The sequence below is a fragment of the Macrotis lagotis genome, chromosome 1 (assembly GCF_037893015.1).
Source record: "Macrotis lagotis isolate mMagLag1 chromosome 1, bilby.v1.9.chrom.fasta, whole genome shotgun sequence".
Taxonomy (NCBI): Eukaryota; Metazoa; Chordata; class Mammalia; order Peramelemorphia; family Peramelidae; genus Macrotis; species Macrotis lagotis.
This window is the reverse complement of record NC_133658.1, coordinates 210,192,117-210,336,295: the sequence shown is the minus strand read 5'-3', so window position 1 is coordinate 210,336,295 and position 144,179 is coordinate 210,192,117. Positions and strand designations below refer to the sequence as shown.

The 144,179-nt window shown below is 33.6% G+C and overlaps 2 pseudogenes; one reads left to right on the top strand and one right to left on the bottom strand.

Annotated features, from left to right (window-relative positions):
- Positions 1 to 22,536: 22,536 nt before the first annotated feature.
- On the bottom strand, positions 22,537 to 87,319 carry LOC141521422 (nectin-3-like; annotated as a pseudogene).
- On the top strand, positions 87,318 to 87,902 carry LOC141515174 (actin, cytoplasmic 1-like; annotated as a pseudogene).
- The last annotated feature ends 56,277 nt before the right edge of the window (positions 87,903 to 144,179 follow it).

The following is a 144,179-nucleotide window of genomic DNA, read 5'->3' as shown; positions in this document are numbered from 1 at the left end:
ATTGTAATTTTATGTAATATGTTAAAGGAGTGTACCAGGACTGAAACAAAGGCTATGAAGTGAATATGTGAAAAAAGTGATTATAAATCAATCAATCAATCATTCAACCCTTGAGAATTCTATTTCTTTTAGTACAGTATGTCTTGATAGAGATTGTAGGTGCAAGACAGGTGTGAAACAAAGTTTGAAAAAAAAGTTTAGACTTCTGATCAAGATGGCAGAAAGAAGACAGGCACTGTGTTAAGTGCTCCTAGTTCCCCTAAGAAATAACATGAAAGAAACCTCTTAGCAGAAATTCGATTGACAAAACCCAGAAAAAGAAGCGAAGAGAGAACACCTACCAGCAAATTCTGTCTCAGGGGACTGTGATTGAACCAGCCCAGAGAACAGAGGTTGACCACAAGGATAGCAGCAGGGTGAAACCAGATGACCAGCTTTAGCCACAGAGACTTTGGTGAATGGTAGATCGAAGGAACAACTTTTGCCGTGTAAACTTTGGCCAGGGAAGAGGAACTCTGTTGAGTCCCAATCTTTGGGAGGTTGAGTTTCAGCATAGAGAATTGCTGAGTACCCCTGGAAAATGACCAGCTGGGCATAGGATTGTGCTCCATATTTTTCCAGAACACTCTTCTCAGAATGAACATTAACCACAACCTACCCCTCAGGCTCAAGTATGGGCAACAGGATCCATTCAGCAGAAAGGGAAAATAACTCTCTTCCCCAGGGTCCAGCCTATTGTTCAAGGACAATTCAGAGCCTGCTGCCCCCCTGCCTCCCTCCTTTCTCTCTACAGGATTAGGGAGCAATCAGCACCTCATACTGTCTGGGCCTTGGATTTACTAAACCAATTGAACAGAGCCTCTAGAGATTTAAAAACAAAACTCTGAGAGCCAGAACCTCCCCCAAAATAAGATCCTAGGAAAATGAAGAAAGGCCACCAAAAAAGGGGGCTGAGGGAGAAACTGTTAGAAGAAACAGATTATAACACAGAGATATTTAGCATTTCTGATCTAGGCCCAGAAAGTCTTCATTGAAGCAATCAGGAAGGAGTTTAAAATCAACTGGAAAAATTGGGAAAAAAAATTCAAGAGAAAATTAAAATGTTGCAAGAGAAAATTAATATCTTGCAACAAGAAAACAACTCCTTAGAAAATACAATTGGACAAGTAAAAACGAAAATTCTCACAAAATTACACATGGGCAAATGGAAAAATCCTTCAAAAATATTATTGACCAATTGGAACTGGAGTTGCAAAAGGTAAATAAAGAATATTCTTCTCTAAAAAATGGAATCTGTGAAAAATAATTACTTCATGAGACAACAAGATTCCATTAAGCAAAACCAAAAATCTAACAAGTAGAACAAAATTTAAATACCTCATAAGCAAAACTATTGAACTAGGGAATGGATCAAGAAGGGGCAACCTGAAAATTGTGGGTCTTCCTCAAAAAATTTAAGAGAACAAAAGCATGGACTTAATATTACAGGATTTAGTGATAGAAAATTTCTTTGATAATATGGAACTAGAGGGCAAAATAATTATTGAAAGAATACATCAATCCCCTCCAGAAAGGGATCCTAAAATGTAAACACTAAGGAATGTTGTGGTCAAATTCTAGAACTATTAGAAAACAAAGAAAATCCTATAAGCAGGCAGAAAGAACCAATAGAAACATCAAGGAGTCACAGTAATGATTACACAGGACCTAGCTGCATAAAAAGTAAAGAATCGATGGACCTGGGATGAAATGTTCCAAAGAGCAAGGGAGCTTGGAATGCAGCCAAGAATCCACTATCTGGCAAAGCTGAGCATTTTGTTCCAAGGGAAAAGATGTAGATTTAATGAACTGGGAGACTTCCAACATTTCCTAATGAAAAGACCAGAGCTAAATAGAAAATTTGCACTTCAAACAGGAGGCTCAAGAGAAACAGGAAAAGGTAAAAGAAAGAGAGAGAGAAAGAAAGAAAGAAAGAAAGAAAGAAAGAAAGAAAGAAAGAAAGAAAGAAAGAAAGAAAGAAAACAAAAACTGCTATCCAATAAGATGAAACTGGCTATATTCCCACTTGGGAGAAATATTCTCATTACTCTTTAAAATTATAACTCTATTAGAGAGAATATACTTAATAAGAAGTAATGGACACTCATGATCTCACCATGAGACTGCTATCGAATAATATGAAACTGTCTATATACCAACCTGGGAGAAAGACTCTAATAACTCGCAAGAATTGTAACTCTATTAGAGAGAATATACTTAGCCATAAGTGATGAACATTCATAATTTTTCTGTGACTCAGATAGAATGATTTAAAAACAATACCAATTTTAAAAGGGGGACCATGGGAGGGGAAGAGTGGTCAGATATAACACATTTTATTTTTTACTTCCTGCAAGGGGCTGGGATTGGAGGGCCTGTCCAGGACTATAGGGCCGGGTGGATGCTGGGCCTAAGGGGTGGCATGTGGGCTCAGAGCTACTTGACCCCAGTGTTGGGGATCTGTATCTGCTGCACCACTCAACTACCCTATAACAGAGACAGAGTTAAAGGAGAGAGAAAATATAGTACATGGTAATAGAGAAGTATGTGATCAGCAATGGCAATGGTTCAAAAATATGAAAGTAACTTTTGTGTGTGAACTTATCCTAAAAAACGTGATCTACCCACGATGGAGCTAGTGGTGTTGGAACACAAACTAAAGCACATTTTTATTATTATTATTATTTTGGGGGTTTTGCAGGGCAAATGTGGCTGGGTGATTTGCCTGTGGCCTCCAGCTGGGTGATTGTTGGGTATCTGAGGCCAGATTTGGACCTAGGTGCTCCTGGCTCATGGGACAGTGCTCTGTCTGACACCAGGCCACCACTACTATTATTATAACTATCTTATTTTATATTGGATCTATTTTTTTTGGTTTTTGCAGGGCAATGGGGTTGGGGTAGCTTGCATGGGGTCACACAGCTGGGTGATTTTTGGGCTCCTGGCTCCACGGCTGGTGCTCCATCCACTGCGCAACCTGGCCATACCTACAAATTTTATTATTTTTTTTTCTAATTTTAATTGTTTTTTCTCTCCTCTTTACTTTATCATTCATGCAGGTCTATATTTTTGGGGGAGGGGATTTTATGCTTACTCTTAAAAAAGAATATATTAGTAATGCATAAAAACATTATTTGCACAAAATAAGATAAATAAATAAAAAAGAAAAAATGAAAAAAAGAAATAAAGCAAGAAGAGCAATTTTAAAATGGGTAACAGTAAAGAAACAGAAGGATAGAAGTGATTGAATGAGATAAATCTCTTTACAATAAGAGTTACAAAAGACCTATTACAATAGAGGTGAAGAAAGGAGGAGATGAGAACCACCTAAATCTTCCTCTCATCAAACTTGGCAAAAACTCAATTTAGATACCCTCAGCTAAGCTAAGAAACTTATCTTACCTTTCAAGTATTAAATGAGTAAAAGTGTATGGAGATATGGGGAAGGGGAAAAAAGGGGAGCTAACTGAAGAAAGTAAGGGAAGAAGGGGAAAAAAGTAAATGGGAAAGAAACAGAAGGGGGTTTGATTTAGTAGGGAAAATACAAAGAAGATGGTGGTATTCTGAAATAAAATACTTGGGAATATGAATAAAGTGAAAAAAGGGGAAAATACAAACAATGGGAAGATAGAATGGAGGGCAATAAAGTGTTAGTAATTGTGTCTTTGAATGTCATTGGAATAAACTCTCCCTTAAAACATAAGTAAATAGCAAAGAGGAATTAAAAAACAGAAACCTGCAATATGCTGCTTACAAGAAACTCATTTGAAACAAAGAGATACATATTGAATAAAGGGAAAAGGTTGGAGAAAAACACATTTTGTTTTAGTTGAAGTGCAAAAGCAAGGGTTGCAAACATTATGTCAGCTGCAAAAATAGATATCTTTAAAAGACATAAGGAAAAAAACAGAATTCTCCTAAAAAATACCAGAGACAGAAGACTTCCGGCCAAGATGGCAGAGAGAAGACAGGCACAGTTCTAAAGTCTACTGATCTTTACCTATCTATCATAAGAAACAAACCTCTAAACAGAAATCCTACACACAAAACTCATAAAGAAAAGCCAGGAGAAAGAACATCTACCTCAGGATTTGTCTCCTGCATCAGCCCTGGGTGAATTCAGGCCAGTGAGTCTGGGCCTAGAAGGTGGATCAGCTGCAGCTGAATTGGAGCCAGGGAGTATGACCCGAGAGCCTGACCCACTGGATCAGCAGTGGGACTAGATGGCAGGGCTTGAGTCAGCTAGGGAGCAGGGGCGCACTGATCCTCTGGAGCTTGCAAATAGGGCTGGAGAGAATCCTGGAGCAGGAGAGCTGTGGACAACATTCCTGGGCTCCTCTGGTCTGAAGAACTCTGAGTTCATGCCTCCATTGCAGCTGAGGTCTCTTCCCAGAACAAACAATTGCAGACTACTTCTGCCTCAGGCATAGGTGTGTGAGCAGAACAACCAGCCCATTTGATAATAGGGAGAGGAATGATCTCACCCCAGGGTAAAGCCCACCATTGATTGAAGACAAAAGAATTCAATAGCTCAAACCCCTCCCTTCAAGCTAAGGGAGAAGGTCTCAATCAAAGTCACAGACACGTCAGAGAAAGCAACCAGCACCTCCTACTGGCCAGCGAGAGAAATTGGATTCAGTGAGTAAAGTCTCTAGGGATCCCAAGCACCTGGGAACCAACCCCTCCTCAACTCACAGTCTTGGCAAAATGAAGAAAGGTCAGCAGAAAGGTGGAGCCATGGAAAAATTCTTGGAAGGAAAAAACCCTAACTCAGAGAGACCTAGAACCTCTAAGGAGAATACAATCTGGTCTTCAGTACAGAAAGACTTCCATGAAGAAATAAGGAAGGAGTTTCAAAATCAACTGGAAAATTTTGGAGACAAAATTAATACCTTGCAACAAGAAAACAAATCCTTAGAAAATACAATTGGACAAATACAAAATGAGAATAATTCTCTCACCTCATCAACTGGGCAAATGCAAAAAGAAAATAATTCTCTCAAAACCTCAATTGATCAAAAAGAAAGCTCTTTGAAAATTAGAATTGACCAACTGGAAAAGGAGTTTCAAAAGGTTAATGAAGAAAATTCCTCCCTACAAAAAGGAATGGAGTCTGCAGAAACGAATGACTTCATGAGACAGCAAGAGCCTGTCACAAAACAAAAAATAGAAAAAAATAAAAGAAAACATAAAATAACTCATCAGTACAACAACCGACCTCAAGAATAGATTTAGGAGGGGCAACCTGAGAATTATTTGAGTTCCTAAAAACATTGAAGAGGAAAAAAAAGCCTGGATTTAATATTACAGGATCTAGTGATGGAAAACTGCCCTGATATGGTGTAATCAGAGGGCAAAATAGTTACTGAAAATATTCATCGATCCCCTCCAGAAAAACTTCCTAAAATGAAAACATAAAGAAATGTTGTGGCCAAATTCCAGAACTATCAGATAACAGAAAAAATCCTTCAAGCAGTGAGAAAGAAACAATTTAAATATCAAGGAGCCACAATAAGGATTACACAGGACATTGCTGCATCATCATTAAGGTATCAAAGGGCTTAGAATGAGATATTTAGAAGAGCAAGGGAGCTTGGAATGCAGCCAAGAATCCACTGTCTTGCAAAGCTGAGCCTTATCTTCCAGGGAAAAAGATGGACATTTAACAAAACAGAAGAATTCCAAAAATTTCTGATGAAAAACCCGGAGCTAAATAGAAAATTTGGAAATCAAAGAGGAGGTTCAAGAGTCACATAAAATGGTTAAAAAAGGGAGGAAGCAGTAAATGAAAAAAACTGCTATCCAATAAGTTGAAACTGGCTATATCCCAGCATGGGAAAAAAAATCTCATAAATCTTGAGAACTGCAACTCTAACAGAGAGAATATACCTAGCCAGAAGTGATAGACATTCATGATCTATCCATGAGCCTGCTATCCAATGGGATTTAACTGGCTTTAACCACACTTGGGAGAAAGACTCTAATAAATCTGAAGAATTTTAACTCTATTAGATAGAATGCACTTAGCTAGAAGTGACAGATACTCAGAATTTTCTATGATGCAGATGGAATGATCTAAAAAACACTACCTCCTCAAAAAGGGTGACAGGAAGGAGACAGGAGGAGGGAGGGGATTGAATGGGGTAAATCTCATTACACTAAGAGGTACAAAATACCTATGATAATAGAGGGGGAAGAATGGAGGAGATGAGAAACACCTGAATCTTCTTCTCAGCAGACTTGGCTTAAAGTCAACTTACACATACTAAGTTAATGTAAAAAATCTAATCTTTCAAGTATTAAAAGGGGAAAATGGGATGGAGCATGGAGAAATGGAGGGAGAGTGAGGGAAAGTAGGGGAACTAACATAAGGAAGGGAAGGGAAAGGGGAGAAAGGGAAAAGAGAAAGAAAGGGGAGGGGTGATACACTGAAGGGGGGTGGTATGCAGAAACAAAATACTAGGGAATACGGATAAGGGGGGGAAAGGGGGAAAATATAACCCAGGGAAGATAGCATGGAGGGCAATAAAGAATTAGTAATCATAAACTGAATGTGAATGGGATGAACTCTCCCTTAAAATGTAAGCATATAGCAGAGTGGATTAAAAAAACAGATTGTGACAATATGCTGCTTACAGGAAACTCATTTGAAGCAGAGATACATATAGAGTATAGGTAAAAGGTTGGAGCAAAATGTATTTTGCTTCAGCTGACATAAAAAAAGGTAGGGGTAGCAATCCTTATTTCAAACAAAGAAGCAGCAAAAATACATAGCATTTAAAGAGATAAGGAAGGAATCTTTATCCTCCTAAAAGGTACCATAGACAATAAAGTAATTTCAATGCTGAATATATATACACCCAATGGGATAGGATCCAAATTCTTAGAGGAGAAGATGAAAGAACTACAGGAAGACATAGACAGCAAAACTCTACTAGTGGGAGACTTCAACTTCCCACTCTCAGATCTAGAAAAATCGAAACATAAAAAAGCAAGAAAGAAGTTAAGGAGATAAATAGATTGATAGCAAAACTAGATATGGTAGACTTATGGAGGAAATTGAGTGGGCATAGAAAGGAATATAATTTTTTATCTGCAGGACATGTAACTTATACAAAAAATTGACTGTGCAGTAGGACGTAAAAATCTAATGATCAATTGCAGAAAGGCAGAAATAGTGCATACATCTTTCTCAGATCACAATGCAATTAAAGCCATATGGAATATTGGGACAAGGAGATATAGAGCCAGCAAAAATTGGAAACTGAATAACCTCATTTTAAAGAATGAGGTGACCAAAAATCAAATTAAAGAAATAATTAACCACTTTATCCTAGATAATGGCAATAATGAAACAACACACCAAAACCTATGGGATTCATTCAATGAAGCTCTCAGGGGATATATCATAACTTTTAATGCTTACATGAATAAATTAGAGAAAGATGAAATCAATTAACTAAACATGCAACTAAAAATTATAGAAAGAACAAATCAAAAAACCCCAATTAAATACCAAATTATAAATTCTAAAGACTGAAGGAGAAATTAATAAAAATCCAAAGCAAAAAAAACTATTTAATTAATAAATAAAACAAAAAGTTGGTATTATTTAAAAACCAATAAAATTGAAAAGACTCTGGTCAAATTGATTAAAAAAATAAAGAAGAAAACCAAATTGCTGCAATCATAAATGAAAAAGGTGAAGTCACCAGCAATGAGGAGGAAAGTAAAGTTATAAATTGAAATTATTTTGCCCAACTCTATGTCAATAAATTTAATAATCTAAGTGAAATGGATGAATATTTGCAAAAATATAAGTTGCCCAGGTAAAATGAAGAGGAGATTAAATACCTAATTAACCCTATCTCAGAAAAAGAATTTCAACAAGCCATCATTGACCACCCTAAGAAAAAATATCCAGGGCCTGATGGATTCAAAAGTGAATTCTTCCAATCATTTAAGGAAAAATTGGTTCCATTTCCCATAAAATCTTTGGAAAAATCGGGTAAGATGCCACTCTGCCTAACTCTTTCTATGAAAACCAATATGGTGCTTTAACCTAAACCAGGAAGAGTGAAAACAGAGAAAGAAAATTATAGACCTATCTCTCTGATTAATATAGATGCAAAAAACTTAAATAAAATCATAAAAAAATGATTACAACAAGTTATCACAAAGACAATACATTATGATCAAGTAGGATTTGTCCCAGGAATGTAGGATTGGTTCAATATTAGGAAAAATGTTAGTATACTCAATTATATAAAAAAACCTATCAGAAATTATATGATCATATCAATAGATGCTGAAAAAGCTTTTGACAAAATACAGCATCCATTCCTATTAAAAAACACTAGAGTGTAGGAATAAATGGACTGTTCCTTAGAATAATTAGCAATATCTATTTGAAACCATCAAAATGGATTATATTCCATGGAGTGAGCTTAGAGGCATTCCCAATAAGATCAGTGGTGAAACCAGGGTGCCCATTATAACCACTACTATTCAATGTCATATTAGACATGTTAGCTTCAGCAGTTAGAGAAGAAAAAGAAATTGAAGGAACTACAATTGGGAAGGAAGAAACAAAACTCTCACTCTTTGCAGATGACATGATTATCTACCCAGAGAATCCCAAGAAATCATCCAAAAATCTACTGGAGACTATTACCAATTTTGGCAGAGTTACAGGTTATAAGATAAACCCTCACAAATCCTCAACTTTTCTATATTTGTCTAGCATGATTCAGCAGGAAGACCTAGGATAAAGAAATCCCATTCAAAGTAACCTCAGACAATATAAAATACCTGGGAGTCTATTTGCCAAAACAGACTCAGAAACTTTTGGAAAATAATTATAAAACACATCTCATACAAATTAAACCAGAATTAAATAACTGGGTAAATATCAACTGCTCATGGATAGGTAGAACTAAAATAACAAAAATGACAATTCTACCAAAACTAAACTACCTGTTTAATACCGTACCAATCAAAATTCCAAAAAAGTACTTTATTGGGTTAGAAAAAATTGTAAGTAAATTTATATGGAGAAATAAAAAGTCAAGAATTGCCAGGAAATTAATGAAAAAAAGTGTAAAAGAAGGGGACAGCCCTCCCTGATCTAAAAATATATTATAACTCATCAGTCATCAAAACTGTTGGGTATTGGCTAGGGAATAGAGTGGTCGGCCAGTGGAATAGACTAGGTGTAAAATCAGGAGATGATTATAGTAATCTCTGTTTGATAAACCCAAAGAGTCCAGCTATTGTGATAAAAACTCCCTCTTGATTAAAAACTGATGGGAAAATGGGAGGTTAATATGGAAAATCTTAGATTAGACTGACAACCTTTAACAAGATAAGATCCAAATGGTTGTAGGATTTAGACATAAAATACAATACTATAAGCAAATTAGAAAATTAAGGACTAGTTTACCTGTCAGATCTATAGAAAGGGGAGTAGTTTATGACTAATGAAGTGTTGGAGCACATCACCAAAATCCAGGTGCAATAAAAAGCTTTTGTATAGATTACACCAGGGTAACCAAGATCAAAAGAAATAGAGTAACTTGGGAAACAATGCTTACAACAAATGATTCTGAGAAAGGATTCATTTCCATAATATACAGAGAACTGAGTCTTATTTTTAAAACAAAAAGCAATTCCCCAATTGACAAATGGTGAAAGGATATGCAAAGGCAATTTACAGGTGAGGAGATCGAAGAAATCCATACACATTTGAAAAATTGCTCTAAATCATTAATTATTAGAGAAATGCAAATTAAAGCTTCTCTGAGGTACCACCTCACACCTATCAGACTGGCCAACATGACCAGAAATGATAATGATCATTTTTGGAAGGGTTGTGGGAAATCTGGGACACTATTACACTGTTGGTGGAACTGTGAACTCATTCATCTTTTCTGGAGAGAAATTTGGAACTATGCCCAAATGGCAACAAAAATGAGCATACCCTTTGACCCAGCAATACCACCACTGGGTCTATACCCTGAAGAGTTCATGAAAAAAGGTAAAAACATCACTTGTATAATAATATTTATAGCAGCCCTCTTTGTGGTGGCCAAGAATTGGAAATCAAGTAAATATCCTTCAATTGGGGAATGGCTTAGCAAACTGTGGTATATGTATATTATGGAAAACTATTGTTCTGTTAGAAACCCAGAGGGATGGGATTTCAGGGAAGCCTGGATGGATTTGCATGAACTGATGCTGAGTAAGATGAGCAGAACCAGAAAAACACTGTATACCCTAACAGCAACATGGGGGTGATGTTCAACCTTTAAGGACTTGCTCATTCCATCAGTGCAACAATCGGGAACAATTTTGGGCTGTCTGCAAAGCAGAGTGCCATCTGTATCCAGATAAAAAGCCATGTACTTTGAACAAATTTCAAGGACTATTCCCTTTAATTAAAAAAAAAAAAACAGATATCTTATTGTCTGATCTTGTTATCTCTTAGACTTATTGTCGCTTCCTTAAGGATATGATTTCTCTCTCATCACACTCAATTTGGATTAATGCCCAACATGGAAACAAAGTAAAGACTGACAGATTGCTTTTAGTGGCAGGGTTGGGGGAGGGAAGTGAGATTAGGGGGAAATAAAAAAAGTTCAAAAATAAAAGAAAGATAAAAGTAAATAAATAAAATAACATCAAAAATAAAAAGACACCATATATAATTAACTAATTTCAATAAGAAATATTTAGGCACCTTATGGTACAGCAGCAAATTCTTAGAGGAGGATTTAGAAGAACTATAAAAAGAAATAGACCGTATAATTCTAATAGTGGGAGACCTCAACAATCCTCTCTCATGTTAAGATAAATCTAATCATATAATATACAAGAAGATAGTTAAGGAGGTAAATAGATTGTTTGAAAAAACAAGATATGAAAGACTTACATAGGAAATTTAATGGGGACGCAAAGGAATATCCTTTTTTTCTGCAATATATGGCACTTACATTAAGTGTCAACATGTACTAGGGCAAAGCAAACCTAATGATCAATTGCAGAAGGGTAGAAATAGTGAATACAGCTTTCTCAGATTATAAAGCAATAAAAATCTTATGAAATATTGGACCAGGGATATGTAGGCACAGAACTAATTGGAAAATAATAGCCTCATTTTAAAGAATGAATGGATCAAGCAACAAATTATAGAAAGGATTAATGATTTCATCTTATATACTGACAATAATGACACAACACACCAAAACCTATGGGATACACTCAACGGAGCTATCAGGGCTTACATGAATAAATTAGAGAAAAAGGAAATCAAGGAAGTAAATATACAACTAAAAATTAAAGAAAGAACAAATTAAAAAACCCAATTAAATACTAAATTAGAAAGTCTAAATAATTAAAGGAGAAATTAATAAAATCAAAAAGCAAGAAAAGTTCTGAAATAAAAAAAAACAAACAACTGGTTTTGTGGAAAAAGCAATAAAATTGATAAACCTCTGGTCTACTATAGTAAAAAAAAAGAACGAAGAAAACCACATTGGTACTTTCATAAATGAAAAAGTTGAACTCATCACCAATGAAGAGGAAATTAAAGTGATAATTCAGAATTATTTTGCCCAACTCTATGTCAGCAAATTTGACAATCTAAGGGAAATGAATGAATATTTACAAAATATAAGTTGCCCAGATTAAATGAAGAGGAAATTACAAACCTAAGTAACCCTATCTCAAAAAAAAGAAATTTAACAAGCCATTATTGTTCTCCCTTAGAGGAAATCTCCAGGCTCAGATGGATTCACAAGTGAGTTCTATCAAACATTTAAGGAACAACTGGTTCTACTTCTATATAAACTCTTTGCCTAACTCTTTCTATGACACCAATAAGATGCTGATACCTAAACCAGGAAGTGGTAAAACAGAGAAAGAAAATTATAGACCTATCACCCTGATACATATTGATACAATAATCTTAAATAAATTCTTAACAAAATGATTACAACAAGTTCTCAATAGTACAATATATTATAATCAGGCAGGATTTATCCCAGTAATGCAGAGTTGATTCAATATTAGGAAAACTGTTATTATAATTAATTAAATCACTAGAAAACCTATCAGAAATCATATGATCATATCAACATATGCTTAAAAAACTTTTGACAAAATACAGCACCCATTTCTACTAAAAAAACTAGAGAGAGTATACGAATAAATGGATTGTTACTCAGAATGATAAGCAGTTTCTTTTTGAAACGATTAACAACCATTATATTCAATGGGGAGAGATTAGAAACATTCCAAATAAGATCAGGGGTGAAGGAAAGATATACATTATCACTACTACAATTCAATATTGTCTTAAAATATTAACTTTAGCAATAAGAGAAGGAAAAAGTAATTGAAGTAATTAGAATTGGGAAGGAAGAGACAAAACTTTCATTTTTTGCAGAGAACATGATAGTATATGTAGGAATCCCTAAAAGTCATCTAAAAATCTACTAGAAATAAATGGTAACTCTCTCAAATTTCAGGATATAAAACTAACCTTCATAAATCCTAAACATTTCTACATATGACTACCAAGATATAGCAGAAAGAGCTAGAAAGAGAAATCACATTAAAAGTAACCTCAGACAATATAAAATACCTGGGAGTCTACTTGCCAAGGGTGACTCAGAAACTTTTTGAAAACAATTACAAAACATTTTTCACACAAATAAAATCAGATTTAAATAACTGGGCAAGTATCACCTGCTAAGGGATACACTGAGTTAATTTAATAAAAATGACAATTCTACCAAAACTAGACTACTTGTTTAGCGCACTAGCAATCAAAATTCCAAATAATTAATGAGTTAGAAAAACCTGTAAGTAAATTCATATAGAGAAATAAATAGCTAATAATTTGCAGGGATTCAAAGAAAATATACATAAAAATGTGGTTTAACATCACCAAATCTAAAATTATGTTAAAAAATCATCAGTCATCAAAACTCTCTGGTTCTTGCAAGGAAATACAGTGGTGGATCAGTGGAATAGACTAGGTGCAATAGCATGAAATGATTACTGTAATCTGCAGTCTGAAAAACCCCAAGAATCCAGCAATTGGGATAAAAACTCTCTCTTTGATAAAAAATGTTGCAAAAATTGGAAGTTAGTATGGAATAAACTTGGATTAGACAAGCACCTCAGACCATAGAGCCAGATAAGATTGAATAGGATACAGAATTTAGCTATGAAAAGTAATATTATAAGCTAACTATATGATCAAGGAGTAGTTTACCTGTCAGATTTATGGAAACAGAAGCAATTTATGACCAAGGAAGAGATGGAGATCGTCATTAAAAACAAACCACATAATTTTGATTAAAATAAATTAAAAAAAATTTTTCACAGACAAAACCACTGTAATCAAGATTAAAAAATTATAGTAAATTGAGAATCAATTTTTAAAGCTAGTGTTTCCAACAAAGAACTCTTTTTTCCAAATATACAGTGAACTGAATCAAATTTTCAATGTATATGCAAAGACAAGTTACACATGAGGAAATTAAAGAGATCCATAGTCATATGAAAAAGTTTTTTGGATCATTACTTTTTAGAGAAACGCAAATTAAACATCCCTGATATACCACCTCACACCTCTTGGACTGGCTGTTATGACCAGAAAGGATAAAGATCAATGTTGGAAGGGATGCTTGTAAAACTGTGACACTAATACATTTTTGGTGGAGCTGTGTACTTATGCAAACTTTCTGGAGAGCAATTTGGAATTATGCCCAAAGGGCAACAAAAATTTGCATACCCTTTGATACAGCAATACCACTACTGGGTCTATAGCCTGAAGAGATTATGAAATAGGGTAAAAACATCACTTGTACAAAAATATTCATAGTGCCTTGTTTATGCTGGCAAGGAAGTAGAAATTAAGTGAATGTCCTTCAATTGAAAGTGGATTAACAAACTGTGCAATATGTAGGGCATAGAACATTATTCCCATCCCAGGAGGAATGGGAATTCAGGGAATCCTGGAAGGACTTGCATGAACTGATGCTGAGTGAAATGAGCAGAACCAGAAAACCAGTGTACACCCTAAAAGCAACATGGGAGTGATGATCCACCTCAATGGACTTGCACATTCCATCAGTACAACAATCAGGCAAAATTTTCTGATATCTTACAATGGAGAATACCATCTGTATGCTGAGAATTTTAATTTAAAAATTAAAAAAATTTATCTTGTTAGGTAATTTTGCTATATCTTATATTTTATATTTTTCCTTTAGGATATGAATTCTTTCTCATCACATTCAACTTAGATCAATATATAAAATAGAAACAATGTAACAACTAACAGACTGCCTTCTGTGGGGGACATGGAGGGAGGGAAGTAAGATTAGGGAATAAATTGCAAAATGCAAAATAAATAAAATCTTTCAAAAAAGAAATAAAAAGAAATGTTGTACTAGGAAAAGGCAAAGCATAAAAGTATAAATTATGCCACATGAAGAGGCTCAAAGATGTACTAAAGTAGAGGGAAAGAAGGGAGGGTATGAACAACAAATAAATCTTTCTTTCAAAAGATTTGACTCAAAGAAGGAGGACTATGCATTCAAAATCATTTCAAAAATTTTATCCTACCCTTCAGTGAAATACGGGGAAGTGAATGGGAAAGAAGGGACTGATAAAAGAGAGGATAACGTAAAGGTAAATGTAAAGTAAAATTTAAAAAAAGGGAAAATGACTGCTAGAAGGAAGGGCTAATCAAGAGGCAAAGTTTGAGGCAAAACATAGGTAAGGATGGGATAATCAGAAAGGAAAAAGAAAACTATAAAAAGGGAAGACAGTATGGATAGAAATTCAGAGTTAATAATCATAACTGTAAATATGAATGAGACAAGTTTTTTTTTTGTTATTTCTTATGGTTATTCCCCATTAGTTCTAATTCTTCTTTCACAAAATGGCTAATACAAGGGCATGTAAATTTTTTTTTAACAGATTGTTCATTGACATGCAGTGGGTCTAGAAAGGGAGAATGATAGATAAATAGGGAACTTGCAAATGAATTAATGTTGAAAACTATTTTGGTGTGTAATTGGAAAAATAAAATACCTTTTTCTTTTAAAAAAGAAAGCAATCATGAGAGTCAGGACTTCTAAAAGCCTATAAAGACTTGCATGAACTGATGTTAAATGAAGTGAACAGAACCAGGAGTACATTGCACTCACTAATAGAAACTTTGTGTGATGATTAACTTCAATGTACTTCCAAGCAGCAGGACAATATTTGAAGACAATTCTAAAGAACGTGATGGAAAATACTTTTCACAGGAGCAAAGATGGTGGTGTGAAGCTAACATGCTCATGGAGCTTTTCCCTAGCAAAGGCAAATGAAGCCTCTGCATGAAATTAAAATTACAGATCCCACCACAAAAAAAGAGAAAATCCAAAGCAGTCTTCCACAGTAAACATCAACTAGAATCTTCAGTGAATATCTCTGTCTTTGGAGGAAAAGGGGAACTAAAGCTTAGCAAGGAGGGAGAGCAAGATCACTTAGATAGAGAGTAGTACAAGTCCCAACAACTTGACAACAGCATAAGTCTTGGCAGCTAGATGGGAAGCCAACATCAAGGGTCCCAACCACAAACAATGACTGAAGACTAGAAAAATCAGGGCAAAAGACAGGGCTGGATTGAAACAAACACTTTAATAGTCAGAACCTGAACATAAAGGAGAAAGTAAATCTCTGAAAAGGCAAGACCTGGACTGTATAGGCAACAGCTTCAAAAATGACAAGTCTGGGATCACACTCTAACCTCAGCATAAAAAGCTTAGATCTATACTCCCTATATCCCAGGAGCAGAGCACAAAGAATAAAATTGAGCAAAAAGTTAAAAGAATGATCCCTATAGAAAATACTTTGCAGCTTATAGATAACAATTTCATGCCATGTCAGAAGAAGAAATCAGTGAAAAATTACTGGGGAAGTCTCAAGAATCTATGAATTGGACACAAATTCAAAAGCTCATAGAAGAGCTTTAAAATAAATTTAAAAACCAATGAAAAGAGGAACAACAAAAATGGAAAAGAGAAATGACAGTCATGCAGGAAAATTATGAAAAAATGGCCAAAAAAGAATGCAAATCTTCAAAAAATAAAACTGACCAAATGGAAAAGGAAATACAAAGATTAATTTAAAAAAAAATAAAACGCTAAGAAAACTGTCCAAATCTGATAGAACAAGAAAAGAATATAGCCATCGAAAGAATACAAAGAATTCCTCCAGAAAGAGATTGATAAATTTGAAATCAAGAAAAACATTGGTATATTAAATAAAACTAAGAGTTGGTTTTATGAAAAAGTCAATAAAATAGATAAACCTTTGGTTAATCTACTTAACAAAATTACCAGTATGAAAAATGAAAAGTGTGAACTACTCACAAATGAGCAGGAAATTAAAGAGATAATTCAGAGCTATTCTGTCAAACTGTATGCCAATAAATATGATACTCTGAAAGAAATGGATGAATATTTACAAAAATGCAAACTGCTCATATTAAAAGAAGAGGAAGTAATTCACTTACATAACCCTACTTCAGAAGAAGAAATTGAAGAAACCACCAAGAAATTCCCTAACGAAAAAATTTCCATGTCCATATGGATTTGCAAATGAATTCTAGCAAGCATTGAAGGAACAATTGATTACTATTCTACATATACTATTTAAAAAATATTAGTTTTTCCAAATTCTTTTTATGACATCAATATGGTATTGATACCTAACAAAGGAAGAACCAAAACAAATAAAATTATAGACCAATCTTCCTAATGAACACTATTGCAAAAATCTTAAAAATCATAGCAATGAAATTACAGCATGTTATTATTGGGATAATGCACCAAGATCAGTTGGGATTTATACCACGTAGACATGGATGGTTCAATATTAGAAAAACATTCAAAAAATTGCACAAATCAATAGCAATGGCAACAGAAATCATGTGATTATCTCAAAAGATGATGAAAAAGCCTTTTATAACATACAGCATCCATTCCTATTAAAAACAGTAGAAAGTTTAGTATTAAATGAAATTTTCCTTATAATAAGAAGTATCTATCTAAAATGATCAATAAATATTATATGTAATGGTTATAAATTCAGGGAATTTCCAGTAAAATCAGGGGTGACACAAAGATGCCTATTATGACCATTAGGATTCAATATAGTATTAGAAATGTTAGCTGTAGCAATAAGAGAAGAAAAAAAACATCAAGGAATCAGAATTGGCAATGAGCAAGCAAAGCATTCTCTCTTTACATATGATAAGATGGAATGCTTAGAGAACCTGATAACATGATCCTAAAAACCACTTGAAACAATTAATAAATACAACAAAAGCAGAGTATAAATAAACCCATATAAATCATTAGCATTTCTACATAACAATAAAACTGAAGAGCAAGATATAGAAAGAAAAATTCCATTAAAAGTAACTGCAAAGAACATTAAATATTTGGAAATCTACCTCCCAAGGCAAACCCATAAAGTGTATGAACACAGTTACAAAGTACTTGTCACCCAAATAAAGACAGTTCTAAATAATTGGGAAAATGTCAACCGTTTATGGTTAGATTGAGTTAATATAATATAAAAAGACAATTTTACCCACATTAAATTACTCATTCAGTGCCATACCAATCAAACTACCAAAAACCATTTTACCAAACAAGAAAAAACAATAACAAGATTCATCTGGTGCAACAAAATGTCAAGAATAGCAAGGGAACTGATGAAAATAAAATAAAGGAAGGTAGGCTAGTTCTACCAGATATAAAACTCTACTATAAAGCAGGAAACATCAAAATGATCTGATCCTAGTTAAGAAATAGAATAAAAGATCAGTGGATTAGGACAGGTTTAAAAGGAAAAAGTAGTAAATGACCACAGTAATCTACTGTTTGTCAAACCTATTCTGATATAAGAACTCACTGTGTGAAAAAAATTGTTGGGAAAACTGGAAAATAGTATGGTAAAAATTAGGCATAGAACTGCATTTCACACCCTATATAAAGTCAAAATGGGTACAGTATTTAGTCATTAAGGGTAAAAACAGAGAAAAAATTAATAGAGCAAGTAATACTCTGTCTATCAGATTTATGTAAATCAGACAAATTTAAAACCAATCAAGAAATAAATCACATTAAGAATTGCAAAATGAGTGATTTTGTCTATATTAAATTAATTTTTTCATTTTTAAAATCAATGCTGCCAAAATTAGAAGGAAAGCAGAAAGCTGGGAAGCAATCTGCACAACTTGGAGTACTGATAAAGGCCTCATTTCTAAATTCATAATTGTAGCAAATTAATAAGGTTACAAGTCACTGCCCAATAGATAAGTGGTCAAAAGGTATGAACAGACAATTTTCAAATGAAGAAATTAAAGCTGATATATATATATATATATATATATATATATTATATACATATATATATGTACAAAATCATATGAACATGGTCTAAATTATTGATTAGAAATATGCAAATTAAAACAACTCAGGTTTCACCTCACACCTATCAGATTGTCTAAGATAAATTTTGGAGAGGTTATAGGAAGATTTGGGACATTGATGCAGTGCTGGTGAAGTTGTGAACTGATCAAATAATTCTGGAGAACAACATGGAACTAGACCCAAAGAACAATAAAAATGTTCATACCCTTTGACCCAGCAATTCCAATTCTAGACCTATATGTAGAAGCAATCAAAAAAAAGGGAAATGTATAACATGTTCCAAAATATTCATAGTAGGTCTTTTGGTAGTGACAAAAAATTGGAAATTGAAGGGATGTCCATCAATTGAGGAATGTTTAAGCAATTTATTGTATATGGGTATTATGGAATACTTTTGTTCTATAAGAAACTTTAAATGGGCAGACTGTAGAGAAGCATGGAATGAATTCTGATGCTGAATGAAGGGAGCAGAACCAAGTGTACAGTATACACATAAACAACAACATTGTGAGATGATTTGCATTGATGGAAGCAACTTCTCACAGCAGTTCAGATAGGGAGGATAATGCTATTAAAACTGCTATGGACAACATTATCCCAATCCAGAGGAAAAAAATAGAAACAAAACAAAGGAAAATTAAAAAAAAAACCTTCAGAATCTTATGTACACTACATTCACTTTTTAAAATAAAAAAACTCATGTATTTCTTTCCCTTAATTCTAATTCCTCATACTGAAAATGACTAATCTGTAAATGTGTTTTATACAAATGTACATGTACAATATTTATTTATTGTATTGTTGCTGTGGGGAGGGGAGTGGTAAGGGAGGATGGAAAGAAATTTTGTAACTTAAAAAATATATATGCATTTGGATGAAAGTTGAAAAATTTTCATAACATGTATTTAGAAAAAATAAAATTTCAAAAAAAAAAGAAAATACTATTCATATACAGAGAAGGAACTATGGAGTCTGTATGCAGATGATAGATTGCTATTTCCAATTTTAAACATTTACTTTTTTTATCATTTTTCCCTTAATTTTCAGTTTGGGATATATGTTTGACATAGTTATACATGTGTAACCTATATTAGATTGCTTCTTTTGGGGGGGGTGGAAGGGCAGAGAGAAAAAAGAGAGACTCAAAACCTGACAAAAATTTGTAAAAAAGTATATTGTATTATTTCATAATATTAAATTGTTTCCATCCCAGAAGATGAAAATATTCTTAACTCTTGAGAATAGTTTTTCTTTTAAGGCAGTTAGAAGAAGCATAGTTAGACACAGGCTGTAAGTATAAATTTATTTTGATATGATATTATAAAAAAAGCATAAAAATGGATTGTACTGGGGAAGAGGAAAGAGGGAAGAAAAGAGAGTAAATAAGACCACATTAAAATTACATGAAATTTTTATTTCAATAGAAGAAAATATGGCAAGGAGGGAGTATTGCTTGTATTTTATTCTCATCAGATTTGATTGTATTTAATTGTATTTGACCGTATTTAACACTTAGATGAGTTTAGAAATTTATCTGACCTATAGAAATGTAGGAGGGGAAAGGGGAGAAATAAAGGAAGGGGAGGCTGATAGAAAGGAGGACAGAAGGGAAGGCAAAAGTATGAGGGAAAAAGGAAAGAAAATTATAGGAATGTTAGAAGGGAGAATAGATTGAGGCAGGCAGTGACCCCAAGCAAAAGAATGGTATGGGGGATAAGTGAAAACAGAGACACAAACATAAACATATGATTACATATCAGTAATAATAAATGTGGATGTGAAAGGAATGAACTTTCCTATAAAATAGAAACAGATAGCAGAGGGAATGAATAAACAGAATCCTCTTATATGTTGATTATAAGAAACATTGAGACCAGGTACACATAGAATAAAGGTAAAAGGCTGGAGCAGAGTACAGTATTCTTCAATTGATGTAGAACAAATCAGGTAGTAAACCTGAAGTGTGGTATGATCTTGCCCAAGGTCACACAACTAGGTAATTATTAAGTGTCTGAGGCAAAATTTGAGTTCAGATCCTCCTGACTCCAGGGTCAGTGCTCTATCCATTGCTCCAACTAGCTGCCCCAGAATAGAAATTCTTTTTTTAGGTGTTTTTCTTTTTGCAAGGCAATGGGGTTAAGTGGCTTGCCCAGGACCACACAGCTGGTAATTATTAAATGCCTAATTGTGGATTTGTACTCAGGTACCCCTGACGCCAGGGTCGGTGCTCTGTCCACTGCACCACCTAGCTGCCCCCAGAACAGAAATTCTTAAAAACTTTGCATATACTTTAATTTCTAGAGAGGAATAAAATGATGGCATTGTAATATACAAGAAGTTTCAAATCTATCTCTTGCTTCTTAGCTACATACATACATACATATATATATATATATATATATATATACATATCTACCTATCTATCTATCTATCTATATATATATATATATATATATATATCTTCTTGTAGAGGAATAATCTATGATAGACTGTCAATTGTATTACAAATGAAATTATGAGGCATAAAGAAGACCTATTGTAATATGTAAATAAAATATATATTCTGAGTTAAATATTTCATGTGTTTTTCAAAATTTTATATACTTATTTGTTTCCAGGCATTTAAGTTTTGCTTTAGTCAGAGTTGAAAGAAAAATTCTGAGATCTCAAGGATTCCAAAGTTATAATATCTGGATTACCTCTAGTTACTAAATTGGATTAGTGGATAGTTCTATACCTAATCCAGCTTGACAGATTATTTTTCTAAAACTTTTTCCCTGAATGCTCTTATATTAGCATTTGAAAATTGTTGATTTTTCCAAATTGATGTTATGAACTTTTTTCAACATTTATCCATATGCATGTTTATATTTTTTTAATTTACAAAATTTCCTTTCCCCCTGCCCTTTGTAGCAAACAATCAGCTGAACATTTTAAATACAAATTTTTGACAAGCATGCTTATAAATTAGTCAATTTTGGTATGCAGAAGTAGAATTAGGGGAAAGAGATACATAAGAGATATTTTTTTTATAAAGTAGCCATCAGATTCTGAATCATATAAGAACAAAAGAGAATAGAAATTCATTTTTAAAATTTATGTAAGGCTGTGTTTAATTGTTATATGTTTTATAAAGTACCAAACTATAAGGGTGATAATATTACACAAATGATTCCTATTCATATAGTTAACTAAACTCCCATTATTTCATCACCTAATAGATTTCAGTGTAAAGCAAAATGTACCTGTCTCTATAGTCTAATGGCAAGTCTCATTTGAAATGAAGAGGTATGCATTCATTTTCTTTTAAACTTAGAAAATAATATTTTAAAGTGGGAAAATGTTTATCACTGCATATTTTTGATAATATAAAAAAGTTCTTGAACAAATCTAAATCAATTTTGATGTAATTTCATTTGATGGTGAAAACTATTTGAGTCAAGAGGTATATGTTTAAAAATTTGAGAACAGTCTTAAACAAACATTTAATAGACAATGATAAAGTAGTTACTATTTTTTAAATTTTTGTACCAAAACAAATCATACATTTAACTTTCAGTTAACATTTTTCTTCTTACCTGTGCCACAAAGAGCACTGCATTAAAATTCAAATTTTGGGACAGTAGCACAGAATTGAAAAAAAAAATATATAGCAGCCCAGATACATTTAACCTAGAGTTTACATTTCCATTTGTCGAGTGAGAATATAAAAAAGTAAGCTTGAACATTGGGTTCAAAAAGTTTATTTTTCCATCAAGAAACGGTATGGAGCGGCTAGGTGGTGCAGTGGACAGAGCACCGACCCTGGCGTCAGGGGTACCTGAGTTCAAATCCACAATTAGACATTTAATAATTACCTAGCTTTGTGGCCTTGGGCAAGCCACTTATCCCCATTTGCCTTGCAAAAAAAAAAGAAACGGTATAAACAAACTGAAAATTATCAACTAAAATGAATGAAATATTGTACAGAATGATTTTCATTTAATGGTTGCTAAACATAGCACTCCCTACAGGAAATTACTGAACCATGTGTATAAAACTACACAATCTTCATTGTCATCATAACTTTCATCATCAACAAACTTCATTCCCATTTTTATATCTCCATAATAATCCATTGGCCTTTCAAACCTGTTCAGATTGTCTACATTGTTCCACTGAGATTTTTCAGGTCCTTCTCAGTAATCTGTAGATATTAGATTGTTAGCTGGATGTTTATTTTCGTTTGTTTTATGCACTGTCAGGGTAAAAGTCAAGCTCTATCCTTTTGAAGAAGATCAATTTGCAATTCTTTTTTGCATATTTCTTGATGGAATATGGTTCTTAGAAAAGTCACCACAGAATCTCTGTCTTCTCCTATAAAAGGATATTTCAACTGAAATACAAGTATTGGAAGAAAGCCTGATCCACTGTACCACCGATAGTGGAGTCAATTGTGCCTTAACTGTTACCATAGTGGATAATGAGAAAGCCAGTATTTTAGGTGGTGCATCTACATCTCTGAAGTCAATTGTTTAAAAATACCACTGACCTGTAGGTGGTAGGATGGTAGTAGTAGTAGGATCTAATATATAGATGATCTTTTGGGCACTTCTTTGGCAAAGGGAATTTGTAACCTTAAGGACATAAAAGCCTGAGAAACTGCAAGTTAGTTGATTGATAAATACAGAGTATTCTCTGAAATCTCTACACCATCAGGACACTGTCCATTCAATCTGCTCCATTTAGACTGTGAAGATGGTGGATTTGCATCTGCATTACACTTGAGATTAACATTCATTCTTACAACAAACTAATTCTCATCATACCCTGTGACTGAAACTTCATGGGCATATTGTATATCCAGCATAAGAGTATTGAATTTCCTTTTCCAAAACAAGATGTCTCACAACACAAGTAATAAATATGTCTTCCTCCAGAAAATTTGTTTGGAATAAGTTTAAAATGGTTTACAATTGAGACAATCTCATTTGGAAAAAGAAGCTACAGTGGATTCCATTTCACAGAGATAACCTTCCCAGTGAATCTGTACAATTGACTTTCTGGTGGTTTTAGTAGAAATAGCTGCTACTCTTTCATTTCCATCACCAATTAAAGGATATGATCCCTCTTTTAAGTTCACAGTGGGTTCAACCTGTACAATCACAGTTGTAGATAACTGTACATTTCCTAATGGAATGTAACTGCTTTGCATATATATTCTCCTGAATATGTACATATATATATATATATATATGTATGTATATATATGTATGTGTATATATATATATATATATCAAAGAATAATTGTTGCAAAATTAAGTGAATGATTTTTAAATAAGACACTACCTTGATAGGTCTCTTGAACAGGAAATGCATAATGAGGATGATGAATTGCATTAACTTTCTTTTGCCTTGAATCTTCTCCCATTTTTTCTTACTTCAATTATACACTTCAATGAAACATTTTTTTTTTTCCCCACACTGCCATGACATACAATTTCACAATGAGTGATACAGTGAAGGCACCACAGAACCTGGAAAAGAACAGTGGGAAGAGCAGCTAACAGTAGCAGCAGCAGGAGGACCTGGGCTTCTGAGGGAGAAGTGGGGCAAAGTTGTACTCTGCAGTCTCAATATGGTGATGCCAGTCCTGGACCTTATCCCCCCCACCCGACACCTGGCCGGCCTTCTCCCTACCCCCCCAGCCTGAGCACACCTCTACTGACCCTAGAACCTCAGGCACCCGGCAGTAAGGCCGGGGCAATCACAGCTGCAGTAACTCCACCATGGGGGCCTCAGACTCGTTCCGGTAGGGACAGCCTAATCAATGGCTGTTTTTGGGGGTTTTTTTTAGGTTTTTTGCAAGGCAAATGGGGTTAGGTGGCTTGCCCAAGGCCACACAGCTAGGTAATTATTAAATGTCTGAGACTGGATTTGAACCCAGGTACTCCTGACTACAATGCCGGTGCTTTATCCACTAAGCCACCTAGCCGCCCCACAAATCAATGGCTTTAAAAAAAAAATTATTGAAGACAATGGGGTTAAGTGACTTGGCCAAGGTCACACAGCTAGGCACTTATTAAATTTCTGAAACTGGATTTGAAATCAGATCCTCCTGATTTCAGAGCCAGTGCTCTATCCACTGCACCACCTAGCTGCCCTCCTAATTAATGGTTTTCTATATAGTTTAATTCCATCAACCATGGTCTCTCTCTCCTCTTTAAGCCATCATTCATACTGGTGCTAAAATAATTTTCCTATTTCATAGATTTGAGTATTCCCTATAAAAAAAATCTTTGAAGATTCTCTGTTGCCTATAGGACATGGTGTATATTTCTTTGTGTTCATCAGTCATTTTTCAATTGTATATGTTTCATCGTGACTAAATTGTTTTATTTTTCTTGGCAAAGATACTAGAGAAATTCGTCATTTCCTTCTTTGGTTCATTATGTAGATGAAAAAACTTAGGCAAACAAGGTTATTGTCAATCTGAACTAGGGAATTCACCATAAAGTGTGACATTTTTTAATTGGAAGGAACTTTAGAGATTATTAAACTAAACAGCCTAATGTCACTGATGACAGAGATACAAATATTCATTAAGTTCTTACCACATGCCACTGGAGATCTTCTTAAAAAAAGCAAAAGCTGGTCTCTCCCTTCAATGAGCTCAAAATTTAATGCAGGGTGGAAACACATAAAAATAAACTAAAAAGTAGGGAGATATTATAAATCAGTGACAATGAAATTCATAGGAACACAACTGGAAGGAAAATGAAGATACTGATTTTCTTAACATCTTCCATAAATGGAGGTTCTATGAAGGGCACTCCAGTATCTACCTTCTACACTCTTCAATGAGAAGGAGGAAGGGGCCCAGTGGCAGAGGGTACTAAGAAGCCATATGTTTCCGTTTCAATGTGATATTGCATGCTAACTGTACTCAAGGAGGTTGCCTTCTACTTGGCAGTTATAACATATGCATATCTGCATGAATAATTAAATAATTATTTAATAATTATTAATTATCAATAATTAAATAATTTGATTTGATCTAATAATAATTTAATAACTTATTAATAATTATTTAATAATTATTTGTGCTTTGTAATTAGAATAGTATAATTTGGAACCAAAGTTCTTACTCTAAGTTAAGTATTATTTTAACTAAAATACATTGACTCTATCTCTTGTCCCAATTCAACCCAAATTTGATACACCAATCACTCATTCCTAATGTACTTTCTCCTTGTCTCTTTTTTGTCATTGACTGTTGGATTATTAAAGGCTTCTCATAAACATTATGTCTGTGAAAGCCTTCTGTAATGACTTCTTGTTCTCAAACTGAAAATGATAGTCATTCTTCATATTTTTTCCTTTAGCATTTCATCTGGAATTCTTATTTCCTCCCAATAAGCTTTTTGAGGGAATGAACTGAATAATTTCTTTCTTATTTTCACAGTTCCTTACACAGAACTTTGCAAGCATAACAAATATAACAAATGTTTCCTAAATTGAATTATTTGAGAGAAATGACTATTTCACTGAGATTAGCAATTCTTCTTCAAAAATAATACTGATTTGACCTTCAGACATTCCTCTTCTTATATTCATTTTTTTTTTTAACTGGAAAGAGATTAGTTCTAAGGAGGAGAAATTCTATAGATAGAGAAATGCATTTGGCATCATAAGTCTCTTTTAAAATGAAATTTGACATTTGATTTCAGAATACATTTGGGTAGGTCAAATCCCCTTTCTGGTCTAATTTTTTTCTTCCCTGTAAAAAGGAGGGTGATAGGATAGGACATCATAAATACCCTTGACATCACTCTTATCTTAATGTCTAGCAGTATTTCCAAACTAAATGTATATTGTATAGTGGTAATAAGCCTAAAGTTACTCCCCTAATCTGTTCTGTCCTCCATGTTCTCAGTGATAACTCCCATTGCTTCTGTGGATGAGGCCAGAGAGTCCATAAAGAGTGAGGGACAGACTGAGAGAAGCAGATTGAAAGAAAAAGTAGTGGGCCAGGTTTGAATTTATCTCTTTTGTTTGGTTTTGAATATATAAAGTTTTTATTGATTCCTTGTTTGATTTTTCTCTTTAGGAAACAAGAACATTGAGTAGTATAAACTTTACAATAAACATTTTCCAAGACTACCAACTAGGGTTTGGCAAAAAATGATTTAGTAACTTTATTAAAGGAGGATAAAGTTATTGAGAATGAAAAGCATTATTAGTAGGGGAGCTGAACATGGGTATAGTTTCCCACTGTAAAAAAATGATGTATAAATATGAGTGGTGCAGTAGTAGAACAAAGTAATGTTGTCCCTTTTGAGTTCTTTGCTACTTTGCAACTAATTGTTCCCCAAAGTTCTATCCCTCAATATTTTCAGAATATATTTGAAATAATAAAAATGTAAGATTGGAGACTTGCTTATCCTTTGCATTTTAATTTCAGGAAGTTTATTAGACTGCAAGAAGTGGATGGAATACCAGAAGTAAGAAATCTCCCTACTTAATCAACATGCTGAAACTCTTTTTTGCCACATTCTTTTCTTGCCCTATTTGTTAGCCTTCATTGAAAATTTGCAAAGATGTGCTGTGGTATTTAAAATATATCCTCTCAGTTACTTTAGTTTCCCAAAAGATAAAGGAAATCAATCTAACTCACCATAAAACAGGTCATAGTAAAATAGATTAGACAAGATAATACAACAATATCTTGTTTACAGGAAATACAATTGAAACAAAGAATAGGTCAGAGTTAAAGAAGGGTTTGGATTGGAGTCTATTATACATTAGATGAAGTTACAAATACAACCGTGTTATCAGAGAAAGCAAAAGCAAAATAGACATAATTAAAATAAATAATAAGGGGATTACATTTTGCTTAAGGCCACTGGAGACAATGAAGCAATATCAATAATAAACATAAATGTGCCAAATGTTAAAGGGAAGATGAAATGAGTTACAAAAGGAAATATAATACTATACTAGTTAGGGACCTCAACCTTATCCTTTCAAAGAGAAAACAGAAAACATGGGGGAAAGGAGATTTAGTACCTTTTTCTGATAAAAGCCTCATTTCTCAACTATATAGAGAACTCAATGAAATTTCAAATAATAGGAGACTTTCTATAGTTGATAAATGATGATAGGATAAGAAAAGGCATTTTTCAGAAGAAGAAATTAAAACAATCAATAGTCAAATGAAAAATGCTCAAAATCACTACTGATTAGAGAAATGCAAATTAAAAAGAAATCTGAGATGCCACCTCATACTTGTATAATGGTTACCATGACAGGTAGGGAAAATGACAAATGCTGAAGGAAATGTGGAAAAACTGGTACCATAATTCATTATTGGTGGAGTTATAAAATAGTTCAGCTATTCTGGAAAAAGAATCCAAAAGGTGATTAAAATGTACATAGCTTTTGACCAAGCAGTACTATATTTGGACAAAAAGTTTTATAGCACCTGTTTTCGTCATAGCAATGATTTGGATATTTGAGGAAGATGCCCATCAATTGAGGATTGGATGAACAAGTTCTATGATTGTGATGGAATTGTATTGTGCCTTAAAAAAATAAGGAGCAGGGTCTTTTCAGAGTGGTCCATGATGAGATCCTGAGGGAGATTTGATGAATTCTGAAAGCAGACTGAAGAATACCTCTTTATTGTTCAATTTTTTTCTTTCTCTTTATTTCCAGCTACTATGGAAATATGTTTTATATAACTTCACATGAATAATCAATGTCAATTTGATTGATTTCTCTAGGATGGAAGAGAAGCAGAAGGGAGAGAATTAGAAACTCAACACTTTTAAAATGATTATAATTTTATTGTACATGTAATTGGGGAAAATGAACAAAATGAAGGAAAAGAATTTGTAAAAAGCAATGCAAATTTTAGAATAAGAAGATGGTCTAGATATAAATTTTTGCTTTCCTTTATTTCATTTTTTCAGATAGGGAAACAGCACAATATAAAAATGAACAGTTTAAGATATATTTCTCTATGGCTAGTTTTCCTGTACACCATTAAATTCTTATCCTTGAAGGTATTTTCAACTATTTTTTTTATTATGCACATTTTGAGAGGCAACATCAATTGTCAGATTTTGTGTATGACCATTTATCTCTCTCAGTGAAAAGAATAGAATTTTTGAAACTATTTCATGATCATGAAGTCTACCAATATAAGTAACTAGTATTTATAAAACATTTGCAAAAATTTCAAGCACATTAACAATCTCCTGATCAACAAACCAATGAGATATTCTATTTTATTGATGGACTGAAGTAAATAGCTTGAACATAGTCATAGTTATCATAGACAAATAACATGATTTGAATTTTTTTCACATGTCTCCAGATCAGTCAACTTATCAACATACTACACTATTTAAGTACCAATATATTCCAAGCATTGTAGTAGACTTCAAAAAGAGGGGAGGAGGAATGAGAGGAGGAGGACTCCAAAAAGAGAAGAATGAATGGGAGGAAGAAGAAGAAAAGAACATTGCTTATCTAAAAAAAAAAAAAGGTTGGACTTCTGGCCAAGATGGAGGGGAGAAGACAAGCACAGTTCTAAAATCTCCTGATCTTTGACCACATATGATATGAAACAAACCTCTTAACGGAAATATGATCAACAAAACCCAGAAAGAAACGCCAGGAGAAGAACATCTACCACAGGATTTGCCTTCCATAATCCTGGGTGAGTTGGGGCAGAGTGCAGATAAGCCTTGAAACCAGCCTGGTTAGCTGCAGGGCTGGAGCCAGGGAGACTGAGGGACCAGGAAGCTGACCTGCTTCATCAGTGGAGGGGCTAGAGTCTGGTCGACCACGGGGACTTAGGTCAACTAGGGAGCAGTGCCATTGGTGTTGGCACTGACCATCTGGAGTTTGCTGACAAGGCTGGGTGCGGGGCAGAATTGCAGTGCAGGAGAGCTGCAGTCAGCATCCCTGTGCTCCTGTGGTCCAGAGGAACTCCAAGGCCATGCCTCCAATTGGCTGCAGCCTCTTCCCAGAACACAATTACAGACCTTCTGTCACAGGTGAAGGTGTGTGAGCAGAAAATTGCCACCCCAGCTGATAACAGGGAGAGTAATGACCTCACCGAAGGGTATAGTCCACCATTAATTAAAGACAAAAGTATTTAGCAGTTTCAATTACTCACTTCAGACCAAGGAATAGGGCCTCAATCAAGGTCACAGACACTCTAGAGAAAGCAACCATCACTCCCTCCTGGTAAAATGTTGGAATTACATTCAGTGAGCAAATCCTCTTGCACACCCTACTGGCCATCTGGAGAAATTGCACATATTGAGTAAATAATCTAGGGATCCGAACACCAAATAACTGTGCACCAGCCCCTCCCCAACTCAAAGTCTTAGCAAAATGAACAAAGGTCAGAGAAACATTTCTGGAATGAAAAGACCCTAACTCAGAAAGACCTAAAACTTCTGAGGAGAATGTGATATGGTCTCCAGCACAAAAATAATTCATTCAAAAAATAAGGAAGAGGTTTAAAAATCAATTGGAAAATTTGGGAAAAGTAATCCAAGAGAAGATTAACAACTTGCAACAAGAGAACAAATCATTGGAAAATGCAATGGGACAAATAACAAATGAGAATAACTCTCTCAGCTCTTCAATTGGACACATGCAAAAAGAACATAATTCTGTCAAAGACTCAATTGGGCAAATGCAAAGCTCTTTCAATAATAGAATTGACCAATTGGAAAAGGAGTTGCAAAAGGTAAATGAAGGAACCTCCTCTCCAAAAAAAAATCGAGTCTGCAGAAACGAGTGACTTCATGAGACAGCAAGAGCCTGTTAAACAAAATCAAAAAATAGAAAAAAATAGAAAAAATGTAAAATACCTCATAAGCAAAGCTACTGACCATGAGAATTGATTGAGGAGGGACAACCTGAGAATTATTGTTCTTCATGAAATCATTGAAGAGAAAAAAAAAAGACTGGTCTTAATATTACAGAATTTAGTAATGGAAAATGGCCCAGATATCATGGAACTAGAAGACAAAATAGTTATTGAAAGAATACATCGATCCCCTCCAGAAAGAGATCCTAAAATGAAAACACCAAGGTATGTTGTGACCAAATTCCAGAACTATTAAATAAAAGAGAAAATCCTATAAGCAGCCTGAAAGAAACAATTGAAATACCAAGGAGCTACAGTACAGATTATGCAGGACCTGGCTGTATCAACATTAAGGGATGGAACGGCCTAGAATCAGATATTCTGAAGAGCAAGGGAGCTTGGCATGAAGTCAAGAATCCACTGTCTTGCAAAACTGAGCCTTCTTGTTCAGGGAAAAAGATGGACATTTAACAAAATAAAATTCCAAATGTTCCTGATGAAAGGACCTGGGCTAAATAGAAAATCTAGACATCAAACAGGAGGTTAAAGAGATGCATAAAAAGGTAAAAAAAGGGGGGGGGTTAAGAAAAAAAACTGCTATCCAATAAGATGAAACAAGTGATATCCCAGCATGGGAAAAAGAGATTCTCATAACTCTTGAGTATAGTAGATCTAACAGAAATAATATACCCAGAAGTGATGGACACTCATGACTTATCCATGAGACTGCTATCCAATAGGATGAAACTGGCTATAACCTCATTTAGGAGAAAGACTCTAATAATTCTCATGAACTGTAACTATTAGATAGAATATACTTACATAGAAGAGATGGATATTCAGAATTTTCTATGACTCAAATAGAATGATTTAAAAACACTTCCTCCTTAACAAGGGGGACAGGAAGGAGACAGGAGCAGGGAGGGTATTAAATGGCATAAATCTCATCACATTAAGAGGTAGAAAATACCTAGGTAATAGAGAGAAAGAAGGGAAGAGATGAGAAACACCTGAATCTTCCTCTCATCAGACAACTTAAAGTCAACCTACACATACACAGTTAACTTAAAAAACATCTTACCTTTCAAGTATTAAAAGGGAAAAAGGGGAGGGGGGGTGGAGACAGGGAGGGGAGGAAGAAAAAGGGGATTAAATGGAAGGTAAGGGAAAAGGGGACAAAAGGGAAAGGAGAAAGAAAAGGGAGGGGGTGGATATAGGATGACAAATACAGTGAACGAGTGGTATTCAGAAATAAAATAAGGAATATGGATAAAGGGGAAAAGGGGGGAATACAAGCAGAGAGAAGATAGTATAGAGGGGAATAAAGAGTTAGTAATTATAACTTTGAATGTGTATGGGATGAAATCTTCCTTAAAATGTAAGCAAAAAGCAGAGTGGATTAAAAAACAGAGACATACAATATGAAACAGAGAGATACATACAGAGCAAAGGTAAATGGTTGGAGCAAAATATATTTTGCTTCAGCTGAAGTGGAAAAGCAGGGGTAGCAATCCTTAAAAGCAGCTGCAACAATAGATGGTATTAAAAGAGATAAGGAAGTCAAATATATCCTCCTAAATGGTACCATAGACAATAAAATGATTTCAATATTGAATATGTATGCACCGAATGTGATAGCCTCCAAATTCTTAGAGGAGAATCAGAAAGAACTACAGGAAGATGTAAACAGCAAAATTCTACTAGTAGGAGATCTCAACCTCCTGCTCTCAGATTTAGATAAATTGAATCATAAAATAAACAAGAAAGAAGTTAAGGAGGTAAGTAGATTGTTAGAAAAAATAGATATGATAGACTTATGGAAGAAATTGAATGGGGATAGAAAGGAATAAAGCTTTTTCTCTGCAGTAGATGGCACTTATAAAAAAATTGACCATGTACTAGGGCATAAACCCTAATGATCAACTGCAGAAAGGCAGAAATAGGGAATATATCTTTCTCAGATGACAATGAAATAAAAATCATATGTGATATTGGAACAGGTAGATATAGACCCAGAACTAATTGGAAACTGAATAACCTATTTTAAAGAATGAGTAGATCAATCAAAAAATTATAGAAAGAATTATTTTTCCTGGATAATGGAAATAAAGAAACAACTTCCCCAAAACTATGGAATTCACTCAAAGTGGCTGTCAGGGGATATATTCTATCTTTAAGTGCTTATATGAATAAATTTGAGAAAGAGGAAATCAGTGAACTAAATATGCAACTAAAAAATTACAGAAAGAACAAATTAAAATACCCCAATTAAATAACAAATTAAAAATTCTAAAAATTAAAGGAGAAATTAATAAAATCAAAGGCAAAAAAACTATTGAATTAATAAATAAAACCAAGAATTGGTTTAATGAAATAACCAATAGAATAAATAAACCTCTGGTCAATTTGATAAAAGAAGAAAGAAGAAAACCAAATTCCTAGCATGAAAAATGTGAACTCATGACCAATGAGGAGGAAATTGAAGTAATAACTCGGAATTATTTTGCCCAACTCTATTCCAATAAATTTGACAATCTAAGTGAAATGGATGAACATTCACTGAAATATAAATTGCGCAGGTTAAATGAAGCAGGGATTAAATACTTTAAAAAACTCAGCATAATGTATATTCTATCAGGGAAGACAACTTATTTATATAACCCTATATATACTTATCAATATAGAACACATAAATTTGCATAAATGTATGTATGTGCCTATATTTTACATATACATTATATACATATAAGTATATAATTTATGAATGGATAGATATATCTGTATACAAAAATATTCACACATAAACATACAAGCCAGACAGGGATGGAAACACATGCTTTTGAGAAAATCAAGAAAAACTATTCAAAGTGGTGCCATAGTATTCTATCATATCATACTACTTCTTACAAAAAAATGAAATATTGTATTTGAAATTAATTTCTTTCATTTCTTTCTCAGTTGTCTTTAGGCAAAACAGATTGTTTTCTGTAGGGGAAGACATAATTTCCACTCCTGAATGATCATCATTGTCGTGGTTAGAGAGATTTACATACTTCATGTACAAGATACCCAAGAGATATAGATCACAGTGGAGAGTTCTATAAATGATGATTCATTAGAAAAGGAAATGGAAGACTACTCAATTATATTTGCAAAGAAAATTCCATGTATAAAAATACATATGTATGCATATGTGTCTATATGTCTGTTGTATATAAATGTATATGTATGTACATACATATATATGTTCAATTTAATATTTATTTTGCTATTTGTATTTAAAGTTTACATATGAAATATGATTGCATATATATAGGTGTTTAAATGTATATATCTATGCATATATATACGCATATATGTACATACATATAAAACTCATCAGAAAGTCAATTCATGGTCCATAGGTTCACAAAGAATCAGTCATGACATCTAAAAATGGCAATTTCAAAATTTAAATACATTTGTAAACATTTTAATGTTTAGTTTTGGTCAAGGGAATTTGGAAATATTTATTATTAATGAACAAAGATTAGTCCCTGAGCAATATATCACTGTATAAAAGAAGAAAAAAATCACAATTCCTCTTCCTTCCACATATAATAACAAATGAAATACAGATGGAGAAAAAGTAGAACTTTGTTTTATTGCTTAAACAATTCTATTCAAATTGTACAGTTCTAATATATGGGAGGTTAGTTGTCCATCATCCCAAAGTATCCATACTTTCTACCACAGGCTAATGCATAGCATGGAAGGCTGCAGAATCGTGTAGAAAACTAGAATCCATAGATAGAGAAATGTGCTCATTATTTATTAATTATCATAAATTTCTTCATGTGTTTTCTGAATTTGTTTATGGCAACTTGTAGATCCTTTCATTCCTTTAAATTTTTGTTCCTGTAGGGAAAACAAAGTTCATCCTCTATTAAATATACATTTTTACTACTTGTGGAAATCTTACCAAGAACATCACTAAAACAAAATGGCATATTTTAATAATCTTAGTCTTAGTTTAAAACTAAACTGAACTCAGCTAAGACTTTTGGAGCATTCTGTATTTGAAGATTTTCCAAAGGTAATTCTAGATGTTGGAAAATATTTTAAGTCATATTTATGATGACCTCAAGATTGAACTAAACTATGTGAATCCATTGGTTTTCCTTTTTTGCAAGTCAGTGAACCTTTGAGGCAGTCTGTCTGAGTTATCAGGTAAAATGTATTTTTTTATGCTAGATTAGATAAAGAAGTTAAACAGACTTGATAATTTCCCTTCAGGAGCATGCTATTTTAAAAAGACCAGGAATTCCAGCTAAGATGATGGAGAGAAGACAAGGACCTTGCTAAAGTCTTCTGATTTCCCATCAGAAATAATATGAAACAAACAACATAACAGACATCTGATAGATATAACTCAGAAAATGATGCTAGGAGAAGAACAACTACCTCAAAGTTTGTCTTTGGGGATTATGGATGGGCCGGGAGCAGAGAACAGAGACACTGCTTGGAGGAGTGAGAGTGGGAGTAGCCTAGGATGAGCCACAGAGGTATTGACTGTGGGAGCCAGGAACCAACTCAGGTACAGAGGCATTGGATATGGGACTGACAGGCTGTGGAACTGACAGTCTGGGCTTTATCAGCAGGTATGGAGGATGAGTTCCAGTGCAGGAGAGTTGCAGACATAGATCTGCTAGGTTCCTCTGGTCTGGAGGACCTCAGACTCCATACCTTCATTTCAGCTTCCCAGAAGCTGAACTATTTCCAGAACAAACACAGTAACAGCCCACTTCCTCCCCATGCTCATATATGGTCAGCAGAGTTCCCTCAGCTGTGAATAGGGAGAGTAATTACCTTTTCCCAGGGCATAACCCACATTGTTAAAGTATAAAAGTATCCAGTAGCTTCACCCACACCCTCCAGGCCAAAGGAAATGCCCTTAAATCAAGGTCACAGACACTCCAGAGAAAACAGTCAGTAACCCCCACTGGTCAGCCCACTTGGAGTTATTAAACTCATTGAGTAAAGTCTCTAGGGATTACAAAATCAGCCACACCTACAACACAAGATCTTAGGAAAATGAAGAAAATCCAGAGGAAAGGAGAGGTCCATAAATAAAAAATTCTAGAAGCTAAAGACCCTACCTCAGAGAGATCTAGAACCTCTGAGGAGAATATGATTTGATTTCCAACACAGAAATATTTCCTTGAAGGAAGAAATCAGAAAGGAGTTTAAAAATCAATTGGAAAATTTGGGAAACAACACAAGAGAATATTAACACCTTTCAACAAGAAAACAAATACTTGGAAAATACAACTGGACAAATCCAGAAATAAAATAATTCTCTCAAAACCAAAATTTGGAAAATGGAAAACTCCTTCAAAAATAGAAGGGACTGGGGGCAGCTAGATGGTACAGTGGATAGAGCACAGGCCCTCGTGTCAGGGGTACCTGAGTTCAAATATGGCCTCAGAAACTTAATAATTACCTAGCTGTTTGACCTTGTGCAAGCCACTTAACCCCCACTGCCTTGCAAAAACCTAAAAAGAAAAATAGAAAGGACCGATTGGAAAAGGATTTTTAAAAGACAAATGAAGAATATGAATATTCTTCTATTAAAAAAGAATGGAATATGTGGAAACTAATGACTTCATAAGACAGCAAGAATCTATGAAACAGAACCAAAAAAAATTGAAAGAAAAAGACGTAAATTTAAAATACCTCATCGGCAAAACTATTGACCTAGAGAATGGAAAAAGTAGGATCAACTTAAGAATTATTGACCTGACATCATGGAAGCAGAGGGCAAAATAGTTATTGAAATAATCCATTGATCCCCTCTGAAAAGGGATCCCAAAATGAAAATGTCATGTAGCCAAATTTCAGAACTATCAGATAAAAGAGAAAATCCTGCAAGCAGCCAGAATGAACCCATTTATATACCCATGAGCCACGGTAAGGATGACATAGAACTTGGCTGCATCAACTTTAAGGGATCAAAGGGCTTAGAGTACAATATTCCAAAGAGCAAAGGATGTTGGAATGGAGTCAAAAGTACACTATTCAACAAAACTGATCCATTGCTTCCAGGGGAAAAGATGGTCATTTAATGAAAAAGCAGACATCCACCTTTTCCTGATAAAAAGACCAGAACTAAATAGAAAATTTGAACTTCAAACAGGAGACTAAAGACACATGAAAAGGTAAAAAAAGAAGGTTAAATAAAAAGAAATGCTATTCATGAAGATAAAACTAGCCATATCCCCACATGGGAGAAAGATTCTCATATTTCTTGAGATTTGTGACTATTACAGATAATATACTTAACCAGAAGTAGATAATCATGACTTAACTCTACCTCTGACAGAATGATTTATAAATAATATCTCCTTAAAATGGGGAACAATAAAGAGACAGGAGAAAGGAAGAGATTGAATGAAGTAAATCACATTACATAAAGAGGTAGAAAGCCCCTATTGCAATAGAGGGGAAGAAGGGATGAAATGAAAAACACCTGAAACTTATTCTCATCAGATTTTGCTTAAAATCAACATACACACACAAACACACACACACACACACACACAGTTAAGCTGAGAAACTTATCTTACCTTTCAAGTATTTAAAGGGGAAAGAAGGTGGGGGGAGGAAAAGAGGAACTAACAGAAGGGAGGTAAGGAAGAAGGGGCAAAGGGAAAGAGGAAAGAAAGGGGAGGGGTTTGTATATAAGGGGGAAAACTGTTGCTTTTGATGGTATTCAGAAAAATACTGGAGAAAATGGATAAAATGCAAAAAGGGGAAAAATAAAAATGGAAGATAGCATAGAGGGCATAAGGAGTTTGTAATTACAGCTTTGAATATGAATGAGACGAACTGTCCTACAGAACATAAGTGAATAACAGAATGGATTATAAACAAGAATCCTACAATATGTTGCTTACAAGAAACTCATTTGAAGTTGAGAGTTACATAAAGGTTGGAGCAGGATATATTTTGCTTCAGGTGAAATGAAAAAAGCAGGGGTTAGCAATGCTTATCTTAGACAAAGCAACTGCAAAAATAGATTTTGTTAAAAGAGATAAGGAATGAAACTATATCCTCCTAAAAGGTACCATAGACAATAAAGCAATTTCAATATTAAATATATATATATATATATATATATATATATGTATATATATATATATATATATATATGTATATCTGTGTGTGTGTGTGTGTGTGTGTGTGTGTGTACCAAGTGGTTTGGCATCCAAATTCTTGGAGGAGAAGTTGAATGAATTCCAGGAAGACATGAATAGTAAAATGCTAATGGTGGGAGACCTCAACCTGATGCTCTCATATTTAGAAAATCTAACCATAAAATAAACAAGAAGGAAGTTAAGGAGGTAAATAGATTGTTAGAAATCTAGGTACGTTAGATCTTTAGAGAAAATTGAATGGGGATAGAAAGGAATATACTCATCTTTCTTTTTTTAAGTCAAATTAACCAAAGGTTAACCAATTGTATTGTTTTTTCCTTAAAACCAACTTTATTAATAAAACTGAAAGCAAGAAAATTATTGAATAAATTTATTAATTTATTCTTTAATTTTTAGAATTTGAAATTTGCTACTTAATTGCAGGTTTTTTTATTTGTTCTTTCTATGATTTGCTTAGTTCCATGCTTAATTCACTTATTTCCTCTTTTTCTATTTTTTATATGTAAGCAGTTAAAGACATAATATATCTCCTGATAACTACCTTGGCTGTATACAAAAGTTTTGGTATGTTTTCTTTTCATTTTGTTTTGTTTTGTATATTTTCAATTTTTAGTTAGGCAATGGGGCTAATTGACTTGCACAAAGTTACACAGGTGGGCAATTCTTATGTGTCTGTGCTTAGATTTTAACTTAGGGCCTCCTGACTCCAGGGCCAGTGCTCTATCTACTGCACCATCTAGCTGCCACAAGTTTTGGTATGTTGTCTCATTATTGTCCTTACTAGAATGAGTCATTAATTCTATCTGTAATTTAATGTTTAATCCACCCTTACTTTAAAATGAGGTTAACTTGTTTCCAATTAATTTTAGGACTCTCTCTCCATGACCCATTATTGCACATTATTTTTATTGCATTATATCTACAGAAGACATTTTTCACCATTTCTGCTTTTCTGCATTCGATTGTAAGGTTTTTATCCCTAGAACATCATCAATTGTGGGGTAAATGTTATGTATTGCAGAATAAAATGCATATTCCTGTCTATTCGCATTCAGTTTTCTCCAAATGTCTACCATGTCTAGGTTTTCTAGCATTCTATATTCCTCCTTAAATTCCTTCTTGTTATTTCAGATTTAGAATTATCTGAAACTGAGAGAGGGAAGTTGAGGTCTCCCAACAATAGAAATTTGCTGTCTATGTCTCCCTGTAACTCATTCAGCTTCTCTTAGAATTTGGATGCTTTACCTCTTGATGAATGCATATTTAGTATTGAAAGTGCTTCATTGTCAATTTAAGAGGATATAATTTCCTTCTTTATCTCTTTTAATGAGAACTCTTTTAGCAGCTGCTTTGTATGAGATAAGGATTGCTGCCCTGTATTCACCTTGACTGAAGTAAAATATATTCTGCTCCTATCTTTTACCTTTACTTTCTTTGGATCTTTCTACTTAAAATGAATTTTTTTTTAAGCAGCATATTGTAGGATTCTGGATTTTAATCCACTCTGCTATTTTCTAATGTTTTATGGGAGAGTTCATCCCATTGACAATCAAAATCATAATTAGTAACTTTTTATTGTCATACATGTTATCTTTTTTCTATTTTTATTTTCCCCTTTTTTCACTTTATCCATATTCCCTGAATATCACCTCCTTCTGTGTGTTTGCCCCTCTTATTTACACCCACTCCCTAATCTTTCCTCCATCCCTATTTGCTTTCTTCCTTCCCTTCATTCTGTTAGTTGCTCTTTTCCTCCCCCGCCCTTTCCTCTTTTAATATTTAAAAGGTAGGATAATTTTCTTAACTTCATTGAGTGTGTGTATGTTGATCCTTCTTTCAGTCAAATCTGATGAAAGTAAGATTCAAGCAGTTCTCACATCCTCTTTTCTTCCCCCATATTGCAAAAGTCCTTTATACATCTTCATGTAATGTGATTTACTCAAATAAATCTCCTCTATTTTCTGTCTCATTACTGTCTTGCATTTTTAAATCTTTATTTTTGAATCATTCTATCAGCCACGGACAAATGAGTGTCCATTACTTCTGGCTAACTATATTCTCTCTAATAGAATTTTTTAATTCTCAGGAGCTATGACAATCTTTCTCCCAGGTGAGGTTGTAGCCAATTTCTTCCTATTGGGTAGCATTTTTTTTCCTTTTCTCTTTTTAACCTTTTCATGTGTGTCTTTAATCTCCTGTTTGAAGTTGATATTTTCTATTTAGCTCTGGTCTTTTCATCAGGAAAAGTATGAAGTCCCCTGTTGTGTTAAAGGTCCATCTTTTCTCCTTGAAAAGAAGGCTCAGTTTTCCAAAACTGTGAATTCTTGTCTGCATTCCAAACTCCCTTGCTCTTCGGAATTTCTCATTCCAGGCCCTTCAGTTCTTTAATGTTGATGTAACCAGGTCCTGTGTAATACTTACTGTGATTCCTTCATATTTGAATTGTTTCTTTGTGGGATTTTATCTTTTATCTTATAATTCTGGAATTTGGCCACAATATTCCTTGGTGTTTTCATTTTGGGATCCTTTTCAGGAGGGGATCAATGTTTTCTTTCAAAAACTATTTTGCCCTATGGTTCCATTATATCATGGCCATTTTTCTTGAATGGATTCTGAAATATTGACTGGCTTCAGGAAGTCCTATGATTCTTATGTTGTGTCTCCTGGATCTATTTTCTAGGTCATTAATTTTGCAGATGAGGTATTTTATGTTTTCTTGTATTGTTTTCTATTTTTTTGTTTTTTGTTAAACAGAGTCTTGTTGTCTCATGAAGTCATTAGTTTCCACAGATTCCATTTTTTCTTTAGATTTACCTTTTGCAACTCCTTTTCCAATTGGTAAATTCTATTTTTGAAGTTTTCCATTTGCCCAATTCTGGTTTTGGGAGAATTATTTTCTTTTTGCACTTGTGCAATAGTATTTTCCAAGGATTTGTTTTCTTGTTGCAATGTATTAATTTTCTCTGGCAAGGTGTTAATTTTTTCTTGGATTTCTTTTCTCATTTTTCAAATTGATTTTTGAAGGCCTTTCTGATCTCTTCTAAGAAGTCATTCTAGGCTGTAGATCAATTCATATAATTCTCAGGAGTTCTAGCTCTTTTTGTGTTAGTGTCTTTTTCTTTGAGGTAGTTTTCAATGGACCCCCACCCCTTTGGCTGGCCTTTCTCTATTTTCCTAGGATCTTGTGTTGGCTGGGGAGGGGTTCACAGACTTTTAATGTTGCAAGACCTAGAGGCTTTGCTCATGGGGCTTAGTCATTCCAAGTGAGCCAGCCAGTAGGGCTTGCTAGAGGCTTTCTCTGGACTGTCTGTTATCTTGATTTCTTGTCTATTCCCTAGTCCTGGGGGTGGGGGGAAAACAGCAGGGTCTGAAATTTCCTTCTAAAATGTATGCTAGGCCCTTGGGCTATATAGTTAATCTCATTATTCATTCAGTATTGAGAGAGAGAGATCTACTTTCCACACTTGAGCCTGGGGGGAGGGTGGGGGATCCTTACTCTGTTTGTTCCAGGAAGAATACCTTTCTCCCACAGGGCATGACACTAAACTAGAAAATAATGGCCTTGTAGCCCTAGTTTTCCAGGACAGAAGAACTGCCTAGATGAATGTCTAGCTGCTCTGCTGGAGTTTTCCTGCCAGCTCACAAAGCCAAAGCTTCTGTGGCTGTTGTCAGTTTTGACACAGGTCTCACCCTGCTTCCCCTGCTCTAGCTTTCTTCTCTCTGCTCCCAGATTACCCACATTCCCTTGAGACAGACCTTGCTGGTAGATGTTCTCCTTTTCTCTTTCTGGATTTTGTGAATCTAAATTCAGTTAAGAGACTTCATATTAGTTCTAAGGGAAAGTCAGGAGACCTTAGGACAGTGCCTGACTTCTCTCCATCCTCTTGACCATGACTCCATGAATTCTAATTCAAAAAAATTGTCTCATGTTTTATATTATTTTGCTATCTCTTACATTTTATTTTTTCCTCAATGATATGATTTTTCTCTCAACAAATTCAGTTTTGGTCAATGTATAGGATGGAAACAATGTTAAGATTATCAGACTGCCTTGTAAAATTTAAAACACTAAAAAATTAGAGATAGAAACTACTTTTGTATATAATTAGAACATAAAATATTTAAATTAAAAATATACATGGACATATGGATGAAAATAAATAACATATTGAAAATGACATTATATCAGTACCCTCCGGTGTGTGAACTTTCATATCTCATCTGAGGAACAATTCAGATAAACGTACAGAGAATCCATCACTACAGGCCTGGGCTGTGTTGGGGCACCGAGGAAGAAATTCTGTCAGAGTGACTTAAGTGCAAGGGCTTTGCAGGGTCTTGTGTCTTGGGATATTGAATATTGTGCTCTGAAGTCTTTTTTCAGTATTGACAACAACCTATGCTTTTACCAGATTTTAATCTTAAAGCCAATCCAAAATAAATTGTAAAAGAAACTTTGGCAAGCTCCCCCCCACCCCATACTCTCTTGGAAAGAGTACCCAGTTGAACTTCCTACAGTCCACTCCCTACAAATAAACCTACGTATACCATCAACCCATTTGAGTTCTCACTCCCCCAAGATGAGAATCACACCATTCTGACTTCATGACCATGAACCTTTGCAGGATTCCAGGTTTCCTAAGCCCATCTCTTGGATTTGGATGCATGGGAAGGTATATAGAGATGCAAAGGATTTTAGAACCTGAAATAGTAGGTTGGGGAAAGGACATTTTAGAAAAAGCCTATACTTCAATTTTTAGAAATGGGAAACTGAGAGTTAAACTGACTTCCTGATATCACCAAAATAGCATGTAGCAGACAGATTGAAGATTAGTGTTCTCCACCAGATCTGCTATTTGAAGGCATAGGTCTAGTCCCAATCTTCCAGGTACCTTGACCCCTTTCATGTAACTTGCTCAATTATCCTAGTATAATAGGCAACTGAGCTGATCCATCTTGTTCACTTCTACACACACCAATAGTCATAGAATAATAAAAAAACTACAGGACTTAATTTATGTCTAGGGGAAAAATGAATGATGGAAAAATAATAATACCAGGCAACAAATATATATATATATATATTTATATATAAAAATATATATATGAATATATATAATTTCTTACAAATTTTTCTTTCAGCTGTATTCATTTTAATTTTCTAAATAAACATGATTAAAAGATAACTGACAGTGAAGTAGACTCCAGCACTTGGACCTCTTGTTAGGTAAAGCTCTGACTGTACAGTTGACCTTAAATACCTGTTATGTGATGCTGGTAAATTCACTTAATCTGTTTGGCTCAGTTTATGCAATTTCAAAATGATACAATAGCAAAAATTATCCCATATGCTTATTGTGGGTATCAGATGAGATAATATTTGTTTAAAAAAACACATAGCATTAAGTTGGCAGTTAGTAGTCCTATTCTCTTTTACCTTCTTACCTTTGATATTGAGTTCTCTGAAAGGAAATTGCTATGTAAAGGTGGCACACCTGAACTTCAAATCATTATGTACATTAGCTAAAATCACCAGTTTCTCTAAAAATACAAGAATTATGATCTTAAGTAAAAAAACTTTTGATTCTAATCTTACAACTATTTTATTCTTAAATGATTACAAATTACATTATGATATGGAGCGTTTACATTCTACAAACTCAGATAAGTAGCTTCCTTCTTTGATCTCAAGAGGACATTTTCATATTTCTACTTGTAGATTTTAAGCTGCTGTCATTATGACATGAAGTTAGGAAATACTGAACATAACATGGAATGCTTCTAAAAATCATCTGATTTGTCATCTGTCCTATTAAAATATGAAGATGATGATGCTTAAGGAAGCCTAGAAGTCTGTTCCCCTAGCAAAAATAATATTTGATTAATCGTTTAGACATTTAAAATCCCTTTCTTTTGAAATGTAGTCTTACCTTCATGAAAAGAAAATGCTTTTTAAAGGTTCTGGATCTGAATTTCTTTTCCTGTCACAAATCTAATTTATACTTAGGTTTGATGCAGCCATTTTTGTCCAATTTTAATAATACTAGATAAACTTTTGATTGTGCCTAAATGATTGCAAAATACTTTTCATGTAATATCTTATTTTATCTTTTGAATTATCCTGCAAGGAAGTTACTATAAGAATTATTATTTTCATTTAATCAAACTGGCAACAGATACTCAGAGTGATTAAGTGATTTTACTAGAGTTAAATAGTTAGTAATTGTCTAAGATAGCATTCAGTCACTTAATGCTGATACCCTTGAAATAACAAAGTAGAGGAATTCCTCCCAATTAGGAGGATCTTGAAGATGGTTGAAATGAACATAATAGATTTTGAAATTCATGGTCATTGTCCATAATCATGGGGTATACCAATTTTTCTTTATCTAAGTTGGTAAAAATGAAGTTTTAAAAAATTAACAGTATCTACTCTGTGGAAGGCAATGAGCACTCAAAGACAAAGTAAAAAATAATATCTGCCTTAAAAAAAGCTTTTCATTCCTCTAATAAAGAAATCATTTTCAAGGAAGAAGAGGTTAAACTACACTAATAGTGCTGAACCAATGACATTAAACTCTCAAAATAAATGTGAGTTTGATTAGCCAAGTACTGGATTTTCAGTGTAGTCATTTTGTTCATGGTTCTCTTCTGCCATTGATGTGCACAGTTATGAACAGATGCGTGGAGGAATAAATGGATGAAAAAGCATTTTTATGTGATTATTGTATATCAAGCATTGAATTAAAGTTACAATAAATGAATAAGAAAACAAACAAATTAAAAAAGTAAATGAATATAGAGACAAAGAAATATACATTTTTATTAAACACAAATATGTGGTTCCAGGAACCTTGTTAGGTACTTCAGATATAAAGACAAAATTGAAATATACCTTAACCTCAAGCAATTTTCATTCATTCTATTCATATAAAGGTTCAACCTTACACATATAAGCATAGATAAAATACATGTAAAACACATTTAAAGCAATTGAGAAGGAGGAATTAGCAATTTGGAAAGCAAAAATTATTTCATATAAGTGAAGTCTTTTGAGTTGAATTTTGAAGGAAATTAGAGGTCCTAAGAAGTGGAGGTGAGAATTACATGCTAGCTATCATGGGCATTTCTAAGGCAAGACAGATGAGAAATGTAATATTATGTAATAATATGTAATAAAATAATAAAATCATTTGGTTTATTTCAGTAGAACATAATGTACTAGAGTAGAGGAACTTTTCCCCTTTTTTTTAAATAACCAGTGTTTGTAACAGTTCATAGTAAGTATTTAATGATGATAATTATTTTCCTAGGGAGGTGACTGAATGCACATGAATTGAATTTGAATGAGGGGGGAGGGTGTTGTGCTGTCACCAGCCTCACTTTCTCCTTCAGAACCATCTGACAGAGTGTCCATATGTAAATCAGGATGACTGGACATAACCCTGACTACAAGGCAATCAGGATTAAGTGACTTGTATAAACTCACACACCTAATAAATGTCTAAGGTTAAATTTGAATTCACTCCTTCTAATGTCAGTAACTGTACTCTATCCATTATATGATCTAACTACCTCTATTAATAAATGTTTGTTGACTATCTGACTCATTTATCTATTAACAAGAGAAGAAGAAGAATGCACAATATTCTTCAAAAGGCAGATGGAACTCAAGTTGTGAGGGGATTTATATAAGCAAAAAGTGGAATTTCATATTCATTTCCTAAAGCAATAGAGAAGTACTGAAATTTATCAAGCAGAGAGTGGCATGTATTTTAGGAATATCACATTAGTAAGGACATATAGAGGTGACCTGAATAGACAAGTGGAGTGACAAAACCCACAAAAGAATAGAGAGGGAACATCTTCCAGCAAGGTCTGTGCACTGTGATGGCAAGACAAGGTTGGAGTTAGCCTGATATGTTCTACTTTGGGAGGGATCTTCAGCAGGGATTTTCAGATTGGACTCAGATTGATTGTATAGCAAGTGGGCTGGGAGAACTCCAGTGTGGGTACCTAGGATGCCCATTCCATCAGCAAGGCTGGTCTGAACAACATGACCCAAATAACCAGCCCCTTGTATTCCTTATTGGGAAGACCCCACCTTTCCCAACAGATCCTTTTCCTAGCAGATTATCCAGAGAAAAAACCTCTAATGTCTATACCTGTCCATCCACTGAACAATCCCCTGGAAATAATATCAATGGTCTCAGGCCAAAAGAAAGCCTCTAGTATTCTCAACACCTATGGTCCAAGAGCAAGTCTTTCACCCAATGCAAGAACTTTGGAAGAGAACCCAGTAACAAAATCTAAAATGAATAAGAAAGGTCAGAGAAAAGCAGGGTCTATTAAAAATTACCTTGGAGATAAGGACAGGAAAAACATTAGCTCAGAAAAGGAGGGCAGAATGGATACTATATGCAAAGCTACAGATAAGAATATTAATTGTTCTCCAGTCCAGAAAGACCTTTTGGAAGAGCTCAGAAAGGATTTTAAAAATCAAATGGAAAACTTGGATAATAAAATGCAACGGAAAATTAGTATCTTGAAACAAAAAAAAATGACAGAAGAAATAAAATTCTTAAAAATACAATTAAGAAAATGCAAAAAGAAAATAATTCCTTCAAAAATACAGTTCGGTAAATGGGGAAAGATAACAGCTTTAGAAATAGAGAAAGGAAATGGATAAACTGAAGTAGATATTTCCTTGATGAATAGGTTGGGATAAGTATAAGCTAATGACTTCATGAAATATTAACAATCAATTAAACAAAATAAAAAAAAGAAAAAAGATATACCTGTAATATACCTCACTGGCAAAACTACTAACCTGGAAAACGGATCCAGGACGGATGATTTAATTATTGGACTACCTGAAAGATATGATCAAAATAAGAGCCTGGATAGAATTTTTCAGGAAATAGTTAAGAACTCCCATGATAAAATGAAACCAGAGGACAAAATAATCTTTGGTAGAATCCATTGCTCACCTATTGAAAGGGATTTCAAGATGAAAACTCCAGGAAATATTAAAATCAAACTCCATAATTATTAAATCATGAATATCATGCTAGTAGAGAAAAAAAGCAATTCAAACATCAAGAAGACACAGTCAGGATTACATAAGACCTTGCTGTATCAATGTTAGGAAGGCGTGGAATAAGATATTCCAGAGGACAAGGGAATTTGAATTGCAACTTAGAATGAACTACTCAGCAAAACTGGAACATATTCTTCCAGGATAAAAGATAGATTTTAATGAAATAGTTGACTTCCAAACTTTCCTCATGACAAGACCAGAGCTTAGTAAAAATATGATTCTCAAACAGGAGTCTCAAGAGATATATGAAAAGATTAATAGAAGTAAAGAAAGACTGTTATTCAGTAAGATTGAACTGGTTACATTCCAACCTGTGAGGAAGATTCTCACAACTCTTGAGTATTGAAACTCTTTTAGAGGGATTATATTTAGGGTGAAGATTTGGACATAATTTTGATGGAATTATTTTAAAAAATAATTCATTAAAAAGATTGGATTGTGATGAGACAGGAGGAAGCAGAAGGCAGAATGTGGTAAATTATATTAAGAATGGCAAAGGACTTATTCCAATAGTGTGAAAGAATGGAAAATATGAGAAATACCTGAATCTTAAACTCACCAGATTTGACTCAAAGAGGGAATAATACATACGCTCAACTGGGCATAGAAACTTATCTTACCCTTAAAGTACTAGTAGGGGAAAAGAAGGAGAAGGAGAAGAGGAGCTAATAGCAGGGAGAGAAGGAAGAAGGGGAGGTAGTAAAAAGGCGAAGAAAAGGGAGGGGAACAGAGAAGGGGGAAATATTAAGGAAGGTGGTATTCAGAAGTAACACAATGGTGACAAGGTCTAGGGTGAAAAGAGGAGGGGAAAAGTACAAATGGAGGGGTGATAGTATGTCTTATAAAGTTAGTAATTATAACTGTGAATGTGAATGAGATGAATTGTTTCATAAAATAGAAGCAGAATACTACAACATATTGTTTAAGAGAAACACATTTGAAGCAGAAAGACATACACAGATTAGAGATAAAAGGTTGAAGCAGAATAAACTATGCTTCAGCTGAAGTGAAAAAATTTAGTGTTAGCAATCCTTACCTCCAACAAATCAATTTCAAAAAAAAATCTCATTAAAAGAGATAATGATGTAAACTACATCCTCCTAAAAGGAGGAGACAATTAAGAAATTTCAACATTAGACATGCATGCACCAAGGAGTAAAACATCCAAATTCTTTGAGGAGAGTTATAGAGACAAACTTTATTGGTGGGGAACCTCTCTGTCCCTCTCTGTCTCTCTCTGTCTCTCTCTGTCTCTCTCTGTCTCTCTCTGTCTCTCTCTCTTTCTCTCTCTCTCTCTCTCTCTGTCTCTCTCTCTCTGTCTCTCTCTGTCTCTCTCTCTTTCTCTCTCTCTCTCTCTCTCTGTCTCTCTCTCTCTCTCTCTCTCTCTCTCTCTCTCTCTCCCTCTCAGAATTAGAGAATCTAACTATAAAATAAACAAGAAGAAAGTTACGAAGGTGAATCGATTGCTAGAAACTAAATATGACATACATCTGGAGAAAATTGAATGGAGATAGAAAGGAATATGCCTTTTTTTCTGTAGGACATGGAATAGAAACAAAAATTGATCATGTGCTATTGGAATAAAAACCTCATAATCAAATGAAGAGAGGCAAAACTATTAAATGCATCTTTCCAGCTCATGATGCAATAAAAATCATATGCAATAAATGGCCATGGAGAGATATACCCAAAATTAGTTGGAAACTACATAACCATTTTAAAGAAAGAGTGGATCATTCAGCAAATCATAGAAATAATAATTTTGTTCAAGACAATGACAATACAGAGACATCATACTAAAATTTGTGGGATAAACTCAAAGCATGTATTAGGGGAAATTTTATACATCTAAATACATTCATGAATAAACTAGAGAAAGATAAGATCATTGATCTGGTCATGCAAATAAAATATCTAGAGAAATAATAAATTAAAAATTCCCAATTTGATATCAAATTAGAATTTCTGAAAGTCAAAGGAGAAAATATTAAAATTGAAAATAAGAAAGCTAGTGAACTAATAAATAAAATTAAGAATTGGTTTTATATAAAAACAATAAAGTAGCCAAACTTTAATAGATTGGATTAAAAAAGAAAGATGGAAAAACAAATTATCATATCAAAAATGAAAAAAAATGAATTCACCACTAATGAGCAAATTAAAGTAATAATTCACAGCTACATTGACCGATATATTTACAAAAATATGAATAGGCAAGATTAAGAGAAGAGGAAATTCAGTACTTAAATAATTTCATTTTGAAAGAAGTTGAATTAAAAAAATAAATTAATTATCTAAGAACAAGTCTCCAGGGCAAGATTACTTTCACAAGTGAATTCAACCAAACATTCATGAAAAATTCTGTTTCTTTATATACTATTTGAAAAAAATAGGTGAAGAAGGAGTTCTGCCAAATCCCTTCCATTACACCTATATGATTATGATACAATATTTAGCAGAGTCAAAACCAACAAAGAAAATTAATAGTCTAATTTCCCTTATAAAAAGAATGCAAAAAATTTTCATAAAACATTAACAAAATGATCACACTAAGTTTAACACCAGGATAATACACCATGATCAAGTAGGATTTATACCAGAATGCAGTATTGGTTCAATATTAGGAAAACTATAAGCATAAATGACCATATAAATAAGAAATCTACATGAAATCATACGATTATTTCTTTAAATGATGAGAAAATTAGTCAAAATACAACGCCTATTCCTATTAAAAATTCTAGAATGCAAAGGAATAAATGGAGAACAAAAAGACAAGACTATCAAGGAAATTAATAAAAAATGAAAAGGCGAAAAGCAACAAAAATGTTTATACCCTTTGACTTAATAATTCTAATTCTAGGACTATATCAAGGTGAAATTATAAAAAAAGGGAAAAGTCCCACATATTCCAAAATATTCATAGCATCTCTTTTTGTAGTGGCAAAAAAATTGGAAATTGAGCAGATGCCTATCAGTTGGGGAATGGCTAATCAACTTATGGTACATGAATACTATGGAATACTATTGTTCTATAAGAAACCATAAATGGTCGGCCTTTAGAGAAGCATGGAATGACTGACAGGATTTCATGCTGAGTGAAGGGAGTAGAACCAAGAGAACAATGTACATGTCAATAACAATGTTGTGAGATGAACAATTTTGATGGAAGCAACGCCTCTCAGATGTCCAGAGAGCTAGGACAACTGTTTTAGACTGGCTAAAGACTATATTATCCCCCATCCAGAGGAAGAAAAATTAAACAAAACAAAACACCAAAATAGAAAAAACTAACCTTTCAGACTATGATGAATACTTAATAAAAATTACCTATGTTTCTCTTTCCCTTCATCCTAATTGCTTATAATATAAATTACTAATCTGTAAACATGTTTATCAAAATATGTTTGCATAATGCTAACCTGATTGTTCATCACTGAGGGGAGGGGGGTGGGAATGGAGGGTGGAAGGAAACTGTAACTTAAAAATATACATATGCATATGGATGAAAATAAATAAATTAATAAAAAAGAAGAAAAATGCAAAGGCAGGTGTTACCACATGTAAAATTATATCATAAAGCATCTGTCAAACCTTGCAAAATGATTGCTAAAAACTACCATTGCATGTAGTTGAAAAAAACAATAAATAAAATTGCAAAAGAAGTGGGGGAGAGGGGGCAAAGTAATTGACTAAATGAAAAAGAAAACGACTCCTAAGAACATTATATTGCCCAACTGGAAAAATGAAAAAAATACTCCTTTAAAAGTAAAATATTAAAGTGGAAAAGGAAAATAACTAATCAAAAAATGTAAAATTGATCCACTGGAAAAAAGAAACACAGAGGCTATCTAAAGAAAATAAAACTATAAAAATTAGAATTTGATGAATAAATATTGTCTCTATGAGACACTAAGACTCTATCAAACATATTGAAACATTGAAGCAAATGTAAAGTAACTTTTTGGAAAAACATGACTGAACAGAAAGTAGATTGAAAATAACTTACAAATCAATGATGTACCCAAAAGTCATAATTAAAAAAGGAGCCTAGACAATATCATGCAGGAAAATATCAAGGAAACCTGAATTTCCTAGAAAGATAAGATAAAATAGTCCTTGAAAGAATCTTTATAGTGCCACCAGAAAGAGTTCCCCCCAGTGAACTCCAATGAATATTATAGTCAAATTACAGAATTGTCAGCACAAAGAGAAAACACTACAAACAGCTGAAAATGAAACAATTTAAATAGCAGGGAGCCCCAGCCAGGATTGCACAGGATGTCTCAGTTTTAACATTAAGGATTTGGAGCAGCTGGAAATGATATTCTGGAGGCTAAAGGAACTTTAGAAGTAACTGCCCTCAAAATTCAAGTTATACTTTCAGAGAGTAAAGTTCAACTTTCAAAAAATAAAGGATTTTCAACCTTAACTGACCAAAAGAACAGAACTGAACAGAAACTTTGTTCTTCAAATACAAGATTCAAGACATGAGTAACAAGGTAAACAGAAAGAAAAAAAGATAGTAAATAAAACTTAACACTACATTGCTACACAGGAAGATAATATTTATAACTCTTCAGAATTGTATTCCTCTTTAGGACATTTGCTAGAAGCATACTTAGAGAGTTTAGATAAAACTTGATTATAATGTGATGATACTTTAGCTAATGAGGTTTGGAAAATGGCTGAACAAATTAGGGTCTATGAATATGATAGCATAGTATTGTTCTGTAAAAAAATCATAGCAACTGGACCTTATAAAGGTTTAGAAAAACTCATATGAACTAAGGTTGAGTGAAGTGAGCTAAACCAGGAGAACCTTGTACATATTAACAGCAACACTGTGATGTAATCATTGATGAATATAGTTCCTCTCATTAAGTTCAGTGATCAAGGACAATTCTAAAAAACCTATTTTGCAAAATGCCATTTCAGTCCTAGAGAAGAAAAAATCTATGGAGTCTGAATGCAGAGAAAAGCATGCTATATTCACTATTTAAATATTTTTATATTACCTTCTCCCTCATATTTTCCTTAATTCTACTTCTTTTCACAACATGACTAATATTGATATATGTTAAACATGATTGTACATATACAATCTATATCAAATTGCACACTGCCATGGGGAGGGGAAAGGGAAGTAAGGCTCGTAAAAAATGTGCGACTAAAAAGCTTGCAAAAGGATGAATGTAGAAAACCACCCTTGAACAATTAAGTGAAAAAAAGAATGAATATTGAAAACTTCATATGCACGTAATTGAAAAAATATAAAAAATGTAACATAGACAATGATTAACTGCAAATGACATTTTTGTTCAGCAGTATTATGATTCATGACAATTCTGGAGGACTTCTGATGAAAATGCTTTAGAAAGAGCACTAATGAAATCTAAAAGCAAATTGAAGCAATTTTGCATTTTTTTTTCATTTTTATATGCATTATTTTGCAATATGATTAATAAGTTGATGTTTTGCAAGAACTCACATCCATAATTGAAATTAAATTGCTAGTCTTGTCAAATCAGGGAGTAAAAGAAGGAATCTGGAAATAAAAACAAAAAATATATTGTTAGAATTTTGTATATTTAGCAAATATTTAAAGTAATAAAAAAGAGACAGATGGAAGATGAGAGAGTGAGAGGAGAGAGAGAAAGAGAGAGAGAGAGAGTTATAAAGAAATGGGGTCACAGATCAGAGATACAGAGACACAGAGACACAGACACAGAGAGAAAGAGAGATTTTCTAAGTATTAACTATTATCCCATTAAGAGGATATGAAGACACAAGATCACTTTCACCCTTCCCTGGGCAGGGAGGAGAAGGAACAATAATTTAAAATTGCTACCACATTTAGGAAAGCAGAGCAGTTAGTTGGGGCCAGGAAGAATGAGGGGAATTTATTCATTTTCCCAATCTTAGGCAGGTTTAAAGACAACAGATAAACATAGTTCAGAAAGGCAGCAAACATTTGTTAAGGTCTTAACCTTATTCCAACTACTGTGCTAAGCACTGCAGATACAAATTCAGGAAGAAATAAAAATTTGCCCTGCCCTCAGTGAGCTTACATTCAATCTAGAGTAAAAATATGGAAGGAAAATGAAAAGGCCAAGAGGTACTCCTACCAGAACCTAGTATAAAAATCAAGAAAGTCATAGGCAAAGCCCGGAGGAGAACATGAATATAGTTTTTGCCTTGGCTATTGTACTGTAATAATAGATTACTCTGTATTAAAAGGAAGAAGACTAAGCCAACTTAAATCTTTCATGACTGAGCAATTTGGTTCATGTGGTCTAGTGTTTTGGGGTGATTTTCCTCTCTGTGTCTATCTTTGTAGTTCCATCTTTTTTGTTGTTGTTTTTAATTTTTTGTTTAAGGAACTCTTGAAAACTAGAATAAATTGTATTCTGCTTTAAAATTGGATCACAGAGAATGACAAAGAATTATTCATGGCTGCAACCTGGACAAAACTTTCTGAGCCCTTCCATATCCTATCATCACAAAATACTAGGAGTGTTGAGTTATTGTAACCCCAAATAATAGTAAAGAAATATTAATAACTTCATTCTTTCAATGTTATATTTATATAATCTATTGTGAGACCACCTAAGTGACAAAATAGGTAGAGTGCTGGGCCCTGTATATCACTATTTGTTCATTTGTGGACAAGAACAATGACGTCTCAGGGATATTTTGAAATTAAATGCAACATTATTTGTAGAGCATTTAGAATAACTGACAAACTATAAGTGATTATTAAATGTTCTTTTTTCATTCTTTATATTCAATAGAATTATGACAGAAACAATTCCAGAATGACTCTATTCTACTATAAGTCATCATTTATTGTGAAATGAAACATCATAGTTTGAGTGATAGTTTTTGGAACTGAATGAAATTTTGGGGATAGGTCATTTTCTGTGGGATAACTGAATATAACATTGGAACAATATGAGCAAGAGATAAGAATTGCATACACAACATTTTAACAACATATGTTTTTCATTTTTGTTCCTATTTCACTATGTTTTGAGAGTTTTTCATTGCTTATAATTGGAAAGTTATCAAAATTCATTATGTTGACATTTGGTAAGAATAATGTTATGAATCAGTGTTATGTACAAGTGCTTGTAAGAAATAGATTTTTGTGGTAATTCTAGATCCAGTGATAATTATTTGTTGAATTTTCAAATATTTTATAGTTTCTATTCATAATTCAGTATTTTCTATTAGTTTACAAAGGACTGATAAACCTATTCTAAGTATTTTATGCATTGTTTTTGTCACCTACAATATATTCTAGAATTTATTATTTCCCTAGAAATAAATGCATTGTTCAATGAGTTCAGTTTCCTTAAGTTATATTTTACAGGTATATAATAAAGATGACCTTCCTATGATTTTTGACCCTGAAGTTACATTACCTTAAATTGCTATCATAAGACTTCTACTTCAGTAAATAAATGCATGACTATTTATTTGACACTGTGCAGATGCTGCTTAAACAATTCTTATTGATATTAGATATTTTATAATATCCACATTGAGATAAATCCATATTGACTATATTTGCTTATTCCAGTAGTGTACTTTTTAAAACTAGTATAATTTCTTGAGAAGGTGAGGTTTATTCATTCCAGAAGTATCTTTAAATTTTAAAAATATATTTCTCTGTTCTCTTTTTTCCCACTTTGACAAGGAATTATTAAAGTTCTCTATTTATAGTTTGATTGTCATGATAGGACATATATAGCATTAAGAATATTGGATTTATTTGCTTCTCTTCGAAAATTTTTGTCATATATTGTATTGATCTAAAAGTGATTTTTTAAAGATTTAAATTCCCTAAATTTTTAAATGTGTTTTTTCCATTAAATTTAATTTTAGTATACCAACATGTCTCTTGAAAGCCATAGTTTTATCCTTGATGACTTTATGCTTTTTGTGTCATTTCCTGGTGTGATTTGCCATTTTTTTCTACAGTGAATTTTACAGATGAGGAACACAGGCAAACAGAGTTAAGTGATGTATTCTGGATAGCACAACCAATAAATATCTGAGACCAGATTTGAACTCCAGAAGATGTGTCCTCCTGATTGCAAACATAATTTTTTTTCCACTGTGCCAAGTAGATGCACAGATGCTATATTCATTTAGCAAAGATGATAATGGCTATAGGGATGGATGGATCCATAATGAGTTCATACTAACATTATAATTGTAGTAGGTAGAGTGGTGATAAAAATCATTAATTTTTACTTTATGTAGCATGTTCACGTTCATTTATACTTATAATAATGTGGATTTTCAAGCAGATATGATACTATCTCCATTTTAAAAATATGGAAGTAAAAATAATATAACTTCCTTGCATCCAAACTCTGAAACAAGTTCTAATCAAAATATTATTGGGTTGATGATGGTGGTGGCAGTGTTAATGGTAGAATTTCTATTGAAACTTTCTTTCAACAATATGCTTAATATGATTAGATTCTCAAAATTATTTTGTGGAGTAATCATTATTATTATACCCTGCTGAAGATTCCTTGACTGAGTGTCTCAATGTCATATAACTAGTAAACATTTGGAGAAATTTTTGTTTTTAGATTGTCCTGATTTGCACATTCATGAAGGAAAGGAGGTTAAAAATTAAAAGCAATGGATCTTTTTAAATGGCATATAACTTAACAAGATAGGAGAAGGCATTGTGAAGAATGGTTAAAAGTTGACTCGTTTTTCTCCATTATCCCAAAAGTCAGGCATCAGAATGACCAATAAGAGATATAAAAATGTATCTAGATCTTCCTTGTTGAATCATTGGCTTCTTTCCAGTAATAAGAATCTCTCTGCCATATGTGTTTATCTGTGGTTAAGTGTAAAGAACATAAGCTGGTATATGTAGTCTCCTGATAACCAACTGCTCTAACACCAGGGTGAAAGCCAGAAAGTTAGGTTGCACCTATAGCAAACACCCTCCTAGGTTTATGCAGAACTCCCTCAGAAATTAGAGAGTTGGCAGCATGTTGTCCTAAAAGCAATTCATGTTCCAATATGGAATACTGCTTGGTTGGGCTGAAACTATGAAGATTCTTTGCCAAAACCCATGGGCCATCTGCACGGAACTCTCTGACCATTTGGGCTGGTCTGATTATAGAATTCTGAGTGTCATTGAATTGCACAAGCAACTTGAATTTGCATCATCACTCTTTTGAGCGAAAAGTATTTCATATCATATTGTCCTGAAGAATATTATATTATGAGAATTAAAATAATGAATTAAAATCAAATTTTGCCATAAGATGTTAAAAATATTTGTATGACTGCTTAAGACATATAACATATATGGTTCAGATGGTATTTTGCTACTCCCTATAATGTGACTCCATGTATTATCATGTTTTCATGGGACTAATTAGCTTCAAAATATATTGTAGATCTTTACTTTTCATTAACAGTGACAATAACAGAAGGCTTTTGAAGCACTGAAAAATAAATTAAAATGGGTTGACCTATATAATCATCCAGCATTCTGGACCACATATCATCTTTGTCAATCACATATCCTGTCTGTATATTATCCTTCCAATGACATGGTCAATATGCCAATGTCTGATGCAAGGGTGCATCCATGAAGAGTTATTGCATTTAGGTAAATGGAAGACAGTGATATTGATGACTTCATTAGATATACAAGTATTTATTAGTAAATGACCATTGCTGTTGCTGTTTCCACTTCATTTAGGACTTCCATGTTATGTATGATAGTCTGTGCCTGCTCTGATCTTAAAGTTTGTCAGAAAGAGCTTTCCAAGAAATTAAGTAGATTTCCACAATGATTATTCTAATTATAATTTGTACTTTATTTTTCCTGAAAGAAATATTATCAAATAAAAATGTTATACCACATGATAGTCATTTTAACCTATATATTTACTTTTCTTTATATTTATTTATATGGTTACTTCTTTAGCATAAGTGAGTTTCATAGTTCAGAGAATCAACATGAATTAAGCAACTCCAACTGTTTATGTACAAATATGAAGCTTAAACAAATATAAGATATGCTATATATCCCAGTTCCATACATTACTAAGTATTCTAAAGTTTTATTTTTAATTTATTCAAATCTTAGCCAATGTTAATCTCTGGGTGCTGAATTACTGACATTCTAAACCAAAAGCACCTTAACCAATCATTGTACTGAAGTAGTTGCTTAATCAACCCGCAATCTTAGGATTCAGTGAGAGTAGAGGACACTAGAAAGAACTTTGATCTTCAAATGAATAAATGTAGATCTGTTACAAATTTGCTATGTGCCTTTGGGAAACCAGATAATCATCAAACAAGGAATAAAAGGCAAAAATTAAACAATTCTTCCCTCCAAATAACTTTGAATTAAATTAATGGAGACAGAAGAAGTATTATAGGGAGTATATAAGAATAAGACATCACCCCATGACATCATTGGTCTGCTTCCAAAATGGGTAAACAACAGCAACAATACCAAAACCACAAGCTCATTGTATTAGTTTTTACTAACACCTTGGTAACCAAAAAAGGTTCTATTGTGCTTGAGCTTAGCCTTGAAAGAAAATTAGAATTCTAAGTGATTGAGATAAAGAAGTATATTTTAATCATGGGAACTAATCAGTGCAGAAGTATAGGCAGGAGAGATGAAGCATCAGCTATGAGGAATAATAAGAAGGTCAGTTTGGAGAGACTACAGAAAATGTGAAGGGGAATAATGTGTAACAATGACTGGAAAGGTAGTATGAGGGCAAGTTATGAAGGACTTTGAAATTCAAACAAAGAAATTTTTATTTTGTCTAAAAATAAATTGAGAATTTCTTAAGTTTCTTGAGATGAAGAACGGCAGGATAATATTAATGTTAAATTAGTAAAATCTATTTGATAGCCATGAGGAGAATAGATTGGCTAGGGGAGAGATTCAAGAAAGGAGGATCAATTAAAAGGTTATTGCAATGGTTCAATAAATAGGTTAATATGACCCAGAATTATAATAGTCAATATATAAGGGAAGAAAAGGAGACATTTGACATATTGTGGAAAAAGGGCAAAAGTAGCATCTGATTTTTTTTGTAGGGTGGAAGTGAGGGGTCAATTGGGTATTGATGGTATACACAGCTGTGACTAAGAGAATTATGGTAAAGAATGCTCTGAAGGATGGGTTTGATGAAAACAAAATGAGTTCTGTTTGGTACCTAACTTTTAGGTTATTTTTGGGAAATCTAGTTTGAAATGGCCCCAGTGATTTGAGAGTGGAACTGAGGAGAGAGAATAAATATTCAATAAATAGATTTGGGAGTTATCTGCATAGAAATGTTGAATCGTAACTGCTTTTCCAGATTTGCACTTTCATGAAAATTCTAACCTCTTCCATAGAATGTTTAGCAAACTCTCCACCACCACTCCCTTTATATTAAAAAATTATAAATTATGATATCAATTCAGTTCTATCATTGTCCCTTAATGTGGTGTTTATTCTATTCCCCTTTGCTGTAAGTTTTAAGATGACAGTATCCATTTCTAGCAGTCCTTTTTATTTTATTTCTCCTAATTGGATATGGGTTCCATGAGAGCAGAGAATATTTGCTTTTTAAAATTAATTCTCTTTATTCTTATCAAAATATTTAAGAATATACTTAATAGGTTTTGTGGCTGTTGTTTTTATTCTTTCATGATATGTGATAAGATTTCTCTCCTTTCACAATTCCTCATCCTCACTCTTCAGACTGGGATTCAAGATGACTTTCACAATCTTAAAAAAATCTCAATGGAGCAACCTCATTATTTTAATGTTGTGTTGAACAGTTGCTCTTTAAAAGGGGATGAATGATCTGCAACATTCAAATGATCCAGGGAACTGGAGAGCTAACAGGTTTTATTGTTTCCTGGTATGTAAATTATAAAGACTTAAGGCTCCTTAGACATTAAAGATATCCCATAACCTTGTGAGTCTTTTCATTTTCTTAATGGTTACTACTCCAAATATAGATTCAGATGTTCTGTATGTATGTATATATATATATATATATATATATATATATATATATATATATATATATATATATATATTCCTGTGAAAATATTTATTAAGTGAAAATTTTGTGCCAGAAACTGCAAAGTGCTAAGTGCTAGGGTTATAAAGAAGTGATTCACAATGCAATGGGGAAGGCAACTTGCTAATAACTCTATATAAGTTAAAAACATGAAGTAAGGAACAACTTCATAGTAAAGGGTTAGCAGTGAAGACTGGTGGTATATGGAGGAAAGGCTCCTTGCCAAAGTTGGAATTTTATCTGAGTTAGTACAAAACTAAAAAAGCAGGAGGTGGATACAAGAAGGAAGTACTTTCTAAATATGGCTGATATCTAGGAAATTGGTAATAATTACTAGATTATATAATACATGGAGGAGAATAAGGTTTAAGAATATTGGAAAGGCAAGAATTGAGGAAATTATAAAGTCTAAATACTTATAAGACATAGATTAAGGAGATATGTGACAGATTTCATATTTAAATGTCAGTCAAATGAATGTTAGTAAAAAAAAACATTTATTTAGTACTCCTATGTGCCAGATACTTTTCTAAAAACTAAAACTAAAAAAAATTAGAAAAGCAATACCTTTTTTCCTTTCATGGAGTTTACATTCTAAGGCAGAAGATCACACATAAAAGTAAACTGAAAAGGTATGGAGGACAGATCCCTGATACCCAGCATGATAAAGGAGCCTAAATTCCAAGTTTGTAATGAATAAATATATATCTGGCATAGTAGATCTTTAGAAATTGAAGTATGAGGAGAAGTCATCTGAGAAGAGGGATTTAATATGCTTCTGAGGTGGGAGACCCAGTAATGAAGTGATCTTCCAGAGTCACGAATTTTGAAGGGTGAAAAATTTGTACTACAACTTGTTGAGAATTTAGTTTGGGACTTTAGATGATATTTTAAAGAAACCAGGTAAGCCAAGGGGTAAAAACAAGGAGGTAGGGAGGGGGAAAAATTTCCAGATTTGACAATAACCATTGAAAATTGGATAGTCGAGAGATAGAGTATCTTGAGTGAGGAACATCACATAGACAAGAGTCATTGAATCATACACTATGTGGAAAAGACTAAAATATAAGAAGAGTGGAAATGTAGCAGTGAGAATTTTAATAGTTGATACTGGTGGAAATAGGAAGGCCCATTCACTGAGACTATTCCAGAAATACACTTTCAGAAAAATTCTATCCTCCTCCATAGAACTATCAACAAACTCTCCACTATCACCTCTTCATATTCAGAAATTTTAAAATATGATATAGATTCAAATGTATTGTTTTCCCTTAATGTGGTATCATACTTTATCCCCCTTTGTTGTAATTAACATGGAAACATGGACACACATGAGTTTTAGGGGAAAAACATTTTTAATATTAGAGTAAAGAGTAGACAGTAATGGGAAGATGATTGAGACAGAGATACTAACTAAACTATGATTTAAAAAGTTCAGACATAAGGATATGAGGGCTTGCCATAGGGTGGTGGCTGTAATATGGGAGAGGAAATGATAGAGGGAAAATCAAGAGGTATGAGGAGTGAGAGAATGATAGTAACTTTTTTGAGGAGTCAATGATAGCCTTATAGAAATAAAAAAGAGGTGACAATAGTTTCATTTTGGATATGTTATATTTCAGATATCTCTTAGATTTCCAATTTGAGTTCTTCAAAAGGCAGGAATTAGTCTGCAGGTCAGGAGAAAGGTTAGAGATGGATAAATAAACATGAGAATCATACATTTGTAGATGAAACCTGAATCCAAGCCAGCTAATGAGATCATAAAATTAAAGATTGCAGTGGGAGATGAGAAGACACAGGACAGAATTTTAGGGAATTCCCTAGCTAGCAAGTGCTAGCAATGAAGTTACCTAGTAAAGACAAAAGAGAAAGAAAGAGCAGTCAGTCAGGGAAATGTAAACCATAAGAGAATAGACAAAGCAAGATTAGCATTTATTAATCACCTGGTTTGTTACTTTCATTTCTCTTACACTGAGGATAGAAATAAAAGGGAAAAAATTAGCTAACTTCAGTCCTGAAGTAGTTTAAAATATAATAGGTGATTACAAGACATTAAAAGAGTTAAAAACTATGTATGTGTTGTGGAGGACAATGGGTATGTATGTATGGCAAAGAATGATGTTGAAGTACATAGAGTCATAGCCAAAGATGGAATTAGAATGAAGGATTAAAACCCTGAGCCCCTTTGCAAAAAGTAAAAGTATTAGAAGGAGCTTACAAATGGAAGAAGCAGATTATAATGGCAGAATGACCCACAATAATAAGGTTTAAGACATAGAAGGAAGTTTCAGAAGTTAGATGGCAAAGTGTAGAAAGTCATAAATGCTAGAGAGAAAGAATAGAGAATCCAGAGAAGACGATCATCAACAGTATCCAATTCTTCAGGGATGGATAGGAATTGAGGGGAATACATGACAATAGATTTATTGATTAAGAAATGATTGGGCAAAGACAAGATGGTAGCATGAAGGCAGGAATTCCCAGAAACTCATTCCCTGTAAACCTCCAAAAGTTGTCAAATCATGACTCTAGATAAAATTTAAAGGGGGTAGAATACACAAAAAGACAGAGTGAAACAATTTCCCAGTCCAGGTCAACTTAAAAGTTCAGCGTGAATGGTCTGTCCCACAAGCACGGGGACTGAAAACTGCCACGATGCAGTCACAGCCCACAGCTTAGCTAGGCAGGGAGCCTGGGTCCGTAGCAGAGGGTATAGTTTCCAGAACTCTTGGCCCAGGGATCATGGGTGACAGCTGAAAAGGGTGGTGAGGGAACTCTGCCATATAAGAGTGAGTGTAGAGCAGAGTTCCAGTCTCAGAGCACCCCTGTGATGTGAACCTGCAGTGGGAATCAACAGAAACAACCACAGCATCCAGAACTCTTGAACCATAGATGGTAAGGGAATCAAGGGAAACTGAAGAAGTTTCTCAGCTCTACCTGGTGCAGGACTCACCTGTTTGCCAATACTCAGATTCAGGTTGTAGTTTGGGTTACCACACAGCCACCATAGTCGAGCAGGGTCCATGCTCACAGCTCCAGGGCAGAGGGTAAGGCCTGAACAAAAGCAAGAGAGCAGTCAAAGCCTCTCATAAAACCTTGGAGGAATTGAGGTTCCTGTGGGCTGTCCCAGAAATAAAAACCCCAAAGCCTTGGAAGCCTAGTAAATTGGTCAAAGGGTGAGGAAATAAGCAAACAACAGAAAAAGAATAATCTGACCATAAAAAATTATTGTGATCCCATGGAGGACCACAATACATACTCAGATGATGACAAAATTTAAGCTTCTTTATCCAAAATCTCAAGAGAAGTAGAAAATAGGCTCAGGATATGGATGAGCTAAAAAAAAGACTTTGAAAAGCAATTAAGGGAGGTAGAGGAAAAATTGGGAGGAGAAATGAAAATGATGCAAATAAATCATTAAAATTAAGTCAGCTGTGTGGCCTTGGGCAAGCCACTTAACTCCATTTGTCTTGTAAAAATCTTAAAAAAACCAAGTCAGCAACTTGGTGAAAGAAAAACAAAAAAATACTGAAAAAAATATTGAAAATCAATTTAGGCCAATTGGGAAAAGCAACACAAAAGGCAAATGAGGAGAAGAATGTCATAAAAAACAGAAATGGACAGCTGAAAAAGGAGATAAAAAAGCTCTCTGATGAAAATAATTCCTTCAAATACAGAATTGAGCTAAAGGAAGCTGATGACTTTGAGAGAATTCAGGAAGAAATAAACCTATTACAAAAAAAACACACCAAAAACTAGAAGAAAATGTTAAATATCTCATTGGAAAAACAAATGGCCTTGAAAATAGATCCAGAAGATATAATTTAAAAATTATTGGGCTACCTCAAAGTCATGACCAGGAAAACAACCTAGACTTAATTTTTGAAGAAATAATATAGCAAAACTGTCCTGAGATCCTAGAAGCAGAGGATAAAATAGAAATTAAGGGAATTCACTGATCATCTCCTGAAAGAGATCCAAAAAGAAAAACTTCCAGTAATATTATAGGTAAGCTCTCAAACTCCCAAGTCAAAGAGAAAATACTAAAAGCTGCCAGAGACAAGCAATTCCTGACCCTGTAGTCAGGATTTCAGGATCTGTCAGCATCTACATTAAGCATTCATAGGACTTGGAAGGCAAATGATCTTGGTTTGCAACCAATAATCAACTACTTAGCAAAGCTGAACATCCTCTTTCAGGGGAAAATATGGACTTTCAATGAAACAGGGGACTTTCAAACTTTCCTATGGAAACAACAAGAGCTGAATAAAAAAAGTTTGATTTCCAAATACAGGACAAAAGGAACCATAGAGGAAGTGGAGGAGAAGGGCTTAATGATGTTGAAGATTTTGTATTCCTGCATGGCTACAAGACACTCATAATTCATATGAAATTTCTCATTTATAAGAGCAGTTACAAGAAGCATATATAGACAAATCACAGGAAGGAGTTGAATATAATGATATATAATATTGTAAAATATGTAGTCAATGGTTGATAAAGAAAAGTACGGGGAGAAAGATAAAGGAGAAAAAGAAGGGGCTAAGATATTTCACATAAAATCAAGAAAAAGCTTTTACAATTTATTGGGACAGGGGAAGGTGAGGGAGAATGAATGGACCTTCATTCTCATCAGAAATGTCTCAGAGAGGAAATAACATACACACTTAATAGGATATAGAATGTATCTTACCCTAGAGAAAACTAAAAGTAGTTATTGAAATAATACATTGATGACCTCCAGAAAGAGATCCTAAAATGAAAACATTAAGGAATATTGTGGCCAAATTCCAGAACTATCAGATAAAAGAGAAAATTCTTTAAGCAACCTGAAAGAAACAATTCAGAAACCATGGAGCCACAGTAAGTATTACACAGGACATGGCTGCATCCACTTTAAGGGATTGAAGGGCATGGAATGAAATATTCTGAGGAGCAAGGGAACTTGGAATGCAGCCAAAAATCCACTATCCAGCAAAGCTTAACCTTCTGTTCCAGGGGAAAAGATGTAGATTTAATATACTGGGAGACTTCCAACATTTCATGATGAAAAGACCAAAAACTAAATATAATATTTGGACATCAAGCAGCAGGCTCAAGAGACACAGGAAAAGGTTTAAAAAAGGGATAAAGGAAAAAACTATTATCCAATAAGATGAACTTGGCTATATGCCCACTTCGAGAACAATTCTCATAACTCTTGAGAATTGTAACTCTATTAAAGAGAATATGCTGAGCCAGAAAAAATGGACACTCATGACTTGTCCATGAGACTGCTATCAAATAAGATGAAATTGGCTTTATCCGTACCTGGGAGAAAGACTTGAAGTCAACACTTTTAAAAAGGAAACACAAAAGATAATTGAATAAATGAAATCCTTCAAAACTAGAATTGAATAAACAGAAACCAATGAATCTCTGAGACTGCAAGATTCCATCAAACAAAACAAAAAGGCTGAAAAAATTGAAGAAAATGTAAAATATCTTTGAGGGAAAAAACAAATGACCAGGAAAATAAATCCAGGAAAGACAATCTATAAATCATGAGACAACCAGAAAGCCTAGATTAAAAAAAAAACAAACAAAAAAAAAACAACAACCTGGAAGGCATAAAGCTAGAAATGATTAAGGAAAACTGTCCAAATCTTCTCAAACAATAACACTATATAACCATTGAAAGAATCCATGGAGTCTCTCCAGAAAGAGACCTCAGGATAAAAACTCCAAGGGCCTATTTAGCAAAATTCCAGACCTCTCAATTGAAGGAGAGAATATTGCAAGTAGCAAAGAGAAAACAACTGAAATACAAAGGAAATGCAATTGATTCACATAGCACCTATCAACCTTATTGTTGAAGGCTCAGAAACCTCTAATACCATATATCTGAGCAAAGGCCCTCAGATTGAAATCAAAAATATAATACCCTGAAAAATTCATCATATGAGGTCAGGGGAAAAGATGGATCTTCAATGAAATGGAGGACTTCCAGTATTTCCTGACACAAATATCAGAACTGAAAAGAGGATTCAATCACCAAATACAGGACTCAAAAGTGCATAAAAAAGTAAAGGAAAATGGAAAGAAAATAAACAAAACAAAATATTATTGGTCAAGACCATCAAATTGTATACAACCATATAAGGGAAGATATAACACTTCTAATGTTTTACAACTTTACTTCTCTTTGGAAAAATAAAAGGTCATATAGAATTGAAGAGATTGGCATTAAAGATTATGGGCATACTTAGTTTTGCCTCGCCATTGAAAAGGAGCAAGACTATATTACTATGTTTGAGGAAAAAAAGCCCTGATGAAAAGGATGGGTATTAAATTTAAGCTTAAGTGGCTCATTACCTATTGACTCATTTTAATTCTTACAAAAGCTTAGCAATTTATCTATTGAAGGTATCATCAACTGGGTAATCTTGAGTCAGTATCTCCCATAACTTACAATCATTTATAAAGTTCTCAGTTGAGACCTTCAGAACTTTCCAGTACTTAGAGAGTTTTAAGATTCTTATAGTACGTTAGATCAGGATTTGACTTAATTGGTGTTTCACTTTACAAGGGGCTAAGTACCCAGGGTGGAGAGAGGGGGTAAAGTGTAAGAGAAAATAGGCCTGGGGTGAGGGGCACAAATAGTTCAAGAAATTATTTAGTTTGGGTTGAAACTTTGGCTCATGAAGAGGATTGGAAGGTACTTGAAAAAAGGAGTAAGGTAAAAAAGGATAATAATTATGTGATGTAAGTTGAGACCATGTTGCTTATCAAGCAATCAATCTGTGATGATTCCTCGATAACAACATGAACTCATCAAGAAATCAAATAATCAAACTGTGATTGATGATAACTGATTAATAATACTAGAAAAGGGAAAGATAAGGAAAGAAGGGACTGATAAAAAAGAAGGTCAAGGTATAAGTGAAAATAAACTGAAAGTTATATTTAAAAGAAAAATCAAATTGGAAAAGGAGTAAAATTTTTTGGTGAGGAGGAATAAGAGGAAAAGTAAGAAAAAAATTTAAGGGGAAAGATAGCATGGAGGGAAATGTAGAATTAGTCATCTTAACTGTAAATGTGAATGGGATGAACTGTCCCATAAACAGAAGAGGATAGCAGAATGGATAAAAAAAACAGAATCCTACAATATTTTGTTGACAAGAACCACATTTGAAGCAGAGACATGCACACAGGGCAAAAACTAAAAGGTTGAAATAAAAAAATATTATGACCCAACTGAATTAAATAATCAGGAGTAGCAATCCTGTTTTCAGATAAAGTAAAAGCAAAAATAAATCTCATTAAAAAATAAGGAAGTAAATAGCATCTTCAAAAAAGGCACTAACGGTAATGAAGCTATAGCATTATGAAATATGTATGCACCTATACTGGTATAATATCCAAATTCCTAGGTGAAAAGTGGAATGAGTTAGAAGAAGACTTAGCAAAACTTTAATAATCAGGGACCTCAAACTTCCTCTTTCAGAATTAGATAAATGCAACCACAAAAGAAACAAGAAGGAGGTTAAAAAGATGAATGAAACCTTAGAAAACTTGTATATGATAGACCTCTGGAGAAAACTTAATGGGTATAGAAATGAATATACCTTTTTATCAGCAGTACATGGCAGCTATACCACAATTGACCATATACAGGCCACAATAACCTTATAATCAAATTCAGAAAGGCAGACATAATGAATGCATAATTTTCAGACCATGATGCAATAAAAATTTCAGGTAATAAAGGGTCATGGGAATATGGAAACAAAGTAATTGGAAATTAAATAACTTAATTTTAAATAATGAATGGATCAAACAGCAAATAATAGAAATAAGAAATCAATATATTCATGAAAAAAGATACTCATGAGACATTATACCAAACTTTATAACATACAAAAATGTAAATAAGCTTTAAGGGAAATTTTTTTTTATCTACAAATATGTATATGAATAAACTAGAGAAAAAGGAACTCAATGAATTTAGCAACTAAAAAAGCTAGAAAAAGAACAAATTGCAGATACCCAATTAAATACCAAATAAGAAGTTCTGAAAATTAAGGAAGAGATTAATAAAATTAAAAGCAAGAAAACCATTAATCTCATAAATAAAAACTGATACTTGGTTATATGAAAAAGCCAATAAAACAGACATTTGATTAATCTGATTTTAAAAAAGGAAGAAGATAATGAAATAACCAGCATCAAAAATGAAAACAGTGAACTAAGCACCAATGAGGGGGAAATTAAAGAGAGAATTTGGAGCTACTTTGACAACCTGTATGCCAATAAATTGCATAACCTGAGTGAAATGGATGAATATTTACAAAAAATACAAATTGTCCAAATTAACAGAATTGGAAATAAATTCCATAAATAACCCCATTTCAGAAAAAAAAAATTGAAGAAACTATCAATAAACTCCCTATGCAAAAGTTTCAAGTCCAGATTGATTTACAAGTGAATTCTACCAACCATTTAAGGAACAGTTAATTGATATTCTACATAAATTATTTTAAAAAATAGGAGATCAAAGAATTCTGTCAAATCCCTTTCATGACACCAATATAGTACTGATATTTAAACCTAGAAAAACAAAAACAAAGAAAATTGTAGACCAATCAACCTATTGAATATGGACACAAAAATCTTAAATAGAATTTTAGCAATGGGATTGCTGCAAGTTATTATTAGGATAATACAACATTACCAAGTAGGATATAGACCAGGTGGGCAGGTATGGTTCAATATTAGATAACACTCAACATTATTTAACATATCAATAGCAAAACCAACAACAATGATATGATTATCTCAATAGATGCTGGAAAAGCCATTGATAAAATTCAACAAACATTCCTATGAAAACAATAGAAACTTTAGGAATAAATTGAATTTTCTTTAAAATAATAAGTAGTATCTATCTAAAATCATAAATAAATGTTATATGAAATGGGGATAAACTTGGATTATTACCCATAAAATTAGGGGTGAAACAAGGATGCCCATTATCACCATTACTATTCAATAAAGTATTAGGAATGCCAGCAGCAACAATAAGAGAAGAAAAAGAAACTGAAGGGATCAAAACTGGCAGTAAGGAAGCAAAGATTTCACTATTTGCAGATGATATGATGGTGGACCTAGAGAACCAAAGAAAGCCATCTAAAAAAACCTTCTTGAAACAATTAACAAATTCAACAAAGTAGCAGTATATAAAATAAACCTTCATAAATCATCAGCATTTCTACATATGAACAACAAATTCCAAGAGCAAGAGACAGAAAGAAAAATTCAAATTAAAGTGACTATAGACACCATTAAACACTTGAGAATATGCCTCCCAAACCAAACTCAGAAAATGGATAAACAAAATTATAAAGTGCTTCTCCCCCAAATAAAGTCAGATCTAAATAATTGGAAAAATGTCAGGTGCTCATGGCTAGGTAAAACTAATATAATAAAAATGACAACTATATCCAAATTAAATTACTTATTCAGTGCCATACCAATCAAACTGCCAAATACCTTCTTTAATGAACTAGAAAAAATAGTAAAAAAAAAATCATCCGGAGCACCAAAATGTCAAAAATAGCAAGGGAATTGATGAAAAATAATGCAAAGGAAGGTGACTTAGCTCTACCAGATCTAAAAACCAGACTATATTGTCAGTCATCAAAACTACCTGGTACTGGTTAAGAAATAGAGTAATGGAACTTTATTAGGGATTAAGATATGTTCAACAAGAAACCACAGGAAATAACTATAGCAATCTAATCTTTGACGAACCCAAATACATCAGCTTTGGGGATAAGAACTTACTATTTGACCATAATTGTTGGGAAAAGAAAATATGGCAAAAAAATAGGCATTGACCCAAAATTTATATCAAAATAAGATAAAAATGTATTCAGGATTTAGATATAGTGGGTGACATCATAAATAAAATAATTGACCAAATGATTATCTATCAGATCTATGGAAATGGGATAAATTTATTGCCAAACAAGAATTAGAGCACATTATAAAATTCGAAATGAAGGATTTTTCACTTTATTAAATTAATTTTTTTTTTTTGCATCAGTAAGGTCCATAAATTGGGGAATGGCTAAGCAAGTTATGGTAGATGAATACTGTGGAATATTTTTGTTCTATAAGAATCCATAAAGTGTTGCCTTATAGGACCTGATGATGAGTGAAGGGAGCAGGACCAAGAGAATGTATGCCTTAAGAACATTGTAAAATGATCAGCCTTGATAGAAGCAGCTTCTCTCTGTAGTTCAGAGAGGTAAGAACCATTTTATACCAGCTATGGAAACTATCATCCTAATCCAGAGGAAGAAAAACAAAAGAAAAATTAAACAACCAAAAAACAAACTCCTTCAAAATCTTATAAACACTTTATATAAAATATCCATTATGTTTCTCTTTCCTTTCATCCTAATTACTCCAACCAAAAATGACTCATTTGTAAACATATTTATCAAAAATATGTATGTACAATGCTAATCTGACTGTTCATCAGTGAGGGGAGGGCTGTGAGAAGGGAAGGTGGAAGAATATTTTTTAACAAAAATATGCATGAGCATATGGGTGAAAAATGAATAAATAAAATTTAAATGTGTATGTGGTATTCATTCAAATGACAAAGGGGGGGCCCTCTCTCCCACCATGAGAGAGGTGTGCCATTGTGTTAAGATATCAGATGACAAAAGGGTTTTTTGTTTTGTTTTTCTTTTGTTCCTCTGAATGGTGATAACATTGTCCATAGCAGGTCTCCTGGGGTTGTCCTAACTCTGTAAACAGCTGAGAGGAGCTGTAGCCATCAAGGTTTATCAATTCTCAATCTTGCAATTGTGTACAATATTCCCTTCTCTCAGCATCAGTTCCTGTAATTAATTACATGCTTCTCTAGAGTCTCAACCTTCATAGTTTCTCATAGAACAATAATATTTCATAACATTCATGTATCATAACTTTTCCATCATTCCCCAATTGATGCTTTTCCCCTCAATTTCCAATTAGCTGCCAGAGCAAAAAGACTTGTCATGAATATTTTGGAACATTTGTGAACATTTTCATATTTTATATGATTTCTTTTTTGATACAGAACTAGAATAGGTATTTCTGGATAAAAGGATAGGATCAGTTTTATTCCCAATTTTTTGTGTTCTATGGTTTATTTATTTTCATATTATTGCAATAATCTTGTGAAAGTAAGCATAAATGCCCCTCCCCCCAAAAAGATAGAGGAACCTCAAGAGAAATGAACTGAGAGGAAAATATATAATGCAGTCTGTGTACAGACTCCATCTGTTCTTTCTCTGGCATGAGTTACCTTCTTTATCATAAGTCCATCAGAGAAATTGCTTCAGTATCCCTTTCCACAAATGCTATTACTAGCTGTATTTCTCTCCATTCTATTCCTCCCCACTCCCTTTTATTCTACGCTATCTCCCTTCACCTTGTACCTTTTCAGACGTCTGTTGTATCTGATTACCTTCTCCCATCGTATTTCCTCTCTTCTATCACCTACTTTTCCCCTTCCATCCCTCATCCCACTTATCCAATCCCTTTCTTTTCATTTTTCTGTAGGGTAAGATAGCTTTCTATACCCTATTGAATGTGTAGGTTATTCCTTCACTGAATCATTTCTAATGAGAATGAACACTCAATCATTCCCTCTTGGCTTCTTCCATTCCACTCCATTGCAAAAACATTCTTAACTATTTTATGTGAAATATTTTATTCCATTCACCTTCTCCTTAACTTCTTCCCAGTACTTTCCTTTATCACTCATTGACTCTATCTTTATTATACTATTATATTCAACTCTCTCCTGTATCTTGTCTACATATGCTCCTTCTAAGTGCTTTTATAAATGAGATGGTTCATATGAGTTATCATTGTCTTCTTCCCATTCAGGAATACACACAGTTCAAAATCATTAATTTCCTTATTATTAGCCCTCCTCCTCTACCCTCTCTATGCTTCAATTGCATCCTGTACTAGGAGATCAAACATTCTGTTTGGCTCTGGTCCTTTCATCAGGAAAGTTTGAAAGTCCCCTGCTACATTGAAAATCCTTCTTTACTGCTGAAAGAGGAAGTTCAGTTTTGCTGGGTGGTTGATTTTTTTATTTTAAACCAAGCTCTTTTGTCTTCCCAGAATTTAATATTCCAAATCCCATAAACCCTTAAAAGAGATGTTGCTAAATCATATGTAATCTGACTCTAGAACCATAGTGGTTGAATCTTTTCCTTTCTGGAAGCTTGTAGTATTTTTTCTTTGACTTGGGAGTTTTGGAATTTGGCTATAATATTCCTGGGAGTTTTTTTGTTTTTTTGTTTGTTTGTTTTTTGGAGGGGGGATCTCTTTCAGGAGGTGATTGGTACATTCACTAAATTTCTATTTTACCCTCTGCATTTAAGTTCTCAGTATTATTTCTTGAAAGATGAAGCTTCCTTTCCTTGTCATGACTTTCAAGTAGCACAATAATTTTTAAATTATTTCTCCTAGATCTGGTCTCTAGGTTGGTTGTTTTTCCAATGAGATGTTTCATATGTCCTTCTAGTTTTTCTTTCTTTTGGTATTTTTTTTATTTTTTCTTGTTTTCTCGCAGTCTCTTCAGCTTCCGTTTAGCTCCATTCTGTATTTGAAGGAATTATTTTTTTCAGAGGACTTTTTAAACTCCTTTTCCAACAGGCCAATTCTGCTTTTTTACATTAAAAATATCATATTATTATTCTTTGTTTAACAAATAAATGCTTTATTTTTATATTCATGATTTTTATTGTTATTCTTCATTGCATTTTATTATATGCTATTTCATTATTACATTTATTCATTAAGCTCTGTGTTTCTGAGTTGACCTATTGGATCACCAGTGGGCAGTTCTTAATATTACTCATGGACATTGTCATTTTTCCTTTGTTAGAAGAATACCATGACATCAGAAAGGTGATCCTATGACATGCAAGTGAATTGGATTTAAGGGGAAAGGGGTGGTGGCTTGGGCAGGCACTACCCTCACTCTTTCTTCCAAAGTCATATGGGTCCATGGCCAGATACAGATCAGGATGACTTGGAAATGGCCCTAATACAGTGGGAGACGTTGACCTTTTTTTTTTTAGTTTTTGCAAGGTAATGGGGTTAAGTGGCTTGCCCAAGGCGACATGACTAGGTAATTATTAGGTGTCTGAGGCCAGATTTGAACTCAGTTACTCCTGACTCCAAAGCCAGTGCTAAGGCCAGTGCTCTATCCTCTGCACTACTTAGCCACCACCTACCTTGACCTTTTTAAGCTAAGATCGTTAAAAAGTCTCAATTTAACTAAGATCCATTCAGTGATTAAGGCTAGGTAAAAAAGAATGGAGGCAAAGAATGACATCCTTTACTTAGTCAAAAAATTAATTAATAAAATAACTAAAAGTGATTCTGGGAGTGAAAAGCCCTGAGGGTTTCTGACAGAAACAATAGCTATGTGGTAGACTTCCCACTACCATCACCACCATCTCACCACCTTTTTTTCCTTAAATGGTTCATCAGAAAATGCCTTTTGTAGAACCTCAGCTCTCAGGGTTATGTCAACTTGGCACAATTTGGTATTTTTCCTCATTCTTTTACATTCATTTCAGCAAAGTCATTCACACTGAGCCTATGCAGGTCAGTCCTCCCATGCAGAGCAAAAACATCTTCAACCACAGATAGTTTATTTGCCATGAAGCAGAGACTTTCCAGCAATACTGATAACTGTTTACAAAGATGGGGAATGGTTATAAATCCATGATCATTGTAGTCATCTCCCCAAAATTTTGGAGTCTGTTGACTAGTAGCATCCTCAGGTGCATGATATGGAAACTCTGCTTTAGGGTAACCAGTCTTTAGGGTAACATACTATAAAGCCTCCTGAGCTATACTGGGGCATTTTGTTTCCTGTCCTAACCTGTGTTATTGAGGGTAATAGAAAATATTAATGATTGCCAAGAGAGCAATAAAGTCATAGTTTTATATATGTAAAAGCTAAGATACAGAAAAGTTATTTGCCCAAGGTCATACAATTGATAAGTGATACAGTTGAAGCAAGGGTTCTCCATTTCAGCTGTGTTAAACCTATTTTTGTCCATAGTATCATGGAATCCCCACTAATCTTTTCAGTATCTAACTAGAGTTTTGTTCTATGGTAAGGAAAATATGTGCTCTTTGTTTAGGAATACCAAGGCCCAGAGTTTTGCATGGCTATCTAGAAGGAGCTCAAATTGGGATTTTATAGCCATCTTTTATTCCATAATACAAAGGTGAGACTGTGATTATTGTCTTTTCTTACAAATTCAATTTCAGAACCACTCTCCTCCAATAGCTACAAAAAATATCAATTGACCTAATTCCATTCTTCATTCATCCTTACAAAAAAATCCAGTCTTTGCACCTCTCAGCACTCTCAATTTTCAACACCATCAGTCCTACTCTAGCTAGATTATCCCTCCTTCCCAATCTCAATCTCTTTTCTATTCAGCTCTATTCTACATGATTCCCTACTCTTAAAACCCTTTCATCTTAACCTTATCTCCAGTCATGCCTTGCTAAACCCAAACTTTGATATACTGTCTCCAACTGTCTCCCTCACTCATAGTCATGTGTTGCTAAATGAATAGAGTATAGTATAGGGAAAGGACAAAGTATACTATAGAGAGATAAAAATTGATTGGGTGCTCTACCAATTTATACTATCTAATCTCAACTGGTCCTTCAGAGAATCAAGATATTTTCTTCAATTAATTCTATATCCTGCTCACCACAGACAAGTTCCAAACCTCTCATCTCGTCTTAAGGTTCCCATGGCACTCCAATTCTGCTTTTTAAGGCATTCTTCTCCACATTTGCCTTTTGGGTTGCTTTTTCCAATTGGCCCAAATTAGTTTTTGGCATGTTATTTTCTTCTGGTTTTTGGGTAATTCTTTCATGAAGCTGTTGACTTGCTTTTCATAATTTACCTGCATTACTCTCATTTCTCCCTCCCCCCAATTTTTTCCTCTATCTCCCTCACTTCCTTTTCAAAGTCATTCTGAGCTTGCCCATAGCCTGAATCCATTTTCTCTTTCTCTTGAAGATGTTGGATACAGAAACTGCAACTTTGTCATCTTTTGAGTGTTCTTTTTGATCCTCCATGAGACCAAAGTAATTTTCTATGGTCAGGTTTTTCTTTTCTGTTGTTTTGCTCATTTTCTCAGCCTCTAACGGATTTACTGCACTTCCAAGGCTTTGAGAGCTTTTGGGCTGCCCCACAGGTAAGTAAATTCTTCCATGGTCTTCTGAGAGTGTCTGACTGCTCTCCTGGTCCATTCTCTGGTGTGTGGATGATCACTCTCCATGGTGACTCTCCTCTCCCTGGAGTTGTGTGGTGAGTCCGAGCTCCAGTAGTAGGGGCTCCAGACTGCAACCTGAATCTGAGTATGGGCAAACAGCAGAGTCTTGTCCCAGAGTTAGCAGAGTGACTTCTGCAGTCTCTCTCCATCCCCTTACCCTCTGTGGGTTGAAAACTCTGGAATGTTGGGTGGCTCTGAAATTTCCTGCTCTAGGTTTCCACTGTAAGGCTGCTCTGAGGACATGCTGCCATTGCTCCATGTTCATTCTGGTGTGGCAAGTTGTCCTGGTGAGCCCTGGATGAAGTCTGCCATGGACCAAAGTGCCTGCTAGAACCAAAGTGCCCTGAAAGCTATTCCTTGAAGACTGGAGCTAGTTTGCTCCCACCCAGCTTTGCTCTGGCTTTTTCCAGCTTCTGGTTCTGATGAAGCAAACCTTTCCTGCAAATCTTCTAAGTTGTCTTGGACAGGAAAATTGTATTTCTCAGTCTTTCTGTGGGTTCTTCCCCTCTAAATTTTGGCTAGATTCATAATTTGCCAGCTTCTGGAGTTTTGGGGGGTTGAATTTCTGGGAATTTCTGCCCTCACACTGACATCTTGACTCCACCCTAGCTTAAGTGCTCTTGGGACACACTTCCATATTGCTCTCCAGAATGGCTGGTTCAGTTCACAACTCCACCAATAATGCATTAATGTCCCAATCATTTCATAACTTCTCCAACATTGATCATTTTCCCTTTTTTTGTCATCTCAGTCAATCTGAGATGTGTGCAATGGAGCATTTTTTCATGTTATTATATATAGCTTTAAAATATCATTTGACCATTTATCAATTGGGAAATGACTTGTACCCTTATGAATTTGATTCAATTCTCTATTATATTTTGGAGATGATACCTTTATCAGAACCCTTAGATGTGAGAATTGTTTCCCCGCATTCTCTTTTCCTTCTAATTTTAGCAACACTGATTTTATTAGTGCAAAACCTTTTAAATTTAATATAGTCAAAATCATCCATTTTTCAATTTATAATAGATTCTATTTCTTGTTTGGTCATAAAAGCATCCCCTTTCAATAGATAAGACAAATAGAATATTTCTTGGTCTATTAATTTATCTATAGAATGGCCTTTTATATCTAATTCTTGTACCCATTTTGGAAATTATTTTGGTATAGATTGTGTGATATGAGTCTAAGCCTGATTTTTTATATACTATTTTCTAGTATTTCTTAACAATTTTTGTCAAATAGTGAGTTCTTATCACAGAAGCAAATGTTTTTGGGTTTATCAAACAATAGATTGCTCTAGTCATTTACTACTATTACTTTTGAATCTATCCAAATTTACTGATTCATTATTCTATTTCTTAATCAGTACCAGAAAGTTTGTGTGACTGCTGCTTAATAGTATAGTTTTAGCTCTTTTAGAACTAGACCACCTTCCTCTACATTTTTTATATCAGTTCCCTTGATATTCATGTCCTTTTGTTGCTCCAGATGAATTTTTTTAGTATTCTTTCTTGCTTGGTAAAATAGTTCTTTGATAGTTTGATTGGCATGGCAATGAATAGGTGATTTAAGTTGGGTTGAATTATCATGTTTATTATATTAGCTTGGCCTAACTATGAGCCATTGACATTTTTCCAGTTGTTTGAGCTGACTTTATTTGTGTGAGAAGTGCTTTTGTAATTGGATTCATACAGTTTCTGGATTTACCTTGTCTGCAGTTACTTTACATGGAAGTTCTATTTCCATCTCTTGCTCTTTGACTTTGCTGTTCATATGCAGACATGCTGGTGATTTATGTGGGTTTATTTTATATATTGCTACTTTGCTGAATTACTTGTTTCCAGAAGTTTTTTTAGATGATTTTATAGGATTCTCTCAGTATATCATCATATCCTCTGCAAAAAAGTGAAAGCTTTACTTCCTCATTGGCAGTTCTGTTTCTTACAATTGCTTTTTTCTCCTCTTTTTGCTAAAGCTAACATTTCTAATACTAAATTGAATAGCAATGGGGATAATGGGGATCCTCATCTCACCCCTAATCTTATTGGAAATGCTCCCAATTACACATATAATTTATTGATGGTTCCAGATAGATATTGTTTATTAATTTAAAGGAAACTCCATTTATTACAATACTTTCTAATGTTTTTAATAGGAATGGATGTCAAATTTTATCAACCTTTTTCAGCATCTATTGAGAAAATCATAAGATTTCTGTTGGTTTTGCTATTGATATGTTCAATCATGTTGAATCTTTTCCTAATATTGAATCATCCATGCCCACCTGGTATAAATCCTATCTGATCCTGGTGTAATAGCTCTTTGTTAAAATTTTATTAAATATCATATCATCAATAATATTTAGGGGAAATGGTCTATAACTCCCTTTTCCTATTGCTGGTTTGATTATCAGCACTACATATATATGTAATGAAAGAAATTTGGCAGAACTCTTTCTTCTCCTATTGGACAGTGTGCAGTTTTGTAAATATCCTCCCATTTCACTTAGGTAATCAAATTTATTGGTTTACAGTTTAACAAAATAACTCAGATATCTCTTTAATTCATTGGTATTTGGTTGACCATTTTCATATTTGGAAATTGGAAATTTATTTATCTTCTTTTATAAATCATCAGATTAACCAAACCTTTATCCATTTTATTGCTTTTCCCTCCACTAAACCTACTCTTAGTTTTATTAAGTCATTGTTTTCCTTGCCTTCAACTGTATTTTCTCCCTTGATTTTCAGAATTTCTAATTTGGTATTTAATTGGGCATCTTTAATTTCTTTAGGTTTTCTACCTTGTTTAGTTGCAATTTATATATGCATTTAGAGACATAAAATTTCCCTTCAAAACTGCCTTGGAAGTCTCCCATACATTTTGGGATGATGTCTCATTGTTATCATTTTATAGGATGTAATTATTGATTATTTCTATTTTTTCTTGTCTGACTTACCCATTATATAAAATTAAGGTATTTAGTTACCATTTAGTTATTCCTTCATCTTTTTATAACATTTTATTTCATTTAATATTTATTGCATCATGATCTGAAAAGTATGTCTTCATTTTTTTATGCTTTTCTGTATTTCATTTAAAGATTTTATGCCCTATTACATGGTCAGTTTTGGTATAGGTGACATGTAATTCAGAGAGACAGGTATATTATCTTCTATTCCCATTAAGCTTTCTCCAGAGTTCTATCATATATGTTATATAAAGTTTTATTCACCATCTTAAATTTCTTCTTCTCTATTTTGTGGTTTGATTTATCTATTTGTGAGAGAGGGAATTTGGGGTCCCCCATTAGGAAAGTTTCAATGTCTATATACCCTTGTAATTCACTTAGCTTTCCCTCTAGGAACTTTGATGCTATCCCAACAGATGTATACATGTTTAGTAATGATATAGCTTCATTATTAATGGTGCCTTTTTTCAAGATGTTCTTCACTTCCTTATCCCTTTTAATGAGATCCAATTTTGCTTTTGTTTAATCTGAGATCACAATTCCTGTTATTTTTTTAACTTCAGCTGAATCATAATATATTTTGCTCCAGTCTTTTACTTTGCCCTATGTGAATCTCTTTGTTTCAAATATGTTTTTTTGTAAACAACTTAGAATTTATTCAGTCTTCACACCCTCCCTTCTTTCCTTCTACTATAATATATCTTTATGCTTCTTCACTGGTGTTAAGGACAGAAGTACTATCAATCAAGTACTCTCAATAAAGTACCATCAATCAAAACACCATCAAGGGAAGGTTGACTAATTTATTGCTTGATTGCTTCATAAGTTCAAAGTACTATCAATGAAAGCACAATGCAATGTAAATTTCTGGATTGCTTGATAAGCAGTATTGTCTCATAGTCACTAAGTACCCCACCCTCTTCTGTCTCATTAGAAATACCTTTATCTGGTTGGCTAGGTGGCACAGTGGATAGAGCACAGGCCCCAGAGTCAGGAGTACCTTAGTTTAAATCTGTTCTCAGACCCTTAATAATTACCTAGTTGGGTGGCCTTGGGCAAGCCACTTAACCCCATTGCCTTGCAAAAAAAAAAAAACCTAAACAAAAGAAATACCCTAATCAAAAGGCATGAATCCTATCAAATCATAATCATTTTATTTATACTTTACCCTTTTCCAAGTATCCTCCAAGGACATAGAATACTCATGAATCCAAATTATTCCATGAACCATTTGTAGCCCCCCCAAGTATTCTCTCTCCCATATTTCTTCTTGCTCACTTCTTTGCTTTTTAAATTAATTTTTAAGCTCTTTTATGAGCTTAGCATAGGCTCCTTTGAGTCTTCCCATGCAGATAATTTTCCACCTTTTTCTTCTTCTGAGAAAGTATTGTTATTATCTTTATGTGAATAGTAGTTTTCTATTGTGAGAGCTCTTTTTTGTCCTCATTTTGAAATGACTGAGCTCTAATCCTGGGGTTTGGGGATTATAGATGCAAGCTTTTTTTTTTACAGGGGCTGGGGTCTGACCCCTGGCTTGTCACTTGCAAAGATGTTTTTGATACAGCTCAGACAGGTATTGCATTTGCAGATGTTTGTTTCTTCCTTCATGTGCAGTTTCTGCCTATGAAGTAGTTTATTTTCTTTCCAGTCCTGTCTTTTCATCCAGTGTTCCCAGTATTCACATTTTATTTAAAGTTGTGACCATCCTTGATCACTTGTTATATAGGTGCCAGAACCTATGCTGTTGTTGAGCTGTTGGGATCTGGACTGCACTGTGGTTCAAAGCCTCCCATTGGCTTTCCCACTCTGCCACCTAGTTGGACTTTGCTTCCCCTTTTCCCCCAGAGACAGACATAACCTGAAGATCCTCCAGGGTCTATCATTGAAAGTAATTTTTTAACTTATTTTTGGTGGAATCTCTAACTTTAATTTCTGGCCAGAGGCTTCATTTTGCTTTGTGCAAGGAAAAGCTCCAGGAGCATGATAGCTTCAGGCCACCATCTTGACTCCACCCCAAAAGTCCACCACTGACAAACCTATTTTTCAATGTGAAAATATTATCTTTTTTTCAAAATATCTGACTAAATTCTGTATTCTGTCTGATAATTTTCTTGAACTTGCCCAACATAATAGGAAATAACAGACTTTACACTATCAGCTATGCCTCCTTCTTTAAAGTAGCATCTAAAGTTCTAGGATGGCAATGGGTAATCAAATTCAGTAGGAATCCTGGTTACTAGAAATAACAATGCATTAACTCATAGATAATATTGGGCTCTCCATTTTCCCCTTTATCTCGGTTGCAAAATACAAAATGAACACCTGAAATTTTCTAAATATTTTTTGGTTTTTTGCAAGGCAAACGGGCTTAAGTGTCTTACCAAAGGCCACACAGCTAGGTAATCATTAAGTGTCTGAGACTGGATTTGAACCCAAGTACTCCAGACTCCAGGGCCCGTGCTTTATCCACTACACCACCTAGACACCCCATTTGTCTAAATATTTAATGAGCATCAGTTTCATTCAGAATCTCGAAAAGACTCTAATTGATATCTCAGTCCAAGTACTTCATATTTCTTAAACCCTAAACCCTTCCATGAATGTGTTATGATTCAAGATCCAAAAAATTGATTCATATTTACTATATTTGATGTAATCCTTCTTTGATTCATTATTAAATAGCTTTCCTTGTCAGCTGACTTGTCAACATAGTGCTTTATATTTAGTATCTTCTTTTGTCATTACAGAAGTTTGCTAGGCCAGTGGTACAAATATTATTATCCCTCTCATAAAGACGATAAAAGTGAGGTTCAAAAAAGGCTGTTTTCAAATGGTCATACCTAGTCAATATTGCAGGACATATTAATATCTGACATTCTATATACTATACCATTCTGCTCCCTTTTACATATCAGGAAACCTAATTCACAGAGCCACAGAAGACTGTAAATTACTCCTCTCAATTCAGTGGATTTCTTTTCCCCCCAGAGTACTATATCATCTGCTATATGCATACTGCTAAACTTGATAATATATACAGATAAAAGGATGTGGGATAGGATGAGGAGAGGAAGAATTTTAGATGAGAAAAGGAAAAAAGAGAAGATGTAGAATAGTCCCTAAGAAGTGGTATCGAGAATTATTATACAGAATTTTTAAAAAATTATCTTATAAATGATTTTTAATTCTCATTCTGCTATTGGCCATTCTCAGTATTTCATCACAAATAAGCTTCTTTATAAATACAGTAGGAGAATTAATAAATTAAACATATAAGGAATATCATAAAAGACGTAAAGCAACAGGTCATTTTTAGTCATTGGATCCTGATACCTTCAGACTAGAATAAAGTAGAAGAGATTAGGAGTTAATGTCTCAGCTTTTTGAGATGTTGAAAAAGGTAGAAGAGGAAGCTCATGGTAGATAGTCTTCATTTATACTAGAAATTATTAGGTGAAGTACTCAGTTGAAAGGCTATAAACTTAGAAGAGGAGAGAAGAAATGTCATAGAAAGCTTGAAGAAAGAAGAGGACTGGATTAATCACTAGGGTGTCATATAAGTTAAGAATAAATGATTTACATAATTGCATTTAAGGTGCATATGAGATTATATTAGTAGTTGACTCCATCAGTTCTTTATGAAATCAGACTTTTTCTAGGTCCTTTCAGCAGTACATAAAAACAAGTGAAAGAGAATTAACTGAATTTGGCAAAGTGTTCAGACTAGGAGAGAAGAAAAAACAAGTAGAGTTGAACTGGTTAATGAAATAATTGCTACTGGGAAGGGCAGAAAGGAAATAAAAGAAAAAGACATTAGATCTGGGAAAGTGCTGAGGATTTGAGGGGTTAGTGGTTACTGTAATCATGAAGAATTAATTTAGGAGGAGAGAAGTTAAAGAATAGATTTGATAATCAGAGTTTATAAATAGATCCATTGATATCTTTCCTTTTAACAGGATTGTTCTTTAAAAAAACCAATACATTGCTATATAACTGCAAATATTTTAGCCTCTAAACTTCATATGTATATAGAGATATCTTCTCCAATTCATAACACATTTCTTCATACACATTAAAAATTCAATAAATTATTTTTTTTCCAATCTAAATGTTAGGAGCTGCTCCTAGTTCCCACCAGCTGGCCTTACTGTTGAAGTCTCTTCTAATATTACTATTAAATGTGAACTTTTAGAATACCATTTTTCCTATTCTTTTTGTTTTTTGCAGAAATTTTCTAAGTGATTACTCAGCAGTGATAAGAAGAGTGGGGGTTGGGGATGGGTCTATGTGGTGTGAAAATCTATATAAAACAAATCATGGAAATGAAGAGCACTTCAAAAGGTCAAGCATTATACATTCAAAGTGCTTTCACTGGTGAGTCAGGAAGGAGATTTGCTAGAATAGTGTTAACATAAAACAATTATTCAGAAAAAACATGATTTATTAATATTAATTCTCCCCTCTCTTCGAAAGCTGACAGTGCTTTACATAAAATGCTGTTAATTCTCACAACTGTACTTTAAGACAGTTAAGAGGTATTTTTCCTCATTTAGCAAATTGGAAACCGAAAGCAACAAGAGGTAAATAAATGTTCCAGGATCAAAATCTAGTTTTTCTCACCCTCCCATCACCCTCCACATTGTTTAGTGTGAAGGATTTAAAATAAAGTATAGCCACAAATAAAGTAGTGTAACATCATTCAGTATTACTGATATCTTTATTATTATTTGTCCTTCGTTTTGAAAGATAGCTAATGTTATCCTGGCATGAAGTTTTGACTTCGTAGTGAATTAAATCTTTGTAAGTCGGAATTACACAAAAAGTCAGCCTCATTGTCTTTTCCATAGATATTGAAATCTGGTAGTAACAAGATGACTGAATATGACCCAGGTTTCAGTGGATGAACTTAATATTTTATAAGTCTGAGTGAACTCTAAATGCTCCACAGTTTCTGCTTTAGCTATTGAAACAGCCATTGAAATAATTTTTTCTTAACTACTCTTTCTACCAGAAGAAGTCTTCACTTGATTGGGGTAGATATGTGCCCTAATTCACTGAAGAGTTTGAACCTGTCACATGCCTTCTACTAGTTTTAACCTGTCTGCCAAAACAGTTTTATCAGATTGTGTCTATCATTGTGGACAAATACTATTTGGGTGCCCCAAGTGGAAGTTGGATGGAAGGTAGGTACAATTGTAGATAAGTAGCCCAGAAGAGGGCATAGAGAGTTCTGAAAGCAGGAGGTGCAAATCTTACTGAAAAACTGCATACACTCCTCATGATAACCAAGAGGACTGAATATTGGACCTTTTAAGATCCCAAGTTTCCATCATAACTAAGCTCAAAGGACAGTGCTTGCATGGAAATTTTCTATATTACCCAGATGCTAGAGCCTCTCCATAAGTAATACCCTGTATTTACTCCAATACATTTATTGTCTGTGTGACTATTGTTTCCCACTATAAAATGTAAATTATTTAAGCACAAAGACTCTTTAATTTTTACTTTAAAAATGTGCAGTGTGAAGTGAATATTTCCTAGCAAAAATTAAACAATTCCTAGGTGCCTGTTGTTTATTTCTTTTCTTGGATAATTGATTGGACTTAATGTAAAGAAAATCTAGGCTAACATTCTGTGTCTGATAATTATTAACTGCAGCCAAAGGCATTAATATTTCTAGTCCTTAGTATGTTGGGGACAGCTAAGTGACTCAGGGGATAGAGTATTGATTCTGTAGTCAGGAAGATTCATCTTTATGAGTTCAAATCTGTCTCAGTCATGTACTATCTGTTTGAACTTTATTTATTTATGTTTTAATTAAAAAATTTTATACATTATGAAAATATTCTTGTTTAAGAATAAACAAATACCCTCTCCCCAACAAAAAATGAAACTCATGAGAAATAAAGTAAAAGAAAGAGAAAAAATGCATTTCAGTCTGTGTTCTGATACCATAAGCTCTTTCTCTCGAGTGAATCACACTCTTTACCATAAGTGGATCAGAGAAGTTATTTCCATATTTTTTCACAGTTGCTGTTGCTAGTTTTAATTGCCTCCCTCCACTCCACCCCACTGCCATCTATTATACTTTCTCTCTCCTTTCACTCTGTCCTTAATCAAAATTGTGCTGTGGGGCAGCTGAGTGGTCCAGAGGAGTGAGCAGAGGTCCTGGGGCCTGCAGGGCCCAAGCTTACATCCCAACACAGAGACCTAGCAACCACCTGTCCCTGTGGTCTCAGGAAGGCCACCGAATCCCACCACCTTGCAAAAAGAAAAAAAATGTATTCTATGTGATTATCTTCTATGATCTAACCTCTCCTCTATCACCCACATCCCACATCCCCCCTCTCCCCATTCCCCTTCTCTCTTTTTTTTCTTCTAGATATCTATACCCTTTTAGGGAGTGTATGCTATTTTCGTTCTGAGCCATTTCCAATGAGAATGAAGGCTTCCTCATTTCCTCTCACCTTCCCGCTTCCATTTCATTGCAAAAGCTACATGAAATATCTTTTATATCAATATTTTAGCCAATTCTACCTCTCCCTGCTCTTACTCCCAGTACGTTTCCCTTTCACTCATTGATTCCATTTTTACCATATAGTATATCTGCAAATTCAACTCTCTCCTGTGCCTCATCTATAAAAGCTCCTGCATTATTAAATGAGAAGATTCATATGAGTATTATCATTGTCACCATTCCATGCAGGTCATTAAGACCCTCATAATTTACTGTTCTTGTTCACTCTCAGTGCTTCACCTTAATCTTGTATTTGAAGGTCAAACTTTCTGTTCAGCTTTGGTTGTTTCTATAAGAACATTTGAAATTCCCCTGTTTCATTGAAAGTCCATCTTTTCCCTTGGAAGAAGATGTTCAGTTTTGCTGGGTATTGAGTCTCAGTTGCATTCCAATCTCTCTTGGCTTCTGGAATATTATATTCCAAGCCCTACAGGCTCTTAATGTAGTTGCTGCTAAGTCCTGGGAAATCCCAACTGCAACTCCACAATATTTGAATTGTGTCCATCTGGCTGCTTGTAATATTTTCTGTTTGACTTGGGGGTTCTGGAACTTGGCTATAATATTCCTAGGGCTTGATTCTTGTTTGTTTCTTTCTCTTTCTGGGGGAGATTGGTGGATCCTCTCAATCTCTATTTTATCCTCTGCTTCTAGGATATTAGTGCAATTTTTCCGTAGAAATTCTTTAAAAATGAAGTTAAACTTCCAGCCGAGATGGCAGAGATAAGGCAGGCACTGTGTTAGAATGTCCTAATCTTCAGTCATAAATAAAATGAAACAAACCTCTTAACAGAAATTTGATCAATGAAACCAAGAAAGGGAAGTTAGAAGAAGAACATCTATCACAAGGTTTGTCTTCTGGGATCATGGGTGAGACCGGGTGCAGATGGAGGACTCTGCCAGGAGCACAGGATGGGGTGAGAACCTGAGAGCCTGAGACCAGCACTGACCTGAAATGCTTTGGGGGTATGGGTAAACTGTAGAGCAGGGGCATTGGTTGTGGCATTGATGGTATGGAGCTTGCCAGCAGGGATGGAGGGTGAGTTCCACTTCAAGAGAGTTATAGACATCAATTACAGGGTGCCTCTGGTTCAGAAGAACTTGGAGTCCATTCATTCATTTCAGCTGAGGCCTCTTCCTAGAACCAATTACAGCCAACCTCTGCCCCAGGCTCAGCTGTGAGCAGCAGAGTTACCTCAGTTGTAAATAAGGAGAACAATTACCTTGTTTAAGGTCAAAGGCCCCCACTGTTCAAACATAAAAGTACTCAAGAGCTTTAACCATCCCCTAAAAGTCAAGGGAGAGGGCCTCAAATCAAAGTCATAGACATTCCAGAAAAAGCAACCAGCACACCCTACTGGCCAGTCTATGTCGAATTATTAGACCCAGTGAGTAAAGTCTCTAGGGTTCCCAATACCAAACTTCTGGGAATCAGCCCCTCCCTCAAAAAGGCCATAGGAAAATGAAGAGAAGACCGTGGAAAGGAGAATCCATAGAAAAATTTCTAGAAGAAAAGACCCTAAATCTGAGATACCTAGAACCTCTGAGGAGAATATAATCTGATTTACAACACAGAAAGTAATACTTTTTTTTTTTAGGTTTTTATTTTTTTTTTCAAGGCAAAAGTGATTAAGTGACTTGCCCAAGGCCTCACAGCTAGGTAATTACTAAGTATCTGAGGGTAGATTTGAACTCAGCTACTCCTGACTCCTGGGCTGGTGCTGTATACACTGTGCCACCTAGTACACCTGCAGAAAGACATACTTGAAGAAGGCAGGAAGGAGTCTAAAAGTCAATTAGAAAATTGGGAAAGAAAATTAAGAATTTACAACAAGAAAACAAATCTTTGGAAAATACAGTTGGATGAATACAAAATGAGAATAACTCTCTAAGGTCCTCAACTGGTCAAATGCAAAAAAGAAAATAATTCTCTCAATACCTCAATTGGTGAAATGGAAAACTCTTAGAAAAATAGAATTTACCAAATGAAAAAGGAGTTGCAAAATGTAAATGAAGAAAAATTTTCTCTATAAAAGAATGAGCTGCAGCTAGTGGTTTAGTGGATAAAGCACAGGCCCTGGAGTCAGGCATACCTGGGTTCAAATCTGGTCTCAGACACTTAATAATTACCTAGCTGTGTGGCCTTGGTCAAGCCACTTAATCCCATTTGCCTTGCAAAAAAAAAAAAAACTGCAAAAAAAGAATGGAACCTAATGACTTCATGACATAACAAGAGACTGTTAAAAAAATCAAAAACTAGAAGAAAATGTAAAATACCTCATCAGAAAAACCACTGACCTTGAGAATAGATCAAGAAGGGAGAACCTGATAATTATTTTTTTTTCCTGAAAACATTGAAGAGAAAAAAAAAAGTCTGAAGTTAATATTACAGGATTTAGTGATGGAAAATTGCTCTGATATCATGGAAACAGAGGGCAAAATAGTTCATTAAAGAATATATCTATCCCCTCCAGAAAGAGATCCTAAAATGAAAACATCAAGGAATGTTGTGGCCAAATTCCAGAACTATCAGATAAAAGCGAAATTTCTTCAAGAAAGAAACAATTTATTTATCAAGGAACCACAATAAGAATTATGAAGCACCTAGCTGCATCAACAATAAGGGATCAAAGGGCCTGGAATGAGATATTCCAAAGAACAAGGGAGCATGGAATGCAGCCAAGAATCTCCTGCCCAGCCAAGCTGAGCCTTATTTTACAGGGGGAAAAGATGGACCTTTAATGAAATGGGAGTCTTCCAACATTTCCTGATTGAAAGACCAGAACTAAATAGAAAATTTGTACATCAAACAAGAGGCTCAAGAAACACATGAAAAGGTAAAAAAAAAAGGTGAAATGGGAAAAAGCTGTATCCAAAAAGATGAAACTGGCCATATCTCCACCTGGGAGAAACTTTCTTTTAACACTTGAGAATTGAAACTCTATTAGAGAGAATATACTTAGTCAGAAGTGATGGATACTTATGACTTTTCTGTGAATTAGATAGAATGATTTACACAAAGTACCTCAATAAAAAGGGGACAGTAAGGAGATTGGAGTAGGGAGGAGATTTAATGGGTTAAATCTCATTTCATTAAGAAGTACAAAAGACCTATTGCAATGGAGGGGAAGAAGGGAGGTGCTGATAAGTAATGGAATCTTCCTCTCATCAGACTTGGCTTAAATCAAGCATGCATACATACATGAACAATTAAGAAACTCAGGTTACCTTTCAAGTATTAAAAGGGTAAAAGGATAGTGGGAGGGTGGGAGGGGGAGAAAAAGGGGAACTAACAGAAGGAAGGGTGGGAAGAAGGAAAAAAGGGAAAGAGGAAATGGGGGGCTTGATATAAGATGGAAAACACATTGAACAGGGCAGCATTCAGAAACAAAATGCTGGATATGGATATGGATAAAGTGAAAAAAGGGGAAAAATACAAACAGAGGGAAGATAGCATAGAAGGCAATAAAGAATTAGTTATTATAACTTTGAATGTGAATGGAATGAACACTTCCTTAAAATGTAAGTGGAGCTGTGAGCTCTTCCACCCAGACCTTTTAGCTCTTCCAACCAGTATACACTTACCTCCCCCTGCCTCCAAGTGTGTGGCACCACCGCCTCTCTCATAATGGTTTAAACTTGCCACCTCAAAGTTCTCCATGGATGATGATATTGCTGATCTGTTTGTTGACAATGACTCTGGCATGTACAAGGCTAGAGACAATGCCCCTTCAGGACAACTTCCCTTCCATTGTTGGCCCCCAAGACATCAGGGTGTGATGGTGGGTATGGGCCAGAAAGATAGCTATGTGGGAGATAAAGCTCAGAGCAAGAGAGGTATTCTGACACTGAAGTACCTCATTGAACATGGTATTATCACCAACTGGGATGACATGGAGAAAATCTGGCATCATACTTTCTACAATGAGCTCCATGTGGCTCCTGAAGAGCACCCTTTGATGCTCACCGAAGCTCCCCTGTACCCCAAAGCCAACAGAGAAAAGATGACTCAGATTATGTTTGAGACCTTCAATACCCCAGCTATGTATGTTGCTATCTAGGTTGTGCTGTCCCTATAAGCTGATGGTCATACCACTGGTATTGTGATGTATTCCAGTGATGGTGTGACCCACACTGTATCCATCAATGAAGGTTATGCCCTTGCTCGTTCCATCCTTCATCTTAATCTGGCTGGCTATGATCTAATGGACTACTTTGTGAAGATTCTTACTGAGAGAGGGTAGAGTTTCACTACAACAGCTGAGAGTAAAACCATGTTTGACAGCTCCTAATGGGCAGCTTATCACCACTGATGATGAGAGGTTCTGAAGCCCAGAAGTTCTCTTCCAACCTTCTTTCTTAGGTATAGAATCTGGTGAAATTAATGAAACTACCTTCAACTCCATCATTAAGTGTGACATTGACATCTGTAAGTATCTGTATGACAATAATCTGTTGTTTGGTGGTATCACCATTGTACCCAGGCATTGCTGAGAGGATGCAAAAGGAGATTAGAGCCCTAGTCCCCCAGCACAATGAAAATCAAGATCATTGCCCCACCTGAGCACAAATACTCTATCTGGATTAGAGGCTCCATCCTACCATCTCTTTCCACCTTCCAGCAGATGTGGATCAGCAAAGCAGGAATCTGAAGAATTTGGGCCTTCCATTGCTTCTAAATGGACTGTTTGTGTTTTGTTTTGTCAAAAGGGTGTGATAATGGCCCAAAAAAGAGATGAGATTGGCATGGCTTTATTTGTTTTTTTCTTTCTTTTCTTTTCTTTTCTTTTCTTTTCTTTTCTTTCTTTCTTTTTTTGGCACTTGACTCAGGATTTAATGTTGAAAGTGATGAGTAGTCTATGTATGGTGGAGGCAAACATCACCAAAGTTCTACAGTGCATCTTCAGGACACAGATTGTTCATTTGTTTTATTTTTTTAAGTCATTCCAAGTAATTGTGTAATGCATTATTACGGATTTACTTGCCTCTATGAAGGGAGTTATCCTACTCTTAGAGTAGAGGAGCCACTTAACTAATCATCTGGAAGGGGAGGGGGGTTGAAGGTGCTAGTATTGCTTTCCATGTAAATTAATGTAATGTTTTAAAAAAAAAACTTTTTCCTATCTTCCATCTTAATACTTGTTAACTTTGTAAAATTGTCAACCATAATGTATGGCCCCTTAAAATCCCTTCCTGCCCCCAAAATAAATGCACATGAAGATTTTTGTAGTCTCTCCAGCAGTTTAATAAGATTGGTGCCAGCAATTGGGGTAGGGTAGGAACCATACCTGTACTGAATGTAAGAACACTTCAAAGAAAAGTGCACATTTTAAAGAAAAAATTAAAATGAATAGCATAGAGCATTAAAAACGAGAATCCTAAAATATGTTGCTTATAAGAAATTCATTTGAAACAGAGAGAGACATGAAGAGAGAAGGTAAAAGGTTGGAGCAAAATATAATTTGCTTCAGTTGAAGTGAAAAAAGCAGGGGTAGTAACTATTCTTATCTCAGACAAAGCAGCTGCAAAAATAAATACAGATAAAAGATATAAGGAAGGAAACTAAAAGGTAACAAAGACAATAAAATAATTTCAAAACTAAATATGTATGCACCCAGGGGTATAGCATCCAAATTCTTAGAGAAGTTGCAAGAGCTACAGGAAGACATAGACAACAAAAGGCTACTTGTGGGAGGACTCAACCTTTCACTAACAGATTTAGATAAATCTCATTGTAAAATAAACAAGAAGGAAGTTAAGGTGGCAAACAAATTGTTAGAAAACCTAGATATGATAGACTTATGGAGGAAATTGAATGGGGAATAAAAAGGAATGCACATTTTTTCTGCAGTACATGGCACTTACACTAAAATTGATCATGTACTAGGGCACAAAAAACTAATGATCAGTTGTGGAAAGGAAGAAATAATGAGTACATCTTTCTGAGATCATAGTGCAATAAAAACCATATACAATATTGGGCCAGGATGATATAGCCCCCCAAATAATTGGAAACTAAATAACCTCAATTTTAAAAATGAGTGGATAAAACAACAAATTATAGAAAGAATTAATTATTTAATCCTAGATAATGACAATAATGAACCAATGTACCAATACCTATGGGATACACTCAAGGTGGCTGTCAGGGGATATATTATATGTTTAAATGCTTACATGAATAAATTAGAGAAAGAGGAAATCAATGAACTAAATATGCAACTAAAAAATTAGAGAAAGAACAAATTAAAACCCCCCACCTAAATACCAAATTAGAAAATCTAAAAATTAAAGGAGAAATTAATTAATTTGAAAGCAAGAAAACTATGTATCTAATAAACAAAACCAAGAGTTGGTTTTATGAAAATACAATAAAATAGATTAACCTCTGGTCAATTGGATTGAAAAAAGTAGAAAACAAAATTACTAGTATCATAAATGAAAAAGGTAAACTCACCACCAATGAGAAGGAAATTAAAATAAAACTTTGGAATTATTTTGCTCAACAAACTAAATGGAGTGGATGAATATTTACAAAACTGTAAGTTGCCCAGGTTAAATGAAGAGGATATTAAATACCTAAACAATAGTCTATCAGAAAAAGAAATTCAACAAGTTCATTATTGCACTCACAAAGAAAAAATCTCCAGGGGCCAGTTGGATTCACAAGTGAGTTCTATGTAACATTTAAGGAACAATTGGTTCCAATTCTATATAAGCTCTTTGGAAAAATACATGAAGAGGGAACCTGCCAAACTCTTTCAAAGATACCAGTATGGTGCTAATACATAAACAAGGATGAGTTAAAACAGAAAAAAAATATAGGCCTATATCCCTGATGAATAAAGATGGAAAAATCTTAAATGAAATCTTAGCAAAACGAATACAACAAGTTATCACTAGGATAATTCATTATGATCAAGTATAATTTATCCCAGGAATTCAGGGTTAGTTTAATATTAGGAAAATTGCTAGAATAATTAATTAAATCAATAGCAGCCCTGTCAGAAATGATATGATTATACCAATAGATGTAGAAAAGGCTTTTGACAAAATATAGCACCCTTTCCTATGAAAAACACTATAGAGTGTAGGAATGAATGGATTGTTCCTTAGAGTAATAAGAAGTATCTATCTGAGACCTCCACACGTATTATATGCAATGTGGAAAGGACAAAGGCATCCCCAATAAGATTAGCTGTGAAACAAGGATGACCATTATAACCACTACTATTTAATATTTTATTAGAAATGTTAGCTTCAGCAGAAAGAGAAGAAAAAGAAATCGAAGGAATTAGAATTGGGAAGGAAGAGGCAAAGCTCTCACTTTTTGCAGATGATATGATGCTATATCTAGAAAATTCCAAAAAATCATCTAAAAAACTCCTAAAAATAATTAGCAAGTTTAGTATAGTCACAGGATATAAAATAAAACCTCATAAATCCTCAAAAGTCTTATATATGACTAGCAAGATACAGCAAGATAGAGAAATCCCATTCAAAATAATCTCAGACAAGATAAAACACATGGGATTCTATCTGCCATGGCAGACTCAAAAACTTTTTCAAAACAACTACAAACCACTTCCCAAAGAATAAAATCAGATTTCAATAGCTGTGCAAAATAAACTGCTTATGGATATATCAACATAATATAATAAAAATGACAATTCTACCAAAACTAAAATATACATTTAGTACACTTCCAATCAAAATTCCAAAAAAATTCATTCAATGAGTTAGAAAACATTGTAAGTAAATTCAGATGGAGAAATATAAAGCCATGAATTTCCAGGGATTCAATGAAAAAAAGTGCAAACAAAGGTGGCTTAACCTTACAAGATCTAAAATTATATTATAAAACATCAGTCATCAAAACTGACATATATTGGCTAAGAAATAGAGTGGTGGATCAGAGAAATGAACTAGGTACAATAGCAGGAAATGATTATAGTAATCTGCTGTTTGATAAAGCCATAGAGTCCAGCTATTGGGATGAAAGCACTCTCTTTGATAAAAAGTATGGAAGAAACTTGCATCAGACCAACACATCACACTCTGTACCAAGATAAAATCAAAATAGATACACAATCTAGACATAAAAAACAATATTCTAAGCAAACTAGAAGATCATGGAATAGTTTACCTGTCAGATCTAAGGTAGAGATGGAGAACAGAATTAAAAACAAACTAGATAATTTTGAATACGTTAATTTGAAAAGCTTTTGGATAGACAAAATCAGAAGTAGCAAGATTAAAGAAATGTAGTAAATTGGGAAAGGGTTTTTACAACTAGTATTTCTGAAAAAAGACTCATTTCTAAAATACACACAGAACTGAACTAAATTTTCCAAAAAAAAATCCCTTCCCCAATTATCAAATAGGCAAAGGATATGCAAAGGCAATTTACAGATGAGGAAATCAAAATCATCCATAGTCATATGGAAAAGTTTCTCTAAATCATTCTTATTAGAGAAAATTAAAGCATCTCTGAGGTACTACTTCATACTTCTCAGTCTGGTCAATATGACCAGAAAGGACAGTGATCAATGTTGGAAGGGATGTGGGAAATCTGGGACATTAATACATTGTTGCTGGAGCTGTGAACTCATTCACTCCTTCTGGAGAGCAGTTTGGAATTGCACCCAAAGAACAACAAAAATGTGCATACCCTTTGATCCATCAGTACCACTACTGGGTCTATACCTTGAAGACATCATGAAAAAGAGCAAAAACATCACTTATACAAAAATGTTCTTAGAAAATCTGTTTGTGGTGACAAATAATGGTAACTAAATGAATGTCCTTCAACTGGGAATGACTTAACAAACTCTGATATATGTATTTCAATGTAACAATATAGTTCTATTAGAAAACAGAAGGAATAGGAATTCAGGAAAGCATGGAAAGATTTGCATTAACTGATGCTGAGTGAGATGAGCAGAACCAGAAAAACATTGTACACCTTAAAAACAACATGGGGATAATGATCAACCTTGAAGGACTCACTCATTCCATCAGGGCAACAATTAGGGACAATTTAGGGCTATCTGTGATAGAGAATCCCATCTCCATCCAGTGAAAGAATTGTGGAGTTTTGTAAAAAAACTTTTAGCTTTAACTTAGGAAAAACAAAGAAAAACTTATATCATTATGTAATTTTGCTGTTATACTTTATTTTTCTTCCTTAACGATATGATTTCTCTCTCATCATAGTCAACCTAGAACAATGTATAGCATGGAAACAATGTAAAGACTAACAGACTATCTTCTGTGGGGGTGGGGAGAGAGAAGCAAAATTAGGGGTAAAATTGTAAAACTCAAAATAAATAAATAAAATCTTTTCTAAAAAAATTTTTAAAAAATGAAGTCAGGTCTCTTTTCCTGATCATGTATTTCAGGTAGCACAGTAATTTTAAAATTATCTTCTTAGATCTATTTATCCAGCTCAGTTGTTTTTTCAATGAGATATTTCACATTTTCTTCTAATTTTTTATTCTTTTGGTGTTGAATTATAGTGTCTTGATTTCTCTCAAAGTCATCAGCTTCTTTTACCTTCATTCTACATCTGAAGGATTTGTTTTCCTCAGAGAGCTTTCTCATCTCCTTTTCCACTTGGCTCATTCTACTTTTTAAAGCATTCTTCTCTTCAATAACTTTTTGAATTGTTTCATCCATTTGACCTAAATTGGTTTTTAACATGTTATTTTCTTCAGCATTTTTTGAATTTCCTTGACTAAGTTGTTGACATTATTTTCATGTTTCTCCTGCATCTTTCTCATTTCTTTTCCCAATTTTTCTTCTAGTTCCCTTACTTGATATTTAAAATCTTTATTGTACTCTGTCATAGCCTGAGCCCAACTTCTATATTTCTTGGAATATTTAGATGCAGAAGGTTGTACTTTCTCATCTTCAGACTGAGTATTTTGTTCTTCCATGGGACCAAAGTAATTGTCTTTGGTCAACTTCCTTTTTTCTGTTTACTCATTTCCCCAGCCTGTGCCTGGTTTTGGGGTGCTTCCTGTTCTTTTAAGTGTTATTGAAACACCCCCCCCAACAACCTCAGTATGGGAGGCTTTGACTTCTCTTCTGGTCTTTTGAATGACCTCTAGCCTAGGAGCTGTGAAGGGGGTTCCCTGCTTTATCAGGTCCCCGCCTGCAACCAGGATTTGAATGTGGTCAAAGTCCCAGAATTCCATTCCAGGAAAAGAGGACAGAACTTGGCAGTCTGCCTCCATTCCCTTACCTTTCGTTGGCTAAGCACTCAGCCAGCAGCTGCCTGGAGGTTTCTACTGAAAGAAAAGGCTCAGCATTGCAGGATAGTGGATTCTTTTTTGCATTCCAAGATCCCTTGTTCTTTGAAATATCTTGTTCCAGGCCCTTTGATCCCTTAATATTGATGCAGCCAGGTCCTTCGTAATCCTTACCGTGGCTCCTTGATATTTACATTGCTTTTTTCTGGCTGCTTGCAGGATTTTCTCTTTTATCTGATAGTTCTGGAATTTGGCCACAACATTCATTGGTGTTTTCATTTTAGGATCTTTTTCTGGAGGAGTTCTATGTATTCTTTCAATAACTACTTTGCCCTCTGATATGATACATCCCATCCATCACTAGATCCTGTAATATTAAGTCCATGCTTTTTTTCTCTTCAATGTTTTCGGAAAGTCCAATAATTTTCAGGTTGCCCCTCCTCAACCTTTTCTCAAGGTCAGTGGTTGTGCTGATGATGTATTCCACATTTTCTTCTATTGTTTCTATTTTTTGGCTTTCTTTTACTGGCTCTTTCTGTCTCATGGAGTCATTAATTTCTGAAGACTCCATTCTTTTTTAGAGTGGAGTTTTTTTCATTTTTGCCACTCTGATTAGTCCATTATACTTTTGAAATAGCTTTCCATTTGACCAATTGAGGTTTTCAGAGAATTATTTTCTTCTTGCATTTGCCCAGTTGAGGAAATGAGAGAATTATTTACATTTTGTATTTGTCCAGTTGATGATCTGAGAGATTTATTCTCATTTTTATTTGTCCAATTTTATTTTTTAAGGATTTATTTTCTTGTTGGAAGGTATTAATTGTCTCTCCCAAATTTTCCAGTTGATTTTTAAACTTCTTCCTTATTTCTTCAAGGAAATCTTTCTGTGTTGAAGACCAGGTCGTATTCTCCTCAGAGGGTCTAGGTCTCTCTGATTTAGGTTCTTTCCTTTCCAAGAATTTTTCTGTGGATCCACCTTGCCACTGGCCCTTCTTCATTGTTCTAAGACCTTGAGTTGGGGAGGGGCTGGTTCACAGGGGTTTGGGATCAATAGAGGCATTACTCACTGAGTGTAATTTCTCTGGCTGGACAGTAGGAGGTGCTGGTTGCTTTCTCTGGAGTTTCTGTGACCTTCATTGAGGCCTTCTCCCTTAGCTTGAAGGGAAGAGTTGGAGCTAATGGTGGGCTTTGCCCTGGCCTGAGGTCATATCTCTGCCTATTCTCAGATGGGCTGGTTCTTCTGCTCACACACCTGTGCCTGAGGCAGAATTAGTCTGCAATTGTTTGTTCTGGGAAGAGGACTCAGCTGGAGTGGAGGCATGGACTCAGAGTTCCTCAGACCAGAGGAGCCCAGGGATGGTGTCCACAGTTATCCTGCTCCAGAACTCTACCCCCCAGCCCTGTTCACAAGCTCCAGAGTGTCAGCATGCACCTGCTCCCTAGTTGACTTAAGCTCCTGTCATTTAGCCCCATCAGTTATCCAGCAGATCCAGCTCTCAGGCCCTCAGACTCCCTGGCTCCATTCTGCTGCTAATCTGACTGATCCGGGGATGATCTGCCCTCTGTGCCCAGACTCACCTGCCCGAATTTGTTCAGTGCTGCTGAGGGAACCAAATCCTGATGTAGATGTGCTTTCTCCTGGCTTTTCTTTCTGGGTTTTATGGGTCGGATTTCTTTTAAGAGGTTTGTTTCATATGATAGATGGGGAAAGATCAGGAGACTTTAAAACTGTTCCTGTCTTCTCTCTGCCATCTTGGCCGGAAGTCCTTTCTGTTTGATCTTGAGCAAGTTTCTCAACCCTTTTTTCCCAGTTTCACATTGAGATGTAAATACCAAATCAAAGAGTCAATGGTTTTAGAGACAGGAATATGATCATGACTTATTCAGGGTCATACATGTATTAACAGACAGATAAACTCAAGAGACAAGAGGAAAGTGAGAATCAGAATTGTTCAATGAATGTACCAAGATCACAAAGTTAAATTAAGTTCCTGAGAATTGAATTCACATCTTTCCTATTTTAACACACAACAAGGAGTGTTTTACACAATAAGTGATTAATATGTTTTATGGTGTAATAAATCGTAAAAAGAAAATTTTTACAGACTACCTTCAGGTTATCAAAGTGTTCTTTTTAAAAGAAACCCATGAGATGGATAATGACAATATTAACATCCCTCCTGATGAAAATATTTAGTCTAAAAAGATGTTTTAAAAATTGTCCAAGGTTGCTCACCAACTGTCATTGCCTAAGATTTCAACACAGATTGAATCTTTTCACTTTATTAAGCTGTCAATATTCAATAATCTAGGGGCGGCTAGGTGGCATAGTGGATAAAGCACCGGCCTTGGATTCAGGAGTACCTGGGTTCAAATCTGGTCTCAGACACTTAATAATTACCTAGCTGTGTGGCCTTGGGCAAGCCACTTAACCACATTTGCCCTGTAAACACCTAAAAAATAAAAAAAAAAAAATAATTTAGTTCATTTTCTCCACTCCATTTACAGAAATGGAGTCTGAGGTTCTAAGAGGTAAATTGAAGTATTAACTTAAAAAATATAAAACTCAGAATCTCTACTGACATTTCCAATTCTCTGCCTAACAACCATCTCTGCTCCTTAAAAACATTTATCTTCATTATGTCTCTAATGCAATAATTTATTTTATATTATTATTGTTTCTTTGGAGACTTTTCTCATCTTGAAAATGAGAGATTCATAACATTCTAGATGATTCTTTAAAAATGGAAATCCATCTAAAGTAAATATAGACCACCTTTCCTACTCAGTCAGAAGCTCTACTATTTTGGTTCCAAAGCCACTGAACAACAATAAAAAACAAATTTAGAGGCTTCCATTAAGAATATCAACTGATCACCAAGAAAATCATGTTTGAATCATATTTAAATTTCTTAGAATTCTGTAAATTTATATGGAATACAAATCATTTTATGTGCTTTGGGGAGACTCAGCTGAAGTTATAAACATTTCCTTGGGATGTATCATATCAGACAATTCAGTTACTGATGAGGCATGAATGCCTCTAATGGCATATTCTGTAGGGTGATTTATTCTAATTGTCACATTGGGACCTGTTATTACACAGTGTTAGGATGGGTCACTGCATTAGAAAATTAAAGCTGATGTAAGGCATTCATTTTTGGCCTGTTTGTAAATTCAGACATTTTGACTAAAAAGATGCTGACTATATAAGTACTATATGTGATACACTCAGCAACTACTTGTCTGATGACTGCAAAACCAGAAGTTAGAAAAAGGGAAAAAATTCTAATACATATATATATATATATATATATATATATATATATATATATATATGTATATTGTATATGTTACCTTTCAAGCTACTAAGATCCAAAGGTGCAAATAAAGATTAAAGATGTAATAGGGAAGCTGATAGAGATTGCATGATGAATGATCAATGAGAAATATCCTCCAAAACATTTAAAATTGCATATGATCTCATTGTTTCAGTCTAAGTGACAAACATATTAAGAAAATTATTACTACTTGAAAGAAAAGAATTATACAGTTTCAAACTTAGAGATCTGTTAAGTTTAACCACATTTTTAATGGCAAAGAAAACTAAAGCCAAATGAGGAATAGAGATTTAGACAGGACCAAGAATTAAAACAGCAGAGAAAGGATTCAAAATCTAGTGTTCTGCCTTTAAATTCAGTAGTCCATTTTTTGAATTATGTCGCTAGTTTCTTGGTTTTTTTGGTCTAGTACTCAAACAAGGCTTTGCAGATTCTGGAAAGCAGACAATGTAGATATTTCACTGAAAAGAAAGAAGGAAAAAAATCTATCTTCTGAGTGCATAAAGACAGAAAATTGTCAGCAGCATAAAATCTAATTACTTTTCAAAGCAGAATAAGAAGTGAGATGTCAAAAAGCCTTGTCTGATATTTTACATAATTTCTAAATTCAAAGGAAATTGTGTGCATGCAAATGAGGAAGCAGGTGTCTGCCATATGGAGCCTTGCCACAGTTATCCAAATTATACCTAGTTTGGCAAAGTGCACCCTTTTTTCTGTATTATATTACGAGTCTAAAGCTTTCAAATCTCAAAAGTGAGCTTTTCAAAGTATAGTTGTTGTGGCTGAAGATTCAATCAGCAAGTGTATGTGTGTTTGTGTTTGTATGTGTGTATGTGTGTGTGTCTGTGTGTCTGTGTCTGTGTCTCTGACTGTATGCATGTGGGTGCACATGAACAAATATGCTTAAATTTCTATGTGTAAATGCTGAATGTTAGACTCTTAATAGCTAAATTGGTCCTGTTTATTAAGGGTTTGATTCCATCTCTCCTTAATGGTAGTACCCAGTGCTAGTACTTAGTCTTATATGTCTTATTTAGGAAACACTTATTTCACATCAATTCATTATTTGGAAATCAAGAAACTGGGCATTGTATTCTATCAGAATAAAAATCAAAAGTTTTCCTTTCATAGAAACAGGTATCAGAGCTGGAAAAATATTTGCCATATAAATTATCTGAGCTGAAAGGGACCTTTGAGCAAAAAAAAAAACAAAAACAGAGAATGTCAGTATTGGAAAGAATATGGTAAATAAATTAATATATCAGTGAATCAAAAGGTGTTTATTGATTTTTGTTTTATATATCAAGCACTGGTAAACAGAAGATGCAAATACAAAAGTGAAAATAGCTCCTGACCACAAGGAATTTCTACTTTAAGAGGAGGAGATGACACATATAAGGAAGGTTCATACTGTGAAATGTATTTTGGTTTGCAAAGTTGCTGTTATTGAGTGAGACATAGGAGAATATATTTACATATATTTTCTAAGAGATATAACAAGAATGATTTATTATGATTTAAGAATTGGAAAAAAAGAAAGCAAGGTTTTGGTGGAAAGGGCAGGGAATGAAATGAAGTATAAATATTTCCAGTTATAGATATAGTAGGCAATTAATTTATTAATGTGTAAGGGCTCTAAGGCAAATGTTTTCTTAACACAGGGTCTGTCTTAATAATGTTTATTGACTAGTGATGAAAAGTTAAGTGCACTTAATGTCACACTTAATGGGATGTTGGGAGAAAGGGATGGAGATTTTACTTCCATGAATTGGAGTAAAAAAAATAGGTCAAAATAGGCATAGAATATCAGAAGTGGTAAGAATCATATAACATCAGATGTTGGCACTAGAAGATTTTCTATAACACAGAGTATTAGAGATAGTGCCTTTTGGTTTAGAAAATCAGACAGGATTAATAAATACTTGTTGTTTGATTGAATGGAAGATATATTAGACCAGCAAACAGAAATGATTAACCTGGATTCTTGGAAATTTCATTTGTTTAATATTTTAGTGACTATTAAATAAAATTGATTTCTTTGGCGATCTTATTTTTCTATAACAATAATTTCTCCTTTTGCCAAATCATAGAATTTAAGATATAGAAGGAACCTCAGTGGCACTAACTCTGAACCACAGTTAAATAATTCTTCACTACAGTGAAATATACAAGGACTAATCCAACATTTGATTGAAGAACAACAGGAAGAGAAACTACCTCCTAAGGCAGACTATTTTATTTTAAAATAATTTACTTTTTATTTTTAGTTTTTCATTTATATGCACATGTATATTTTTAAGTTGAAAAATTTCCATCCACCCACCCCTCCTACCTCCCTTCCCTCAGCAGCAAACCATCAGGTTAGCATCGTACATACATATTTTTGATAAACATGTCTACAGTTTAGTTATGTCTGGTATGAGGAATTGGGATTAAGACGAAAAGATACAAAGGATATAATTTTTATAATGTGTTCATCAGATAATGAAGAGTCGTTTTTTTGTGTGCTTTTCCTCTGGTTGGGGATAACATTGTCTATAGCTGTATCAGTAGTTTTCCTAGCTCTCTGAACTGCTGAGAGGAGCTGCTTCCATCAAAGTTGTTCATCTCAAAATGTTAGTGATATGTACATTGTTCTCTTGGTTCCACTACCTTCATTCAGCATCAGATCCAGTAACTCATTCCATGCTTCTTTAGAGTACGACCATTTGTGTTTTCTTATAGAACAATAGTATTCCATAGTATTCATGTACCATAACTTGTTTAGCCATTCCCCAATTGATGGTCATCCCCTCAATTTTCAGTTCTTTGACACTACAAAAAAAACCGCTATGAATATTTTGGAACATGTAGGGCTTTTCCTTCTTTTAAAATAAATTTCATCTGGATATAGATTATGAACAGTTTTATTGCTCTTTGGGCATAGATCCATATTATTCTCCAGTAAGGTTGGATTTGTTCACAACTCCACCAGCAATACATCAATGTCCCAAGCCTCCCACAACATCTGCAACATTGATCATTTTCCCTTTTTCTCATCATGTCCAATCTGATACCTCATTGTTGTTTTAGTTCTCATTTCTCCAATCAATAATGATTTGGAGCATATTTCCATGTGATTATATATATATATATATATGTATATATATATATATATATATATATATATATATACATATATATATATATATATATTTCTAATTCCTTCATTTGAAAACTGTCTGTTCTTATCCTTTCAACATTTGTGTAGCTTTATAAATTTGATGCAATTCTCTATATAGTTTAGAAATCAGATCTTAATTAGAGCTCTCAATTATGTAGATTTTTTCCCCAGCTTTCTGCTTTCCATCTAATTTTGGCAGCATTGATTTTATTAGTTAAAAAACTTTTTTTTAATTTATTGTAGTCAGTGTTATTCATTTTGTAATTTATAATGTGCTCTAATTCTTGTTTGGTCATAAATTTATCCCCTTTCCATAGATCTGATAGAATATTTCTTGGTCTATTAACTTATCTATGGTGTCACTCTTTATGTCTAAAACCTTTGAATGTGTATATTGTTCTCTTGGCTCTGCTCCCTTTGCTAAGTATCAGATCCTATAACTCATTCTATGCTTCTCTAGAGTCCGACCATTGATGATCACTTACAGAACAATAATATTCCATAGTATTCATGTACCATAACTTATACCATATATGTACCATAAGCATTCCCCAATTGATGGGTATCTCCTTAATTTTTCAATTCTTTGCCACTACAAAAAGAATTGTTGTGAATATATTAAAACACATGGGACTTTTCTTATTTTTTTATGATTTCCTCTGGATATAGGTCTAGCATTGCAATTTCTGGCTCAAATTGAAGAAACATTTTATTGCTCTTTGGCTATAGTTCCATATTGCTTTCTAGAGTGGTTGGATCCTGAACAATTTACTTTTAAACAATTCAAATTGTTAGCAAGTTTTTCCTCATATCAAGTCTAAATTTTCCTCATCAATTTATGCAAATTGAAGATGTGTACTATATTTTCTATTTTTCTTCTTACCATATATACATATGTACATATATATATATATATATATATATATATATATATACATATGTACATTTGCAAATATCATTCCTACTGCCCGAATAGAGGGTAAGTCATTGTTAAATCATTTGATTACCTATTGAGGTTTTTTTTTAATCTGTGCAAACATAAGAGTAAGAGATGCTACTCTTCTCCCCCCAGAAATTTTGGCCAGTGTTTGATAACTAGTTTTTAGAATGAATTTTCAGGAGTTAAATTTTATCTTCTGGAAATGAATGTCAAATTAAAGGCTTCTTCATTTGCCTTTTAGATTCCTTTTTGTTTAATCCACCAATTTTTTTTTATTTTTTTGCTAATTATTTGTTTTTTCCAATTACATGCAATAGTAATTTTTACCAATCACAATTTTCTTTACAAGGTTTTGAGTTTCACAATTTATCTCCCTCCTTCTCTTCCCTCTTCCCTCCTTCCCAACTGAAAGCAATCTGATATAGACTCCACTTTTGTAACCATGCTAATCATAGATCAGAATTGACTTTGTTTTAAGAGAAGAATCAGATCCAAAAAGAAAGAAAATATAAAACTTTTAAAAATTGAAGATAATAAGCTTTGATCTTCATTTAAACTTCACACTCCCTTCTCACATACAGATAGTATTTACCATCATAAATCATTTTTTTTAGGTTTTTGCAAAGCAAATGGGGTTAAGTGGCTTGCCCAAGGCCACACATCTAGGTAATTATTAAGTGTTTGAGAGTGGATTTGAACCCAGGTACTCCTGACTCCAGGGCCAGTGCTTTATCCACTATGCCACCTAGCTGCCCCCATCATAAATCTTTTAAAATTATCTTTGATTAATATACAGCTGAACAAGTGAACAAGTCCATCATGGTTGAACACCATGGTTGTTATTATTTATAATGTTCTGGTTCTGCTCATGTCACTCAACATCAATTCATACAAGTATTTCCTGGCTCTTCAAAAATCCCATCCCACATAATTTATATTTTAAATAAATATTTTGCTTTCCAATTATAAATAACATAATTTCTACCTATTATTTTATAAGGCTTTTGAATTTTACAATATACAAATATATCTTTGGTGAAGAAATAAAATATTAAGCATAGGAATATTATGTACTACATAATTCAACTTTTTTTTTGAAAAATTAAAGGTAATAATCTTTGGTCTTTGCTTAAACTCCACAGTTTGGGCTATGGATACAGATGGTATTTTCCACCACAGATCTCCAAAAATTGTCCCTGATTAATGAACTGATAGAATAAGCATGTCCCTCAAGGTTGACCATCACCAGCATGTTGCTGTTTCAGTGCACGATGTTCTGATTCTGCTCATCTTACTCAGCATCATTTCATGCAAGTCTTTCCATCTCTGCTTTTCTAAGTCAGTACTTTCTTAGCCAGTACTAGGCAGTTTTCATGACTGATGTTTTGCAATTTAATTTTCAATCTGGTAAGGCTAAGCCACCTCCATAATGTACTTTTTTCATTAAATCCCTTGATATCCTTGCCTTTTTGTTCCTCCATATGAATTTAGTTACAATTTCTTCTAACTCATTAAATTAATTTTTTGGATGATTGATTGGTATGGCATTAAATAAATAGTATAATTTAGGTGGAAATGTCATTTTTAATTATAATAATTTGGCTTGTATATGAGCAAATGATAATTGCCCAGTTAATTAAATCTGATTTTATATACCTGCAAAGTGTTTCATAGTTGTTTTCATAGATTCTCTGAGTTTGCCTTGGTAGGAAGATTCCCAAGTATTTTATGTTGTCTGAAGTTATTTTAAGTGGGATTTATCTTTCCAGGTCTTGCTGTTGTATCTTGCTTCTAATATAAAGAAATATTGAAGATTTCTATGTCTTTATTTCATATCCTGTGACTTTGCTAAAGTTGCTAATTGTTTCCAGAAGTTTTTTGGTTGATTTTTTAGGATTCTCCAGGTATACCATCATGTCATCTGAAAAGAGTGAGAGTTTTGTTTCTTCCTTCCCAATTCTAATTCCTTCAAATTATTTTCTTCTCTTATTGCTGAACTTAATATTTCTAATACAATAGTGAATAGTAGTCGTGATGACAGGCATCTTTGTTTTACCCCTGATTTATTGGGGATTGCATATAATGCTTGTCGATGATCTTAGATAGATATTGCTCATCATTCTATGTCACAATCCATTTATTCTAATGTTCTCTAGTGTTTTTAGTAGGAATGAGTGTTGTATTTTGTCAAAGGTTTTTTTTTTTTTTTTTTTTTTTTTTTTCCCAGCATCTATTGAGATCATCATATGATTTCTGCTAGGTTTGTTCTTGATATAGCCAGTTATACTGACAGTTTTTCTAATATTGAACCAACCCTGAATTCCTAGATTGAATTCTGCTTGGTCATAGTATATTATCCTAGTGATAACTTGCTGTAATCACTTTCCTTAGTTTTATTTAAGATTATTGCATCCATATTCATAAGAGAAATTGGTCTATAACTTTCTCTGTTTTGCCTCTTTCTGGTTCAGGTCTCAGCACCATAATGGTATCAAAGAAGGAATTAGGCAGAGTTCCATTTTTATATATTTTTACAAAGAGTTTATATAAAACTGGAGACAATTATTCCTTAAATGTTTGATAGAACTTACTTGTGAATCCATCTGGCCCTGGAGAAGTTTTCTCAGGTAGTTCATTGATGGCTTGTTGAATTTCTTTTTCTGAGATAAGGTTATTCAGATATTTAATTTCCTCTTCATTTAACCTGTGAAGCTTATATTTTTGTAAATATTCATTCATTTAAAATAGATTATTAAATTTATTGGCATTCAGTTGGGTAAAATAGTTCTGAATTACTACTTTAATTTCCTCCTCTTTGGTGGTATAATTTTTGATACTAGTAATTTAGTTTTCTTTGTTTTTTTAAATCAAATAACCAAAGGTCTATCTATTTTATTATCTTGTTTTTCCCCATAAAACCAACTCTTGTTTTTTTTTATTACTTCAATAGTTTGCTTCTTTCAATTTTATTAATTTCATTAATTTTTAGAATTTTTAATTTGGTAATTATTTGGGGGTTTGTAAATTTGTTCTTTCTCGAATTCTTTTTTTATTTACATGCTTAGTTCATTGATTTCCACCTTCTCTACTTAATTCATATAAACATTCAGATATATAATATTTTCCCTAATAACTGCTTTAACTGTATCCCCTAAATTTGTGTATGTTGTCTCATTGTTGTCATTTTCTAAGATATCATTATCTCTATCAATAATTTGGTGTTTGATCCATTAATGATTTAAAATGAGGTTATTTCATTTCCAATTAGTTTTAGGTCTCTCTCTCTCTCTCCATGGCCCCTTAATGCATGTTATTATTTTTTGTCTAAAAAGGAAGTATTTACCATTTCTGCCTTTCGGCATTTGATTATGTGGTTTTTATGACTGAATACATGATCAGTTTTTTTGGTAGGTACCATGTTCTCCAGGAAAAGAAAATGTATATTCCGTTCTATCCCATTCAGTTTTCACCAGAGCGCTGTCATGTCTAGGTTTTCTTTATTTTTTGTTTGATTGTTTTTTAGGGGGGGGTTTGCAAGGCAATGGGGTTAAGTGGCTTGCTCAAGGCCAAACAGCTAGGTAATTATTAAGATTCTGAGGCAGGATTTGAACTCAGCTACTCCTGACTCCAGGGCCGGTGCTCTATTCACTGCGCCACCTAGCTGCTCATGTCTAAGTTTTCTAACATTCTATTTACCTCCTTTAATTCCTTCTTGTTAATTTTATTGTAAGATTTATCTAATTCCAAGAGAGGGAGTTTGAGATCTCCCAAAAGTAGTGTTTTGCTGGCTATGTCTTCCTGTAACTCATTCAGCTTCTCCTTTTAAAATTTCAATGCCTTTAATGATGTAATGCATCTCTTCCTCGGTCATAAACGATTTCCTTTTCCAGAGACCAGACAAGTAAACTACTCCTGCATCCATCTTCTAGTTTGCTTATCATATTGGGTTTTTTTTTTTTTACATCCAGATCTGTATACATTTTGACCTTATCTTGGTATAGGGTGTGACATGTTGGTCTAATCTAAGTTTCTTCCATACTAACTTCCAATTTTCTCAGCAATTTTTTTTTTTATTAAAGGGAGAGTTTTTATCCCAATAGCTCTACTCTTTGGATTTATCAAACAGAAGATTACTATAATCACTTCCTGCTATTTTACCTATTCTATTCCACTGATCCACCATTCTATTTCTTAGCCAATACCAGACAGTTTTAATGACTGAAACTTTATAATTTTTAGATCTTCTAAGGCTGTCACCTTTTTCACTTTTTTTCATTGAATCCATGGAAATTATTGACTTTTTATTTCTCCATATGAATTTCCTTACAACATTTCTAACTCATTAAAGTAATTTATTGGATTTTTTGATTGGTAGGGCACTAAATAGGTAGTTTAGTTTTGGTAGAATTGTCATTTTTATTATATTATCTCAACCTATCCATGAGCAGTTGATGTTTGCCTAGTGACTTAAATATGATTTTATTTCTGTGAGAAGTTTTGTGTAATTGTTTTCAAAAAGTCTTTGAGTTTGCCTTGGCAGATAGACTCCCCGGTATGTCATGTTGTCTGGGGTTACTTTGAATGGGATTTCTATTTCTAGCTCTTTCTTCTATATTTTGCAAGTTATATATACATACATACATACATATATATAAATATATATATATATATATATATATATATTTGTGCGTGTGTGTGTGTGTGTGTGTGTGTGTGTGTGTGTGTGTTGGGAATTTATGAGGGTTTATTTTTTTATCCTGCGACTTTACTAAAGATGCTATTTAATTCTAGTAGTTTTTTAAAATGATTTTTGGTATTCTCTAGGTATACCATCATGTCATCTTCAAAGAGTGACAGTTTTGTTTCTTCCTTCCCCATTCTAATTACTCCACTTTCTTTTTTCTTCTCTTATTCCTCAAGGTAACATTTCTAATATAATATTGAATAGTAGTGGTGATAACAGACATCCTTGTTTCACCCATAATCTTATTGTGAATGCCTCCAGCTTATCCCCAATTCCAGTAATGCTTGTTGATGGTTTCAAATAGATACTACTTATCATTCTAAGGAACAGGCTATTTATTCCTACATTCTCCAGTGTTTTAGTAGGAATGTGTGCTGTATTTTTCAAAGGCTTTTAAGCATCTTTTGAGATAATCCAATGATTTATGTTAGGTTTGTTACAGATATAGTCAATTATACTACTAACTTTAACTTGGGAAAAATCTGCTATTTTATTATGTAATTTTGATATCTTTTCTACTTAATTTTTCTTCCTTAAGAATATAATTTCTCGGGGCAGCTAGGTGGCGCAATGGAGGATATAGTTTCTTTCTTTGTCTTTTTTTAATGAGCTCTATCTTTGCAGCTGCTTTATCTGAAATAAACATTGCTATCCCTATCTTTTTCCCTTCAACTAAACCAAAAGGTATTCTGCTCCAACCTTTTACCTTTATTCTATATGCAAATCTCTATTTCAAATGAGTTTCTTGCAATCAGCATATTGTAGGATTCTGGTTTTAATCCACCCTGCTATTCAATTAAATTTAAAAGGAGAGTTCATCCTATTCACATTCAAAGCTACAATTACTAACTCTTTATTGCCCTCCTTGCTATCTTACCTCTTCTTGTACTTTTTACCTTTTTTTTCACTTTATCCCTATTTCCCCAGTATTTTTCTTTTGAATACCTCTTCCTTCTTTGTTTTCCCCCCTTATATCCAGCCCCTCTCCCTTTGCCCTTTCTTCCTTCCCTTCCTTCTGTCAACTCCTCTTTTCCTTTTCCCCACACCCTTTCCCCTCTCAATACTTGAAAAGTAAGATAAGCTTCTCAATTTAACTGATTGTATGTCTCTCTCTCTCTCTCTCTCTCTCTCTCTCTCTCTCTCTCTGTGTGTGTGTGTGTGTGTGTGTGTGTGTGGTTCCTTGGTATTTCCTTTTTTTTCTTTCTGGCTGCTTGCACAGTATCTTTTATATGATAGTTCTGGAATTTGTTCATAATTTTCCTTAGTTTATTTTTTCATTTTGGTATCCCTTTCAGGAGTAGATCAATGTATTATTTCATGAACTATTTTGCCCTCTGGTTCCATGATATTTAGGCAATTCTCTTTCACCATATCTGGAATATAGAGTATAGGTTTTTATTCTCCTCAATGTTTTCAGGAAGCCAAATGCTTCTTAAGTTACTTCCCTTTTATGTATTCTCCAGGTCAGTTATTTTTTCATCTTTTTGGTTTTGTTTAACAGATTCTTGTTGTCTCATAAAGTCATTAGATTCCATAGATTTCACTCTATTTTAGAGAAGAATTTTCCTCACTTATCTTTTGCAAATCCTTTTCCAATTGGTCAGTTCTATTTTTTTGAGGAGTTTTCCATTTGCCCAACTGTTTTTCAGAGAATTATTTTCTTTTTTGTACTTGTCCAATTGTATTTTTGGTGGCAAGATATTAATTTTCTCTTGCATTTCTTTTCCCATTTTTCCAATTAATTTTTAAACTCCTTACTGGTTTCTTATAAGATGTCTTTCTAGACTAGAGACTAATTAGTATTCTCCTCTGAAGTTCTAGTTCTTTCTGAATTAGGATCCTTGTAATCAATGTAACTTTCAATGGACTCCCTGTTTCTGCTGGCTTTTCTTCATTTTTCCAAGGATTTTGTGTTTGGGAAGGGGTTGGTCCACAGACCTTTGATATTGAAATCCCTAGGAAATTTGCTCAATGTTTTTAGTAACTCCAAGTGTACTGGCCATTGGTGGGTACTAGATGCTTTTTTCTGGAGTGTCTGTGACCTTGATTAGTGACCCACTACCTAGCCCTAAGGGGGTGAGGGGATCAGCAGTATCTGGGTTATCCTCCAGCAATGTGGGCTAAGCCATAGAGCTATACAGTCAATCTGCTTATTCCTTGACCAGCACTGAGGGAGGTCTTCTGCCCACACCTGAGCCTGGGTGCTTGTGAGGAGGGGGAGAGGGTTTTATTCGGTTTGTTCAAAGAATAGTCATTTTATCCTACAAGAATGGAGGGGAGGGAACTCAACTGCAAAGACGGGGAGTTCTTTGCAAACACGGGGACTCATGGTTCTGGTCTTGCAGACCAGCCAAACTAACTGGATAGATGTCTAATAGTTGCTGGACTGGAGCTCCCCTGCCCCAAACAGGAAAGGTTTCTCCTGCTGAAGCTCTCCTTTCACTGCACACACACATAAAATGCTTCCACAACTGTTCTCAGGTTAGTCCTGGGCCTCATTCTGCAACTCCTCTACTGGCTCTCTGCTCTCTGTCCCTGTCTATCATCAGAGATAGATGGTACTTTAGTGCCCAGAATATCTGTAAGACATGTAATTCAGTAAGACATGTAATTCAGATAAGCTCCATAAATTATCTAATTGAACAATGCATTTTTTTAGTATTTCAACTTTGTCTTCTGTATTCATCATTGCAAGAGTGTGCCTCAGGGAATGAAAATATATGGTCCTCCTTAATATATTCATGGTGGCATAATACTAGCCTTTGAGTGAGAAGATATGTGCTTTATTAATATCTTTATAATTTAATGGATTTCTGACTTAAAGAATGTAACATCAACAGTCTTAATCTCAATTTCCTAATCTACTTAAAAAAAGATAATGGTATTTTTGCTATCTACATGGTTACTATGAAGAGCAAGTTAAATAAGGCATGTAAATATGATTGATCATAAAATAATTTATAATTGAGACTAAATAAATTCAATAACATTTATTATATACATGAATATATAATAGATTTGTGGTTAGCATTGTTTATAATTGATAAAAAAACACTAAATATTTAATCATTTTTGATTTAAATGATACTTTAGTAATATTATACCTTTAGATAATCTCCTTAATATTGGGAAGTAAATACTTTTATTTTCTTATTTTACTGATGAGAAAACTGAGGCTTAGAGAGATCATCTACTGGGTCACAATCACACAGCAAGTAAATATCTGAAGTGGTATTCTTATCCTAGCCTCTATTTCAGTTTTATTCACTGCAAAATGACAATAGTTTTAGTACCTCTCTTGAAGGTTTATTATGAGGATCAAATGTGATAATATTTGTAAAGTACTTAGAATACTGACTGATGTATATATATATATATATATATATATATATATATATATATATATATATATGCTTATATATGGATGCTTAATAAATATTTCAAATGCAGTATTCCTTTAGTAGTGAAATTTGCCTAAAAATACTGTATTGGCAGAGGGAATTTCCTGAGCCTGGGATCTTATTACACTGAAGAAATCCAAGATATTCATAAAAAAAAGGAAAAAAAAGGATCCAACTGGGGAGAACTAACTCTTCCTACATTTTTTGGCATGGATACTTGCATCTCATCACACATTATGCTCTTACTTATAACCCTCTCTGCATCCACAGACTATCAGTCAATGTAATTCATATTCTCTTAATTTTTTTGTCTCATTATCGTAAAAGGTAAAACTTAAATGTTTTTCTCTGGCATTCAAAGCCTTTTAGAACTGATTCAATTCTTTCAATCTTTTTATGATGTCAAAATCCTTTTAATTAGTAAATCTTCATCATCTCTATTTGACCCTGTCTACTAATAATAGGGACATACATGTAGTGAACATTCTATAAATATTTGCAGAGTGATTATTTTGAGAACTTGAGCAAGTAAATGTTTTTTTAATTAAACTTCTCCCTATCCTCTTCAGTTTAGACAGTTTAGACATCCTTCTTTAGTGTCATTTTTTCTTTATTCTGGTAAGGTCTTCAAAGGTGCAACAATCCTAAGATTCCTTGGAATTTTGTGAAATGGGACAAACTCACCTTCACATAGTTAAGCTGTATTTGCATTTTACTAAAAGTTCTCTACTGAATAAGTAGTCAGCAGAGTATTCCCTCATTTTGCTTTTCTTTCAAATATTTTTTTTACATTATTTTTCCTTTGCAGCATGGCTTATATGTTCTCCAAACCCAATCAGATTAGGTCATTTATGCAATAATGATCTCCTTGTGATCACATGCAGAATGTTTCCATTTTAAATTTTTCCCCATCAGCCATTTTGGCTTTGCAAATTGGATAGGAAGTTCATAATCACTCTCATTCTATTCAATTCCTCTGAGGTCTGTGAAACTTTTCTCTGACACTAGAAAAATTTCTGCTTTTGTTTTAGGATTTTATTTCTTTATCTCATTCATCATTTCAATTCTAGAACATTTACAAAGTTGCTATTGTGACCTCTTCTTATTGTATTCACCCCAATAAAGAAAAACAAGTGAGAACAGCCCACCATAAAATAGAGTATTAATATGAATTACTAAGTTAAATCAAAGATAAAAACATTATCAAAGTCATTAACCAGCTGTGTCACATTAGAATAAATTAGTGAACTTTTACATATATGTATATATATATATATATATATATATATATATATATATATATATATATATATATGTTCTAAAATAATACCATAAATAAAGAGTTAGAAAGAATATCAGATTATATCTAATCTAATTCAGTGTACTGGCAAATTTAAGTGACTTGCCCAAGGTCTAAAGTAAAAGTCAATTGTGGGATTGGAATTTAGGTCTTCTCTCTCCAGATTTAGTTTTTTTTTAATTTTTATTTCATTTATTTCATTCAATTGTTTTTCCACTTAAATGCAAAGGAAGCTTTCAACATTCATCCATCTGCAAGTTTATGTGTTCCACATTTTTCTAACACTCTTTTCCCTTCACTCATCCCATGACAATAAGCAATCTGGAAAAATTGTACATGTACAATTCTGTTTAACCTATTTATATATTAAGCATGCTGTAAAAGAAGAATTAGATTTAAGGGCAGGGGAAGCCTTGACAAAGAAATAAATCACCTAAAAGAAATTTTTAAAAATGAATATAATATAATTTGCTCTGCAGCCATACTCCATAAATTTTTGTTTTTGTTGTTGTTGTTGTTGTTGTTGTTTTCTTTCAGGATGTGGTGTCCTGTTCCAAAACAGATCCCTCATGGTTGTGATCACTGAACTGTGAATGTGTACAATTTTCTTCTGCTTCTTCTCATTTTACACAATAAAAGTTCATGCAAGTTCTACCCAATTTTTTCTAAATTCAAATTCATCATGATTTCTTACAGAACCATAGAATTCCATCACATTCATACACCGTAACTTAGTCAGTCATGCCCCAATTGATGGGCATTCCCTCTGTTGCAAATTCTTTGCCTGCAAAGAGAGTAGATATAAATGTTATTATATGTTTGCCTTTTCTTCTTTTTATGATCTCTTTGGAATATAGACCTAATAGTGGTATTACTGGATCAAAGGTTATACATGATTTCATTGCATTTTGGGTAAAGTTACAAATTGTTCTCCAAAATCGTTGGATCAGTTTACAATTCCACCAAGAGTGAATTAAAGTCTTAGTTTTCTCACATGCTTGCCAATATTTATCAATTTACTTTTCTGTTATTTTCACTTGGATAGTAGCTCAGACTTGTTTTAATTTGCATTTTTGATCAACAATAATTTGGAACATTTTATCATATGATTTTGGACAGTTTTAATTTCTTTATCTGAAAACTACCTATTTATATAATTTGGCCATTTGTCATTTGTAAAATGACTTGACTTTCTTTAAATTTGACTCAGTTCTCTATATATTTTAGAAATATGTCTTCTCAGAAACACTAAATCTAAAAATTATTTCGTAGCTTTCTGCATTCCTTCCAATCTTGACACCATTGGTTTTATTTAGACAATTTTTTTCTTGATTGAATGTAATCAAAATCATCCATTTTTCAGTTTACTATTTTCTTCATCTCTTGTGGTGAAAAACTTCTCCCCTCTCCTAAATCTATGATATCACCTTTTATTTTTCAATCCTGTACAAGTCAAACAACATTCTTACTTAGTATTCCCACACACAACAGTCCATTACAATTTTCTAATTTTCCCAACACTTTTTTTTTATCAAATAGTGTGTTATTATCCACAAGTTAGATTCTTTATACTGTTTGGGTTATCAAACAGTAGAACACTATGGTCAATTAATGCTATTTCTTTTGTACCTATTCTATAACACTGGTCCACTTCACTTTTTCATAATTTTGCTTGCTAATAGACAGCTTGATGACTGCCACTTTACAATGAAGTTTTACATCTGGTACAGTAAGGCCATTTTCCTTTATTTTTTCCATTAATTCCCCTCCTATTCCTGATCTTTTGTTGCTTCAGATGAATTTTGTTTCTAATTTTTTCTGGGTCTGTAAAATTGTTTTTTTAGTAGATTGATTGTTATTACATTAAACAAATAATTTAGATACAATTGTCTTTTTGTTATATGAGTTGTGCCAAATCATAAGTAATTGACAAAAATGTTATGCAAACACAAATTTAGATAATATTGGGAAATTTCCATAACTCAACTATTCAAAAATAATGGGGTATCCATGGAAGTTAATGGACTCCTCTTAATTTAATGTTTTTATGTAAATGCTAGATGAACATTTCTCAGTTATATCCTAGGTGGAAATAACTTAGCATGTGAATTTTTCCTAAATGTCTTCCAAATAACTTTAAACTCTGAGATTCTGTGATTCTGATTTAATAATAATTTGTTCAGAATCATTTATGAAACTACTAGTCTCTTTTATGGATGTAGATAACAACTCCCTTAGACACTAGAAGAAGTATGTCCAACTTGTGACCTATGGGTCACATGTAATCCTCAAAGTCACTTCATGTGGCATTATACATTGGTAATATGGGTTACATTATATTCATAAATAAATATTCATACATTACAAGTGTTTGTTGGATAATGCCACCTCATAAGAATGAAAAGATTGGATACCTATGATATAGAATAAAGTTTTCATGACTTTCATGACTTTCTATAATGAAAAATATAAGAGACAGAATTAACATGGCTCAGAAAAAGCTCTTCCAAACATGTTTCAGTCATGCCATAAATCAATTCCTGAAATAACAGAACCAATGATAGAGTAAATAATTTCCAATGGAAAAACATTAAAGGTCTTCAGGAAAGGTCTATCACAGATGAATGAGAGTGAAACACAATCCAGTGCAGATCTCTCCAGCACAGACTTGGCCCCAGTAAATCAGGAACAGGACTTTGGAATCCCTGAATCAGCAGAAGCTTGCAGAACACTCATTCTAACAGATGGGAAATTGGAAAGGGCATGAACAACATATCAGTAAGAGATTACAGGGTCTTTTTCCTGGAACTGGGGGAAGGACTTTATTGCTTTGTCCATACTCAGAGCTGGGTTGTAGTCTGGGTTAGAAATCCCAGAGTGAATAAGATCACTAATACACCAGAACTTTTAGCTTCAATGGAACAAGGACTCCCATGACAGTTCCAGGGCAGAAAAGAAGATTTGTGGTCATTCAATGACCAGAACACAGCCCTGGAAAGTATTAAATGAATCTCTCCATATACTATATCATCATGGAATTACTGAAAATTTATAATTTCTAGAATTTTCTGAAGAAAGCTTCTGCAGACTTCTGAATTCACTTGTAAGAGAGTCATCAACCTGCAAGTAGATCCCAGTTAAAGAGGTAAATGTCAAGAAACAGAATGGGAAAAAATGAATGAACAATAGGAAAAAATATGTCCATAGAAAGTTGCCAATGACAAGAAAGATCAAAACACACAATCAGGATAAGATAACAAAGCCAAAACTCCTATGTTGAAAGGATCCAAGAAAGAATATGAATTTGTCTAAAGCCATAGAAGTGCCTAAACAAAGAATTTTGAAAATCAGCTATGATAGGTAGAAGAAATATTGGGAGGTAAATGAGAAAAAAACAAGAAAATCATGAAAAAAGCCAAAAGTCTGATAAAGAAGTTACAAGAAAGGTACTGAAGAAAGATGATAAACTGAATGATCTATAGCATCTTTCATTATGGATAACACCTTTTTTGCAGCTATTCTGTCAAAACATTACTAATATTGAATGTCCATCAAATCTCCTAAAGTGGCAGGATTTTTTCATGTACAAAAAGAATAATTTATATTATAAATAATTTAATAATAATTCTTTTTGCTTGTGTTCTTTAGAGGTTTCATGAATTACAGATAAATCTGAATTCTGAAGAAAAGCATTTGAGAGAAATGAAGTGTTCATTTTCCTTTGGGTTGCAATGTTTCATGACAGTTTTTGTTGTATTACTCATTCTTGATAGAATTGTGATTCCTTCTAATGAAGAATCCTAGCCAAAGTTTTGTCAGTTATATATTTATTTTAATATCATCCATAAAAATTTTATGAAAATGGAAAGAATGTTCTGAGGAAACAAAACCAGTTTAGGCATTATTGCAATATATTCATATTTTCTTTTCTTCATTTATCATTTTTATCCTTTTTATTTGTAACATCTTTTTCCATTAGACTATGATGTTGAAGATACTGAAGTTAAATTATAAGGAAAAGTTCAATTATAAAAAAAAAGATATCCTAATGCAGACGGCAATTCAAATTAACCAGTAAATTCTTTGAGGACTATGAACTTTTCTTATCTTTGAATCTATTCAAATGTCCAACTTTTGGATTTATACATAAAAGTTGTTTAATAAATATTTTTGCATAAAATGCTGCAAGGAAAAAAAACAGTAGAAGCCTTTCATCTTTGGAGGTATCATAGTTCATGGAAAATATTCAGACCAGATTCAAACATCAATTCTACAAGTAATACCTTTGTCTTCTCAGTCTAGTAATTTTGTCTCCCTGGTCTTCATTTTGACATCCAAAAAATGAGTGGATTTAACTACATGACTGGTAAGATCTTATCCAAATATGATCTGTTACCTGGACTCATATTAAATTAATATAATACCTAAAATCTATCACTTAAAATCCTTTGACCGCAGTTTGCTTATCTATGAAATAAGAAGATGGGAGTAGATTTATAAGGACCCTTCCTAACATTCTATAGTTCTAGGTAAACAAGTTGTTACCTCAGATATATAGGAGAAATTTTTCTCCTCTGCTACTTTTCAACCAAATTCATTTTTTCTCTTCCCCACCTCCTCTTCTTGAAGTCCTCATTTTCTTCTCCTTCAATAACAAATTAACCAACTCCTTAATCATTTTGGTCCAATTGAAATTGATTCTTTAATACACAATTTTTTTATTTGTTCACGTTTTCTATCACCTAGAAGAGAAAATACTAAGCTAGCTTAAAATCAATAAAATTATAGTTTGTAGTTTGAAGGGATTTTAGCAGCCATGTAAAATGCAATCAATTTAGAAACAAGCCCAAAACCAACCCCCACTATAGTATCTCTCCTAGAAGTTGTCATCCAAATCTTCTCCAAGATCATGAGAGATGGAGAAATGCCATACTCCAAGTCCATTAATTCAATTTTATGGATAACCATGTAAACATTTGGCATGAATCTGTCTCTTTGAACCATTCGTACAAATAAAAATCTCTCCTGGTTTTGTCTTTTCGGATGAAACATCACAGCCCTAAACACTCATAAACATTTTAACTCTTCATATACTGAAGACAGTTATTATAATCTTCTGCATAATCTTTTTTCTTAGTTATAAAAAGCTAATTTCTTTTGCTGTATCCTAATATTTAATGACCTGGAAGCCATTGACTACAATAGCTGTCATCACCTGAATGCTTTCAAGGTTTATCATAGTACCCCATAATGTTATTGGCCCGAAGTGAAAATGATATGTCATACCTGGTCTGACTAGGAATAAATATAATTGAAGCCTTTGATTCCAGTTTAGGATATGCATCCTGGATATGACTCCTGAGAAAATACTTCATTATTGGAAAATACTCTCCATGCATAGGTAATAACATGAGCAAGAATGTGGTGACAGGAAATTTGTACAATTTATTTATATTATATAATCAATCTAATTTAAACAATTTCTTTCTTAATATTGAATATACATTGGATCAGGTCTAGTTTGAAACCCATTGTTTTCAGGAGACCTGGATTTGAATGCTGATTCAAAAACTCATGTTTTTATCGTTAGTAGTCCCTAAAGGAAGCCCAGTGATATGTACATAGTAAGTGCTTAATACTATTTTTTCATACATTCATAAATTTATTATATCTGGGGCCTGAGAAAATCACTTCTTTCTGAGCCTGCTTCTATTTATTTGATTTTATTTTATTTTTGCTAAACATGCTCACAAATTAGTTGTTTTCGGTAGGGGGAATTAGGATTAAGAGGAAATGATACATAAGAGAAAATTATTAAAATGTTTTTATCAGATTCTAAAGAGTTGCTTTTTGGTTTTGTTTTCCTTGCTCTGGATTGGGATACATTGTCCTAGCTCTCCGAACTGTTGAGTGGAGCTACTTCTGTCAAGGATCATCATCTCACAATGCTTCTGTTAATGAGTACATTGTTTTTTTAGGTTCTACTCTCTTTGTTCAGCATCAGATCCTGTAAGTCATTCCATGCTTCTCTAGGTCTGATCATTTACTGCCATTACAAAAAGAACTGCCATGAATATTTTGGAATATATGGGATTTTTCACATTTTTCAAGATTTCTTCTGGATATACGCCTAGAATTGGAATTACTAGGTGAAAGGGAATGAACATTTTTATTGCTACTTCTACAACCTCTCCCACAACCTCCTTCCACATCCTCATCCTGCCATATGTCCAACATTAATCATTTCCCCTTTTTCATTGTGGCCAATCTGATAGTTATGAGGTGATTGTTTCAATTTGCATCTTTGAGTTTCTCTTATCAATAATGATGTGGACTATTTTTTCATCTGATTTTATATATATATATATATATATATATATATATATATATATATATTTTGATGTATTCATTTCAAAACTGTCTATTCATATCCTTTGACCATTTTTATCATTTGGTGTTTGGTCATAAATTTATCCCCTTTCCATAGATATGATGGATGAGCAGTTCTTGATCTATTAATTTTTCCATGGTAATTTACCTTTATCTATAAATACTGTACCCATTTCTACTTTAATTTGGTATAGAGTGTGAGATGTAGGTCTATGCCTAATGTTTGCCAAACTAATTTCCAGTTTTTCCTACAATTTTTTTCAATTAATAAGTTCTATTCCAGAATCTGATGTCTTTCACTTTGTCAAACAGAAGATTGCTGTAGTAATTTACTGTGATTTCTTTTAAACCTATCCTAATCTACTGATCCATTACATTATTTCTTAACCTGTACCAAGCAGAAGATCAACCCTGTTACCAACAGAATTGTTTTTATATTTGATACTTTAGTACCACTTCACAAAGATTCATAGGAAAATGAATCTCCATAGAGAGCTAGGTCCCCTTTCCTTTATGTTTTTTCATCAGTTCCCTTACTATTCTTTACCATTTGTTCCTCAAGATGAATTTTTTAGGTATTTTTTCTAGCTCAGTGAAGCAGTTATTTGGTAGTTTGATTGGTATGACACTGAATAAGTAATTTAATTTGTGTAGAATTGTCATTTTTCTTATATTAACTTGACCTAACCACAAGTAATATAGTTTCTGGTTTTGTCTTGGGAATGAACCTGTTTCTTTTATAAAAAAGATAATTTACCAACTGGTGTGCTTTTTACAAGCAAGTAATTATGTAAGGAATATGATTTTTAAGCATGATAAACTGTGCAAATGTGAATGTTTATCATTACTGAATTACTATTAGTATGATTTCTAAGATAACATCTAACATGGAGATACCTTTTTGTGGTACCTAAATTGAAGGGTTTTTTTTAAATTTATGTATCTATATTCATCGATATGCACATGTATATATTTGAGTTACAAAATTTCCTTCCACCTTCTCTTCCTATCCCCCTGCAGGGTAGCATTGTGCATACTTATTTTGATGAACATTTTTACAGATTAGTAATTTTTCTTATGAGGAATTAGGATAAAGGGAAAGACATACTTAAGAGATATTTTTATAAAGTATTCTTCAGATTCTGAAGGGTTGGTTTGTTTTGTGAATTTTGTTTTGATTTGCTTTTTCTCCTTCTGTATGGGTATCATATAGTCTATAGCCAATCTAATATAGTTGCCCAAGCACTCTGAACTACTGAGAGAAGCTGTTTCCATCAAGGTTGTTCATCTTACAATTTTGTTGTTAAAGTGTTCATTATTCTTTTGGTTCTATTCCCTTCTCTCAGCATCAAATCCCATAAGTGATTCCATGCTTCTCTAGAGTCTGACCATTTATGGTTTCTTATGGAAAAAATAGTTCCAGATACCATGGAATAAATAATATTCATTAGTATTTATGTACCATAACTTGTTTAGTCATTCCCCAATTGATGGGCATTCCCTCAATTTCCAATTCTTTGCCAACACAAAAAAGAGCTGCTATGAATATTTTGGAACATATAGGGCTTTTCGCTTTTTCTATAATTTCTTGTAGAGTTGGAATTACTGGGTCAAAGAGTATGAACAGTTCTAATGCTCTTTGGGCATAGTTCCATATTGTTCTCCAGAAAGGTTGGATCGGTTCACTATTCCACCAGCAATGCATCAGTATCCCAATCCTCCCACAACCTCTCCAGCATTGACCATTAACTCTTTTTTTCTCAACTTGGTCAATCTGATAGGTATGAGATGATACTTAATTGTTGTTTTAACTGGGATTTCTTTAAGCAATAATAATTTGGAACATTTTTTCATATGATTATATATAGCTTTAATTTGTTCATTTGAAAATTGTTCATATCTTTTAACCATTTATCAATTGGGGGACCAAACTGAAGTTTTAATCATTTTAAAATCTTCATTATATGAGATTATTTACTCAGTTGAATATACATATATTAAATCTATATACTATGCTAAATATCATGGATAACAAAGATGAAAAAATACTACAATCTCTCCCAACACAGAGTACATAATATACTCAAAGTTTAAGGACATCTAAGAATAATGTAAGATATGCAGAAGAGTTAGATAAGAACAAAATAAAATTCTATATTATGTACTAAAAAGAAACTTTGAGGAGATAGAGTTGAATGGGTTTTTCATGGAAACTTTCATAGCATTTAAGTTCAGTCTTGAAAGATGAAAAGTATATTGTCAAGTCTTATGAGATCCTAATAATTTAATTGTTCTTCGATCTCAACAATGCTGACTATTCCTTCTTGTAGTACATATCCCAGTCTATTCATATCATATCAGCCTATATAAATATTCAAAAAATCATTCCATAAGTCCTCTAAAAATGATCAAACTACAAGGCCAAAGACCTTCTTTTTATCCTTTTTTTAATATTCCTGAATAATTATGCTGCACTCAAATTGGATATTCATTATTTCTCATTCTTGTTACATGATTGACTCTGATAGATCTGAAGCTCAGTGGACTTGCCATTCCTTTTAAATAGAAAGGTTTTTTTGAATTAAATAAGATTAACCCTGTTACCAAGAGAAATATTTTTCTATTTGATACTTTAGTACCACTTCACAAAGATTCATAGGAAAATGAATCTCCATAGGCTGGCACTGAATCAATAGTTTTCAAAGAAAGAAGTAGGAGACTGCCTCCAATCCTTTTAGGTGGGAAGTATGACTAGAATCTTCCAAGGAGGAAGTCAGTAAGAAACTTGATATTATTGTGGAAATAAGAAGTAGGTTTTAAGAACACCTGAAACATCTGAGGATATTCTCACTCATTCTCTTTTCACTCATTCTTACTTGGTCCACTTAGTAGAACAAGGAAGACATAGACATACTTAAGCTTGACTCTGTCAATTTTCTCTTTGTTTAAATTTGAGCTATAAATTCCACATATTCTGGATCAAGGCTTACCCATCTATGTACAAGGGAAAGCAAACAGTGCTTAGTGACTTACCCAGGGCCACACTGATAGTAAATGTCTGATACCAGATTAGTACATAGTAAGATCAATCTTCCTGACTTAAGGTCCAATCTTTATCCACTGAGGTAATCTAGTTACCCCATATAAAATAAGTAAGATCACAAAAGAAAACTGAATACAATGGAATCACATTGAAAGATCACAGGCTACAGAATAAGAACTCCACCTCTCACCACAAACAATATTATCTTCATGACCACAGAAACAAAGCATTTCAGATTTTGTGGTCATCTAGTGCACCCTACAGAGAAATGTAGAATTTTGTGCCTTCTGCTAAATGGCACAGAGTGAATCACCTTAAAGGATTCTAAGGTGAAGCTAGTACTGACCTTGAACAGATGTAGTACAGAAATACGGGTGTATCTTTCAAGTTATTTCTTGATTGGCTGTCATTTTTGTTAACTTGCTGCAAATTACTTCCATCCACTAAGCAGCTCTCTGTTGCCCTTTTGGTCCTCCTGCCATAGTGAGTTCTCAGAGAAGCTGGCTAAAATAGAGCAGAATTTTTTTTAAGTATGTTGATAAAATTTTTGATAGGGGGAGAAGATTAGGATGGATAGAAGGTCAGATTTTAAGTCACAATGGATTCTAGAGGGTTTGGCCAACTCTTATGTCTCCTTGCTAGCTATTAATCAATCCATTAGCATATGCCCCATATGTTCATATATTGTTTTAACTGGACAGTTACAGAGCAGACATCCCAACCTGTTGGGATAATTTTGTTTAATGATTCAACTTCAAATTAATGTACCTAATTCAGTTATGACTTACTAAATTTCACCAAAATGTACAGGTAGAAGTTTAAATTTAGCAATAAAATACTGGGATGGTGGTAGTGGAAGATGGTAGAGAAAAATGAAGTAGCTAACATGACCTCTCCTCCAAACATTTCCAAATCTCTTTAAACAATGTCTCAGAGCAAATCCCACAATTGGATGGAGTTAAAAGAATTTCCAGTCCAAGAAAACCTAGGTCATCGGGAAAGATCCATTGTATGAGGATGAGAATGGAGAATATTTTAGTTCAGTATGCCCCAACACCAGTAAACCAGAAGTATACCTTAAGGTACATGAATTTGTAGTGGCAATTGGGCAGAAAACTGTGCTTGTGCTCATTCACAGACCAATGCTCAATATAGAAGGGAATAAGAAAACCTTTCCCCAGTTCATACTACATCAGAATACATGAAAACACAGATTCTTAGAATTACCATTGAAAACAGCTACACAAAATTAAAAGAAAAGCAAAAAAACCTGAAGTTTAAAATAGTATCTTCTCCATTTCAGAAGCAGCAACACACTTTAACATTGATTTAACATTCAATACATAATTTCAAAAATGAGCAAATAATAGAGGAAGATCCTCTCTAAAGAAGATCACTCAATTGACAGGGAAGATCAAAATAAACTATGAGAAGAAAGCAACTATGTTGTCAACAGTTTGGTAAAGTATGCACATATAGGCACATATGCATGCACATGAACACACACAACACACACACATTGACAAAATTGAAAAACAGATACTTAAAAAAGCAGAATAGGTCAAATAGTAAAGAGTCAAATAATTGAAGAGTAAAGAAATTTCATGAAGAAAAAAGGGGTCTTAAAAAGCAGAATTGACCAAATAGAAAAAATAATTCACTGAGGAGAAGATCTCATTAAAAATAGAATTGGTAAAACAGAAAAAAAGAGGTTCAAAATCCACTGAAGAACAGAGCTACTACAAAATGTAGAATTACCCAAATGGAAAAGGAGGTATAAAAACACAATGAAAAAATAATTAATTAAAAATTATATTTTACACGTGTAACCTAATGATTATATGAGGCATCAAGAAACAATCAACATCAGATGATTAGAAAATAGCATATAATATGAAACATTTCATTGAAAAAAACCTGGTAAATAGATACAGGAAAAATAATCTAACATTTTTGAACTACCTGCAAAAAGAGATAAAAAAAGAGAGCTAGATATCATCATTTAAAAAGTATAAAGAAGCATTGACATGATATTCTACAACCAGAGTTTAAAATAGAAATCAAAAGAATTTTCTCATAGTTTCTGAAAGAGCTATGAAAAGGAAAATGCTCAGGAATATTATAAACAAATTCCACAGCTCCCAAGTCTAGGGGAAAATATTGCAAGCAGTCAAAAATAAACAATTCAAATATTGTGGAGCTTCAGATAGTGTAGCACAAGATTTAGTAATTTCTACTTTAAAGAATCTGAAGGTTTGAAATATTAAATTATAAATTATAAAGAAGCTATGTCCAGGAAAACAACATAATCCTTCAATGAAAAATTAATATTAAAAGAAATAGAGGACTTCCAAACATTCCTGATTAAAAAAAAAAACTGTTGAATTGAAAATTTTTCTTCAAGTAAAAGCCTCAATGGAATTATAAAATGGTAAACATTAAAGAGAAATTATAAAGGATTCAGTAAGGTTAAACAATTGATATTCCTTCATAGGAAAATGATACATGTAGTTTTTTTAACTTTACCATTAGTAGGGAAGTTAGAAAAATTCATAGACAGAAAGCACAAATGTGAGTTGAATATGATGGGATGATTATCTGAAGCCAATTTAAGGGATGAGAAAGAAGAATGCACTGAGAGAAATTGAAAGGAAGAGGTAGATTGGCTTACATTACATTAACTGGGATAAATTAAGGTTCAGAAGAGATTTTACAATGGAGGGGAAAATAGGGGAAGAAGAGCATATGAGAGCCTTACTTTCATTGGAATCGGCTCATAGCAGTAATAACATGCAAATACACACACACATACACACACATAGTCAGTTGAGTGTAGAAATCCATCTTACAATGTAGGAGAGTAAAATAGGGAAAAGATATATGGAGATGCTGGAATGAGACTTGATTAGGGGATATAAAAATCAGAAGCAAAACATTTTTGAGACTGAAAGGAGATTATATATATATATATATATATATATATATATATATATATATATTAGAGAGAGAGAGAGAGAGAGAGAGAGAGAGAGAGGAGAGAGAGAAGAGAAGAGAAAACAGTGGGATATAGAATGGAAGGAAATACATAGTTGATAATTATTACTGTGAAAAAAAGTTTACAAGTTTCCATGATAAAGGCTTCATACCTGAAGGGCAGTTAGGTAGTGCAGTAGATAGCTCAGCAGCCATGAAAAGAGAACATGAGTTCAAATTTGGCCTTAGACACAAAAAAACTTAGTTCTGTAAATTTTGGGCAAGCCATTTAATCCTATTGCATTGCAAAAGCAAAAAACTCCAAAGTAGAAGGATAAGTGAAGTGACATATGAATTTTTTATACATAGCAGAACATTTGTAAAGATCAATCTATCTATACCCAGCTGTTTGCATATTGTTTCCCCTATTATCGCTGAGCAACCTTGGAAGCAAGGGCTTTTTTCTTTTTCCTTTGTATCCCCAGTGTTCCAGTCCATGCCTGGCAACATAGTAGATTTCCCATATTGAAAGCCAATGACATATTTTCTTATATTTTCTTGGCATCCTAAAAGATAATAGCTAGTTATTTTCATATTGCTTCAATTGTTGTAGTTATACTGTTATTATTATTATAGTTCTCCTGAATTTGTATAATTTCAATAAGCAATTACAAACTTCTTTTTTATTTTTTGTATTTCTTATAATATTGCAATATATCATTATTTCCAATTACTACTAATTAATTATTCATTCCCTATTTGATGGAAGTCTAGATTTTATTTCTGTGCCTTTACTACTATAAAATGTTCTGGAATGACTATTTTTACATATTTGGTACTTCTCATTCAGTCTTTAATTTTCTACTTCCTGAACCTGAAATCACAAGTTTGTCTCTATCACTTTTCTACTTGAAACTGAAATCTTACTTTGCATCTTCTACCAAACAAACCTGGTTCTGCTCTCTGAAATCAAATGAATTCAGTTTAACCATTTGTCCATAAGGCAACCTTCCTTAAGATAGCCATCATACCAACCTGCTTCTTCTCTAGGATGAATAAACAGTAAATAGGAAGTAGCAGAGAGTGCACTAAATCTTGAATCAAGGAATAAGTATTTGAATCTTGCTTTTCTTCTTTTTGGCATAATTTTCATAAGTTATTATTTAATCTAGGATTCAATTTATTTAGTAAAATTGGGAAACTAGAATATATGATCCCGGTGTTCACTTCAAACTCTAAATATATCAACTTAGTATCATTTTACATGGTTTATATTCCTCTCATAATCCTAGATGTTGCCTTTTATGTTTTGTACAAATGAACAAATTTCTTCTTAAAATGTAATTCCCAGATCAAAACTAAGTAATCCCGCCATATACTCATATGAAGAAATCCTCTTCAATATCTGAAATTGCCCCTCTTAAAGATCTCAGCTGCCTCCTCTCTCATGAGACTTTTTTCTGAGCCCTCTACCATATTTCCAAGTCATCCATTGCTCTTTTTCCACTACATTTAACCTCTCATCTGTATTTAATCATTCCCTAACATCTTATGTTTAATTTTACAGTCTTCCCACTCATAGTAGAATACTATGCTCCTATGAACAAATCCACTGCAACTAAGATTGAAAGGAATGTAATAAAATGGAAAAGAATTTTTACAATTAGTGTTTCTGACAAAGGACTCATCTCTAAAATATATAGTTAACTGAGTCAAACTTACGGGGGAAAAAACCAAGTCATTCCCCTATTGATAAAATGGTCAAAGGACAAGGAAAGGCAGTTCTCAGATGAAGAAATCAAATCTGTATATAGTCAAATAAAATTATTCTAAATCATTATTGATTACATAAATTCAAATTAAAATATCTCTGAGGTATCACCTCACACCTCTCAGATTGCCCAATATGCCTGGAAAGGAAAATGATCAATGGTGGAAGGAATTTGGAAAAGCTGGAACACTAATACATTATTGGTGGAGTTATGGACTAATCCAAAATTACTGAAGAGAAATTTGGAAATATGCCCAAAGGGTAATAAAACTGCGTATACACTTTGATCCAGAAAACCACTACTGAGGTCATGAAAAAGCGTAAAAACCTCACATGTACAAAACTATTCATAGCATATCTTTTTGTAGTGGCAAAGAATTGTAAATTAAGGAGAGGTCCATCAATTGTGGAATAATTGAACAAATTGTGATATATATATATATATATATATATATATATATATATGCATATATGTTGTGTGTGTGCATGTGCATATATATATATATATATATAATATATATATATATATATATTTATATATTTGTGAGGGAGCAATATCATTCTATAAAATATCATGAGGGGGCAGCTATGTGGCACAGTGGATAGGCCACTGACCTTGGACTCAGGAAGACCTGAGTTCCAATATGCTCTCAAACACTTAATAATTGACTAGCTGTGTGATCTTGGACCTTAAATTAAAAAAAAAATTAAAAGAAATCATGGGGGTTGGGATTTTAGAAAAGTATGAAAAGACTAGCATGCATCAAAGTTGAGTGAAATGAACAGAACCAGAAGAAAACTGTACAAATTAACAATAACATGGAGTGATGATCACCATGATAAACTCATTCATTTCAGCAGTACAATGATCAAGGGCAATTTTAAAAGATGTGTAATGTAAAATAATATCCATATTAAGAGAACTAACTGGACCAAATTTTATTATCTTCAATTTTTAAAAGTTGTCATATGTATCATGTCATTTTTTTCTCTCTAACATTTTCCCTCTTTGTGAATCTGATTATTCTCTCATTACATGATAAATATGGATCTATGTTTAGCATGCTTATAAATGTAGAGCCTACATCAGGTTGCTTTTTGGGGTGGGGAGGAGAGAGGGAAGGGAAGTAGAGAGAAAAGTGAAAACTCAAAACCTTGCAAAAAAAGTGATTGGTAAAAATTACCAGTGCATGTAATTGGAACGAAAAATAAAAATGTTAAAAAAATAGAATCCTTTGCTCTTTGAGGGCAATGATGGTATCTTGTTTTATTTTCATATGGCCAGAATCTTGTATAATTTCTTTTGTATGTGTTAATCAATTTAACAAATATTTTCCAAATTATAATGAATTTTAATGAAAAGGAAAATGGTAGAAAACCTATTGGTTCTGAAGTTGAAAGACCTAGGTAGGCTCAAATCTTCCTTCACATACTTTCTATCTCTCTCACATTGGACAAATTACAACCATTCAGATCATTGTTTTCTCATTTATAAACTAAGATGTTGGACTAGATGTCTTCTGAGGTCCCTTCGATGCCTAAATTTATGATCTTCCATGATTCTCCTATGCTTAATCCTTAATATAAATAGCAATACTAATAATAACAATTATTGTCATCATCATCATGAGTTTCATCATTACAGTTCCTTTTTGATTCCATCTATTCATCTCTTTTGAGCTTTTGAATCCAAATAAGAAAAAGAAGCAATAATTGATCTAATTCCAAGAATTAATTTGAATAATTAAAAGACATCTCTTCTTTGGGCAAAACCTTTCCAATTTCTTCAAACAATAATGACCCTTTACACAAAACGTTTTCAAACAGCATCAGCAACTTCTCCTTGTCTGGCTAAATGTCCCCAGAATGTTCTGATTGGAAAACTATAATAATAATTGGCTCCCTACTTGATGTCTGATTACATATTATATCTTTAATAGGAACATTAGCCTTTAATTGTAATATGAAGAATGTACCTGGAGAAATGGCTCCTGTTGTTCAGATTGTTCAGATTTAATTAGAATGTGCCTTAAAAACATTCAGTCTATGTTTTATATGATGACTCAGCTACTAGTAGTTTTTTGACTTCATACTACTTTTGAATAGCCTCAGGAAAGTAGAGTAAAAAGAAGTCAATAAATTTATTTTAGATGTACAGACAGCAGGTACTTTGCATAATATCTATTCTGCCCATCACCCACCAGCAGCTTCACCCCCTATAAAAAAAAAAAGACAAATTTGATTGGAAAATTCCAGAACTTTCAGAACAATAGGGTGCTATAATCTAAGAAAACCTAAATATCATTTTGAACAGTCCCTATTTGAAGCAAAAATGCTTTTTATAGGTACTCATGGATGCTCTATTAGGACCCCCGCCCCAAGACATCCAATATAGTTACTATGTTATAAGAAAGATTTTTAAACATTTGGGTAGCTCTATTAGGAAATTCTACCTCAACCTCAAAATGAGTCACAATTGTCTTCTCCTCAAAATCGACTTTTTGGTTCTTGACCTCCTTACTATGGTCAGTCAGAATTGTTATGGCAAAATCTCACAGGCACTCTTCTAAACTATAAAAACAGCATGCAGAAATGGAAAGAGAGCATACCTTAGAATTATGAAGATTTTATATTCAAGTCTAATTTCACATACATATTCACTAAATGACATTAGATAAATCACGTAACCTGCAAATGTTATAAGCCACTTTCCTACATAAGGTTTCTTCATCTTTTTGCGCATATAATGATCCCCTTTCACAGTCTTTTGAACCCTATTCAGTCAAATGTTTTTAAATATAATAAAATAGGATGCAAAGGATTACAAGGGGAATCAATCATGCTGAAATACTTATATATATATATATATATATTATATAAAATTTTACATATTCTAGATAAATAATACTATATTTAACTGCAAGTTCCATGACAGATGCTGATCTACACTGGCAGATAGGGATTTATTTCTTCACTAAGAGTTCCCTCTAACAATTGCATAACATGTGCATCCCTCCAAGTCAGGTGCTATTCTAAAATATGACAACTAACAAAATATAGAAAGAACAACAGTACAATCTGACCTAAAACTTTGACCATACTTTGTCATAGAAAACTGCTCAAATGTAAAATATGAGCTAAGGATGAGAAAATGCTTGTCACTGAACCTGATTCCCAGATATAAAAATCACTGGATATGACTTTCAACTCTTTTTAATAACTACTGAATAATCACTGTACTCTCACTCAGACAAGTAGAGTGACTTGTAAAGATCATACATAAACTAGGGGGAAAGTCAGAACTAGAAACTTCGCCTGGACTCTAATTCCCCTATTTCATCTCAGTACTTCTCTTTAACTTGTCATATGTCTATATTTGTTTGAACAGTCACTTATAAGATGACTCTAAGACCCTTCCCTATCCCTGTTCTATAATATGTCACTGATTGGACTACTCCTCTGATTGTTGAACTGGGACTTCATTTTTCAATATAAAAAATGAATTTGCCCAAACCTTGAAAATGAATTCCATGTGATATTCTTCTTCAGACCCTTGAGAAGTTGTAATGATACTAATTCTTTATAAGTAAGCCTTCTTCCTGGGCCAAGACCAAAGAACTGGAGAGCCAGACTATTGGTTGGACTGTTATATCACTGGCTTTCATTGAGGTTTTCCAGTTGCTTGACATACTAGACAGCAGACTGCCAAGGAAATATCATTCCCTGACAGATTTTAGGTTTATATAGCCAGCAAACACTTCTGGCTTCCATAGGGTCTTGCCTCGTGCAGGTTGATGCAGACTGTGTTGAATTGGCAAAACAAACTCAAAGCTGTGGCAGGTCCAAGACAATTCCAGAATGAAGCTGTCAGGTTATTGAAGTTCTTAGGCAGAATATATCAGGGAAGGAACACAAAAGCATGCATCCAAGAATTCTCTCTCCTTTCCTTTACTCTCCTTTCCTATCCTCTCCTCTTCTCCACTCTATCCTTTTCTCTCTCTTTTTTTCTCTCTCACCTTCTTTTCTTTACATAATTTCACTGTGAGAAATTTGATAATGTTATAATTTTATAGATTAAAAAGTACTTTAGAGGCCATTAAATGCAACCCCTTCATTTCAATGATGAGGAAATTTAAGCAAATATGAGTTAAGTGACTTAAAAAAGGATTATATAATTTATGTGTCAGAGTTATATTTTTAATCCAAGTATTTTAACTTCCAAATTCAGTTACCGTTGCACTATGACATGTTGACATTTGCAATAACAACAAATGAAGATGTTTAACTAAATGATCTCTGAGCTTCCTTCTAGTTCTACCTCAAGAAAAATTTGTTTTAAAGTCATTTGAATACATGTGAATATAGACTCTGTTCTTGGCACATGTTTCATTTTCTTGCATAATGTGCATGTGTGTTAGCTCTAAAAAGTATAGTTTTGGACATTTCTGCTTACTTTGAGTAGTGGTGTGCTTCATTTTATTAATGTCTATGCTATTTGTTCCTCAAAACTCTCTCCTGAAAGAAACTTGGAAGAGAAGGCTCTTACTGAATCCAGGTTTTAGAATTATATCATATAAAAGTGCTTTTAAATTTGACAGATGTCATAAGCAGACTTGTACAGTGGAAGGAAGCATCAAAATCCTATAGTGATAGACACATCACTACTGTAGGTTAAGGGGAATACTTTGTATTTAGAGTATCAATACTGGCAGTAAATTGATATATTTTGAACTGAAGCCTGAATCTGAGTATGAATAAAAGATGATTTATATTTCTAAAAGCAAAGGCAATAAAACATGGAATTTCCCCAATGGAAAATTAAAATGAAATTTCAGGCTATGATATCAAATGTCTTTCTAAAAAATGTTAAAAAGTCCAACAAATTAAGCTGAAATAATCAACTACTGACTAAAATCATTGATTTGAATCACACGGAACACGTAATTGTCTCAGTTGAATAAAGTCGTAATTCAAAACTATCCAGTTTTAATAACGAGAAATTTTAAATGGTTCAAAATTATAAAGGCCCAGCTGTGACTGTATTCACCCTTAAATGAGAATATAATCTTCAGTCTCTGGCAAAATGCAATTCTGTTTATCCTATACCATTAAATTAGAAGCAAAGATGAAACCTAGCAGGACCAATCCATAGTGGCAATTTAGTGAAATGGAAAGCATCTTCATGACCATTTGTGAGTTAAGAGCTATAATGACTGATCCATGCCCTAGATGCACCTGCTCTATCATTGAAGACTGTATTATGCAGCAATTTGCTGAGAATGTAGACTAACAAATAACTGGAGTTCCCTGTCTAGTTTGAGTTTTCACTCTTATCTTGTCTTTCCCTCTCCTCTGAATGTATATTTGTAAAGACTGTATTCTATATGGAGAGTACATTCTGTTTCACATCTGTACCAATCCACAGTGCAATTCATATGTCAGTCCTTTGGATTACAGGTTCTGATTCATGAGATTTCAATTTATTTTGCTCTGTTTACTCCCAATTTCTGGTTATCTTAAAGTCATGACACAGTCCTATCTCTCCTCCTTTTTTGTTCAACTCTAGCTTCTATCTACCCATTGTCTTTATCTATTAGAACATAAATACCTGATTTCAGAGTCTGAGTTGTACACTCATTTTTATCTCGCCATGTCTGACCTATAGTAAATTCTTAAGAAATCTTTTTCATTCATTAATTTATTCATCTATCCTTCATAAAATTTTTATTTTCCTTCACAAAGCCATCTCTTTGAAGCCATATATAATGTATTCTGAATGGGGTCATTATTTAACTTTGCTAAAATCAATAACTAACTCATATTTTTTCATTTCCTTATAGATTTTAACTTTGCTTTTTTAACATTCTACAAGTGACTAAGAGTGAGAATGGAAAGTATAGGACAGCATCAGAAATGTGCTCTAATCCTTGCTTTCTTATCTTCTAGCTGTGAATTTTAATATCTTCATCTCTGAAGTGAGGAGGTATGTGCTAGATGTTATCCTTCATTCTGAGTTTATGTTATATCCTATTGAAACCTGTGCTACTATTATCATCATTCATAAATCATAAACTCAGAGGGCAAAAATTGATCTCCATTTATATCTCTGGTGGCAAATCTAGAAGCTTGGACTTAAAAAATCTACCAATGACTTCATAATATTGAATCTGAGCTAACTTAAGAAACTCTGGTACTGTATATTTAATGATCATTTCCAGACTTTTTTCATTCCAGGAAGCCAGTAATTCTCATTTAATAAGTAGTAGAATGAAATTTATATAGAAGAAGGTAGGTCCTACCACAGTTTGTAAGGATTTGACTTTGAGAGCTAAAATACATTTCTTCCAATTCTAGATTGATATCAGGTAGCTACTGTAAATCCAAAGGAAGCAGAGCTAGATAAACTTAAGGCCCACTTTAAATTTCAATATTTGAACAAAACCCTGGCCAATATAATTTAATGATTTTGAAGCAAATTATAAATTATTCAATAAAGGAAGGCAAGTGAAGTTTTCAAGAGATCCACAACTCAATGAAACTCTAATAAAGATGGATTCTGGGGCAGGTAGGTGGCATAGTAGATAAAGCACTGGCCTTGGAGTCAGGAGTGCCTGGGTTCAAATCCGGTCTCAGGCATTTAATAATTACCTAGCTGTGTGGCCTTGGGCAAGCCTCTTAACACCATTTGCCTTGCAAAAAAAAAAACCTAAAAAAAAGATGGATTCCAATTCTAATTTCAATAGGAGAAGGAATTCAATGACATAATAAAGGATCATCATAAAAACAATCCAGTTCTCCCATACCATTTCACATTATCAAGGCAAACTGGAAGCAAGTTGAGGATAATACTACTAGATAAGTACAATATTACAATACTACTAGGTGACTCTGGATTATTTCTTTTTTTTTTTTAGCTTTTTGCAAGGCAGAGAGGTGAAGTGGCTTGCCCAAGGCCACACAGCTAGGTAATTATTAAGTGTTTGAGACCGTATTTGAACCCAGGTACTCCTGACTCCAGAGCCAGTGCTTTATCCACTGCACCACCTAGCTACCCCCATGAATTCAACATTTTTCTAATACACTCTCCTCCCTCTTTCCTCCTTATGTATGAGAAAAATCTGATATTAGTTGTACATGTACAATTATTTTTAACATTTTTCGATATTGGGTATGCTGTGAGAGAAGAATTATAACAAAGGGGAAAGGAAATCACGAGAGAGAAAGAAACAATTTAAAAGAAATTTTAATGTTACCATATATGTTTTACACTGTATTCAGTCTCCATATTTTTTCACTGACTGAGGATGTCATTTTCCATAACAAATGTCTCAATATTGTCCTTTATCACTGAACTATTGAGAGGAACTAGATCCATCAAAATTGATCATCTCATGATATTGTTGCCAACATTAGAATTGGAAATCAAGTGAATTCCCATCAGTTGGGGAATTACTGAAAAAATTATAGTATATGTACATTATGGAACACTAATGTTCTATTACAAGCCAGGAGGGATGGGAATTCAGAGAAGCCTGGAAGGATTTTCATGCGCTAAGCAAGATGAGGAGAACCAGAAGAACATTGTATACCATAACAGAACTTGGGGTTGATATTCAAACTTAATGGACTTGCTCATTTCATCAGTGCAAACATCAGGGAGAATTTTGGATATCTGTGATAGAGAATACCACCTGTATCCAAAGAAAGAACTGGAATTGAAAGAAAGACCAAAGACTATAAACTGTAAATTTTTAAAAAACATTATCTTATTGTTATTTTTCTATCTCTTATATTTTATTTTTTTTTCTTAAGGATATGATTTCCTCTCTCAACACATTCAATTTTGGTCAATGTATAGCATGAAAACAATGTAAGACTACCAGATTGTCTTCTGTGGGGCATTGGGGGAAGGGAAATAAATTAGGAGAAAAACTGTAAAATTAAGAAACAAATATTGTTGCTAACATGTACAATATTCACCTAGTTCTACTAACTTCATTCAGTAGCAGTTTATGTAAGTCTTTCCAAACTGTTGTGCTCATGATGTCTTAAACAATAATAATATTCCATAGCATTCATATGGTATAGCTTGATAAGCTATCTCCCAATTGATGGACATTCCCTCAGTTTCCAGTTCTTTGTCAACGCAAAAAAGAGCTGCTTTAAATATATTTTGTAAATCTAGGTCTTTCCCCCTTTTTATGATCTCTTTGGGATATAGACATAGTAATGGTATTTCCAGATCAAAAGGTAGGCACAGTTTCATTGCTCCTTCAGGCATCCAACTTACTCTACATAATGGTTAACTCAGTTCACAACTCCACGAACAGTACATGAAGGTGCTACTTTTCCCATGTCCTCTCTAATATCGATTGTTTTCCTTTTTCCTCATTTTAGTCAATCTGATAGGTGTGAGCTGGTACCACAAGATTGTTTAAACTTGTATTTCTTCAATCACCAATTATTTGGAACATTTTATCACATGACTATGGTTTATTTTCTTCATTTGAAAAATACCTGTTCATATACTTTGACTATAACTCCAATAGGATATGATTGGCATTGTTATAAATTGAATTCAGTTCTCTATTTATTTGAAAAATACTACTTTGAGATATTTTCCCATCTTTCTGTATTTCTTTTCATCTTGGTGGCATTAGTTTTATTTGTACATGCTATCTTCCCCCTATTTCTACCTTCCTCTTATTTCTCCTCACCTATGTTTTGTGTTTGACCACAGCATATCTTATGCTTCCCTTTGTCTCTGTTGTTTCCTACCTCCGTGTAGAGGAGGATAAATACTAAGCTCAATTGGGAATGCATAACATTCCCTCTTTGATTCAAATATATTGAGAGTAAAATTTAATCGGTGTTTATACTTTCCCTACTTTCCCTCTATTATAACACTTCCTTTGTGCGTTTTAATGAAGTGTTAATTATCTTCTTAAGCCTTCATCTTCTTCTCCCAGTATAATTCTATTTTTCAAATCTTAATTGTTTTATACAAATCTTGTATCTCAGAATATTCCTTTAACTGTTCAGGATAGAAGTACAATTTCAAGAGCTGTAAATATCAACATATGAGAAGCAATTTATACTCCTACCCTCTGTCTAAGTACCCTTCCTCCAACTGTCTCAATAGAAATAGACTCTCATGAGTGAAAGAAAATAGATAATGATCAATTTATATCCATCCCCTCTAATTATCTTCCTTTAAACAGTCCTAAGAGAAATCATTTCTCAAGAGTTACAGGTATTGTCTTCTCATTTAGTATCATTGACTAACATGTTTTCTTTTCATTTATGTTTCTATGCATTGCTTAAGTAGTGGAAAAACAAATTTTCTCTTCAGTTCTGATCTTCTTATCAGGTAAGTTATATCAGGTAAGTTTACCCTGGAAGAATATGTTGATTTTGCAGGGTAGTTGATTCTTGACTGTAATCCAAGCTTCCTTGTCCTACAAAATATCATACTCCAGGATCTTGCTCATTTAATATGGAGCCTGATAAATTCTGCATAAACCATACTGTGTCTGACAGGCAGGATTTTCTCCATTAGTAGATAATTCTAAAACTTGACTACCATATTCCTTGGAATTTTTAATTTGGGGAATTACATTCTTGAGGTGATCGATGGATTGTTTCAAAGATTATTTTATGTTCTTGTTCTAGGATATTAAGCAGTTTTCCTTGATAACTTCCTGCATGATATTACCCAGACTCTTTTTCTGAGTATGACTTTCAGGTTGAATTATAATTCATAAATTATATCTAATAAATTTATTTTCCAGGTGGGTCATTTCACCCAAGAGGTAATTTACATTTTCTTCATTGTTTCAGCCTTTTTGCTTCATTTGATGGAATCTTGGTGTCTCAAAGAGTTATTACTTTACATTTGTCCAATTCTAATTTTTAGGGTTTTATATTCTTCAATTGTCTTTTCTGTTTCCTTTTACTGTTTTTCAATGTTACTTTTAAAAATATTTTTCTGATGTCACAACTCGCCAGCATGACTCATTTCTTTTCTCCATTTTGTCTTCTTCCCCTCTGCTTTTGAAAATATTGAGTACTTTGACAAACTCTTTTTGGATATGATGACAATTCAAAAACCTCTTTGAGTCTTCACATAAAGGATTTTATCAACATTTTCCTCTTCCATGATGCTTTTTTTTTAATTAAAGAAAGATTGTATTTATTTTCAGTTTTACAGTTTTTCCCTGTTCTTGCTTTCCTACCCCACCCCCACAAAGAAGGCAGTTTGATAATCTTTACATTGTTTCCAAAGTATACATTGATATAAGTTGAATGTGGTGAGAGAGACATCATATCCTTCAGGAAGAAAAATAAATCATAAGAGCAAGATTACCTAATAAGATAATGTATTTTTTTCTAAATTAGAGGTAATAGTCTTCAGTCTTTTTTCAAAGTCCACAATTCTTTTTCTGGATATAGATAGTATTCGCCATCGCAGATAACCATAAATTGTCCCTGATTGTTGCACTGATAGAATGAACAAGACCATCAAAGTTGAGCATCACCCCTATGTTGCTGATAGGGTGTACAATGTTGTGCTGGTTCTGCTCATCTCACTCAGCAACAGTTCATACAAATCCTTCCAGGCTTCCTGGAATTCCCTAAAATAATCCTGGTTTATAATAGAACAATAGTGTTCCATGACATACATATACCACAGTTTGTTAAGGCATTTCCCAATTGAAGGACATTCTAATTCTTTGCCACAACAGGCAGGGCTACTATGCATATTTTTGTACAAGAGATGTTCTTGCCTTTTTTTCATAGTCTCTTAAGGGTATAGACCCAGTAGTGTTACTTCTGGATTGAAGGGTATACACATTTTTTTGCCCATTGGCCATAATTCCAAATTTCTCTTAGAAAGGTTGGTTGAGTTCAAAGCTCCACCAACCTTATATTAATTTTCCAGATTTCCCACATCCATTCCAACATTGATCATTGTCATTTCTGGTCATATTGGTCAGTCTGAGAAGTGTGAGGTGGTAGCACAGAGATGACTTAATGTACATTTCTCTAATAAGTAATGATTTAGAGCAATTTTTCATATGACTATGGATTGCTTTGATTTCCTCATCTGTAAATTGCCTTTGCATATCATTTGACCATTTATCAATTGGGGAATGGATTTTTTTGAAATGAGTCCTATGTCCAAAATACTAATTGTAAAAATTGTTTCCCAGTTTGCTACATTTCTTTTGATCTTGGTTACAGTGGCTTACTCTAGTAAAAATTTTTTAATTTAATGTAATCAAAATTACCTAGTTTGTCTATAATGATGTTCTCCATCTCTTCCTTGTTCATAAACTTGTTTCCATTCCATAGATCTGACTGGTAAATTATTCCTTGTTCTTCTAGTTTGCTTAAAATATTGTTTTTTGTGTTTAGATCCTGTATCCATTTTGATCTTATCTTGGTATAGAGTGTGAGGTGTTGGTCTAATCCAAGTTTCTTCCATACTAATTTCCAATTTTCCAACAGATTTTATCAGAGAGAGTTTTTATCCCAATGGCAGGACTCTATGTTTATCAAACAGCAGATTACTAAAAACATTTCCTGCTATCGCACCAAGACTATTCAATTGATCCATCCCTCTGTTTCTTAGCCAATTCCAGACAGTTTTGATGATTGATGCTTTATAAGAAAGCTTTAGATTTGGTAAGGCTAAGACACCTTCTTTCGAACTTTTTTCACTGGTAATTCTTGACTTTTTATTTCTCCATGTGAATTTACTTACATTTTTTTCTAATTCATTAATGTAATTTTTTGGCACTAAACAAGTAGTTTAGTTTGGGAAGATTTGTCCTTTTTACAATGTTAGCTTGACATTTCCATAAGCAGTTGATATTTGCCCAGTTTTTAGAATCTGTTTATTTGTGTGAGAAGTATTTTGTAATTGTTTCCAAAAAGTTTTTGAGTTTTCCTTGTCAGGTAGACAGACTCCCAGGTATTTTATATTGTCTGAGGTTACTTTCAATGGGATTTCTCTTTCTAGCTCTTTCTGCTGAATCTTGCTAGTCATATATAGAAATTTTGAAGATTTATGAGGCTTCATTTTATATACTGTGACTTTTATGAATTTGATAATTATTTCTAGTAGTTTTTAGATGAATGTTTTGGATTCTCTGCCATATGTCATCATGTCATCTGGAAAGAGTGAGTGTTTTGTTCCTTCCTTCCCAATTGTAAATCCTTCAATTTTCTTTTCTTTTCTTATTGCTGATTCTAACATATCTAATATAATATTCAAAAGAAGTGGTGATAATGGAAATCCTTGTTTCACCCCTGATTTTATAAGACATACTTCTAGCCTGTCCCCATAGCATATAATGCTTGATGATGTTTTCAAATAGATAATGCTAATTCTTCTAAGGAACTATCTATTTATTCCTAAACAATCTAGTGGTTATAGTAAGAATGGCTTTGTATTTTTTTCATAAGATTTTTCAGCATCTATTGCTACAATCCTATGATTTCTGATAGGTTTGTAATTGACATAATTAATTATGCTAACAGTTTTCCTAATATTGAACCAAGTCTGCATTTCTGGGATAAATTCTACTTGGTCATAACATATTATCCTAGTGACGACTTGCTGTAAACATTTTATTAAGACTTTATTTAAGATTTTTTCATCTATATTCATTAGGGAGATATGTCTATAATTTTCTTTATCTGTTTTAACTCTTCTTGATTTAGGTATCAGCACCATATTAGTGTCATAGAAAGAGTTAGGCAGAGTTCGATCTTCCTGTATTTCTTCAAAGAGTTTATATAGAATTTGAACCAATTGTTCCTTAAATGTTTGATAGAATTCACTTGTGAATCCACCTGGCCTTGGAAATTTCTTCTTACTGAGTTCAATAATAGCATGTTGAATTTGTTTTCTGAGCTAGGGTTATTTAGTTATTTAATGTCCTCTTCATTTACCCTGAAAAACTTATATCTTTGTAAATATTTGTCTGCTTCACTTTGATTGTGAAATTTATTGGCATAGAGTTGAGCAAAATAATTCCTGAATTATTATTTTAACTTCCGCCTCATTGGTGGTGAGTTCACCTTTTTCATTTGTGATACTAGCAATTTTGCTTTCATCTTTACTTTTTTTCAGGTTTTTGAAAGGCAAATGATGCTAAGTGGCTTGCCTTAGGACACACAGCTAGGTAATTATTAAGTGTCTGAGGCTGGATTTGTACTCAGGTACTCCTCACTCCATGGTTGGTGCTCTATCCATTGCACCACCTAACCACACTCTTCTTTCTTTTTTTTAATCAAATTGACCAGAAATTTATCAATTTTATTTATTTTTCATGAAACCAACTCTTGATTTTATTGATTAGTTCAATAGATTTTTTTTGCTTTTGCTTTCATTAATTTCTACTTTAATTTTTAGAATTTATAATTTGGTATTTAATCAGGGGCTTTTAATTTGTTCTTTCTCTATTTTTTCAGTGGCATATTTAGTTCATTAATTTCTTATTTTTGTAATTTATTCAGGGAAATATTTAAAGATATATTATAGCTCCTGACAGCCACCTTGAGGATATCCCGTGGGTTTTAGTATGTTATTTCATCATTGTCATTATCTAGGAGGAAATAATTAATTCTTTCTATAATTTGTTGTTTGATCCACATATTTTTTTTAAAAATGATGGTTTAATTTCCAAAATTTTGGGTCTGTATTTCCCAATATTGCATATGCTTTTTATTGCATTATTGTCGGAGAAAGATGAATTCACTATTTCTATCATTGATCATTAGGTATTTATGCCTTAATGCATGGCTAATTTTGTGCAAGTGCCAAAGACTGCAGGAAAAAAAAAAACTATAATGCTTTCTATTCCTATTCAATTTCCTCCAAAAATCTACCATATCTAAGTTTTCTAACAATCTATTTACCTCCTTAAATTCCTTCTTGTATATTAGATGATTAGATTTGTGTAAATCTGAGAGAGTGGGATGTTGAGGTCTCCCATTAGTAGAGTTTTGTTGTCAATGTCTTCCTGTAGCTCTTTTAACTTTTCCTCTAAGAATTTGGAGGCTATATCATTGGGTGCATACATATTCAGTATTGAAATTATTTTATTTTCTATGGTAAATTTTAAGAGGATTTAGTTTCCTTCATTATCTCTTTTATCTCTATCTATTTTTTGCAGTTGCTTTGTCTGAGATATGGATTGGTACCCCTGTGTTTTTCACTTCAGCTGAAGCAAAATACATTTTGCTCAATCTTTTACTTTTACTCTCTGTGTATCTCTCTGCTTCAAATGAGTTTCTTGTAAGCAGCATATTGTAGTATTCTGGTTTTTAATTCAATCTGATATCCACTTATATTTTAAGGGAGAGTTCATCTCATTCACATTCAAAATTATAATTACAAATTCTTTATTGCCATCCATTCTATCTTCCCTCAGTTAGTATTTTTTCCCTTTTTTCACTTTATCCATATTTCTACTTATTTTGTTTGCCCCTATATCAAACTCCCTTCCTTTTCTTTCCCCTTGTCCTTTTCCCTTTCTTCCTTCCCTTATTTCTGTTAGTTCCCTCTTTTCTCCCCCTCCCCATGTACTCACCCACAATTTCCCCTTTTATTATTTAAAAGGTAAGATATGTTTCTTAATTTAACTGTGTGTAAGTTAACTTTAAGACAGTTCTCAAGGGAGGTAGATTCAGGTGGTTCTCACCTTCTTTCTTACCCTCTATTTCAATAGGTCTTTTGTACCTCTTAATGTAATGAGTTTTACCCCATTTAATCTCCTCCATGGTCCTGTCTCCTTGATGTCCCTCCTTTTTAAGTAGTTAATTTTTAAAAATCTTTCTGAGACTCAGAAAAGTCATGGGTGTCCATAACTTCTGGCTAAGTATATTCTCTCTAATAGAGTTACAATTCTCTAGAGTTATTAAAGTCTTTCTCCCAGTGAAGGATATAGACAGTTTCATCGTATTGGATAGCCAGCTCATGGATAAGTCATGAGTGTCCATCATGTCTAACTAAGTATATTCTCTCTAATAGAGTAAACATTCTCAAATGTTATGAGAATCTTTCTCTGAGGTGGGGATATAGCTAGTTTCTTCTTATTTGATAGAACTTTTTTCTTTACCATATTTTTAACCTTTGCATGTGTCTCTTGAGCCTCTGTTTGATGTCCAAATTTTCTATCTAGCTTTGGTATTTTCATCAGGAAATGTTGAAAGTCTCCCATTTTCATTACTCTTCAGAATATCTCATTCTATGACCTTTGGTCCCCCAATTTTGATGCAATTAGATGTTCCAAATTCCTTAGTGTGGTTGCTTGGTATTTAATGTGTTTCTTTCTTGCTGCTTGCAGGATTTTCTCTTTTATCTGACAGTTCTAGGATTTGGCCAGAACATTCCTTGGTGTTTTCTTTCAATAACTATTTTGCCCTCTGGTTTCAAGATATCAGGGTAAATTTCCATCATTAAATTCTGTAATATTAAGTACATTTCGCTTCAGTGCTTTCAGGGAAAGCTATAACTGTAAAGTTGTCCCTTCTCAATATATTCTTGAGGTCAATGGTTTTGCTGACAAGGTATTTTACATTTTCTTCTATTTTTCATATATTTGGTTTTGTTTAACAGAAACTTGTTGTCTCATGAAATCATTAATTTCTACAGATTGCATTCATTTTTAGAGAAGAATTTTCTTCATTTACCTTTGGAAATTCATTTTCCAATTGGTCAATTCTATTTTTATTTTTTTAATTTTTTTAAATTTTTATTAAAGATATTACTTGAGTTTTACAGTTTTCCCCCAATCTTGCTTCCCTCCCCCCACCCCCACCCCACAGATAGCACTCCGTCGGTCTTTACTTTGTTTCCATGTTGTACTTTGATCCAAATTGGGTGTGATGAGAGAGAAATCATATCCTTAAAGAGAACAGAATTCTCAGAGGTAACCAGATCAAGCCATAAGATATCTGGTTTTTTTTCCAAATTAAAGGGAATAGTCCTTGTACTTTGTTCAAACCCCACAGCTCCTTATCTGGATACAGATGGTACTCTCCTATGCAGACAGCCAAAAATTGTTCCTAATTGTTGCGCTGATGGAATGAGCAAGTCCTTCAAGGTTGAACATCACTCCCATGTTGCCGTTAGGGTGTACAGTGTTTTTCTGGTTCTGCTTATCTCATTCAGCATCAGTTCATGCAAATCCCTCCAGGTTTCCCTGAAATCCTGGCCCTCCTGATTTCTAATAGAACAATAGTATTCCATGACATACATATAACACAGTTTGCTAAACCATTCCCCAATTGAAGGACATTTACTGAATTTCCAATTCTTTGCCACCACAAACAGGGCTGCTATAAATATTTTTGTACAAGTAATGTTTTTACCCTTTTTCTTCATCTCTTCAGGGTATAGACACAGTAGTGGTATTGCTGGGTCAAAGGGTATGCACATTTTTGTTGCCCTTTGGGCATAGTTCCAAATTGCTCTCCAGAAGGGTTGGATGATTTCACAGCTCAACCAACAATGTAATAGTGTCCCAGTTTTCCCACATCCCTTCCAACAATGATCATTATCCTTCCTGGTCATACTGGCCAATCTGAGAGGTGTGAGTTGGTACCTCAAGGAAGCTTTAATTTGCATTTCTCTAATAATTAATGATTTAGAGCATTTTTTCATATGGCTATGGATTGCTTTGATCTCCTCATCTGTAAATTGTTTAAGATGAGGTTATTCAGTTTCCAATTTGCTCTGGGTCTATATTTCCTTGGCCCGATATTGCATATGACTTTTATTGCATTGTGATCTGAGAAAGATGTATTCACTATTTCTGCCTTTCTGCAGTTGATCATTAGGTATTTATGTCCTAGTACATGGTCAATTTTTTTATAAGTTCCATGTACTGCAGAGAAAAAGGTATATTCCTTCCTATCTCCATTCAGTTTCCTCCATAAGTCTACCATATCTAATTTTTCTAACAATCTATTTACCTCCCCAATTTCTTTCTTGTTTGTTTTAGGATTTGATTTATCTAGATCTGATAGCGGGAGGTTGACGTCTCCTACTAGTAGAGTTTTGCTGTCTATGTCTTCCTGTAATTCTTTCAGCTTCTCCTCTAAGAATTTGGGTGCTGTCCCACTGGGTGTATATATATATATATATATATATATATATATATATATATATATATATATATATATATATATATTCAATATTGAAATGACTTTATTGTCTATGGAACCTTTTAGCAGGATAAAATTTCCTTCCTTATCTCTTTTAACGCTATCTATTTTTGCTGCTGTTTTGTCTGAGATAAGGATTGCTACCCCTGCTTTTTTTACTTCAGCTGAAGAAAAATATATTTGGCTCCAACCTTTTACCTTTATTCTATATGTATCTCTTTGCTTCAAATGAGTTTCTTGTAAGCAGCATTATTGTAGGATTCTGGTTTTTAATCCACTCTTCTATTTGCTTATGTTTTAAGGGAGAGTTCATCCCATTCACATTCAAGGTTATGATTAATAATTTTTTATTGCCCTGTGTGCTATCTTCCCTCTGTTTGTATTTCCCCCCTTTCTTCCCCCTTTTATCCATATTCCCCAGTATGTTGTTTTTGAATACCTCCCCCTTCAGTGTGTTTGCCCTCCTATATCACACCCTCCCCTTTCTTTCCCCTTTCCATGTTCCCTTCCCTTCCTTTTGTTATTTCCCCTTATTTCCTCCACTCCCCTTCCCTTTCTCTGTCCCCCCTCCCCTTTTCCCCTTTTACTTCTTGAAAGGTTAGATGTTTTATAAGTTAGCTGAGTATGTGTCGGCTGACTTTAAGCCAAGTCTGATGAGAAGAAGATTCAGGTGTTTCTCCTCTACTCCTTTCTTCCCCTCTATTACCATAGGTTTTTTGTATCACTTAGTGTAATGAGATTTGTCCCATTCAATCCCCTCCCTCCTCCCGTCTCTTTCCTGTCCCCCTTTTTAGGGAGGTAGTGTATTTTTTTTTAGATCATTCTATCTAAGTCATAGAAAATTCTGAGTGTCTGACCCTTTTTGTTCAGTTAGAGTCCAAATTCCTGAGAGTTATTAGAGTCTTTCTCCCCGGGGGAGTTAAAGCCAGTTACATCCCATTAGTTATCAATCTCATGGATAGGTCATGGATGTCCATCATTTCTGGCTAGGTATATTCTCTCTGTTAGAGTTACATTTCTCAGAATTCTCAGGATTTATGAGAGTCTCTACCCCCCTCCCATTCTGGGATAAAGCCAGTTTCAACTTGCTGGATTGCATATTTTTCCTTTTACCACCCCCCACTTTTTTTTTTAACTTTTCATGTGTCTCTTGAACCTCCTGTTTGATATTCAAATTTTCTGTTTAGCTCTGGTATTTTCATCAGAAATTCTTGGAATTCTTCCATTTTGTTAAATGCCAATCTTTTTCCCTGGAAGAGAAGGCTCAGCTTTGCAGGAAAGTAGATTCTTGGCTGCATTCCAAGCTCCAGTGCTCTTTGAAATATCTCGTTCCAGGACCTTCGATCCCTTAAAGTTGATGCAGCCAGGTCCTGCATGATCCTTACTGTGGCTCATTGATATTTAAATTGTTTCTTTCTGGCTGCTTGCAGGATTTTCTCTTTTATCTGATAGTTCTGGAGTTTGGCCACAACAATCCTTGGTGTTTTCCTTTTAGGATCTTTTTCTGGTGGGGATCGATGTACTCTTTCAATAACTACTTTGCCCTCCAATTCCATGATGTCAGGGCAGTTTTCCATCACTAGATCCTGTAATATTAAGTGCAGGCTTTTTTTCTCTTCAATGTGTTTTCAGGAAGTCCTATAATTTTCAGGTTTCCCCTCCTCGATCTATTCTCGAGGTCAGTGGTTTTGTTGATAAGGTATTTCACATTTACTTCTATTTTTTCTATTTTTTAATTTTGTTCAACTGACTCTTGCTGTCTCATGGAGTCATTAGTTTCTGTAGACTCCATTATTTTGGGGGGGAGGAGTTTTCTTCATTAACCTTTTCCAATTGGTAGATTCTACTTTTGAAAGAGCTTTCCATTTGACCAATTGAGGTTTTGAGAGAATTAATTTATTTTTGCATTTGCTCATTTGAGGATCTGAGAGAATTATTCTCATTTTGCAAGGTATTAATTGTCTCCCCCAAATTTTCCAGTTGATTTTTAAACTCCTTCCTTATTTCTTCAAGGAAGTCTT